The 144,179-nt window shown below is 43.0% G+C and overlaps 5 protein-coding genes and 2 long non-coding RNA genes across 13 annotated transcripts in view; 3 read left to right on the top strand and 4 right to left on the bottom strand.

The window, feature by feature from the left end:
• Positions 1-15,803: 15,803 nt before the first annotated feature.
• kiss1 (KiSS-1 metastasis suppressor) lies at positions 15,804-19,462 on the bottom strand. Of its 2 annotated transcripts, XM_071494452.1 has the most exons (3): positions 18,442-19,462; positions 16,831-16,964; positions 15,804-16,110 (listed from the first exon to the last, which is right to left on the bottom strand). In XM_071494452.1, the coding sequence occupies exons 2-3, from the start codon at positions 16,919-16,921 to the stop codon at positions 15,890-15,892; spliced, it is 312 nt and encodes a 103-aa protein (XP_071350553.1). In that variant the 5' UTR covers positions 16,922-16,964; positions 18,442-19,462; the 3' UTR covers positions 15,804-15,889. The 2 variants fall into 2 exon arrangements, with proteins under 2 accessions (XP_071350553.1, XP_071350552.1); XM_071494451.1 differs by having other exon boundaries at positions 16,831-19,461.
• Positions 18,493-19,466, top strand: LOC139631347 (octapeptide-repeat protein T2-like). The gene is made up of 2 exons (XM_071495530.1): positions 18,493-18,509; positions 18,998-19,466. The coding sequence occupies exons 1-2, from the start codon at positions 18,493-18,495 to the stop codon at positions 19,464-19,466; spliced, it is 486 nt and encodes a 161-aa protein (XP_071351631.1).
• A 1,302-nt stretch (positions 19,467-20,768) lies between these two features.
• LOC139630769 (uncharacterized) lies at positions 20,769-25,642 on the bottom strand. Of its 2 annotated transcripts, XR_011693221.1 has the most exons (4): positions 25,228-25,642; positions 24,914-25,084; positions 23,435-23,618; positions 20,850-22,077 (listed from the first exon to the last, which is right to left on the bottom strand). It is a non-coding gene; the product is annotated as an uncharacterized lncRNA (long non-coding RNA). The 2 variants fall into 2 exon arrangements; XR_011693220.1 differs by having other exon boundaries at positions 20,769-22,077; positions 24,914-25,639.
• Positions 25,643-56,193: 30,551 nt separating this feature from the next.
• Positions 56,194-66,079, top strand: optc (opticin). 2 transcript variants are annotated; one of them, XM_071494111.1, is made up of 7 exons: positions 56,194-56,383; positions 59,048-59,269; positions 60,704-60,857; positions 61,067-61,225; positions 61,306-61,508; positions 64,439-64,534; positions 65,079-66,079. In XM_071494111.1, exons 2-7 carry the CDS (start codon positions 59,057-59,059, stop codon positions 65,244-65,246), a joined length of 993 nt encoding a protein of 330 aa, XP_071350212.1. In that variant the 5' UTR covers positions 56,194-56,383; positions 59,048-59,056; the 3' UTR covers positions 65,247-66,079. The 2 variants fall into 2 exon arrangements, with proteins under 2 accessions (XP_071350212.1, XP_071350211.1); XM_071494110.1 differs by having other exon boundaries at positions 56,195-56,383; positions 59,045-59,269.
• On the bottom strand, positions 65,134-67,094 carry LOC139630547 (uncharacterized). Its single transcript, XR_011693173.1, has 3 exons — positions 66,968-67,094; positions 65,738-65,782; positions 65,134-65,267 (listed from the first exon to the last, which is right to left on the bottom strand). It is a non-coding gene; the product is annotated as an uncharacterized lncRNA (long non-coding RNA).
• Positions 67,095-67,314: 220 nt separating this feature from the next.
• On the bottom strand, positions 67,315-115,637 carry LOC139630545 (dihydropyridine-sensitive L-type skeletal muscle calcium channel subunit alpha-1-like). 4 transcript variants are annotated; one of them, XM_071494107.1, is made up of 39 exons: positions 114,959-115,607; positions 114,380-114,532; positions 112,744-112,949; positions 110,601-110,704; positions 110,363-110,508; positions 108,336-108,417; positions 107,246-107,406; positions 105,737-105,962; positions 104,977-105,184; positions 104,457-104,577; positions 104,257-104,371; positions 103,480-103,582; positions 103,317-103,386; positions 103,086-103,218; positions 102,434-102,563; positions 102,272-102,331; positions 101,246-101,352; positions 101,072-101,159; positions 100,882-100,989; positions 100,739-100,791; positions 99,911-100,057; positions 99,581-99,782; positions 99,286-99,444; positions 97,649-97,759; positions 96,673-96,756; positions 88,700-88,747; positions 87,810-87,836; positions 87,600-87,725; positions 87,400-87,465; positions 86,233-86,324; positions 85,525-85,684; positions 84,394-84,521; positions 80,161-80,257; positions 79,857-79,959; positions 77,871-77,972; positions 74,808-74,938; positions 74,206-74,328; positions 70,250-70,386; positions 67,315-68,567 (listed from the first exon to the last, which is right to left on the bottom strand). In XM_071494107.1, exons 1-39 carry the CDS (start codon positions 115,017-115,019, stop codon positions 68,558-68,560), a joined length of 4,488 nt encoding a protein of 1,495 aa, XP_071350208.1. In that variant the 5' UTR covers positions 115,020-115,607; the 3' UTR covers positions 67,315-68,557. The 4 variants fall into 4 exon arrangements, 3 of the variants coding, with proteins under 3 accessions (XP_071350208.1, XP_071350209.1, XP_071350210.1); XM_071494108.1 differs by lacking the exon at positions 88,700-88,747 and having other exon boundaries at positions 114,959-115,606; XR_011693172.1 differs by lacking the exons at positions 67,315-68,567; positions 70,250-70,386; positions 74,206-74,328; positions 74,808-74,938; positions 77,871-77,972 and adding an exon at positions 81,304-81,448 and having other exon boundaries at positions 79,939-79,959; positions 114,959-115,637.
• A 23,957-nt stretch (positions 115,638-139,594) lies between these two features.
• The window catches only part of apobec2a (apolipoprotein B mRNA editing enzyme, catalytic polypeptide-like 2a), a 10,197-nt gene continuing 5,612 nt past the window's right edge, over positions 139,595-144,179 (top strand). The window contains exon 1 of the mRNA XM_071494961.1: positions 139,595-140,176. Within this exon, the coding sequence (XP_071351062.1) occupies positions 139,953-140,176 (224 nt within the window). The 5' untranslated portion in view covers positions 139,595-139,952. The remainder of the gene's footprint in view (positions 140,177-144,179) is intronic.

Consider the following 144,179-nt stretch of genomic DNA (forward strand, 5'->3'; position numbering starts at 1 on the left):
CCCCAAGGAGGTTGGCCAAAAGTCTCTTAATATCTCCCATGGCAGACTGTGTTCCCACCACAATCTCTTCCAACTTCGAAATCCAAGGATGTGCTCCATCTTGAAGAGTAGGTAACTTCTCAAGTATGTCTGACATATCTGTACTCTGCCAAGGCTTGTACTCCAAATTCTGTCCCCGGATAACCACTGGACACATCTTCTCAGATGTGTCCCCTTTCCTTGGGCACAATGAATACTTTGTGTCCGATTTTTGGGAGCCTTTCCTCCGCAGCTCTTTCTTCTGCATCTGCAGCTCCTCTAATTGGCTCTCCAGTGCTTTTCGGCTTTCTGATCTGGTAGCTTTCGCCAAGAACGAAATGCATTCGTCTATACTTCTTTCAACCTCTCTTATTGCCCTCTGTCGGTCTTCTTCTACTCTGGTACTGGATGTCGTTGGAAAAAACCCTCTTGAAGGCGAAGGACCCTCGCTCTCCAAGTCCCCATCGCTTTCTCCATTCTCACTTTCGTTAGAGCTATCATCTCCTGGGTCCTTTTTCCTCCATGTTTTGCCTCCTCTTTTCTCTGCTCTAGCCAGTATCCGTCTGACTGCAGGTTCATATCCACCCATGGCTCCCTCCAGATCACTCTGATCATCATCATCTCCAGATCCTCAATCCACCCTTAGTTTCCAGATGTGCCATTTTCTTCTGTCTTTTGGAGCTTGGATACATCTTTATAGTTGTTTCCGCTTGTCCCACTTCTATTATTCGCTCATCCTCATCTCTGATTTGATATCTACCCTCCTGACTGATCACTGGGAGCTGAGGATAAATTTCCTTAAACTTCACCTCCTTCTCATAAGGTGGGGGTCTCTTTACTGGATCCGTATGTGAGAAAGGTGCATTAATTTCTGCCATTAATTTTTCTATTTCTTTTGCATTTTTTCCTATTTCTTCTGCACCCCTATCTCTCTTATCTTTTGCAGCTTTTATCAATTTCTGTCCCTCATTTTCAAACAACTGGAGAATGCCAAGTTCTATTTGTCTCTTTTCTTTACGTTTTACCCCCTTTTTACCCTTCTTTTGATCCGCTTTATATGTGGACACAAGCACCTGCATTGTTTTAATTACATTTGGGTTAAGAGTCCCCTCCTCTGGCCATATTTGATCAATTTCAGGCCAGCGCTTATGCCATTTCTTTGACATCTTTGCAATGCCTTTAATTAAAGGATTATTCTTCTGTACTACATCAACAGGAGTAATTACTTTCGAATTTTTAGTGTCCATTTTCGACATTGTAATAGTTCCCTTATGTTCCCTTATTGTAAATTAAGACTAATTACTAAGACTAGTTAAAAATTATTTAAATTATTTATAAGCCACTATTTTGCCACAGTCAATAAAAGAAAAATGAAATAAATTTGCCAACTTCAAAGGAATCAAAAGGCTTATTAATATAAACCAAAATCACAACACTGAGTCCACATATGCTATTGGCCAAACACGCAATCTATCAAATTTTAAGTAAAACTTCCCCAAATATCCTGCAAATAAAAAGAAAGTCCAATCCTATATAAAGCTCAAAAGGTCACACACTCCCACAGGGGACAAACTATCACCAATCGTGTTCCCCTTCGTAACAAGTCAATCACCTAATTATCACCCAATGCTCACACTCATTCACTTGAAAATCATCAAATAATTTCAATATTGAATCCTCAATGCAGAATAAACCATACACAAACAATAAAACTCACATTTGCAACTCTCAACAGTGTTTAAACCCAATAATTATACTCCATTAATTGATTAAATGCATTAACTGGTCAGTCCGTTGCCAAGCCTCTCTTCTAAATGACTACAACATGTATTATCTTTTGTATATGTAGACAGATGGATGTATTCTATTAACCCCAAATTAAAAAATGTTCTTATAACAGCCTATAAGTGAGAGCAAACTAAATGTGTATCAACAACAATGACTATAAATGAATGTTTACACAAATGTTTAAAATGCAGGTTTTGTTAAAAGAGTTTGTGGATAAAACCGCACTAGCCTTGATCAGCCTGGATTCAGGAGCTGCACACTCTGTCGTCAGCAAGCCTCAATCCATGTGACGCACTTGCCAGCTGCCTTCTTGTCTGCGCTTTGGAAGATCCCAATTCAGACGCACTTCGTCTCCTCTTTCTCCTCCTCCCACTCTCACACACCATAGGTGGATAAAGGAAGAAAAAGAGAAAACAGACAAAAATTCAGTATCTTGTGAACCCACTAGGTCCTTATAAACAACACAATAAACAATACAGTGTGATTTACGCACATTATCTGCCAACACTTAGGTCATTTTTATCTACATCAGATGTTTTCCTTCTTTTAAACTACAACCATTAATGAACACCAAGTTATCATTTCATACAATACATTATCAATTTAGATATTTTAGTTTGTTTCACTCTAATAACATCTTAAATCTTCCAATAGTATATTATTATCCACAAGCTGTATTTCCTAGTACTCTTTTTACTCTACAATGATTCCAATATCCTACAAACTGCCAAATCATAATGACCTAACATCTTTCTCCATTGCACTACCTTACAAAAAGAGAAGGGAAGGAGCACCCTCACCACTCCTCCTATTAGAGAGAGCCATCTTATTTGCGTTCTATATGGGGTATCCCCCCTTGCTCCACCTCTTAAAATTAGCAAGAACTTCCAGTATATTCTAGCTCTCAGAGAGTGAACATCTAGCCCAATCTCCGTATATCCCCCCAAGATCAGACAGACTCCACATGACAAAGCACAGAGTCAGAAACAAAGAACACACACACAAGCCAGAGCAGAATCTCAGTCAACAACCAAAAATACAGAACCTCCGCTAACAGCCAAATCTATCTTCTCCCCTATTTTGAATAAGACTGTATGTTCTTTAAACAGACAAATCCACTTCATACACTCACACAGACTCACTGAGAAACTCACAGACAGCAAGAAAGAAAGACAGAGAAGGACTACACATTGCACTCATTGCTAATCCTTAATCAAAACTCACATTCCAAAATCAATAAACTTCATCAAAAGATTTTACTTTATTTAGTCTTTTTACCCATGCTTATGCACACAAAATATCCTCACTGATTTTTCCAGTTCTCTTCAAAATCATATACGTCCTTTTTGGGGCTCATACGTTCTTACAGATTGAAAATGTCCCCTCGGAAGAGGCTCATAGATCTTATCAAAGTCCCCCTCAAAGGCTCATAAGTTTTTAGTCACATACATATAAAGTCCTCTTTATATGTATGTCACTTTGTGACGCCAAAATTCTTGTTGTTTCTTAAATAGCGATGATGTGATGATGATGAAGAAAACTCAGCTGACACTGTCTTGCTTGTATATAAAGAGGTTTATTACAAAGAAGTCCAGCATCAAATCAAGCACTTGAGAGAGGAGTCGAAGCCAATGTGAATCTCCTCTGAATAACTGCTCTAACTCCCCGTCTATATAGGAAGATGGGTGAGTCTTCAATCTCTCATCCACACCTAGACCTTTTGACCTAGAAACCCCTAGACACAACCCCTAAATCTTTTCGCCCTAGAGCCCTTGGCTAAGGCCATTAAATCTTTTTGACCAGGGGACTCCTAGCTAAACATACCAAATCCATAAATTCACATAACATAACATACAGAACTTTAGATACTACAACTACTTCCAAGCACTCCCACTGCCATTATCAGACATTTTATTTTTTTATGATAAATGAAGACATAGGTCAGATGTCCTGGCAGTGTGCTGCCTTGTGGTGAGAAGTGTAAAGAGGGGTGGATTGATGGAGTGATGGTGGGGGCAAGAGTGTTCAGGATCCTCACAGCCTGAGGTATGAAGCTGTTGAGCTGCTCCTCCGGGCTTGACCATGACGTAGTCTGTTCCCTGCGGCCTGACCCTGGAGGACGACTTTGGGCAAATGGGCAGCTCCTCAAACTGGGGAAGAAGATGGAAAGCAGCAGTAAGAGAGGATCACTTAGCAGGAAAAAACTGTTAATGTGTGTAGCAAGCCAATGAGACGAGCTCATCAGAGGAGCTGACGATGATCAGATGACGGTGGTCCTCTGTAACAGCTCTCACCCTGCACCACGGGAGTCTGTGAAAATGTCAGTCCTGTGGTGAGCTGCCCTTTCACACTGTCTGCACTAAAGAAGAGCTTCATACTGGATCTATAAAGAGACTTCTGGTCCTGTACCCTGTGGATCCTGTAGTCCAGATAACGGCCTACAGCCAGGACCCATGCTCTGCAGCAGGATCTCATCTCACCTCTATTGTTACACTGTGCTGTCATGTAAGGGAGGTTTAGAAGACTCAGACTCATCGTGGAGATTCTTCTGATAATGAACATACAGAAGAACAAGGTCCAGTAAGTCCAGAAACAGGAGCAGTCAGACGGTCTGAGGTTCAAACCAACCACTCATGGCAGGACACAGACCACTTCCTGGTTCTGAACCACCACACTGTGATCACCTGATTACAGGTGAATCTGCTGGTTCGTTAGCGACCTGTAGATTGACTCAGCTGCTTGTGTTCACACTGAGAGTCCACTGTCATTAAACCAGATCAAAGAACCAAACCCACAGTCTCTGTCCTGACCCTGACCCTGACCCTGACCCTACAGGGTAACACTGTAAATGTACCAACACTCACCATAGTCAGTACAGTTTTACACCTCAAATGGACTACTAACTGATGACAATGATCCTCCTTCAGGTCACATGACTCACCTCGTCATCGGAGCTGCTGGAGGTCTCCTTTTCATCCCCTGGAGAGAGATTGCCACAGTGTCCACATCAGTGAAACACAACACGGAGCAAACATCCATCAGCACAGATCCACATGATGATCCATGTGTTCCCGCTCTTTTAGCTCTGTGTTTGGTCTCGACACACACTCACCTAACCACTGCTAACACACACAACACTGATTATCACAACATGCCACTGCCTCATTCATACACACCTTCACCCTGTTTTCCAGGGGGGGGCACCTGACGACACTGATGACTGTAGTAGTGGGCCACTGAGTTAGCATACATGTTTGCATGGATGTCGACAGCTGACAGTGGTGTTGTCCTCGTAAACAGCTGACCACCCCTCTGTCTAAGCCTCTGACCTGAAACAGACACATCAGTTAAACAGGCGACAGGCTGATGAAGCTGTGCAGGACCACAGAATAGTGTGATCAGCCTCAGCCTCAGGTAAAACCTGTCTCCATGGTGAGCTGGGTGTCAGACTGAAGCAGCCTCAGGTTAAATCTGAGCCACATGAAAACTTATTAAGAGCTCATTCTGCAGATGTTACCTCATATAGCTGTCACCTCGTCTCTTTATCTGACATCAGAGAATCATCTGCGGTCACATGAGAGTAACAACTATTAAGAGCTTAGACTCCTCATCTTTGGCCACACCTGTGATCATACGTGGGAGCTGCAGGTTTGTTTGTGGCTCCTTTGGCTCAGGAGGAAGAGCAGGTCATCCACTAACCAGAGGGATGGGGATTCAATCCCCAGCTTCTCCAGTGTCCTTGGGCAAGATACTGAACCCCAGAGTCCCCCTGATCCTGTATGAGTGTGTGTATGGGTGAATGTGAATTAATGTGAAGTGGTGAGTCTTGGACACGCTCTGTGATGTTCAGAGAGACACCAGCAGCTCCATCTTTAGATGATGTAACAGTAACACTGTTTGATCCTGGATTATATGGTGACAACAGTAGAGACATGCTGTCACTCAACACAAACACCAGTCTGACTCTGACTCAGGATGAAGATTACCTGGACCTCAGAGGATGATGATCCTTCCTGTTAATAATTCAAACATTTGTTACATGAAATGTAATTTACTGATTTAAATGAATCAATTTAGTCCATCACAGTCTAACAGCCCATGGTTCTGGTACTTACTCTTGTATGTGGCAGCAATGATGGACAAAACCACAATAAGAAGGATTAGGCTGCTCACTGCTATGATGATGCCGAAACTGTGTTCAGAGCCACTGCTGGATCTATGAGGCAGGAACATCTACTGTCAGGAAGCTTCACACTTTATCAGCTGCAATACTAACCCTGTAATTAACTGCAATATGTTTCCTTATACCAGAAATAATAAGACAGATGGATTTATATCTTAGACCAAATTATGAAGTAACGTGATGTAACCGTGGTGTAACGTTGGTTGGAGGTATGGACCTCACAGTTGGAGGAGGAGGTGCTGTAACATAGAGAGTAAAATGTGATTTACACAGAAACATCTTTGTTTGCCACATGATCTTTCAGCAAGGTTACAGGGAGGATGAGGTGGTCAGTCAAAAAGACTGTGAGGTGTGCAGCAGGTTGTACATCCTGTCACAGACCTACAGTGTTGGCCCTGACTTATAAAACAGAAGAAACCCCTGGAGCTGGAGCGGTCTGAGAGGAGTCTGTCAGTATCACCTGGAATCAACAAGTCCATATACCATAAACAGGTTTATGAGGGTCCACCAGAGGAATGAAGGGTGGGAACCATAAGGGGCCCTGCGGCTACATAGTGTATAACACAGAGGAGACTGACCAACTCTCAGTGTAGACGATAATATAGAGCTGGTGTCAGAGCCAAGCAGCCATGGATCTACTCTCAGGCTCTCTGCTGAAATTCAGGGGTCTGAGTTCAACTAGAACCATGTCACTAGAACCACATTTATGGTCCTGTGAGAGCAGACACATCCCAGATCCCACAAGAGTGGAACAACCTGTCATCTGATAGTAGTAATTAATAGTATTATTATTACTGTTGGATTGTTAGTGTGGGATTGTTAATGTTTGATTGTTGCTGTGGGACCGTTACTGTTTCATTGTTCCTGTGGGATTGTTACTGTTTCATTGTTACTGTGGGATTGTGTCATATAATTTGTTACAGTTTCAAGTCACTTTTTTAATAACAAACACAAACAACAGATCTGCTCTGTATTTACTTTTAAGAATAAACATGTCGTGTGTTGTACGTACCTAAGATGTCAAGTTTCACCTCTGCAGTCCACCAGCCGGAGGAGCAGCAATCTAGATATTGCTGCTCCTCCGGCCTCCATCATCCTTTGGCGTAACACATAATTGTAAGTTAAGTGAGCTTACTGCATCTTTAACATTTTCCCGCACAGCCACACAGTGAGAGCAACTCACTCTACACCAATACATCTGGTCATAATCATAGTATATAGGTCTATACCTTGACGTCCATCTGGACGAGTCATACCTGCTCTGCTTCACACAGATGAGATTAAGCAAACTGTAAACTTTAACCAACACCCTCCTGTAACCATACGAACCTACTTCCACAGAGTAAACTTGGCCTTGAGGCTTCTCGTAAACACTTGAATATACAATTCTCCCTGGCATCTCTGCAAAACACTGGAAATGTTTGATATTTGAGCAAGTCGCGTCATCAATCGTCAATAGTAGGGCTGACTGGAATCTATCATCTACACTCTTCACTGTCTCAGGACACTCATGATGGTCACACCACCAGGATTTAGAGTAATCTTGCAGGTCCGGAGAATACTGGCAGATGATCTCAAAGCGCTCTCCTGGCTTTGGCTCCACTCGAACAGGCCTGATCTCCAAAGAACCGAGTTTGTCTCTAACCTGGAGCTGCACTACAAAAACCTTTGTGTGATTGTGAAAAATCAGTGTGAGTCTGTAGGATCCTGCATCGCTGTGTGTTAGTTGATGCTTCTCCAGGGAGAAAGCGCTGTGGCTGTTCAGGATCTTGAAGTCCCCTCTGGCTTTGTTTTCAGGACCCAGGACTGTGTTTGGCTGACAGGAACTGGCATTGGCCAAGCGGCACCAGTGTTTCTCTGAGGCGGCCATTATTTCCTGTTCAGTGCCTTGTGACATGACTATAGATTATCCAACAAACCCAATCACAACAGTTGGATTTCGAGCTGACAAAATCAAAAGAAAACCAACATAAGCTCTGGGTTCAGAATTGTAGTTTGATGAAGAAGAGGACAGAGAAGGAAAAACAAATGAAGCTTCATTTCAACACATCCTAACAACTGCACAGCTGTCCTCTTTAATTCCCTTCGAATATCCCACTCCCCGCTTATTTCCATGACTGCTGTCTCCCATCTCAGGGACACAAGCAGGGATATTTTGTAGTGTTGTCTGAATGTAGAGTGAGAATTATTATACCCTACGTAGTGGACTCATAGTATCCCACAATGCATCATAAAAAGTAGTGTACAACTGATGGTCACTAACCAAGTAATATATACACACGTGGACAAAATTGTTGGTACCCTTCCGTTAAAGAAAGGAAAACCCACAATGGTCACTGAAATAACTTGAAATTGACAAAAGGAATAATACATGAAAATTTACTGAAAATTAACTAATGAAAATCAGACATTGCTTTTGAATTGTGGTTCAACAGAATCATTTTAAAAAACAAACTAATGAAACTGGCCTGGACAAAAATGATGGTGCCCTTAACTTAATATTTTGTTGCACAACCTTTTGAGGCAATCACTGCAATCAAGCGTTTCCTGTAACTCTCAATGAGACTTCTGCACCTGTCGACAGGTATTTTGGCCCACTCCTCATGAGCAAACTGCTCCAGCTGTCTCAGGTTTGAAGGGTGCCTTCTCCAGACTGCATGTTTCAGCTCCTTCCACAGATGTTCAATAGGATTTAGATCAGGGCTCATAGAAGGCCACTTCAGAGTAGTCCAGTGTTTTGTTCTTAGCCATTCTTGGGTGTTTTTAGCTGTGTGTTTTGGGTCATTAGGACCCATGACCTGCAACTGAGACCAAGCTTTCTGACACTGGGCAGCACATTTTGCTCCAGAATACCTTGATAGTCTTGAGATTTCATTGTACCCTGCACAGATTCAAGACACCCTGTGCCAGAAGCAGCAAAGCAGCCCCAGAGCATAACCGAGCCTCCTCCATTTTTTTTTTACAGTAGGTACAGTGTTCTTTTCTTTGTATGCTTCATTTTTGCGTCTGTGAACATAGAGCTGATGTGACTTGCCAAAAAGCTCATCTGTCCAAAGGACATTCTCCCAGAAACTTTGTGGCTTGTCAATATGCATTTTGGCAAATTCCAGTCTCGCTTTTTTATGATTTGCTTTCAATAGTGGTGTCCTCGGTCGTCTTCCGTGAAGTCCACTTTGGCTCAAACAGTGACGGATGGTGCAATCTGACACTGATGTACCTTGACCTTGGAGTTCACCTCTAATCTCTTAGGAAGTTGTTCTGGGCTCTTTGGTTACCATTCGCATTATCCGTCTCTTCAATTTGTCACCAATTTTCCTCTTGCGGCCACGTCCAGGGAGGTTGGCTACAGTCCCATGGATGTTAAACTTCTGAATAATATGTGCAACTGTAGTTACAGGAACATCAAGCTGCTTGGAGATGGTCTTATAGCCTTTACCTTTAACATGCTTGTCTATAATTTTCTTTCTAATCGCCCGAGACAACTCTCTCCTTGGCTTTCTGTGGTCCATGTTCAGTGTGGTACACACCATGATACCAAACAGCACAGTGACTACTTTTCACCCTTTAAATAGGCAGACTGACTGATTACAAGGTTGAAGACACCTGTGATGCTAATTACAGGACACACCTTAGTTTAACATGTCCCTATGGTCAAATTATTTTCAATCTTTCCTAGGGGTACCATCATTTTTGTCCAGGCCAGTTTCGTTAGTTTGTTTTTTAAATGATTCTCTTGAACCACAATTCAAAAGCAATGTCTGATTTTCATTAGTTAATTTTCAGTAAATTTTAATGCATTATTTTTTTTGTCAGTTTCAAGTTATTTCAGTGACCATTGTGGGTTTTTCTTTCTTTAACGGAAGGGTACCAACAATTTTGTCCACGTGTGTACCATCATACATTGTGCTCACAGTGTAAGACAGAAAAATGATGTGGAGAAATTACCCATGTAGTGTCCGAAAGTGTTTTTCAATTTTACTAATGAGCTCACTATATAGACCTCTATATAGAGGGAGGAGTGAATGAGTGAGTGATTTCGGACACAACCCTGGTCTTGCTGGTTAAGTGTGTGGGGGTGGGCGTGGTCAACATGCAGCTGCAGCAGAGAGGTGTGGAGAGGGCTGCCAGATGAGCTCTCATCACAGAACATCTCCATCTACGATAACAGAGCGACCACAGCAGCTAACGTGATGATGTCAGACTTACCCTCAAGCACGTTCACCCTGTATGTCTGTCCAAGTCTCCTGAGTGACATGTGGCACATGTACAGTCCTGCGTCGCTGCGCTTGAGTCCAGGTAACCCCACATAAACCTTTGAGTTGCGGTTAGATATTTGAATGGGCCTGCTCAGTGTTGTCACGTTTGTGCACTTGCTGCAGTTATGAGGGTAAGAAGGGCAGTAACATAACCCTAAGGCCTCAGTGCTGGAGCACAGGAGGGTGACAGAGGCATTCCTCCTCACATTGATGGTCACCTCCAACCCCCACACACCTGGAACGACAGGTCACACAGGTGTTACTGCTGGAGCCTCAACCCCCCCCCCCCCCCCCGGCCTCGACTCATCCTTCTATCACAGACTCAGAGCTCAGTTACCATGACATGCTCTCTCTGTCTCTGACAGAACAAGCTGATAGGTAAAGAAGAGACGTCTAACAGCAGCAGAAACTTTCCACTGTTTATCTGATGATAAGCCACTGACAACGACACACACAGGAAGTCACAGTCACAGCTACAGAGTTACTTCTAACTGCCACTCTGACCTCACATTACAAGGTGTGTGGTGATGAACGATGGACCCCTTCCCCCATCTGATCACTGTGTATGTTCCTGTTCCATCAGGATCCAGTTCTCATAGCAGTCTGGACTGGACTGGATCCTTGTACCAGATCAGGTTTACTGTGTGTCACAGGTTTGTGGTGATTTGATGGAACATGCTAATGACTGAGCATCATGTGATCACTATGTCAGATAAAATAATACAGGTGGTTTAACTTCCCAAACCATACAGCTCTGAAATAAATTAATTAGGAAATACATGTAGAAATATATACATTTATTTTGAATGTAAATATACAATATATAAAAATATGTAAATGAATCAATAAAGAAATAGATGGTGTTTTAAAAATGATTTTTTTTATCTATTTTTGGAGACTTTTTAATTTTTTTTTTGAGACTTTATTTCCTAATGCTACATTTAATTCCCATCTCTTTTTATTTCCATCTGATATATTCAATAGTGAGTGGTTATCTCACTGATTCAGGCCAAATAAACAGCATGGTCAGGGTGAGAGCGAGGTTATTTTGAAAATACAATTAAATATTTATTTACTCACATATATTTATATGTACATTTATTTCTTCTTCCGGCTCTCAACGAAGGCGGACGCATCTTCCCCCTCTCTCCTCTCCCTTTTTTTCCCTGCCTTGCATCTCACATCTCGTCCTGTCTTGTCTAAACCTTGGAAGCCTCTCTCCGCACTGCTCTCTAAATCTAAAATCATGGAATTGGTCAACTGGTCTCTCAACGCAATTGACAGGATCTTCTCGACGAGAAGCCCGGGTTCGGGGGAACCTGTCTGCCCTGGCGGAACGTACGCCGCTGGTTACATGAGGGACTCCTGGGAGGACTGGAGGGTCGTGTGCCTGGCGAGTCTTTCCGTTGAGGACATCGAAGATCTCTATATATTCGGAACTGTGATATCAGGCTTTCTGCTGATTGGATTAGGCATTGCCCTGGTGTATCGGAAAATTCGGAAGACGGTGACAGCAGTCCAAATCCCCACGCTGCCCGACATAATTGATGGAGTGAGTAAAGCTGTAAGCACTCAGACTGTGATTGTGAACCGCAACTTGGGAACCACCTTGGAAGGAGCTGTCAACACCCTGTCTGTGGCAATAGACAGAGCTGTTAACGCTCAGACTGTGGTCATAAATCGCAATATGGGTCACATCTTGGAGAAGCTTTCAGCTTTGCAAAGGAGAATGGATGGAGATGACCAGAATGGACTAACAGAGTAAGCCGTGTCTATTGACACGGCGCCTCAATGGCAGTGGCTAAGGCTGGCTGCCTGTCTGTACTGGAACCACCTCCTCCCCCCCTCCCCCCTCCCCTGGAGCAAGTTGTTTGCGTCGATATGTTGTAAAATGTGCTTATATATGCTTATGTTGCCGAGGTTTTTTTTATCAAATCCACACTGTACCCCCCCTGGAGTATAGTTTGGGTTTATTTCTTTTTTTTAAGATGTTACATTTTGACTTAGATGAAGTTACATAGTAAACTACAGACAAACCACCTGACATCCCATTGACTGTGGTTTTAGGGGCCCTGCAGGTCTGCAGCCCCAGGACTTTTTCCCACTGACGGACCCTCGACTGATCACGACCATATACTATAAATGTTTCCTCATTATGTTTGTGATTGGAGCAGGGTAACATTTCCTAGAAATGAAAAAACGGTTCTCACCCTGTTTTAATGACAGAGTGAATGGATGGAGGCTGAACTCATTCAAGTCTGACATCTCATTTTAGTCTTGAAAACAATTAATAAAATACACTGGTTATAAACTGCAGTGTTGGATAATCGAAAATCATTCAGTGTGAGCTCACACTCCTCACTACATGAGGTCAGATGCTTCCTGATGAAACATCAACAGTGACTGTGGTGATTTAATCAAAGAAAGGGACTCACTGTCTGCTGAGAGGAGCAGGAACACACAGAGCCTCACAGCACAGATGGTCACAGTCCTGTCAGGTCCAGAGGATTCAGGTTCAGACTCCTGTTTCAGAAGCTACACTGTGAGTCTACATCATCATCATCTTCATCATGAGCCCTGCTGCCTCAGTGGAAACTGTGGTTTTTATCTGACAGGAAGTGAAAAGTTTTATCTGAAACCTCTCATCAGTCGAGTGTGTCCTGTCCTCCCACCAGAGTTTTGATAGAGTTCTCCATGGTGATTAGAGCTCCGCCCCTCAGGATAGATCAACGTCAGCTGATGGATATACAGTACTTAGTTTGTGTTCTCAAGCCAGTTGGACAGAGGAGTATGCATTAGAGGCTGCTCTAAATATTCATCTATAAATATCTGAAACCACATCTCTCACCAGGGTCTCCTGCTTCAAAAGCGGATCCCACTCTGTACATGAGGCATGAAGCATTCACACTGATTAATTCTTAAACTTTAAGGGTCAGACTGATGAGCTGACAAAGAAACTGTCCAAATATGTTGGTTTATTTTCTAAATTCAGTTCATTTTCTACACCTGAGGCACTGCAAACATATCACTTCTTCCTTTAGTCTCATAGACACTATTATTATTATAGACTAGTAGAGACTCACAGGAAAGGGGGTAGAGAGAGGGGAATGACATGCAGGAAAGAGTCAGACCAGTCGGGAGTCGAACCAACGACTGCCTGCTAAGAGTGTCTTGCGCTCAACGTGGTACGCACCCTAACCACTCAACTATCGGGCCGCCCCTAATGAGCAAGTATTTATAATAAAATGAAAGTGGTTGTAATAACAAGCAGAGGTGGAGTGAAGCTGACCCTGCATGCCAGTGCATGCCAGAGAAGTGCATCATTTGGGTACAAGCGGTCTGAAAAGTGGCAAAATGAAGTCTGCACTTTGATTGACTGATGTAAAGGGATGTAGTCTATGATTTAAACTTAAGGAACTAGTTGATAAATTCTGAATTTAACACTAAATTAAAGAATATCCTCATCAGAACAGTGAACAGAAACATTTCACTCTCAGCTTTATTTGTGTTGCTGCATCTATTGTGCTACTATTAAAAGGGGATCATAAAAACATACCAATTAGACAGAGAATCCATCCCCTGATTTTTGGTGCCTTCTCTTGGCAGAGATGATGATATGAAGCAAATTCTTTCTGCTTGAATTTCACAGAAAAAGCTTTTTGGCGCCAGAGCAAATGGAAAGTAAAAGATCCAACCACAGACAAGTATATGGAAACATCCAAGCTACCAACAACACAGCCTCTGGTGTAAACAGATGAGCAAGATAGTAAGTTGTCCATATTATTTTACTAGCTAGCCATCTACCTATCCAAACCTAAGTGAATTTATTATGCATATCTGTTGGGTTCTATATTTATGATGTGCCATATGTAGCCTAAGTGTTCTGATTTGAAGGTTCAGACACTGCTAACCAGCTAGCCCTGGCTCCTCCTGCTTCATGTGTACCCTGCCTGCAGTCAGGTCTCTGGTCTCACGGGTGGTGTGTAACACTGCAGTCTTGGGCTGCAGCTGGTGACGGTGGTTCTTGTTGCTGCCATCACCAGCCCAGCTGCAGTCTGCAGTCTCTTAGTGGTGTGTTGGTGCTGCACTGTGACAACAGAGTGGAGGAGATGAGTCCCATTGTCACCCACTGTTTATCATGATTATATGATTTTTATTGTGTGTTCATTTTCTGTGAAATAAAAAGAAAAAGGATGAGACAGAAAGAGCAAGAAAGAGAGCGAGCCCCTTGATACTAAACCTCCTGTGCAGCTGTTTAACCTGCAAGCATGAAAACCAGATAATAACTTTATTCAGTACAGGTGGGGGTTTTTGGATTCTGTATGTGATCTGGTCTCTGGATGTGAACTTGGTCTCCTTCTGTGAACTGGTCTCCGTATGTGAAATGGTCTCCAGATGTGAACCTGGTCCCTGGATGTGAACTGGTCTCTGGATGTGAGCCTGGTCTGGATGTGAACTGGTCTCTGGTCTCTGGATGTGAGCGTGGTTTCTTGATGTGAACTGGTCTCTGGTCTCTGGATGTGAATGTGGTTTCTGGATGTGAACTGCTCTCCGGATGTGAACTGGTCTGGATGTGAACTGGCCTCTGGACAATAACCTGGTCTCTGGATGTGAACTGGTCTCTGGATGTGAGCCTGGTCTGGATGTGAACTGGTCTCTGGTCTCTGGATGTGAATGTGGTTTCTGGATGTGAACTGCTCTCCGGATGTGAACTGGTCTGGATGTGAACTGGCCTCTGGACAATAACCTGGTCTCTGGATGTGAACTGGTCTCCGGATGTGAACCTGGTATGGATGTGAACTGGTCTCTGGATGTGAACTGGTTTTCTGGATGTGAACTGGTCTCTGGTCATGAACGTGGTTTCTGGATGTGAATCTGGTCTCTGGATGTGAACTGGTCTCCAGATGTGAACCTGTTCTGGACATGAACTGGTCTCTGGATGTGAATCTGGTCTCTTTATGTGAATTGGTTCTGGGTGTGAACTGGTCTCTGGATGTGAACCTGGTCTGGACATGAACTGGTTCTGGATGTGAACTGGTCTCTGGTCTCTGGTCATGAACGTTGTTACTGGGTGTGAACTGGCCTCCGGATGTGGACTGGTCTCTGGATGTGAACCTGGTCTGGATGTGAACTGGTCTCTGGATGTAAACCTGGTCTCTGGATGTGAACTGGTCTCCGTATGTGAAATGGTCTCTGGATGTGAACCTGGTCTCCGGATGTGGACTGGTCTCTGGATGTGAACCTGGTCTGGATGTGAACTGGTCTCTGGATGTAAACCTGGTCTCTGGATGTGAACCTGGTCTCTGGATGTGAACCTAGTCTCTGAATGTGAACTGGTGTCTGGATGTGAACCTTGTTTCTGGATGTGAGATGGTCTCTGGATGTGAACTGGTCTCTAATGATAAAAGGTTTCAGCTCTAACTGAGGAGTTGATTCATTCTCACTTAATCTACTCTACAAAATAAAACCTGTGAACTGGGTCAAATCTTGGTCTTGAACTGGATCCTTCAGCTTCCTGTCTCCTCTGTGTAGAGCCTCATGAAGAACCAAGTCCTCAGTCATCATCAATGAACCTTTATTAGGTCTTTAACAGTGACAGTAAATATGGACTCTAACAGGAAACCAGCTGACATCAGGCGTCGTGTCATTTCCCATAACGAAGACCAAAGGAGTTCAGGTTGTACGAGGACCCACCGTGATGTTTCTTTATGGCCCGAGGGAGGACCACCTTTGGGATCCACCATCTTGTCCTGGGAAACTTTCCATCAGCCCAGTGGATCTTAGCTGCTAAATTCCCAGAATTCTTTGCTGATGGCAGCACTGATGTGTGGCTTATATCTCTCAGGGCTTTGAGGATCAGCTGATCTGAAGTACAAACAAGACAAAGATCTGACTCCCACTTTTCTGATCTACATGAAACCAGAGCAGAATTAATACGACATAAATATTTTACGTGAATTGTTAAAACAAAGTTTCATTTTCTAAAATAAAATATTTAAAATTTCATTTTAATGCTCAACAGTTAACGAAAAGCAGATGTTTGGTTTCTGTTGCTGGATCAGAGACTGTCTCAGGGGTTTGGGCGGGGCCTTGATACTGTGGCTGTGGTCCTGATCACTACTGCACAGACTCTAGGGCCACATTCTTCAGCGGCTGCATGTGAGGCTGAGGCCTTTAAAACTTAAGTCATTGTGAATACAAATTTTGTGCTGTCACGGTTGCTAGGCAACATGAACTGATGGCGGTAGTCATAATGAGATATTTTAGCTTCATTATAGCACAGTGGGAGGACGTCGTCAAGTCAAGGTCTACCTTGTTTGCAGTTTTCACATGTAAAACCAGTTGAATACTGTCAGTGTCTTCTGTATCCCCAATTGACTCCCCAACACAACCTAGGACCTGTTTTGACCCTGACCCTGTGCAGCAGTCTGTCAGTACAGTGATTGTGTTGTGCTGAGCTCTGACAGCAGCAGCTGTACTGACGACCGCCTGCAGCTGCTGACACGTAGACCTGACCTAGTTTAATCCAGGTTACTGATCTGAGTTTGGAGAAAACTTCAGAGGTCTGTAGACCTGAAACTGTACCTTCAGTGTAGTGGGTGGATGTCACAGTGCTGGTGGTGTAGACCTCTGTTGACAAAGCAGCCATCACCAGAGCAACAAAGAGTCGTGGCATTGTCCCAGTCAGAGTGCTGGAGCAGCTGAGGCACCTGTGTTACCTGTGTGAGCAGAGCAGTGAGGCCGCAGGTCAGTTCAACATTAGGTTCAACAGAGCAGAGCATTGTGTGGGACATTCAGGGTCAATCCGGACACCAAAACCCAGGTTCCACAGTCCCACAGTAAGAAACCTGTAGGTGAATACCCCCGACTACCCTGTCACACCTGGGAAAGGTGAGGCACATTACCTGTCGCATTGTAAGAACTGTATGTATGAGGAAGTCTGATGAGGATGTAAGCTGTGCCTGATGATGTAATGTGAGGATATCATGTAGCATCATATGATAACATATTGAACAATGAATAAAAAGTTATGTTTTATTTCTTTAATTGAAATCATGATGGCATCATATATGACATCATATGGTATAAATACTGACGACTCCCTCTGTAGATTACTTCTTGAACTCTGTGTCTTGTGACATCATATGGTCATGTGACACACTGACCACATCATGATGATGTCACATGGTGTCACATGATGACACCTGATGCCATCAGATGGTGATGTCATGTATGATGCCACACATTATGATAACACTACAGGTTCATTGAGATAACCAAGTTGTGTTATGTTTTTCTTCACTGTATGCAGTCATATACAGCTGACAAGCTAACGGCTAAAGGTTAACAAGCCTAATTAGACCTGATCTGGTCACATGTCCTCACCCGCAGACTGCGGCTGTTGTTGTCAGATCAACATACTGTAATCAAAAACCTCTGTTGTGTGTCTGTGCAGGACAGCTACACTGTGTACACATCCTCCTGTCCCCTGTCTCTAACGTGGACCAGTAGAGTCTGATTGGGTGCAGCAGGGTCCTGGTCTTTGTGAGCCATATCAGTCTGACCTCAGCACCAGCACCCCACAGAGATGAAAACCTTAAAGGTATTTCATCAATAATTCATTCTGTGTGTGTGTGTGTGTGTCTGGATCTGGGCCCTGTCTCATAAACTGTAACACCAGAGAAGGATCAGCCTAAAATAGACCAATACTTTTGTTCAGTAATAATTGGTAATAATTAGCAGGTGTTCATCTGATTCAGTGTGACATCATCATTATCCCTGATGTCATCACAAACAAACCTGCTTCAGCCTTCATGTTCTGATCCAGTCACACTGAAAGACTCCTGTAATCTTTATCATCTTCATCATCATCATTATCACACATTCACCTCCTCATTAGAGTGATGATGTGTGGAGGTTTGTTTCTCTGTCAGTCTCTCAAGCTACCTGCTCTCGTCCTCTGGACTCTCTTCATCCACCTACACCACCTGTTGAATGAGGATCCAACTGTTGGACCAGGATCCAGTTGTTGGTCCAGGATTAAGCTGTTGGACCAGGATCCAGTTGTTGGACGAGGATCCAGCTGTTTGTAAACGATGCCCCCCTGGTGCTGCTGTCTAACACTGTGACCACTGTTCATTGAGGAGATAATGTCACACACAACACACACACACACACAGACTGTGATGGTCTTACCTGAATGCTGAAGACGAGCACTGACTGAGACCCTGGTCCTCCTCCTGGATCATGGGTCTTTTTATAGGGTGACACCTCCTGCGTCATCATCACTGACCACTGGTTGGTGCTGTGTGTTTGTGTGTGTGCGTGTGTGTGTGTGAGAGAAAGAGAGAGAGCAGCACACACACACCTATACCTTTCCTCTTCATTCATCTGGTCTCAGTGAATTCCCATGTTGCTCTGGTCTTTCTGTAATAGACCTGGGATCAGGTCTGTGGTGAACACAAAAGCCTGGAGGTCATGACAACAAGAGGACAATGAAAAGTGAAGAGGGCTGAATAATACAACCTAAAAATACACACAAACATTCAGACAGACTCAACAAGAGGCTCCAATGAGAACCAGTCAGTTTATAATGTGTCCCAGTAAAATCTGATCCTGAGACCAGGAACATTGATCATTATGGTATTGACTGAGATGATTTCACCTGTGGTCTCAGTTATAACAGCAAGTTATTCTAAATACTCATTATTTAAAATCCACTGTGACACTGTCTCATTTAATGTCGGACCAGAGACCAGAGACCAGAGGACCAGGACCAGGACCAGGACCAGAGACAAGAGGACCATAGGACCAGCGACCATAGGCCAGAGAACCAGAGAGCAGGGGATCATAGGACCAGCGACCATAGGCCAGAGAACCAGAGAGCAGAGGAACTGAGGAACAGAGGAACAGAGGACCAGAGGACCAGAGGACCAGAGACAAGAGGACCAGAGACAAGAGGACCAGAGGAACAGAGATCAGAAATCAGAGGACCAGAGGACCATAAATCAGAGGACCAGAGATCAGAGGACAAGAGGATCAGAGACCAGAGGAAAAGAAAGCAGAGGACCAGAGGACCAGAGATCAGAGGACCAAAGACCAGAGGACCAGAGACCAGTGGACCAGAAACCAGACGACCAGATGAACAGATGAACAGAGGAGACCAGACGACAAGCGGACCAGAGACCTTTGTACAAGAGGACCAGGCGACCAGAAATTAGAGGACCAGGGACCAGAGGACCAGAGGAACAGAGGACCAGAGCATCAGAGAAGTGATGACCAGGGACTAGAGAACCAGGGACCAGACATCAGAGGACCAGAGATCAGAGGACAAGAGGATCAGAGACCAGAGGAAAAGAAAGCAGAGGACCAGAGGACCAGAGATCAGAGGACCAAAGACCAGAGGACCAGAGACCAGTGGACCAGAAACCAGACGACCAGATGAACAGAAGAACAGAGGAGACCAGACGACAAGCGGACCAGAGACCTTTGTACAAGAGGACCAGGCGACCAGAAATTAGAGGACCAGGGACCAGAGGACCAGAGGAACAGAGGACCAGAGCATCAGAGAAGTGATGACCAGGGACTAGAGAACCAGGGACCAGACATCAGAGGACCAGAGGATCAGAGACCAGAGACCAGACGACCAGATGAACAGAAGAACAGAGGAGACCAGACAACAAGCAGACCAGAGACCTTTGTACAAGAGGACCAGGCGACCAGAGGACCAGATGACCAGAAATTAGAGGACCAGAGACCAGTGACCAAAGACCAGAGGACCAGAGATCAGAGACCAAAGACCAGAAGCCCAGAGACCAGACAATGAGAGGACCACAGACCTTTGTACAAGAGGACCAGAGGACCAGAGCTCAGAAATCAATGGACCAAAGGACCAGAGATCAGAGGACTAGAGACCAGAGGACCGGGGCACCAGGGGACCAGAGACCAGAAATCGGAGTACCAGAGACCAGAGGACCAGAAGACCAGAGGACCAGAGACCAGAGGACCAGAAATCTGAGAACCAGAGGATCAGAGACCCAGAGGACCAGAGGCTGGAGGACGAAATACCAGAGAACCAGAGACCAGAGGAACAGAGGAACAGAAATCAGAGGACCAGACAGCAGAGGACTAGAGGACCAAAGTTCAGAAATCTGCACCTGCTCACGGAACGCCCCCTCATGCAAACATGGGCGGTCTGTGACTGAGGACATAGAGCCAGAGGGTCAGTGGACCGATCCCTGGTTTCCCCAGTCTTCATCTCAAAGTGTCCTCTTGGGCAAGATAATGAATCCTGAATTGCCCCCGATGTATTGTTAGTGTATAAATATGCTCTGAGTAGTCATGAAGGCTGGAAACGTGCTATACAAATGCAGTCCATTGCATTTATATAGAGGCTCACTGGTTTATTTGGATCGTACATGTTCTGATTTTTAAAAAAATCTGTTATAAAAATCTGTTATAAATCTATTATAGTACTAATAATATACTTATAGAACTCCTTTTGTATACGTGAACCATGAATACACCAAAAAAAAAAATCATGCAAAAAAATTTCACAAGTATTGGTGGCTTTCTTACAAACATGAACTAATGTTTATTTTCACAGTTAGATTATGTTTAATGTGTACACATAGTAGAAATTAATTTATTATTTTCAGTTTAATTGGAAAACATGACTGGTGGGGACATTACATTTTACACACACTCTTGACTCTCTGGGAGCGACTGGACTGCTATGCTTGCCCTTTTCCCACTATGGATCTGATCAGGTTAAGTAGCTAGAAAATGGATGGATGGATCTGATGATGTGAATTAATTATGACAATATAAACTATTTCCTTCACTGATCACAGACAATAATATTGTTTTGAGTCATACCATTAGCATTACGACCAAAATTTAATTCTCAGCTGCACAATTTGTTCTTGTTTCCACAAACTACAACTAGGAAGGGAGTGAGTAAGCAATTCAAATACATAGCTGACATAAAAAAACCCATACATTTAGGAAATTTCTGCCCCTAATACTACATACATGTAATACTGTCACATAGATCTGGAAACATTTTTTAATTCTTGTCTTTATGAGTACAAATTAGGGCATACTGTTATTAATGTCTCCACAAAAGTAACTTTATATTATAAAGCTTTATTTTAGTCTCCTGTCCCTCTCTACCCCCACCTGACTTCCTCTGACTTGTCTCAGTCACCTGAACCCCCACACCCACCTCACCTGTTTCCCGTTAATCAGCCCGCTGTCTTTTCCTGGTCTTTTGCCAGATTATGTTATCATTCATGTTCTGTATGTTGTGGACTCTGTTCTTGCTGTCCTCAGTTACCTGACCTGGTACCTGCCCAGGTACCTGCCCACGTAGCCTTTAACAGTCTCCATCTGCTCCATTAAAACCACTGAACAGCTCCTGCTTGGTCTATCTCTGTGTTAAACTGTTACATGAGTAAATTCCTGCAGGAACAGCTCAAGTAGAAATGAAAGAATATTAAAATAAAAACAATTACAAATGAGAACCAGGTTGTTGTAGCTTATGATCAGACCATCTTTATGATTAAAAAAATCAATACACATTATATTTATAGAAAAACACATCTGTCATGTTACATCTTCAGTGTATATGGTTGAAACACTGCTGACTGGCTCAGAGAAAGCATGCTGTCAGGAGAGGTTAGCATGAGGAGAGACAGTTCATCTTCGGCCTGCAGCTGGTGTCAGAGCTCAGCTCCACTCAGGACAGAGGAGTCTGCATCACTCAGGACAGAGGAGCCTGCAGAGAATCACACAGGACAGAGGAGTCTGCATCACTCAGGACAGAGGAATCTGCAGAGAAACACACAGGACAGAGGAGTCTGCATCACTCAGGAGAGAGAAGTCTGCATCACTCAGGACAAAGGAGTCTGCAGAGAATCACACAGGACAGACAGAAGACTTCAAACGGTAATACACAGTTTAATACAACACTGCTGATTCTCTCTTCTCTCTGTCATTCATATAGGTGTCCCATCATGACAGTGAAGCAGCCTGTACAATAAGAGCACACATGAACAGAATGCAGATGTTATAAATGATCCACCTCTGCTTCTCCTGCTGTGACACGTCTAATGAGCTCTGTGAAAAGAACCAGATGCAGAAGCAGTATGTTTAAATGAAATCAAATACAGCTGTAATCATTTACATCATCTGTCTTTGTAAAACCAAACCCAACTGAAAACATGAGGGGAAGCAAGTTGTGGTAGGCTGTAGTGGTGGGCTCAGTACCCCCCCCCCCCGGATGTGGTTTACCAGGGTCTTGGGCCCACTGAAGGTGACACCGGTCTCTTTGGCCCAGATCTATTGTCCCTTTTAAAGGTTAGGTACATTATATTTATATTAGGTAATGTACATTACATGTACATTAGGTAATGTACATTAAACTGACCTAATGTACATTAAACTGATGTTGTTTATTAAACAGCGATGATGTGATGATGATGAAGAAAACTTCGCTGACACCATCTTGCTTGTATATAAAGAGGTTTATTACAAAGAAGTCCAGCATCAAATCAAGCACCATGGATTGCCTGAGAGAGGAGTCGGAGCCAATATGAATCTCCTCTGAATAACAGCTCTAACTCCCCTCCTATATAGGTTGGTTGTTCTCGTGAACCTAAGGTAAAACATATGGTTCCTATCAATAAAAAAGGGCTTCATTACATAAGATGGGGGAGTCATCAATCTCCCATTGACACCTAGACCTTTTGACCTAGAGCCTTTTAGCTAAGGCCCTTAAATCTTTTTGACCAGGGGGACCCTTAGCTAAACGTACCAAACCCATAAATTCACATAACATATAGAACTTCAGATACTACACTGACCTAATGTACCTTTAAACTGATGTAATGTACCTTTAACATACCATAAAACTGACTTAATGTACCTTTAAACTGACCTAATGTACCTTTAAACAGTCCCAGTCCACAGGACCAGGGCTCTGTGTCATCAGGCTAACATACATCTGGATTACACCTATGGCCTTTTTCAGAGCCTCCTTAGGAGAGCTTTCTACCATCCTGATGAACCTCATGGGACTGTCCTGCAAGTAAGTAAAAGTAACTTTCATTCCTCTGCATCTTCAACAGAACATGATGAACAGTGTGCTGACTTCAGTACCAGTGTCTGACACGGTGTCTGTTTGTACCTGTGGTGCTGGTGTCAGCCACTGTGGTGGACTCCTCAGCAGCATACTCTGCATGACAGTCCCAGTCCACAGGACCAGGGCTCCGTGTCATCAGGCTCAGATACATCTGGATTACACCTCTGGCCTTTTTCAGAGCCTCCTTAGGAGAGCTTTCAACCATCCTGATGAACCTCATGGGACTGTCCTGCAACAGCAACACAAACATGACACAAAACTGAAGGTCTGGGTACCAGTAGGCTCTCCTACAGTCACATATTATTATACAGTCAGGCTTTCTTTTGTGAAGAAGCCAACAGTTCTACACTGAAACCCCAGTTAACACACACCTGGACCACACCTGAACCACACCTGAATCATTCAGTCAAAAGGGCATTAGTGAGGTCCAGCACCAATATCAGTGTTGGTCCAGTTGGTGTTCCAGTTCATCCAAAGGGACTCACCAGGACACCCAGATCACAACAAGACTGTGTTTACAGGTCCTCAAGCTACGTGGCAAAAAGAGGACTCTGACCACAAATTTAATCTCAACCAGTCCTCCAACCTGAACCAATACTCTAACCTGAACCAGTCCTTCAACCTGAACCAATCCTCTAACCTGAACCAGTCCTCCAACCTGAACCAGCCCTCTAACCTGAACCAGTCCTCCAACCTGAACCAGTCCTTCAACCGTGAACCTCTTATATGTCCCATAGCAGTGTCTCCTGAAATAGTGCCACTGTGGTTACTATAATAACAGTCATGGCTTGGTTATGTTTAGGAAAAGATGGTGATCTGGGTTAAAATAAGTACTCACTCAACATTAGACAATCTATGTTGTCATGGTTACAATAATAGCAGTGAACGGCCATGGATAATAGAAACAACATAAACTGCTACTTTCACATGGGAATTAAACACTGCCCAGTCCTGGTCAGGTCATGGTTAGCTGGTACTGAAGTCAGCTAACCAAGGGGCAGGATAACCTGCTGACAGACGACCTGTGGTTTGTTTGTTACTGGACAGTGTCTCTACTCTACTCTGGCACTGATTTGACATGAAGTGTATTTTTTGTCTTTTAAGTTATTTTTAACATTTAACATTTGACTTCCTTCCTTTTCTGACTTTTATTCTAATTCATCTTAATTTCATATCAAGTTTTGTTGAAACTTCATGAAAAGCTGCACTTACCACACAACATGTAGGGCTGTGCTGGGTATGTAAACCTTTAATGGTCTCAATCATTTTCAACAACATGTGGTGACACGGTTTAGAGGGAAATAAAACATCTTTATTTGAAACATTTTTAAATAAAGTAAACAATGTTAATGTTACATGTTAAGGCTGAGACTTGAGATGTGGGTGGTCCTGTCTGCATCACTACTGAGTGGTTTTTATCATATCTTAAAGTTGTGATGTTAGTTTTCATCTTGGGAATCTTAGCTCCAGCTTCTGTGAGAACTGAGATGTGCTGTGTAAATAAAGCTTTGTGTGTAAATGTACCTCAAACTCCTCATTGATGGCAGGCACACACCCCTGAGAGTAGAGGTGGTAGATCACCTCCTCCCAGGTGCTGACGTATCTTCTGTTGTCCGAGTTCCTGACATAGTGGAAATGTGTCCTAAGCAGCTCCAGGGTCTGTGGCAGGGCTGCTTTAATGTAACAGACCTGGCTCTGTAACGTAACGAGTACAGAGGATGTGACTCAGAGAGCATGTTGAGGGGATGTCTGAGGCTGAATGTCTTAACACATATTGATGATGTCTCAAGTGTGCTCTCCACAGTTGACCAGCTGAGATTATTGGTCAGTTTACTCACAACAATGCTGCGATTTCATTTTCTGTTTGATTTCCACATGGAGGCAGCTTGTTTGTGTGTGAGTCTGAGTGTGGACAGAAAACCTTCAGTCTGTCAGTCTGTGGACAATAAGACTCAAAAACATCAAGTCTTTACATCCAACTGTGGTTGACATAATGATCAGGTAGTGGTCATAAATCATGTTAATGTTTTTATCATGTTTTAAAGGCCACACCGCCCCTGTGACAAGTTGCGATTGAGACACCGTACAGAGTGTGATCCAACCTGTCACCACAGCCGTCATCCCTGCAAGCTGTTCATACTCGATATTCACAACAACAAGAACAACAACAATGAGAACAACAACACGAACAACAATAACATCAACAACAACAAAAAACAAGTATAATAATAATAATGAGTGTGTGTGTGTGTGTGTGTGTGTGTGTGTGTGTGTGTGTGTGTGTGTGTGTGTGTGTGTGTGTGTGTGTGTGTGTGTGTACATACAGTTGTACATGCTTGGGGTCACGCCGATGCAGAGGTCTGTGGGTGCAGCGGGCCTCGTGGATTAGCTCTGTGGAGGAACAGAAGCACTGATGGTCCTCCCCACTGAGCTCACTGTCAGGTTAGTGAGAGACAGGAGAAGATCAGGATGCTCTGGACAGATGGAGGACAGATGGAGGGAGGCTCCTGTCACTCACTCTAACACTGTCTTAGTTATTAACACTAAATACACTTGAAGCTGACAGGAGAGTTGGTTACAGTGACCTGTTGACCTCACAGTGATATAGGAGGAAAAGTCAGAGGATCACCAAGGTCATTAGGTATCATCACCACAATGAACCATGTCTGTTCTGGTCTGGACCAGAGTGGTGGACTGTCCTGCTGCTAGCAGGCTAATAACACGTCTAAAACCCCTGTGGTCATTACTACATTATCACATCCGTACCCACCCAGGTAAAGTATCTCAGACAAGAATGGTACTGCTGGATGGTGAACCAGTCAACATTCAATATGAGGCTGTAAGGCGTTCAGTGCTGACCTTAGATCTGCACACAGCATGATTCTCTTAGTGTTCTTCACCAGGTTTACTGTACTGTACTCCATTACTGGTGTGCAGTGGGGAGGGGCTTTGACTGGGAGGTGAAAGCCACAGGTCAGAGTCATTGATTGGCTCAGGTCTGGGGAAAGGAGGGATTACAGCCTCCCAGAGCTGGTACAGTGTGGGAATCTCCTGACCTCTGCGGTCTGAACCCTGGAATGTGTTAATTCTTTTTCACATGATTAAAAAAAAAAAAAAAAAAAAATGAACCAGTGGCCCAGTTAACATGAATTATTTTTCATATGTTCTTATCTCTTTGTATCAAGCACCTCATGACATGGAGTGTTTTAACAGGTTGTTTTCCAGCTGTTATCATCTCCCTCAGTCTGTGGTTTCATTCTGGTTCTACAGAACTGACCTCTGTGTGGCTGCTGCTGCTGCTGAATGCCCTTTGTCTATGTCTCAGATATTCCTCCAGTACAGGTCCAGGTTCTTCAGTCAAATTTTTAACTGGAATTAAAGTACTGGAGAACTGGATTCTAAAAATACTGAAGTATTCAAATGTACATTCTTTATGTCAATAAATTGCTTTGTTGTTCTACATTTACAGAACCTGATGAAACAACCTGCTGACTGACTGTAGAACCTGGAGAATAAACTGACTGTAGAACCTGGAGAATAAACTGATTTTAGAACTTGGAGAATAAACTACTGCAGAACCTATTGAATAAACAGACTGTAGAACCTGGAGAATAAACAGATAGTAGAACCTACTGAATCAACAGACTGTAGAACTTTGACATTTTATCAAATTGACGGTGAACATTTGCAGTCAGTGATGAAGTTTGTTCATTTTAAACACAACAAAAACCTCTTTGTTTCTAAACCTTCAGACTCAGAACTCAGATCAGGTCTTGGTCTCTGATAAAGAACCTTGATCTAACAAAGCTTCGTTAGAACACTGACAGGTTAAGACATGACTCGCAGTGGAGGAGTTGACTGTGATTGCTTCTTCTCCTGTGCTCAAAACAGTGTATGGTATCACATTTTTCAAAATAAAATAAAATTCATTCCTCTGACTAAAAGCTGCTTCAAAGTAAGAGTACATACAAAATGACAATGTTTGTGGAGGAAAAGTCAGAAGTTGACAACATGAATAAGTACAGACAAGTACAGACACTTGGAAAATATACTTCAGTACAATAATCAAGTAGATGCACTTTGTTACTGTCCATAGTATCAGGACTGGAAAAGTTGAGCGAATGTTTACCCCACTGGTATTTGTACTGGAATGAGCACGAAGCCACAGATAATTTCTCTGCCAGCTGGGTCACAGATGACATCGCAGATTTACAGCCGACTCTCTCACGACACACAAGTTTCAAACTTTCAAAAGCCTTTCTGAAGTTGTATTGCACCACTGCTCAACACAGAGACTGTCTCCTGTGATCAACAATCTGACACCAACAATACACACAGACTAGAGAGTATGTGTATATGCTCAGTTCTTATTTCTACAGCTGCAAAATCCTCACTCAAAAAGGTGCACACTTGAATATAACTATAGACATAACACATGTAATACAAGGCTCTGCACACAGCTCAGCATCAAGAGAACAGCCAAACAAACTGACAGTAAAATATAGCATAAAACAAAAAAATACCAGGTATACATGACTGCAATCTGAGCTCAATGGCTTCTCAAGAAAAACAACCACATCTCATTCACCACTTTCTTTATGATGCCCTAAACATTTTCAGTGGATCAAAGTTAACGTTAATCATTGCCAATTCAAAAATACTTAATGTGTTAAAATAAATTAACGCAATTAACGCCACTGCAATTTTGTTTACTTCCTGCATGGGTGCTGACCTATGACACCAAAGCTGCGAGACTTCAGCTACCTGCGAGGTAGCTGAAGATGGAGACAAGCGGTAATGGAGTTTTAGGTGGAAAATTTCAATTTAAAAAGCTGCTCGACAGAACTATTTTGAAAACAAAAGTAATATACACAATTTGCAAAGCCGAATTAGTGATCACAGGAGCAATTTTGTCATTACAAATGCATTATATCCAATGGAAACCTTGTTATTTTTTGTTTCTGTGAACACTGTCTCAGGCACAACATAGATCATATTTTTTGTTGATAACACAATTTATCTTGGGGCATATAGTGATTATCTAAGCTGAGCCTAGATTTTGAAATCAAGTTGCCTTTATGAGCCTGAGTTTTCTCTTTGAAACTACATACTTCTGTGTGTAGCTCTGTGTTAAGATGCTATTAAACAGTGAAATATACACCCTTTGTTATTACTCATTAATTTGGTGATTATTTTACATTTAAATATGCCCTATAAGAAGCTTTAGTCTTTAGAGGAAAAATAAACTTTTTCATTTCATTAATTAATTTCAAAATGTGTGATTAATAAGTTAATTTTTGAAATCAATTGACAGCCCTAATCTAAATTCATCTAATTTCAGATCTTTTTATTGATATGATATGTCCAAGGTGATGTGAAAATGCAACAGCAGGGCCACGGATGACACTGTATCCACTGCACCTGACACTGACACACCTGGAGAACAAGGACACACACATCAGACTTCAGCTCCACATTTAACACCTACACAACAACTGATAGAAGAAATACACTGGGCTTCAGCTCTCTTTTGTGGCTGGATTCTTGATTTTCTCACCAGCAGTCCACGTTCACTCAGGAGAGGGGGTAAAATCTTGGGCACCACCCCCTGAACGCCGGCTCTCCTCAGGGCTGTGTGTTCAGCCCCCTCCTGTTCACCCTGCAAACTCATGACTGCTCCACCAGATCCAGCTCCAACCACATCATCAACTCTGCCAACAGACACGACGATGCTGGGTGTCATCACAAACAACGACAGGCTCTAGTGTGTATTTATGGAGGTGACGATTCAGATTCTAATTCTGAAAATGCTAGAATCATGAAGTGACTGTGTACGAGCTTTTAAAAAGGACATGAACTTTGTTTTCTGACAATTTCAAACCAATTTTAAACTATGCAGAGCAGTTTGCAATGACTGTGATACAGCCTGAAGCATGGAGGGAGCGTGTGTGTAAATGGCAGTGTCATCAGCGTATTGGTGGAATATAAGAAGTGTTCAGTTGTGAGGCAAGCCTTGATCTTCTGTTTCAGAGCACCACACCTGCCATGTGTTCAGAACAGCTTTATGATTTTAAGCTTGATTTTGACATCACAGAGGGATTCTAGAAGTCACCAACAAAAGGCCCCCAATCAGAGGCAAATCGATGGTTGATCAGTGAACATCAATCGCTGTGTGTGAAGTCTTCAATGACGCAATTATTGAGGCTCGCCAACCTGTTGCATATGACATGGCAGGATCACCCATGCCTGTTTGACGTTTCAAATGTGCATTCATATTTTCATATGACCCCCATTTTTAAAATCCTGTTTCGTGTGAAAAATTGTGACAGAATGTAGTTTTGGGGACCAGACAGAATCAGAATCAGAATCAGAATCAGAATCAGTTTTATTGCCAAGTATGTTTTCACATACAAGGAATTTTTTCTGGTGATTGGTGCAATTGATCAGCAACAGCGGGGCTCTCTAGCCTTGTTGATGAGGCTAATAGCAGATGGGAAGAAGCTATTTTTGTGGCGAGAGGTTTTGGTCCTGAAGGACCGCAGCCTCCTGCCAGAGGGGAGTGTCACAAAGAGTTTGTGTCCAGGGTGGGAGGAGTCAGCTACAATCTTCCCTGCACGCCTCAGAGTCCTTGAGGCGTACAGGTCCTGGAGGGACGGAAGATTGCAGCCAATCACCTTCTCAGCAGAGTGGATGATACGCTGCAGTCTGTTATTGTCCCTCTCCGTGGCAGCAGCGTACCAGATGGTGATGGAGGAGGTGAGGATGGACTCAATGATGGAGGTGTAGAAGTTCACCATCATAGTCCTTGGCAGGTTGAACTTCTTCAATTGCCTCAGGAAATACATCCTCTGCTGAGCTTTTTTGATGAGGGAGCTGATGTTTAGCTCCCATTTGAGATCCTGTGTGATGGTGGTTCCCAAGAAGCGAAAATGCTAGTTGGGGTGAAAGAGCGTGTAGTGTGTGACTCCATGTCGCCGCTCAGTTGTGTACTATGAGCTCTTTATGACTTAAAGGCTGCCCAATTGCAAGTCAGCAAGTTGTGTAGTGTGAACTGTACAGCAATCCAACACCTTTGAAGTCATATAGTCTGAACTCAGCTTGACCTGAAGAGAGGGGGATGTCATTAATCTCATACAGTTCATTCAGTCCAAATAATTAATTACATTTTTTAGCTTTAGCAGGGTCCTGACTTGTTTCCCTGGTGAACTGTTAGCTTTTCTATCTTGCAGACACTGGTAATTAGTCTTCTGGTCTGTGGTGGCTTCCTCTTCTTCTTCTGTGCAGTTTCTCTTCTTGAGCATCCTTTCTCAAGATAACCTCAAGGTTATTTTTATTCTTTTGTAGGTCTACATTTGAGATGTATTCAAGGTCTTCAGTGCAGCTGATCTCTACAGACTATGGTGCTGATAGAAAAATAAACTCTGATATAATCTGGACCATTTTGATGTTTAACATCATCTCTACTAAACCCTGATTGGTTGAGGAGCCTGAAGTCATTTAGTTCAGATGCTGAACTAAACCACAGACTCTGAACATGTGGTAGAAAATGTTCAGGTTCTATTTAGTGTAACTCAGAAAAGTGTGAGTTTCTGCTCTGGATCATTTTCAGCAGCTGATGGATGAGGATCGACTCTGACTGTGACTCGCTCCATCACCACCACACACTCTGACTCAAAGCAGCTGTGTTGGGCCCTCAAGGTCAATGCAGCTCCAGTATTTCACCATCAGGTTAGATCACATCTGTGGGGGCGGGGCCCGGTAATTCCTGAGGGACTCCACAGTCTAACAAGATGAGATGTATATGTGACATGTCTGTATAAAGCAGTGGTAACAGAGGCAAGAGGACCGAGCTCTGCCCCCAGGATCTCACCCGCCTCCATCTCACCAACATGAGTTGTAGGTGGGTGGCTGTCTCGTGATTTTGTGCTGTCTGTCTTTCCTGTGCTGAAAGTCTCTCTCCTCCATCTTGCTGCTCTCTGTCTAGACCAGCGGTTGGCAACCATAAACAATCAAAGAGCCATTTCCCACAGAAAAGAAAACACTGGGAGCCACAAAACCCTTTTGACATCTAAAATGAAGAGAACACTGCATATATCGTTTTTTACCTTTCTGCTATGAAAAAAAAAACTATAGTGTGTTGCATTTATGAAATCAATGAACTGCTACAGAGAAAATGAAAATTTATTTCTGCATGCAACAAAAACATTTTCAACTCCGAAAAAAAAGACGCTGGATTACTTTCAAATAAAATACTCAACGTCTATTTGAGTCCTCCTCGTCAGCAATGAAAGCAAATGAATCTGCCCACGTAGCATTAAATGTTCTGTTTTCTTCAAAAACTTTTCCTTTCTTGGATTTATCCATGGTTGGCCTACCGGGGGTCGAAAAGCTCAATAAATTGCGTGCTGGCCGATGTCACACATCGCATATTTTATTATATGACTCATATTTTTAGCGTCAAAGAATTAAATGTTTATTTTAATGTTACAAGATCACCATAATCTTCAAATTTAGAATTACATTTAAAATGCTAACGAACTAAAATAATACATTTAAATTAAATACTCATTATTTATTTTCCAAAGCCACAGCGAGCCGCAGCAGAGGGATGAAAGAGCCACATGCGGCTCCAGAGCCAGGGTTGCCAAGCCCTGGTCTAGACATCTTTACCTTTCTCTCCTTCCTGTGTGAAAAGTTTTAGGATTACTCTTCTGAACTGACAATAAACTGATCAAATGTGTAGAATAGAGGAAAAATATATATGAATCTCTTCTATATTAATCTTCAACATATTTGCCATTAACTGACAATGACACAGAGACAATGTAGAATCCTGTATTTTCCAGCTGAAGCTAAATCTTTTCCAGGTGAAGAAGTTCAACCTGCCAAGGTCCATGATTATCTTCTACACCTCTGTCACTCAGTCCATACTCCCCTCCTCCATCACTGAATCCATCCTCTCCTCCTCCATCACTCAGTCTATCCTCTCCTCCTTCATCACTCAGTCCATCCTCTCCTCCTCCTTGATGTAAAAAGATGGCGGCGCGCACGGGTGCAGCGGCTCTTAGCTCTCCAGTTTGGTGCTTGTTTTTATTGTTTCTTTTGAGTGCACTTTTTCTCCCGAACGACGCAGTCACATATAGTCGTCAGGACCTAATTGGCCTGTGCTCCAGGCACAATCCGTTCGTCTCTGATGACTACCAATGCAAACACAACATCCCGGAGGACATAGCGAGACTGCCGGGGTCCCCGTGGATGGTCAGCCCGCCCGGCAAACGCAGGAGGCGGTGGAGATAGAGGAAGCAGAAGCGGGGATGCTGGTCGGGCTCAGCTGCTAGGCTACGTAAACAACCACACCGGCCAGCAGTTCCGAGCCTCTTCCTCTCAAATGCGAGATCCATTACCCACAAAATGGACGAACTGGAGCTACAGATGGCCACGACGAGCTTCGTGTGGAACTGCAGCATTACACCGGCAGGACAGGAACCGGGACTCGGGTAAGAGCAGAGGAGGGGGGCTCTGTGTTTACGTTCATAACGAGTGGTGTTGTAACAGCAGGATCATTGACACACACTGTTCTCCGGATTTAGAGGTTCTGGCAGTCTCGTGCAGACCTTTTTATCTCCCGAGGGAGTTCACGGTAGTCATTGTGGTAGCTGTTTACATCCCACCGGATGCTAACGTTAGCACGGCTCTCAGCCTCCTGTTCAACACCATTAACGAACAGCAGCTCGCCCATCCTGGCGCGGTTTTTATTGCTGCCGGTGACTTCAACCAAGCGTGCCTAAAAACTGTGCTACCCAAATTCGCCCAGTTTGTGGATTTTGCCTCCAGAGGGAAAAACACTTTGGATCATGTCTATTCCAACATCAAACATGCATACAAAGCCACACCCCTCCCCCACCTGGCTGGATCTGATCACCTCTGCATGTCCCTCACCCCCACCTACACCCCCCTGCTGAGGGGAACAAAACCTGAGAGAAAGACAATAAGGACCTGGCCCGAAGGAGCCCTCTCTCAGCTACAGGACTGCTTCTCCACAACTGTGTGGGACCTATTCTCCAGCCACAATCTCCAGGAGTACACGGACACCGTACTCTCCTACATCAGGAACTGTGTTGACATTGTCACTGTCAACAAAAGGGTCAGGGTTTTTGCGAACCAAAAACCCTGGATGAGCAGTAAAGTGCAATCCCTCCTGAGAAAACGCAACACTGCCTTCAAGTCAGGGGACAAAGCAGTGTACAGCGAAGCCAGGGCAGACCTGAAAAGAGGCATCAGGGAAGCCAAGGCGGCCTACAGGAAAAGGATTGAAGACCACTTTGCTGAAAACAACCCTAGAAGGATGTGGCAGGGGATAAACCACATAACAAACTACAGAAGCAAGAACCAGGCGACGGCTAGGACCGACGCCTCGCTGGCAGTAGAATTGAACCAGTTCTTTGCCCGCTTCGAGGCGGTCAGACCCTCAGCTGTCGCATCACCCCCATCCCCCGTCAGCACTAGCACACTGACACTTCAGGAGCAGGAAGTGAGACGTGTGCTTAGGACAGTGGACCCCAGGAAGGCGCCCGGACCGGACGGAGTACCCAGCAAGGTACTTAGAGCGTGTGCGGACCAACTGGCGGGAGTGTTCACCACAATTTTCAACCTGTCCCTGTCTTTGGCCATCGTTCCACCCTGCCTCAAGACCTCCACCATCATCCCCATCCCCAAGAAGACAGCAGTGGATAGCCCCAATGACTACAAGCCTGTTGCACTTACGCCTGTGGTCATGAAGTGCTTCGAGAAACTGGTCTCTCAGCACATCTGGACTTGTCTGCCTCCCACTCTGGACCCCCACCAGTTTGCCTACAGGGCAAACCGATCCACCGAGGACGCTATTACCATAGCGCTCCACACCACACTGAGTCATCTGGAGCACCCGGGCAGCTACGTGAGGATGCTCTTCCTGGACTTCAGCTCGGCTTTCAACAACATCATCCTGGAGATCCTGATCCAGAAACTGTCCCACCTGGGCCTCTCCACCCCCATCTGCTTCTGGATTAAGGACTTCCTGACAAACTGCTCACAGACTGTCAGATTTGGCCCCCACCTGTCCAGCACCATCACACTCAACACCGGCTCCCCACAAGGATGTGTTCTGAGTCCCCTACTGTTCACTCTCTACACATCCGACTGCTCCCCGACACACCTCTCAAATACCCTCATAAAGTTTGCAGACGACACAACCGTAGTTGGACTCATCTCAGGAGGGGATGAGTCCAACTACAGAGATGAGGTCAAAAGACTGACTGCGTGGTGTTTGGCAAACAACCTCCAACTGAACACCACAAAAACCAAAGAACTCATCTTGGACTTCAGGAAGGGCGGAGGGGACCCGGCCCCACTTTACATCCACGGGGACTGTGTGGAAAGAGTCCACACCATGAGATTCCTGGGTGTGCAGATATCGGACGACCTCTCCTGGACTGCGAACACCTCGGCGGTGGTGAGGAAGGCCCAGCAGCGCCTCCACTTCCTGAGAGTGCTCAGGAGGAACAACCTGGAGGAGAGGCTGCTGGTGACCTTCTACAGAGCCACCATAGAGAGCATCCTGGTGTACTGCATCACAGCGTGGTACGCGGGGTGCTCAGCAGCTGACAGGAGAGCACTACAGAGGGTCGTCTGCACAGCCCAGAAGATCACTGGCTGCTCTCTGCCCAGCCTGGAGGACATAGCCAACTCTCGCTATCTGAGCAGAGCTGGTAACATCATCAAGGACCCCTCCCACCCCGGTAACCACCTGTTTGACCTGTTACCGTCGGGCCGAAGGTACAGGTCACACAAAACTAGGACAAACAGACTCAGGGATAGCTTCTTCCCGAGGGCTATCACTGCAGTCAACAAAGACAAAAAGTAATCCGGATGACCGGTCGTTCACACTGCATAACTTCCAATTACCTGTGCAATAAAACTGGGCCTAATGTGCAATTATCGGGTTTCATTCACACCACGTGTAAATATATCTGTACTTTTTATACCTCCTCTATTTTTTTAAATTCTTGTGTTCTCTTTAGGTTCTTATTTATTTTATTTAATTAGCATTGTTTTGCACCAAGGGAGCAGCGCTCAAATTTCGTTGTACTATGTATAATGACAATAAAGGCGATTCTGATTCTGATTCCTTCACTAATCCATCCTCTCCTCCTTCATTGCTCATCCATCCGCTCATCCTCCACCACTCAGTCCATCCTCTCCTCCTCCATCACTGATCCATCCTCTCCTCCTCCTCTATCCCTGAGTCCATCCTCCCCTCCTTCTTCAATGAATCCATCCTCTCCTCCTCCTCCATCATTCAGTCCATCCTCTCCTCTTCCATTACAGTCCATCCTCCCCTCCTCCAATGAATCCATCCTCTCCTCCTCCATCACTGATCCATCCTCTCCTCCATCACTGAATATCAGGAAGCTGCGGTCCTCCAAGACCAGAAAACATGGAGCCGAGGAAACATGAGACGAGGCCAGAACAGACAGACTGAAGGTCAGGCCCAGCTGATTAATTACAGGTTTTCATGAACACAGCAGGAACTGGTTTGTGCGTCTGTCTGCTGTGTTATTTAATCTGCCTAGTGAAGCAGACCACTGTGTGTTGTTTGTCTTCTGGACAGACCACATGACCCTAAACACACCAACCTGCTAAAATTGATCTGCAGGGCCTCTGTTGTTTTCCTTTGCTGCAGCTCAGTTACAGACAAACTGATGTAGATGTGTAGACCAGGTCCTGGTTCTGAAAACTGAAGCTCCTAGAACCACATGTTGACAAAGGGCCCCTCTTCAAGACTGAGCATCAAGGTCATGAGCAGGACCAGGTCACTGCTGGGCCTCATGAAGCCTTTCAGCTCGTTGTTTTGGCTTTCCATTCTGGTCCAGTCTCTTCATCCTCCACCTGCTGAGACCCAGTCAGGGAGCATCTGGCGGAGACCAAACACAGAGCATAAAAAGCTGTCTTTGACACCAGATCACAGCTGTATGAGTCTGTTACTGCAGCAGATCAAGGTCATCTGACCTGAAATCAGCTGATCTGCTTTTATCCTAGTCTCTAATGTTCACCAGGACTCAGGTAGAGGTTCAGGTGTCAGACCTGACACTATCATTCAAGGGGTCCAGGATCAGACCGCCTCTCTACATTTAAGATCAGGCTTAAAACTGTCCTCTGTGATAAGGTCTATAGTTAGATCTCGATCAGGTGAGTCCTGAGCCATCCCTTAGTGATGCTGCTATAGACCTAGACTGCTTGGGGGATTCTTCTTTTGTTTGGTCTCTGACCTGACCCTGTAAAGAGTGTTGAGATGATGATGACGACGATGACGACGATGATGACGACGACGACGACTGGTCAGAGATGAGAGCAACAAGTCAGTGGTCAAAATCAAAGTCCCACCACCACTCTCAGTTTCCTTCACCTTAACCCTATAATGCCAAATGCATCAAATTTGATACAAGCATTTCTGAGACCTATTGCATCACCTTATGGTAAAAACTTCACTCAAAACCCTCTTGTATCCAATCTGATACTTGTCTTCCAACCCCTGGTGGATACATTTATCACTACAACAATTCAAACACAGTACATGGGACAATCCATGTTGGCCACCTTCAGATAGTTCCCAACTCACTGGATCAAGGTAAAGAAAACTGCGATTTTTACAATTTTCCAGTGACATTTTCTTTGAAATTTTTAGTAATATTCTAACAAGAACACTTAATCTGTTGAAGCAAGTTATAATTACATAATTTTTTGCATTTTAGTATGTAGTAAAATCGTGTATAAAATTTGGAAAAACCTATATGCAAATAATTTTTTGTAATTTTTTTTCAAATTTTGTGAAAGGGCCAAATAAAAGGTTCCAGATTCAAGAAATCAGAATTTTCTGTCCATTATTTCTGGGGTCAGGCATTACAGGGTTAAATCAGAGAGTCCTCTGCTCAAAGTTAATAGTTAATCAGTCTATTGTGTGCGTGCGTGCGTGCGTGTGTTCTAAAGTTGGACAGAGGAGATGATGATGAAGCAGACATCTGAATTTAAACATAAACTTGTTTATTGCCTTTATTATCTTATTGTCATGTTTTAATGTTTTCATTGTTACTGTCATCCTCACATGTTCTCCGGTTCTGTATATCCTCAGCAGTTCCTAATGTTCCCTCCATCTTTTAGAACCAGCTCACATGTTCTCTACATGTTCTATAGAATAATAGAGCTATAGAACAAAACTGTTTTTAAATTATAAATGTTGAATAAATCAAATACTTTGTTGTTTATTTAATCACACGTGGTAGATTACTGATGATAAAATGTAATAGGAGGACTCTGATCTGATGATTTACAACTGAAAATGAATTTGTTATATTTAAATAAATATTTGAACTTTAAAATGTTTTTTGCTGGATTCTCTTGACTGATCATGATATAGTCAGGAGATGGTCTAAAGCTGAAGGTTATTGTCTCAGTAAAAAATGTTGGACCACAGTGAAGACAATCCCACAGGAACAGAGCTGATCAGGTTCATGTTCCCTGTCATCAGGATCAGAGGCAGGAAACAGATGTTGTACAGAACTTTTATTTTACAGTAGAAACAGACCCAGCAGCAGGCTGAGACCCTGATTTGGTTCTTACCTCGGCTGGAACTTCTAGCTTGTCTGTGTTCATCTGGCTGAGCTGGGAGAGCAGAGAAGAACAAAGTCCAGTTCCAGTGTCATTGGCCTGGAGGTGGGGTCTGTAGAATCCCAGTCCAGATGCTTGGTAACACTGAACACACGACAAACCAGCGTGTTTAGCTGTGACCTGCGGGGCTGACACTTAGCTCTGCAGGTTATAGCCACCTCCATCCATCCACACAGAGACAGCAGGGGAGGGAGGAGGGGGAGGACATAACGGCCCGCCCCTGCTGCCCCCCCCCACCCCACCCTCCCCACCCCGAACCCAGCCTCTGAACCAGCTGTACTGTAACTATAGAGTCTGGTATGTAAAGCCTGGTAGAGATGGATTCATTTTTGCTAACAAGGGTTACCACTACCAGGGTTTCTCTCCACTGCAACACTGGAGGGCTTTTAATTTGAAAGTGCTGGTCTTATTGAAGTGTTAATGCAGTGTGACAGGAAGTGCTGACAAACAGGAGTGGATCTAAAAACAGCTTTGACTACTTCTACCTATTAGAGACAAACACCTGTTACCTTCTGCAGGTGACCTGATTAAAGGCCCCGCCCACTATCTGAGATGAAAAGTCTGTTACTCTAAATGCCCCCTGATGATGTCATAGCAACTGTTCACATCAAATCATTTTGAAAGAGCAACAGCCAATGGGAGAAGTCCAACTCTTGGCTGACCAATGGTGGAACTCCCTGACTCATTAACAGACATTCATAGATCCTGTCCTGTGGACAGCTCTACCTTGGTCTGTTGGTCTCCCATACAGAGCAGCTGTTGGGGACTATTTTCAGAGGCGGATTAATCCATATCCGGCGCTGTAGTGAGTGTTTGTGGCAGCAGGACGGCGTGTGTGTCTTAAACTACAGTGTGTTCGGACCTCAATAGGTATCACTGTGGATGACCTGGACCTGCAGCATCACAGGATCTGGATCAAAGTCTTAGTCCTGATTTACTGATGGAGTGAAACCTACACTGAAACAGGCTGATCCTCATCCTGTCCTTATTCTGATCCTGATCCTGTCCTGTCCTGATCCTGCACTTTGGTTCCTTTGTTGAGTCAGTTTTAGGCCCATTCTTGTTTAATTTGATCTTGTTCCCTCTTGACAAACGTGTCCGAGCATAACTGTGCTGATGACAAACAATTATATATGTCCCTGTCCAACAATGAGCTGAGCAAACACGCATCATAACCCATCATCAATATTGATAACTGGATGTCAAATTACTTTTTTATTGGTCTAATTATTATCTTATTTACATGTCTTATTCATTTTTACTAATCAGCTGTTTGTCTTTATTATTTTATTTTTAAATCACATGTATCATTTAAATGTTTCGTTTAATTAGTGTCTGGTGTTTTACAGTGGTATGAAAAAGTTTAGGCACCCCTGACAATTTCCATTATTTTCATTTATAAATCATTGGGTGCTTGGATCAGCAATTTCATTTTGATCAGTCAAATAACTGATGGACACAGCATTATTTCAGTAGTGAAATGAGGTTTATTGGATTAACAGAAAATGTTCAATATGCATCAAAACAAAATTAGACAGGTGTATAAATTTGGGCACACATCACATCAATATTTAGTCGAGCCTCCTTTTGCAAAAATAACAGCCTCTAGATGCTTCCTATAGCCTCTAATGAGTGTCTGGATTCTGGATGAAGGTATTTTGGACCATTCCTCCTTACAAAACATCTCCAGTTCACTTAGGTTTGATGGTTGCCAAGCATGGACAGCACACTTCAAATCATCCCACAGATTTTCAATGATCTGGTCCCCAGGTCTGGGGACTGGGATGGCCATTCCAGAACATTGTACTTGTTCCTCTGCATGAATGCCTGAGTAGATTTTGAGCAGTATTTTGGGTCGTTGTATTGTTGAAATATCCAGCCCCTGCGTAACTTCAACTTTGTGACTAACTCTTGAACATTATTCTCAAGAATCTTCAGATTCCCAGTACCGGCACTGGCCACACAGCATGATGCAACCTCCACCAAATTTTACTGTGGGTAGCAAGTGTTTTTCTTGGAATGCTGTGTTCTTTCGCCGCCATGCATAATGCCCCTTGTTATGACCAAATAACTCAATCCTTGTTTCATCAGTCCACAGGACCTTATTCCAAAATGAAGCTCGCTTGTCCAAATGTGCCTTTGCGTACCTCAAGCAACTCTGTATGTGGCCTGTGTGCAGAAAAGGCTTCTTCCGCATCACTCTCCCATACAGCTTCTCCCTTTGCAAAGTGCGCTGAATTGTTGAATGATGCGCAGTGACACCATCTGCAGCAAGATGATGTTGTAGGTCTTTGGAGGTGGTCTGTGGGTTGTCTTTGACCATTCTCACCATCCTTCGCCTTTGCCTCTCCGATATTTTTCTTGGCCTGCCACTTCTGGCCTTAACAAGAATCATGCCTGTGGTCTTCCATTTCCTCACTATGTTCCTCACAGTGGAAACTGACAGCTGAAATCTCTGAGATAGCTTTTTGTAGCCTTCCCCTAAACCATAATGTCAAGTTTAAACAACTCAAAACATTATTAAAAATACAAAGAGAGAAGACACAGAGTTAGAGCTTTTTACTCGCGAGGAGAACGGACAGAGATGTACTCAGTTACACTCTCCAAACCGCTCTGAGTACATCTTGCCGTCTCCTCTTTTTTATTTCCTTAGGGTGGTCCCTAGTTACATGAGAGATGCAGCCTCTAAAGGATGGGGAAAACACAGGCTGCACTCCTTATCTGAAAAACGTTATGAGAATGCTTTCTATTCTAGCAGGTGTGTTCAAGGTCTAAGACCGTGCTATTCTATCAGTTGCATAGTTTCTCAGTACATCCCTCTGCTCTAATTAAAGGAGTTACATGTTTATCTCTTCAGTGTGGTTTCACTCTGTGCCCCGTCCTTGACTCTGCATGTGAGTCCTCCTGATGAATCTGAAAGACAGCTTGCACAACATTCTACATAGTCACACACACACATAGGCATATGTATAACTCTTAAACAGTGTAAGCAAATGTAAGATAACTTTTATGTATAATAATTCCAACATTTCCCTCCTGTTTATCATATATTTGCTTAAATTCTCATATCACTCATTTTCAGCCACTTCATTTAGATTTTCAGCTGTAAGGTCATTGTTATAGGAACAAATACATTTACACTCAGAGCAAACGACGGTTTTACTCATAATCTCCTGGATCGGGAAAGAGACCAGGAAGATACATGGAGTCATCTTCGTCCTCGCCGGAGTCATGATCTGTACCTAGCAGGGGATACAGCTGCGCCACACGTTGTTCCATAGGTGATATCGCTGTGGTAATGAGACGGTTAGGCAGAGAACGCAAACAAGGAATACAACAACAACCACACAATGTCAGAATTGCTGCAAACACAGCCAATGATACTAAAATTGAGGAAATTAACACTCGATACTTTCCAAAGGCATCCATCCATGACTCCCACATCGTGGTGTCGACACCAGAATGCTCTTTCATCTTGCTGTTAAGAGTGCGTAAGCCTTCAATGGCCTTTGTCAGGCTGCCATCAGCAGCGGTGTTGTTTGGTATAAATGAACAACACTGTTCACCAAACATCGCACAAACGCCTCCTTTTTCAGCAAGTAACATATCCATAGCTATTCTGTTTTGGAAAGACATGAGTGACGTTGCTGACAATTGTCCATGAACGGCCTCAAAACCGCTTTGAGTCCAATTTCCAAGTTTCTGAACATTGTAGTGGATGTAGTTGATTCTGTCAACGTTCTTGTTAATCGTACACCACCAACAGATAAAAGACTCGAACCCTGCTGCAATTTGATATCGGTACTCATCAGGGATAACAGCTGGTACTATCTGGAGTACGGGTCTTGGACCCATACAGACCACGCAATCTGTTTTTGTTAGATTCGCAGCTTGTTCTATCATCAATAGCCAGTTGTTGTTATAACCAGATACTCCAGTTGTGACACGAAACCATTCATCAACACTATAAAGATATATTTACTTATTATATATTATATATATTTCAGGATAAAAAACACAGTTGTTATCCAACAACAGATAGACTGTTTTAGCCATCTTGGAGCCATTTCAGCTAAAGGGTTATCCTCTACTTGGTTTGGTGTCTTGGAAAATTTTCACTGACTTTCAGGTCTTACCAGACTCTACCCGTCTGGCACCACTCTATTATCAGACTTTTGCTCACCTCCCCTATCGGAATCTTCAGCTGAGATGACTCTCTTACAGTGTGTTAGATATATCCAGGTACCTCTCTCCGCTATTTTAACTGCAGTAGGAGTTGTTAGCAATACCTGGTAAGGTCCTTACATAATGCTTTTGCTACTGTTAGAGCATCTGGGTGTTTAGTTGGGAACAACTCTATCCATTTGGAGAATGCATCTATTATTACTAGACAAAACTTTTTCCTTCACTTTGATTAAGTTCAATAAAGTCCATATGGATTATTTGGAACGGATATTGGGGTGTTGGAAACTTACCCCTCTTTGGTCTCATATTTCCCTGTGAGTTATGTTTAGCGCATATCAAACATGCCTTACAAAAATTTTTTGAATACGAATTAAACCCATAGGTAGTATAATGTTGTTGTATCTGTCCTACCATCCCTCCTGTTGAGACATGTGTAGAACCATGGCTCAATATTGCTGCCCATTTGTATAGATTCTTTGGTAGGATGGGTTTATTGTCTGGTCATTTATAGATCTCGTCAGTTAGTTTAGCACCATTTTTTATCCATTGATCTTTTTCGTTTTGTGGACTCTGTTGCATATCTTTTAGCGCATTAACTGTTAATGAGTCATTTTGTTCTAAACTCATCACTTTGGTGCCTTCTGCTGCTTCTTTAGCAGTTTTATCAGCAAATGCATTTCCTAATGAGACTATGTCTTTATTTCCAGTATGTGCCGCACATTTGCATACTGCTAATTCTTTAGGAAGTTTTACTGCTTGTAATAATTCAGTTAACAACTGAGCATGTGTCACAGGTTTTCCTACTGAGGTCACCATTCCTCTGTTTTGCCAGTATTGAGCAAATGTATGCACTGTAGCATAAGCATATTGACTATCAGTATAGATTGTTACTGTTTTGTTTTTCATTAGCTTACATGCTTCAGTTAGTGCCACTAGTTCTGCTGCTTGTGCTGAGTAATTTGAAGGTAGTTGTTCTGCCTTTAATACTTTATCTTGCGTTACTACAGCGTAGCCTGTTAAGGTTTTCCCTTGTTTGTTCTTTTTTGATGATCCATCAACATAAAGAACTTCCCCTTTTCCTAAAGGTTGGTCTTTTAGATCACTTCTGCTTTTAGCCATGGTTTCAGCTAATTCCTGACAGTCATGCTTTGTGCCATCATTAGGTAGTGGCATTAATGTAGCTGGATTTAAGGTTGTACACCTCTCAATTGTTAGCTGAGGTTGCGATAGCAATGTTGACATCCACGATAGATGTCTAGCTGGTGACAAAAATGTCATGTTTGTCTGCAGGAGGAGTGCAGAAACTGCATGTGGAACTCTGAGTGTTTGTGGATGGAACAATACTATTCCTGCACTAACTTCAACTGCCATAGACGCTGAAATTACTGCTCGAACACAGTGGGGTAACGCACATGCCACACTGTCCAATTTGGAGGAGAAGTAAGCGATTGGTTTCATCTTTTCTCCATGTTGTTGCACTAGTACAGAAGTCATAAAATAGCCTTTGCAATCTACCATTTGTATAAAAGGTTTCTTATAGTCTGGTAATGCTAAGGCCGTACTGGAAACCAATACTTGTTTGATTTTGCAAAATGCTTCCTCTGCCTCCTCAGTCCACTTCAGTGGAGTTGTCATGTTGATGCTTTCTTCGTACATAAGTTTATTCAATGGAGCTGTAATTTCAGCGTAATTTGGAACCCAATTCCTACAATAATTTGTCAATCCTAAGAATGACATCATTTGTTTCTTTGTTAATGGTTTTGGTGCTTGTAGAATTGCTGATTTTCTGTCTTCCACAATAGTTCTTCCTCCTGCACTCAAATTATGACCTAGGTATTTTACTTGCGTTTTACATACTTGTAGCTTATTTTTACTAACCTTATGACCTTCTTTAGCTAAATGCTTTAGCAACGCTATGGTATCTAATTTACAAGTTTCCTCATCAGGGGAGGCTAGCAGTACGTCATCTACGTAAAGTAGTACTTGGCTGCCTCCTGGAGGTTGGAATTTGGACATGCTAGCACTCATCACTTGGGAATATATTGTGGGACTTTCACAATAACCTTGTGGCAATCTAGTATAACGTTGTCCTCCGAATGTAAAAGCAAACCAAAATTGACTTTCCTTATCTACAGGAACGGAGAAGAACGCATTACTGATGTCTACTACAGTGAAAAACTTAGCATCTGCTCTTAATGAGTTTAGCAAGGTGTACGGGTCAGGAACGCATGGAGCTCTTTGAATAACTGCATTATTTACTGCTTGTAAATCCTGAACCATGCGCCATCCTGTAGATGGAGCTTGCTTCTTAACTGGGAAGATGGGAGTGTTACAAGGAGAGTCTTCACATTTAATTATTACTTCAGCCTTGATGAGATCTTCTATTACTGGTTTAATGCCTTCCTGTGCATCTGTTTTAAGGGGATATTGTCTAATGCATGGTCTGTACTCAGTTTTTGGTCTTATTTGTACAGGTAATGCCCCTTTTATTAACCCTACATCAGATGGTCCCTTGGACCATAGTTCATTTGGTACTCCTTGTAACAATTTCTCTTCCTCCTCAGTTAACAATATGTCTCACATGTCTTTGGTGTACATGTGTGTCCCCTCCTGTACCTGTATTGTCCAAAACAAGGATTTTCTTGTCAATCCTGTTGCTGCACTGGCCCACGTATTTAAAGATGTGGGAATCCAGTCAGTTGCTCTTTCCCCCTCCTGTACTATTTTTCCTAAATCCTTCCACTCAAGGTCTTTGCTTTTATACAGAGATATGTGAGGAGAGGTCCGCATTTTAAAAAGTTTGTGGATCACAGGTCCCAAAGTTACTCCGACTACAGAGTTGTGTTTTGTGTCAGAGTACACGTAATTTACTGTGACTCTGGTGGGAGTTAACTGTTTTAGCTTTTTCTCATAATCTGTATCTGGACCTGGTGTATTTCTGTGCCACATGGTTACATGCAGGTCGTCAGGCGACATTTTGTCCTGCGGAGTTGAAATGGCTCGCCCCCCCTCATTTATGAGTGCTGCCCCAGTACAGTGCGGAAGTTTGTTAGGGACATTGAGTGAGTAGTAAAAACACGGAGTTCCTGTACCTTGCAGTACAAACACCTCTCCTTTTGCTAATTCAGACCTCCTTTTTACTGCAATGTACCCTTTATGGGTGGGAACTAATGCTAATCCTAGTAGTAGTGGCCCATCTCTTCCTAAAAGATTAACTGGACATTCTGGAAACATTAAGATTGCAAGTTGGCCAGAGTCGCCTTTAGGGTCTCTAATCCAAACAGGTTCTGATTTGATTACTTCTTTAAGTTCACCGTCTGCGGATCTGACAGCCACTGTGTTTGGCCCTGGTTTACCGTTTGGGATTGGTTCTCTACAGGTTGTTCTACATGCTCCTGTATCGCACAGAAAAGTTATGGACTTTCCGTTTACTAGCAATGTTATTTCTGGTTTAGGGGAATCTAGGGCCATAATTTCTTGGAGATTTAAGATCTCCTCGGGTTGGTTTGGTTTCTTTTGATCGGCATTGGGCTTTGGACTGGGATTAATAGGTTCTTGGACTAGTCATGCAGAGGAATATTTTTGGTTTGGACAATCTTTAGCGATGTGTCCTTCTTTTCCACATGACCAACACCCTCTCATCCCTGGTTGGTAAAAGTTGTGTCCTGTCCCTCGCCCTCGGAAACCTCTGCCTCTCCGACTCCTGCTTCTAGGATTTCCCCTACCCCTGCCTCCTTGATAGTACACCTCGCTTTCTCCACTAAAAAAGGTGTCAACAGATTTTGTTTTATTCTGTTTCTTTTCTCTCATCACCTTTTCAGCATGAATGGCGTGACTTATATATTCATCTAGTGTTCCGTTTGCTAACCCTACATAGTGTTTCTCTACCCAATGGCGTAAGCCATCTTTTGAGCCAGCGTGCAGGGCATTTTTCAACTGTTGTTTATACACACCATTGTCATCCCCGTCATCAATGAGTCCACTATGAGTTTTGAACGCTTTCTCCATTCTTACTCTATAAACTTCAAAACTTTCATTGTCTAGTTGTTTCGTTCTTCCTATTTCTGTATAATTTGCTTTCCTTAAGAATCTTGTCGTTGCCCGTTCCCCCAGGGCACGTACTCGATTATCTAACTCTTGAGAATCATGATTCATGACTGCACCATTGTGTAAAGGGTTCCAATTTCCCCTTATCTAATGCCAATCTGGACCAAAAGCCTGCATCCACACCTGCTGCACCTCTTGTCCATTTAAATGGTATGACTTTCTCAAATTTTCCATGTCAATCACAAATTGGCGTATATCCTCTTTGTAGGATGTTACGCCCTCTATAGCTTTTTTTGCATCGTCAACCGTCCAGGTTCGGTATACCAGAATGGTTCTATTTCTTTCATCAGCATTAGGATTTGCTACCTCAATCATTGGGTAGGCGTCTGCCTCATTTACATGTAACAAGGGTGGAGCAGATGGTGGCTCAGGACTAAATATTTTGCCCAGGGTCTTGGACCATGGGGCGGATTCTCCTGTTGTGGCTCTGGTCTGTCTTTGGGGTGTGACCTCCTCGTAATTTGGAGGTAAGGGTGGATACAGTCCTGTTCTCAACATATCGGGTTCACTTTGTGTCGGCGCTGCTACTGCTGCTGCTTTTTCTTCCTCAAACACTTCCTCAGCTCCTTCCTGTCTACGTTGCCTACGCCTACTGGAGGCTGTTTCATCATCCTCCTTTCTATGAAACATTATCTGTTTGTTTCTTTCTATTTCTGCACTTTTTTCCTTAGCCTTCCTATCACCTTCTTCCCTTTTCTGCGCTGTTTCCAGCCAGTATTTAACATCCTCATACCCATCTTTGCGCATTTTCTTTGGATTATTTTTGTTAGTTTTTGCAATTGCTTCTTGTAATTCAATCAATTTATGAGAACTCAATTTACCATTATAGTTATATTTTTTGATCCATTTTTCAAGGTATGTTATTTTTTGTGGATCTTTCATTTCGATATATTTCCAGTCTTTGCATTGCAATGCTTCTCTAGATTGATATTTACTGTTTCCTTTCCCCATTTTATATGTGTTTTAGTCCAGTGTAATAACACCTAGGGTGTTCTAAACACTGGGAAAATTAAGCAGGACAGTGATTCAAATTTCCTTCTGTGGTAATCCTCACTTCAACTCTTTAGAGTGGAGAATTCTTGCCTTTGCATCCACAAAAGTCCACTGTTTGACTCCTGCTTTTTGGCATGAGACAAAGCACCTAGTGGTATTTTATCTCCAATCACACTCACACTCACTCAGTTTTTTTTTTTTTTTATCGTTTTTTTCTGCGCGTTTTTTTTTACACGGAATTTAAGTGCATCAGGGGACTCCGCCGTCCCACGGAATTTAACTGCCTTGCAGGGGACTCCGCCGTCCCACGGAATTTAACTGTGTCACAGGACTCCGCCGTCCTCATTACCTGCCAGTGCCTAGGATATTCAGGGTTTTTCTCTAAACGTGCAATGACCTTCAGTCATTCCATTTTCTCAGTTTTTTTTTTGTCTTTTTAAAAAAAAAAAAAAAAATTTTTTTAAAGAAAGGTGTAACTCACCGATATGTCTTTTCCCCTCTCGGACTACCATCAACCGTTGGATTCCAGCCAGCAGGTCGGATCTCCCAGTCCCGGAAAGGGTCTTTAAGAAAACTCACTCTATGGAGTCCACCGTGGCCACGGTTTTTTCCTGGTGTCCACCTCGCCCGCTGGAATCCTCAGGTCTATTGGTATCCGGCTCGAAGGACCAAGTTAATGTCAGGTTTAAACATCCCAAAACATTATTAAAAATACAAAGAGAGAAGACACAGAGTTAGAGCTTTTTACTCGCGAGGAGAACGGACAGAGATGTACTCAGTTACACTCTCCAAACCGCTCTGAGTACATCTTGCCGTCTCCTCTTTTTTATTTCCTTAGGGTGGTCCCTAGTTACATGAGAGATGCAGCCTCTAAAGGATGGGGAAAACACAGGCTGCACTCCTTATCTGAAAAACGTTATGAGAATGCTTTCTATTCTAGCAGGTGTGTTCAAGGTCTAAGACCGTGCTATTCTATCAGTTGCATAGTTTCTCAGTACATCCCTCTGCTCTAATTAAAGGAGTTTCATGTTTATCTCTTCAGTGTGGTTTCACTCTGTGCCCCGTCCTTGACTCTGCATGTGAGTCCTCCTGATGAATCTGAAAGACAGCTTGCACAACATTCTACATAGTCACACACACACATAGGCATATGTATAACTCTTAAACAGTGTAAGCAAATGTAAGATAACTTTTATGTATAATAATTCCAACACATAATGTTGAACAATCTTTGTTTTCAGGTCATTTGAGAGTTGTTTTGAGGCCTCTATGTTGCCACTCTTCAGAGGAGAGTCAAAGAGAAGAACAACTTGCAATTGGCTACCTTAAATACCCTTTCTCATGATTTGATGCACCTGGCTATGAAGTTCAAGGCTTAATGATCTCACCAAACCAATCAGTTCTAAGTAGTTACAGGTGTTCAAATCAACACAATGACAAGGGTGCCCAAATTTTTGCACAGCCTATTTTTCACATCTGGTTTAATTTCATACAACTTAATATTGCTCCACTAAAAATCTTTGTCTGGAAAATACCCCAGTACTCAGCTTTTATTAGAAAATGAATGGCATGCCAATGTGATCATTTTCTGTGAAGACAGAGTAAATTATTATGCAGCCTCAAAGGGGTGCCTAAACTTTTTCATACCACTGTATCCTCATAATTTCAGCACCTTCTGTGAGGGAGTGAGATGTGTAAATAAAGCTGTGCTTGTTTTTAGAGCAGACAGCAGGTAGACGAGGGAGCCGAGGACTTCTGAAGACATCTGAGGACATCCTAGGACATCCGAGGACATTTTAGGGCTTCTGAGGACTTTTGATGACATCTAAGGATATTTTAGGACGTCTAAGGACATTGCTTGTGTAGAAAATGTAAGACTGATGTAAGGACTGATATGAATGTTTGTGGCTGCAGTAGAAACAATCCCAGCTGCTGTTTTGTTTCAGCTGTAGATGCAGTAAAAATCATTCTCCATTATGGAGAACAGATTTACAGCAGGGACCCCGTCCTTATGACTGATGTACCTGCTGCTCCCCTGTACCTCCTGTCCCAGGATAGACCTTGGGGTGCGTCTGTCCCAGATGCAGAGAAATGTTCAACACATGGATGTGGTTTTTGGGTCTGGTGAAGAGGATCTGGAAGGACTCAGGCTGCAGCTGACCTCGTGCAGTTGTTTAAATAACCACAGAACCAGATGAACAGCTATTAGACAGAGATGTGTGTGTGTGTCTCTCTGTGTGTGTGTGTGTCTGTGTGTTTTTCTTGCAGAAGCAATGACAGATTCTCTCAGAAAGAGCTCAGTCTGTTTTTGATCCATTAGAGGAAATCCAAATCAGGTCCAAAGTCTGAGACCAGCTGAGGGTCTGTGGAGGGAACTCGGTCCCAAGCATCAAAGTGACAAATTGAAAAACTCTATTCATTGTGATCACAGCTGACACAATCAGTTTGATCAGAACTACATGACGGAGGGAACAAAAATAACATCAGCTCCTAAAACCACAGAGAAGTGTCTGTTTCCATGGAGACTCTCTGTAGTGACGTTGCCTCTGTGTTTCTGGACCTCACTGAGTCCTTCAGTTTTAAGCAACATGTATCAGGTTCTACACAAACAGGCGGACACAAACTGGATCTTGTTTTAACCCTTGGCATGGATATTGAACATGTTGATCTTAAAGAGATTTATGTCAGCAACCACAAATGTAATTCATTTGACATTCGCCCTACACTAGAGCCTCAGCATTACCTCCATGTGAAGTGCACCCGAATTATAAACAAGGCTGCAGCTGTCAACTTTGAACTGGCATTTGATGGCAATACTGTTTTAAAAGATGAAGATGTCGACACTATGGTACAGTGATTTAATATGCACTGTTCGGCTGTGGTGGACTCCCTATAAACTCAAGAGGACTTCCTCCAAAGATCCGCTCCCATGGATAAATGACACCATCTGGACCTTCAGACAAAAATGCAGAAAGTCTCAGCGCTTATGGAAAGCTACAAAACTTGAAGTTCACAGTCTACATCTTAGAGAACTCATGTGCACTTTCAATGACCTGGTGAAGGCTGAAAGAACTGCTTATTTTTCAAATTTTATATCATCCAACAAGAGAAACCCTTAAGTCCTGTTTGACACCATTAACCGTATTGTCTCTCCCAGCACCCCTAACCTGCCAATCTTCTCACACAGTGACTGCAACACCTTTCTTAAATATATTTTGTGGGTGGCTCAGAAGGTAGAGTGGGTCGTCCACTTATCAGAAGGTCAGTGGTTCAATCCCCGGCTCCTCTAGTCCACATGTCAAAGTGTCGTTGGACAAGGCACTGAACTCCAAATTTCCTCTGATGGCTGTTCCATGAATGTGTGTGAATGGTAGAAATGCTCCATGTGTAGATGTAGATATATGACTATGTATGTGAATGGGTGAATATGGCTCACATTATAAATTGCTTTGAGTGGTCAATAGAAAAGCTAGAAAAGCGCTATATAAGCAGTCCATTTACCATTTTTTTGCAAAAGATGAAAATGTCAGGGCAAATTTTTCACCTTTTCCTACTGAACTCTCTAGAGCCTCCTTAAAACCATAAATCCTGAACGCCTTTCATCCTGTGAAACCAATGAAGCCCCCCTCAAGTCCACTAGATGTCCTACCAACCTCTCTGTTTTTAAAGGTTTTTAACACCTTTGGTCCTTGCATAGTTAACACTTTAAATTGTTCTCTTTTATCAGGGTGTGTCCCTGGTTATTTTAAATATGCTACTGTACTACCATTGTTAAATAATCAAACCTGTACCCCTCCTTGCCAGAAAATTACAGGCCTATTTCCAAATTACCTTTCCTATCCAAAATTTTAGAAAAGACCATTGACAAGAAACTTGTGACACCTGTAGGAGCTCAGATATGGGCCAGAGACTAAGTCTGAACCTCTTCCCCAACACTTAATGTTTCAGCACAAATGGACATCTATTGGGGACCCAAAATGCAAAAAAATAAAATCCCTGGAAATGGACATAATTCAGTGCAATAGAGTCTATTCTTAGAAATAAGAGATAAACCTGAGCTGGCCCCAGCTCCAAATTAAAAACCCAGTGCCCAAACCTTCTCTTTATATTAGCCTCTGGGTGGAAGATCCACCTGTTTTTCTAAAAACAACCACTCATGGAGAGCTGTTTCTCAGAGAATTCCTGGAGGCTGGTCATCAGTTTATTTTTATCAAGGTGTCCCCATAGAGATCCCTCATCACAGATGACCAAATTATGTGCCAGTTTCCCAGCTCTGGTGAGAGCTGGAAAGAGCCAAACTCCCCCTCCCTTCTCACACCCTTATCTCCTGGGGTCCACAGACTCAAATTTTTTTACACTTTACTCAGACCCAGGTGCATGTTATCACAAACTTCTCAGACCCAGTTACTTGCTGTCACAAACTTTCACAAACCGGGAATCACATTGGAGTGGCTCTCCTCCTACCTCACTGATAGGTCCTTCTCAGTATCTGTAGGAGAAATCTCATCTGACACTACTCCCCTGACATGTGGTGTCCCCCAGGGATCGGGCTTAGGACCCATTCTATTTACCATTTACATGCTGCCTCTAGGATAAATTATCAGAGTTTTTAGCGACATCTCCAACCATTTTTAATGCTGATGACATTCAGTTCTATTTCTCATTCAAACCTTATGAGCTCCACAAACTCTCCATACTGACCAACTGTTTAAATGTAATTAAGAACTGGATGTCAAACTACTTCCTACAGTTAAATGCAGATAAAAATGAAGTCCTCATTATTGCCCCTGATAACATCCAATCAGAAATCAAGCAGAACCTCTGTGACCTGTCCTCCTCCTCTCAACCCAGTCTGTGAAACCTTGGCATTATCTTTGACCAATCCATGAGTTTTGACGTACACATTAGGACACTGACCAAGTCATGTATCGTTCATCTTAGAAATATATGTAAACTTAAATCCATGATATCACAAAATGAAATAGAGATGTTAATCCACACTTTTATCTCATCAAGACTGTCAGTCTTTTAAGCTCTTTCATGCCTCTGTCTGTCTGTCTGTCTGTCTCTCTCTGTTCCCGCTATTGCTCCCTTCCCCTTTTTCAATCACAGATAAAGGACAAACAGCATTCATTTTCAAGGAGATCAGATCCTGAGGTTGTTGTAATTTAAATTTTAAACTAATCTCTTCTTCAACATTTTAGTTTTAAACTCATCTATTCTTCTACGTTTTAGTTTTAAAATCATCTCTTCTTCTACATTTTTGTTTAAAACTCATCTCTTCTTCTACATTTCAGTTTTAGCTCATCTCTTCTTCTGTTTTAGTTTTAAACTCGTCTCTCCTTCTACATTTTAGATTTAAGCTCATCTCTTGTTCTGTTTTAGTTTTAAACTCGTCTCTCCTTCTACATTTTAGATTTAAGCTAATCTCTTCTTCTGTTTTTGTTTAAAACTCATCTCTTCTTCTACATTTCAGTTTTAACTCATCTCTTCTTCTGTTTTAGTTTTAAACTCATCTCTTCTTCAACATTTTAGTTTTAAACTCATCTCTTCTTCTATGTTCAAGTCAGTTCAGTCAAGTCAAGGGTCCCAGGGGCCTTTCATTTAGCTTGAATTTTCCTGAAGCATACAAGGCAACAGTTCAACTAGAGGCCAGTGTGTGGGAAACAGAGTACCGTGAACCTCTGCCAGCCACTCAGAGTTGGAAGTCACATTATATTCAAACAGGAAGGGAATGATTCTATCACCCATCCATCCAACAATCCATCAATCATCCATCCATCATCATCCATTATCAATCCATCCATCAATCAATCATCCAACAATCCATCAATCATCCATCATCCATCATCCAGCATCCATCTATCATCCATCTATTATCCATCATCCATAATCCTTCGTCCATCATTATCTATCCATAAATCAATCATCCATCCATCCATAAATCAATCATCCATCCATTCTCCACCCATCATCCATCATCCACCCATCGTCCATCATCCCTCATCTTCCATCATCCTCCATCCATTATCCTTCCATTAATCCATCAATCATCCATCCATCTATCATCCATCATCCATCATCATCCAAAGATCCAACCATCCATCATCAGTCAATCATCCATCTATCATCAGACCATCCATCCATCATCCATCATCATCTATCATCCATCTATCATCCATCCATCACTTGTCCATCATCATCCATTATCCATCCATCAATCAATTTTCCATCCATCATCATCATGCATCATCTATCCATCATCCATCCATCATCCATCAATCCATCATCCAACCATTATCCTCCATCCATCATCCATCCTCCATCCATCATCCATCATCTATCCATCTTCCATCATCCATCCATCAATTTATCATCCATCCCTCATCCATCCATCCATCATCCATGCATCATCCATGCATCATCCATCCATCAATTGTGCATCATCCATGCATCATACATCCTTCATTCATCCATCAATCCATCATCCATCATCCATTATCCATCATTATCCATCTCCCATCCATCATCCATGGGAAAGGCACTGATGGAGCCGGTAAAAAAATTTAAAATGTTGTTTTGGATGTTTTGACAGTCCACTGACCGACCAGGATGTGAGCCAGTAGTCCTCAGACCAGTCCACCTTTTCTCTAGTCTCATCACTTTCTTTGTCTGAGGCCTTCTTCAGTGGAGGAAATTTTGGAAGGTTACTTTAACCTGAATGCTAGGTACTGCACTGTGTCATCTCACCTGTTGGCGGAGCCTGTGTGTTAATAAATGTGAGGGGGACCAACAGACCAACTCCCCAACAGGGAGGACTCGACATGCACTAACATGCACACATGTGCACTAACCTGTGCGTGTTACCAGACTGTCAACCAAAACAGAGAACAGAAACTCACTCACATCATAACACACACACAGAGGGAGTGTGGCTACAGATGTCATCACTACATCATAGATTGTTATTTGCTGCTGTATTGTTATTTAAAATCCTGCATATATAACCTTTAAGTACTTTTAAATAAATCAACACTTAAACTTTTTGTGGCAACATTTCTTCTCATTTTTCCTAACATTTTCTGGATTCACAGCTGGATGTGTTTCAGTTGATTTGTTGCCATATTATTCTATGTTAAAATGTTCACAGAGAAGCAGATTGAACTCCCCACACAGTCGGGTGTCTGCTACACTGAGGTTCAACAGTTAAAAAGCTCTTATTGTAGTGACTACATGGGTAGAAACCTCATTACTGACCACACATTGGCTGTGTGCTCAACAGTACCAACCCTGTATCAACAGTCACAATATCTGGCCTCAACCAAATAACTGTTCCAACAACTTTATCACATTTAATACAACATGACTGCTCATTGTGGCTTTTTGTTTTTTTATTCAGATCTTCAGATTTATCAGACTGAGGATAACTCTGCCAATATAAACAAGCACTGATCCTTCCACACACACACACATGATGAGGAATGTTGGACTCTGCTGAGTTCAGAGCCTCTGAAACATTAATCCACATCAGCAATCATATGAGTAGCGGATTGACAACAGAACACTGAATAATAAATACAAAATTATTTCCTGTATGGTGTATTTTTACATGCACATATATCTGATGTAACACACTATAGAGAGACTGAGAAGCCATATGGAGCAGGACCTTAATGTGGGTTTTGATCAGAATCCCTCTTTGGCTCCAGACCACCACAAACAACTGCTGCTGTCCAACAGAACATGAGGCACCAAGGAGTCAGGAGACCCCGGGGCCTTTCATTTAACTTGAATTTTCCTGAAGCATACAAGGCAGCAGTTCAACTAGAGGCCAGCGTGTGGGAAACAGAGAACCGTGAACCTCCGCCAGTCACTCAGAGCAGGAAGTCATATGATGTTCAAACAGGAAGGGAATGACTCCATCCATCATCCTCCATCATCCATTATCCATCAAATTGGTTTCATCACCATGACACTGAGCCCAGACCTGGATCCAGTAGACTTTGGGATGTGGTAGAACTGTAGACCTGTTGTGATGCAGTCATGTCAACATGGAGCAGAGTCTCTGCTGTTCCCTTCATTCATGTGCCTGTTTGTCTGTGTCTGTCTGTCTGTGTGTGTCTGTCTGTGTTTGTCTGTTTGTTTGTCTGTGTGTGTCTGTCTGTTTCATCCAACACTCCAAACACAGCTGTTAGAACCCCCTCCCATCCAGTCAGCCCTCAGACTTTCCCCTCTCAGCCAATCCACCACACCCCCGTCACCATCACAGTCCACTTCCCCACAGTAAGTAAATTTCCACCACAGTCATTGTGTTGTTCTTCTTTGTGGGTCCAGACTCAAAACAAACCTTACGAGCAGTTCTTTGTGGATCTGGTGGAACCATGAAGGACTGAAGACCTACCCAATGTTAGTGTAGTGTTCCTAATAAAGTGATCACTGATGTGACTGTGAAGCAGGTTCACACATACACAACTGTTCATACTGGTCACTGGCAACCCTTAAGCCAGTGCTGAACCAGGTGGGTCCTCAGTCCTGACCTGGAGGATCATGGTGGACTGAGACCTGAGACACTGAACACCTCAGTTTGATTAAGCAGGTGAAACTGAACATGGTTGATGTTGTGTGTGTGTGTGTGTGTGTGTGTGTCTGCGTGTGTATATATGTGTGTGTGTGTGTGTGTGTGTGTCTGTGTCTGTGTCTGCGTGTGTGTTGAAAGGGACTCTGGTGATAGCTGAGTACATGCTGACTGAAATGACCTGCCCCTCCCCCTCACTTTCTGCCCCTCCCCTCCTCTTTCTGCTGTGTCAGCGTTCTTTTCTCTCCACATAAGGAGGCTTTGTCCCCAGTGAACAACTGGGGCCAGTGGGGGATCAGGAACCAGTCTGAGAGCCTCAGGGGATGAAGCACCATTAAGAGCTACAGGAGCAGAAGGACTGGAGGTCGTGGAGGTTTGAGGAGGTTTGTGGAGTCTTTAGGAGGTCTGAGGAGCGAGCAGCAGAAACATCAGTAAGTTGTCATCATGTTGTTGTATTCAGACAGGTGAGGATCCTGGTCCTCTCAGAGCTGATCTGTATCAATGATTTCCTGTGGTGGTTCATACATTGCTTCTGGATGCTAGAATAAAATTCACTCAGTCATTAGTCTGGTTTCAGGCCTGGTTTAATGTGCAGACAGATTACTGCAGATTAACAGCTGTTCTGCTTCAGTGTGTGAACTGTAGAGGTCTAGGTTCACTGTCTACAGCTCAGTCTGTAGGCTGGTACATTCAGATGTTAGCTGCTGTTAGCAGCTGTTACCTGCTATTAGCCACTGTTAGCAGCTGTTATCCAGTGTTAGCAGGTGTTAGCTGTCTGATGGTGGCAGGATGTGAGAACAGCTCTGAGGCCCTGTTCAGACCTGTTCAGACCTGGTATTAACATCCGTCCTGAGTGACCTGATCACCAGTGTTCAGCTCTAAGTTCAGGTATGAAGGCACCCAGGACATATTCAGGACGCATTTGAGATCCGATCTCTCAGACCACATTCAAATGTGGTCTGGGCCACATTTGGCCACATTCTTTAGCAGTGTGAACATGAATGTGTCCTGGTCCACAAGGACGGCCTCCTCTACTGACGTCCTCTGCCACAGTCTAATGAGCCCTGTCACAGTTTCATAATAAACCAAAAATATTTTACTATTTCTAATGAATAAAACCATATTTCATTTTAGAACTGTGGGCAGAGCAGTGATTCACTCAACCTTCACACACAGACACATACACACGTACACAACAGACCCGACTGTCTGATTGGCTAAAAACACTACATACCTGTTTATTTGCATATGAAGCAGGAAGTGATCTGATCACAGGTGTCACTGGAGACATATTTTAAATCAGATGTGAACAGACAAACTCAGAACTGAAGACTGTGAGCGGTTCTCTAAAGACTCAGGTAAAAACCAGGTCTGAGCAGGGCCTGACTGTCCCAGCAGACCAGCTCTCACAGTCCTGTCATGTTCCAAAGCAAACATTCCTTTGGCAGTCTGACCAAACTGCTAATAATGCTCCTCTAATCGGGGGGGAACAGGACTAGGGCTAGGACCTTAACAGTCGGAGACCTGATAAATGGTCCAGATAACTGAAGAAAAGACAAATAGAAAGAATGAGTTGTAACATTCATGATGTGATGATCTCAGCCTCCAACATGATGAAGTGATTGATCAGTGAGAGGACGTACAAGGTATATTAGTGCAGAGAGAGAGGACACACACTGAGCTGAAACACAACAATGAGCTGAAACAAAACACAACACTGAGAGAAACACAACACAACACTAAGCTGAAACAGAACACTACACTGGGAAAAACACAACACTACACTGGGGGAAACACAACACTAAACTGACAGAAACACAACATTGAGCTGAAACACAACACGACACTGAGAGAAACACAACACTGAGCTGAAACACAACACTAAACTAAGAGAAACACAACACTACACTACACTCAGTGTTGTGTTTCAGCTCAGCTTTCAGTGTGTGTGCGTGTGTGGTGGTGTGTGTGTGTGTGTGTCAGACGTGTCTTTCTGTGTGTGTGTTTGTGTGTCAGACGTGGGTGTCAGGTGTGTGTGTGTGTGTGTGTGTGTGTGTGTGTCAGAGATAATGAAAGAAAACATCATCCTCTTTTGTTCATCCTACAGGAAATTCTCTCTTTAACAGGTTATTATTGATTATTGATAGATAATGAATGGTCCTCAGACCCTCTGTCCTTAGACCCTCTGTCCTCAGACCCTCTGTCCTTAGACCTTCTGTCCTCAAACCCTCTGTCCTCAAACCCTCTGTCCTTAGACCTTCTGTCCTTGAAGACCTGGACCTCACAAATTGTACAAACACACAAGAGGCAAAAAACAATTCACGTGTCAGGTACAGGGAGGACGCTAGGTCCCAGAGGACATGGATCCAGATCCAAAACATCTGGTGTGAAGCACTGACAGCCAGGAGAGGGAGGTAGGTCCCAGGACAGCCGCTGGTTCAGCTCAGAGAGTCTGAGTGAAAAGAGAGGACGAGGGGGGCTAACAAATAGGGGATCAGAGAAATGAGATGGTTTTCAAGAGGAACTTTATTCTCACTGGCAGGACCACAAGGACTCTGTAGAGTCTTGGGTTTAACAGACTTAGTGAGACTGAGACCGACCTGCCACGGGAGAATGGTAACAAGTACTAGACCTGAAGTAAACTAGGACTAATTCACTAACTGCTGCCTGGGGACAGAGAAGGGCCCCTCGCTACGAGCTGGAGATACAAGGTTTAAAGACAGGAAATGGATTGGACTTATACAGGACTGTTCTCATCTCAGTGGTGACTCTAAGCCTGTTCACACCTTCACACATATTCATAAAGCACTATATAGTGCTTTTCTAACACACATACATCAATGGCTCATCATCTGAGGTAAGTTGAGGTTCAGTATCTGTACAAGGACACTTGTGTATGTGGACCAGAGGAGATGAAAACCACTGAAATCCTCTCCATTAAAACCTCTGAGCAGACAGCAGGAAGACAGCCTCTCAGAGATGTCTTCTTTAGTTTGACCGTAGTCTGAGTCTGTGTCAGGAACATGTCCTCGGTGTTGTCCGGTGGCTCTGTTTGAGACAGTGAACGTACCATTCTCCTCTCTTGATGTTAGCAGGTGGTCTTCATGTTTGAGCTGAGGATGTCTCTGCAGTCTCTGATGGTGGGTCTGGTCTTGGTCCTGGTCTTGCTCAGTCCCTGCCCTGGTATGGCAGCCCCTCCAGGTGATGATGATGAGGCCTTTGACGTGGAGACCTACAATCTGAACACTGAGATGGACTGGGAGAACCTGGACCAAATTTATGGAGACAGTTATGATTATGATGACTTGGACCAAGAGGTGAGGGAGCCTGGGACATGGGTTTGTAGTAACTGTGACAGATCATTAAAGCTCTGTTTGACAACCCAACTGGTCGAGGCAGTCGGCCGTCCACCCTGAGCCCGGTTTTGCCTGAGGTTTCTGCCTCTTAAAGGAAGTTTTTCCTTGCCACTGTTACCAAGTGCTGCTCTTTGTGAGAATTATTGGCTCTGTGTAAAAAATATTTTAAAGAGAAGGTCTAGACCTCAATCTATCTGGAAAGTGCCTTGAGATAACTTCTGTTGTGATTCAGTACTTTATAAATAAAAATTGACTTGACCGTCCAGCTGCTAAGTGACAGAAGGACAGTTGACATAAACCCTGGAAGCAACATCAAGTGATTAGATTTGTGTCCTGGGTTTTGCCTCTGAGGCTTCGTACAGGCGTGTCTACCTTATTGTTGTATCTACTGACACTGTCAGGGCCGGAAGAAGAACTGCAATCTCTATGCTGGTTTTTAATCATATTATCTCTGTACGTTTTACAGTTAATATAATTACAGTTAATAAAAAGACACCAGAACTGACCACAACGACAGTTGATCAGTGGGCCTCTTGGTCCATCAACGTGTTGGATGGACTGCTATAAAATTTTGTACAGGTGTTTTATATGTTTGCGGTTCCCACTGGATGAGCCCTAAAGATTCTGGTGGTCTTCTGGGTTTGAGTGAAAGATCTCTACACCTACTGGACAACAGGATGAAGTCTGACACACATCCAGGTCCACTTTAGGATTAATTTTTATCTTTTCGTTTGTCTCACATCATCGGGTAAAATTTTAATTTGTCAAAATACCAGATGTCACAAACTGGTTCAGTGTATATGATAAGATGGGAGTCCATGTAAAGTTATACCAAACAATTAAAAAATGTTTTAGAACCAACGAGTGACACAGATAGGCAGTGGTTTGTGGATGAGGCAGGTGCATGGATGAGTGGCATATGTGCTGTGGAGGTGTTGTATGTGCAAAAGACGATACCAAAATAAATGGTTGTCAACAGATGGAAGGGAGAGGAGCAAATAAGCACATGGCTCAGCTTTTATAGTCCAGAAAGCCTCAGGTGAACAGGTGACGACCCTTCAATGTCAACCAATAGCCAGGCAGTGGGAGGGGTGTCGCACTAAAGACATTCCTCTGAAGTTGGTTCCCCTTGTCTGCATAGTTACTGCTGCTTGATGCACAACTGTTGTCTGGACTTTAACTTCTTTTCTCTGACCTCTCCAGTTTTGTTAGTGTTACTGATGTAAAGTGAGTCAGCATCACTCGACTTTTGCTGCTGCTTCATCTACACCTGTATCATTGCCTGTATAATGGGAATTGGATGTTTGCTTTATTTATAGCTACAAAGAAATAAAAACATCTCTTAAAAAACAATCTGTCTTCATCTCTCTGCTCCTGGCTGCCCTGGAAGGACAGATCGAGGTGGGCACTGTTGCCCCAGACACCCCCTCCCCAGCCTCACAGCCCAAAGCTCAGCATGAGGAGGAGGTGACCCTGCCCACTCTGCCTCCAGCTCCTGTCTCCCTGGACTTCAAGGGACCAGGACTCTTTGGCCCTGAGACTGGCCTGGGTAGGTCAGAGCATCTGTACACATGGATTGTTAGTAATGGGTTACTACAAACTCAACACTTTGTCAGTGATTACATCACAGTTCATGTTAGTCTGCACTTCTTGTGCTCACACACCAAGTCTGAGGAGTGGCTGTGGAAAGAATCAAAGGACAGCTGATTGTGTGTCTGTGAGCATATGTGTTAAACTCCGCCCTTCATGTGTGTGCAGGTATGCCCACCTGTCTACTGTGTGTGTGTATTGGTGGGAGTGTGTACTGTGATGACACTGGCCTGGATCAGATCCCACCCCTGCCCAAAGACACCACCCACTTTTATGGCCGCTTCAACAAGATCCGCCATGTGAAGAACACAGACTTCCTGAACCTCAGTGAGGACCCACTGCATGTGCTCAGATCCACCGTCCAGGTGAATGTTACATCACGGCTGATGTGAAGTTTTGTCTCTCAGATAAGCTCCAGTCCATCGACCTGACAGGGAACCAGATCTCGGGGATGGACGAGGATGTGTTTGGGTCTCTGACACAGCTCCAGGACTTGTTGTTGGCTGATAACAACATCCAGGTGCTGCCTGAGCTGCCGGTCACCATGAGGCGCATTGATCTACGCAACAACCAGCTGATCAGCCGTGGCCTCCACTCTGACGGCTTCAAGGTAAGTATCTGCACACACACAGAAACAATCTTTTTAATATCAGGATGTTTCCCCTGGCACGTGACGTTTGTCTGAACCAGTGTCTGACTTTTGATCGTGTGTTGTGTCCTGAAGTTTCACCCCATCTACAGAGGATGATCAGATTAATCTGTTGTCATGGATATGGTTCAGCTCATGTGCTGTATGAATGGGATTTCAGTCACATGACAACATATCATATGGAGTTATTCATCAAGACTTTTCCCTTCACCTGCAGTTCATCAGGTTTTGGTTTAGTCTGTAACTGTGATCTATATGATGATCTGATCTGATCTCTGACGCCAAGCGCTTGCTCTTTGTGGGAACTGTTGGGTTTTTCTCTATAACAAAGTAAGGTGTATATGATAATATGATCTCTATGATCTACACTACCGTTCAAAAGTTTGGGGTCACTTAGGAATGTCCTTATTTTTGAAATAAAAGCACAGTTTTTTCAAAAACTAATCAGAAATACACTCTATACATTGTTAATGTGGTAAATGACTATTTTAGCCTCGTCTGATTTTAATGCAATATCTACATAGGTGTATAGAGGCCCATTTCCAGCAAACATCACTCCAGTGTTCTAATGGTACATTGTGTTTGCTAATTGCATTGGAAGGCTAATGGATGATTAGAAAACCCTTGAAAACCCTTGTGCAATTATGTTAGCACAGCTGAAAACAGTTTTGCTGGTTAGAGAAGCTATAAAACTGACCTTTCTTTGAGCTAGTTGAGAATCTGGAGCATCACATTTGTGGGTTTGATTAAACTCTCAAAATGGCCAGAAAAAGAGAACTTTCATGTGAAACTTGAGAGTCTATTCTTAGAAATGAAAGCTATTCCATGCGAGAAATTGCCAAGAAACTGAAGATTTCCTACAATGGTGTGTACCACTCCCTTCAGAGAACAGCACAAACAGGCTCTAACGAGAGTAGAAAGAGAAGTGGGAGGCCCCGCTACACAACTGAGCAAGAGGACAAGTACATTAGAGTCTCTAGTTTGAGAAAAAGACGCCTCACAGGTCCTCAACTGGCAGCTTCATTAGTAGCCGCAAAACGCCAGTGTCAATGTCTACAGTGAAGAGGCGACTCCGGGATGCTGGCCTTCAGGGCAGATTGGCAAAGAAAAAGCCATATCTGAGACTGGCCAATTAAAGGAAAAGATTAATATGGGCAAAAGAACACAGACATTGGACAGAGGAAGATTGGAAAAAGTGTTATGGACAGACGAATCGAAGTTTGAGGTGTTTGGATCACACAGAAGAACATTTGTGAGACACAGAACGACTGAAAAGATGCTGGAAGAGTGCCTGACGCCATCTGTCAAGCATGGTGGAGGTAACGTGATGGTCTGGGGTTGCTTTGGTGCTGGTAAAGTGGGAGATTTGTACAAGGTAAAAGGGATTTTGAATAAGGAAGGCTATCACTCCATTTGGCAACGCCATGCCATGCCCTGTGGATAGCGCTTGATTGGAGCCAATTTCCTCCTACAACAGGACAATGACCGAAAGCACACCTCAAAATTATGCAAGAACTATTTAGGGAAGAAGCAGGCAGCTGGTATTCTATCTGTAATGGAGTGGCCAGCGCAGTCACCAGATCTCAACCCCATTGAGCTGTTGTGGGAGCAGCTTGACCGTATGGTATGCAAGAAGTGCCCATCAAGCCAATCCAACTTGTGAGAGGGGCTTCTGGAAGCGTGGGGTGAAATTTCTCCAGATTACCTCAACAAATTAACAGCTAGAATGCCAAAGGTCTGCAATGCTGTAATTGCTGCAAATGGAGCATTCTTTGACAAAAGCAAAGTTTGAAGGAGAAAATTATTATTTCAAATAAAAATCATTATTTCTAACCTTGTCAATGTCTTGACTATATTTTCTATTCATTTTGCAACTCATTTGATAAATAGAAGTGTGAGTTTTCATGGAAAACACAAAATTGTCTGGGTGACCCCAAACTTTTGATGATATGATCTCTACGATGATATTATCTGATCTCTATGATCTATATGATGATATGATCTCTATGGTGATATGATCTATATGATGATATGAGCTCTATGATCTATATGATGATATGATCTCTATGATCTATATGATGATATGAACTCTATGATGATATAATCAATATTATCTCTATGATAATATGAACTATATGATCTCCATGATGATATGATGACAAGATCTTTATGATCTATGTAATGATATGATCTATATGATCTATGTGACATGATGATCATATCTATATGATCTCAGTGATGATATGATGACATTATCAATATGATCTTTATGATGATATGATTTATATGATCTATATGATGATATGATCTGTATGATCTGTATGATCTATATCATGATATCATCTCGATGATCTCTATGATGATAGGATCTATATGATCTATACGATGATGTCATCCAGCTGCTTTTTATGCTTTTACATTTCATCAGGGTTGACCCTAACCCACCGTCATTGGCTCATCACACTGTCACAAAAAAATTTACTGGCAGAGACACATCACTTACAACATGTGCTGCCCACCATTCATATTTGTGTCTATTGAGAGCTCTTAGTAACAGAAGTACTTAGAAGTTAATGAACACATATTGAATGAGTCCGTCAGTTGTAGAGAAACAGGACCGACATGACATGTCTGATGATAATCTCCTGAGGTCCAGTGACAGTTTTTGCTGCTGTACCTGTGTCAGAAACACCTGGTACCTCACAGGTCATAGGTGGATAGTTCAGATCCAGATCCATGCTGCTCCACTGAACAATGATCACGCGATATAAAAACATGGGACGTGTGTCAGTAACGTCACTTAATGTTGTATATCTGGATGGTTGATATTCAGTGGGTGTGGTTCCCTCTAGTGGATCCTTCATGTGTTGCTCTGTCTGTCCTCCAAACAGGATCTGACCCAGCTCGAATTCCTCTACCTGTCCAGTAACAACCTGGATTATGTTCCTACTCCACTGCCACTGAGCCTGAGAGTTTTGCACCTGCAGGTACAGGTCCACGTCATCATCATCTCCTTCTCTTCATCTCCACTGCAGCACAGTACAACACACAAAAGCGACAGTTAAAGGAACAGTGATCGCATCCTTGGTTTTATTAACATGACTCATCAAACACATCTCAGTGACTTCATGTTGGTCAGTGGGTCAGTGCCTCCATGATGTTTCATCATCAGTCTGTTGTGTAGTGTTGTGGTTCTGTGTAAGAACACAGCTGCCTCTCACTGACTGAGCCTGGTTTAACAGCAGATGCTTTACCTGACTGACAATTACACAGAGCTAGACTAACCAACAACCCATGACATTCTCTCCTTTGACACTGGACTCCTGATTGGCTGCTGCAGATCTGTGGTCAGAATTTAAATCTTGACTTAAATCATGACATAGAAATACTGCATCAGTAAACAATGAACTGTCATGAATGAACATGTTAACGTATGTTGTAGTTGCTTGTCAAGAAAACAGAGTGAAATGAATGATGAAGAGTCCACACTAACCCTCCAACATCAACAGTAATGTTCTTCTTCACAACCAGGACAACAACATCCAGTCTCTGCATGAGGACACCTTCTGTGACCGCCACGACCGCAACTTCATCCGCCGGAACCTGGAGGACATCCGTCTGGACAGCAACCCCTTGAACATCAACCTATTCGCCCAGGCCTACATCTGCTTGCCACGCCTGCCTGTAGGGAGCCAGTGACAGCTGCCAGACACCGTGACTCTAGCCAGAGAGAAGTGAAGCAAGAATAGACACTGTTTGAGTGAGACGTGTGTTTTATGTTAGTATTGTTGGTAAAATTAATGAGTTTGAGGGTCGTTTAAAAAATACTTTGTCTAGATATTCAGTGACAGTTGTTATGACAGAAAACTGTCGAATCTGCAGGAAACATTTAAACCATCATGAGAACAAGTTTTAAAGCTGCACTCACTGACTTTATAAAGCTGAGCTCACATGTTAGCAAACAGCTACATAGACACAGGGCAACATCAGCATTCATGTGAGGAATTATGTTTGTGTCCAGCTGCTAAATGGTCTTCATCAGCCACTCATCACACATCAGTCTGCTGGTTCACAGCTAGTGAACAGCAGGTTCATCAGACTGTAAACAGCTCTCTGCTGCTACTGGTTGATCAGTGGAGTTTCTAGAAACCAAAACACAGACCTAAAAGAGGCTAAAAGGCAATGTGGACCTGAGAGGATCTGAAGTGTTGGTAACGATCTCTGTGGATTCAACCCTACAAACACATTACACACATTCTTTGATCAGTTGTTAGAATAAATATTGATTAGTTCACCTGTAATTATTGAGATTACTATAATGGAGAGAAGAAAGACAAATTAGTTTACTAGGTTATTCAGACATGTCACCATTTGCTGTGTTGTGGTAAATCAGTTCTCTAGGACGTTTCATTTTCCTTTTTCTGTAGGTCCTTATGTTTCCAACACATGGACACAGACACCTGTACATGAATGTTTCTGGATGTAAGAAACATGTTAATACTGTGACATGTCATAAAACACATCTTCATGGATTTTATTACTGTGGTTTCCTATTTACAGTGAATCTGTTTCAGTACTACAGATCCAGGAAGTACTATATGGACATGGACCCTGGCCCAGGTCTAACATCCCCCCTTGAGCATCCAAATGCTTTAAAGTAATATTTGTGGTCACGTGACGTGTGGTTGTTTGAAGTAGTCAGGTACAGTCAGTGTGTTATCTACAATAGATTCAGATCAGTTCAGAGACACCAAACAGAGGGATGAGCTGCTGTGTTCAGGGTCAGCAGGAAAAATGACTTTTAAAAAATGACACTGAAACAATCTGACATCTGTTTAAATGTTCACTTCATGTAGAATATTTTCAGAACTTTATATTCCCGTCAAGCCAGCACGTTCCTTTGGTAAACACTTTTAACATATTCATACACACAAGCGCACCTATGGCATACATTGTATTATGCCACAGTCGCAGGTCAGCTGTATGAATTAGATAGAGCTACACTCCACTTTTTCACTTTGCTTCTGTGCTGGGTCCCCCCAGCTGCTTCTCTAAACTGATTCAAATTAATAATTTAATAATACCTCCTTGAGGGCTCATGGCTGCCGTAATCCCGTGATTGAATATGGAGGTTATTCATTCTTTATGTTAGAGGTTATTTGTTGCATTAGAGAATCTACAGTTCTATATAAATTAAATATTTATCAGTTAATATCTGCCCCATCAGAACAACAAAACATTTTTTCAAACAAGGCGAGACTTTTCTCTGTTACCTGATTTGCTAGTGATGTTCTTCTCTCTGCTTCCTTTTCAGTCTAGCCCCCCCTCAAGCCCCTTTTCCGCTGGTCATAAAACCAGCTAACACCTGCTAATATCTGGCTTTTGTCGGCACTGGAAAAGGCTACAATTGGCATTCTCACCTGGGTGAATGACTCTGAAGTAGATCCAGGTATTCATCAGCTCCGATTAGGTGAAGCCACTTATTTTCGCCCAGAGACATTGCAGCTCTGCTGAGCTCAGGGATGACAAAGTGAGCTGGAGCCCCAAAATAAGTTTTAGAAACATACAATCATCGATTGAAGCATCTTACACTCTTTTACAGGAGCAAACAACACGATGATGAGACAGATCCACCAGTTTTCACAGCGGCTAGCAACTTACACTTTCTACACTGTGTCTGTGTGTGCTCTGTAAGTGTGTGTGATGACATCACTCCTTGAAGTTGTGTCCTCAGTCTGAACAGACAAACAAACTCTGCTGACAGAGGTACCAATAGGTAAATTGGCTTTTATTAGCAGGTTTACCTGTGTTTCAAAAAATCTGTTCATATCCCCTAGTTTTGAAAAGGGTATCACCTCCCACACCTAAAAGTTAGACACTGGGAAGGACAGGGAAACACAGAAACACAAGGGAGAGAGAAAACTGAGCCGTGACAATTACACAAATTAAAAACTCACTCCCACACTTCTTAGGCCACATTTCTGTTCTGTTAAACATTTATTTTTATTTCATTTATTTCTAAATATGACCTTAATCTGATTTTAAATTTGATCTCATTCTGATCTCAATAGGATTATGTCCTCAGTTCCTGAAATTACACATCATAGGCATCAAGTCAAAAACTAATGCACAGCATATTCCTTCCAAAATAAAATGTGAACTCAGTTACCATTTTGGTACAAATCCAATCAATCAGTCATTTATAACTTTTTTATTCCTCTACATGATGTCACATGATGATGTCATATCTTATAATCATGGTCACATGCTCACACTGGGATCAAGTTGATATCTGTGTGATTTAAATATTTTCCTCTTTCTGAGATTTTAAACTAACGTGTGCCCCTGTGACCTTTGTTGATCTTTATGTCTTGGTATTGTTGGTGTCTTTGGGGTCATTATTAGAAAAGGGGGTATGAAAGAGTTTTAATTCTTCTGTGACCTTGTTGTTTTCATCCTATAACATTATCTTCCTAACTGCAGCAGCAGAGACCTTGTCTTAATGAACCTCAAACTAATGAACAGACCGGACTAGTGTTTAAACATCATTGTTTCCTTCACAGTCAGAGAAACAGTTCCAGATGAATAATAATGTTCAGATGATAATATGTCAGAATGTGTCCTCAATTTGTTCTGTTGTCTCCAGCGATCAGCTTTAGAAACAACACCACCATTCACTTCAGGGGTTAGAGAAACATGACCATTCTTCAGTACTCTGTAATACGTCCTGTTCAGTTAACAATGACAACATCGGGTCAAGAACAACTTAGAGCTTTAAAAGTGTTTCAAAGTTTTGCGTAAAATGTTTAAATGAGACTAATAATTTAATGGAAAACAAACAGTCTTTGTGTAGCAGACAGTATTTGTAGTGTATCTTGTCTCAGTACTCGTCCTGGTCCTGGTCTCCACACTGGCTGACTGCAGGACTGGGGGGATGGGCAGCTCCTTTCATCACAGTCCAAACTCTTACAATCTCCATGTTGCTGAAGTCAGAGGTCAGAGGTGAACTCTTAATACATGCTGAGAAAAGAAAGGGAGGAGAATGAAACAGTGAGATGATCCATCATAGTGAAGATCAGCAGAGGTGAGGTTTCCTGCTGAGAACACCACAACCATGATGTTCTGACAGTCATCCAGGTCATGGGATTTCTGAGACCTGGACGCAGGTAACTGGAGATCTTTCACCTTTCACCTGAAAGGCTTCTTCAGGTCTAGCTCACTGACTAGAGTCCCAGGTATTTAAGCTCATGTGGGGACATTAAAGCCTTCATGTCTTCTCTGGCAAACATATTGAAACTGGACTGGTGCACTCGTCCACAACCACTTCACAAGCACATGACACAGGAGAAACAGGAGAGTCAGGTCCTCAGGACAGGACTCAGGAAGGTCATCAGGAAAGGACCCAGCCAGGTCCTCAGGATAGGACTCAGCAAGGTCCTCAGGATAGGACTCAGCCAGGTCCTCAGGGTTGGACTCAACAAAGTCCTCAGGGCAGGACTCAGTCGGGTCCTCAGGACAGGACTCAGCAAGGTCCTAAGGGTAGGAACCAGCCAGGTACTCAGGTCAGGACTCTGCAAGGCCCTCAGGACAGAACTCAGTCATGTCCTCAAGGTAGGGCTCAGCCAGGTCATTGGGGCAGGACTCAGTGGTCCACCTACATCTAAAGACCAGGGAGACTCATCTGAGAACAGCTATGTGCCATAGAGGATTGATGGTTTGAAAGAAGATAAAGGTGGCTCACGCTCCAGCTACAGAAGAGCACTCCTAAGGGCTGCTCCACCAACTGCCCCAAGTCTTCCTTTTGCCACTCCTTCAGCCTGACTGGCCCCATCTTGTGCTTTTACAAGGTCCTGACTACTTCCCCCAGTGTCACACCAACCCCAATGACCCCGACTGCTGCGGATGGTAAAGCATAGCTATTTTATACTAAATTCATTAATTATTGTGATGCAGTCAGTCATTTTACAAGGTGGTGTTGGCAGCAGGGTGTGGCCTCTCTGGGTCCTAAATGCCTTTGTCTCCTCCCACAGGAAATTCTCATATCATCTGCATCGTGTTTGCAGCTGTTTTCATAGAAAAATCTGTCAGAATACCTTTATTAGAGGAACACATTGAAGGAGAAGGAGCATAAGGCTGAACTTCACTATAAGTGAAGAAGGTCTATCATAAGGTGAGAGACAACCAGGACCTGGACCAGGAGCTAGTTGGAGAACTTGAGTTGGGTGAGACCTGATTTTTTGATATTGTATAGAGCAAGGAGTCAAGCCCTGGAGACAGATACAACATGATCAGAGAAGGAGAGCTGGTCATCAAACATGACACCAGGTTTCTCATGATTGCGGTTGAAGTCAGAGAGGAAGATGTTGATACTGTTATGAAAAGAATGATGATGACTATAATTCAGAGGTTGATTTGAAGCTGTCATTCCTTCATCCATGTGAACATGTCAGAGAGACAGACGGAGGACAGAGACTGTGGATTTGTCTGAAGGGAACCACAGGTATAGTGGGATGTCATCTACATAGCAGTGATATAAAATGCCATGCGAGTGGATAACTGGATTATTCTGGCAGAGTTTAAAACAGTAAGGGATTACAAATTTGTGAAATTACACTTTTCACCATCGATGTAAACATTTTTTAATATTAGTAAAATTACTTATATTAAATTTTAATAGACAACCAAAGCTGGAGCAAACTGACCTATGACTTGTGCTGGTGATGTTGTTGTTGATGACTCCTTCTGCCATCTGCAGAGGGCGCTGGCTGGTGGCTTGAGCGGCCATCTCACTCTCCACAGAGAAAGGGTCTGAGAGGTTTCCAAAGAGACTGCCCTGTCTCTGTTCAGAGGAGACACACAGGTTATAGTTAACACAGGTTGTGTATAATGTGTTACAAACATATTACACATCAGAGCTGAGTCTGTTAGTGTCTCCATCACACCTTATTTTTTAGTTCTTCCCTTGTCAGGAATTACCATTAATCACTTTCAACAGTTCCCTCTGCAGATTCATAAAACAATCTGAATGAAGAGCATGAAGTCACTGTTGTAGAGTCACTTCTGAGTTGACAGACAGTCCTACCTGGACCTTTATTACAGCCTGATTAAAAGGGCCATCTCCTTCCATGCTGTGTATGTCCATCGTCAGAAGCCTGCCTTTGTGGGCAAAAGCTGTCTCTGAATCTGCTGCTTCACGTACAGATGCTCCTGGAGCATGAAGAGACTGTAGCTGGGGTGGCTGGGGTCAGAGAGGATCTGCTGTGCCTTCCTCCTGCAGTGCTGGCTATAAATGTCCTGGATGGCAGTCAGCACTGACCTGATGATGCGCTTGGCTGATTTTACCACCCTTCTTGGGTGATGCAGCTGCCGTACCAGGCCGTGATGTTCCCAGCCAGGATACTCTCCATGGTACACCTGTAAAAGTTCGTGAGTATCCTGGTGTCCATGCCAAACCTCAGTTGCCTCAGGAAGAAGAGACACTGTCTTGATGTCTTTATGATAACATCAGTGTGGTGTTACCTGCTGAGATCCTCTTTGATGTTGATCCACAGGAACCTGAAGCAGCTGACTCTCTCCACTGCATCTCCCTCCATGTAGATTTGGATGTGTCTTTCTCTCTGGGACCTCCTGTAGTCCACGATCATCTCCTTGGTCTTGCTGACCTTGAGCTCTAACTTCCTCTCTGTAGCCATCTCATTTCCATCTGTGATTCAGCCAATGATGGTGGCATCATCAGCGAATTTAATGATGGTGTTGGAGCTGTGCGTGGAGGTACAGTCATGTGTGTATAAGGAGAAAAGCAGATGGCTGAGGACAAACCCCTGGGGGGCCCCAGTGTTCAGAGTCAGTGTGGAGGAGGTGGTATGGCTGATCCGCACCTCCTGGGCTCTGTTCGACAGGAAGTCCAGGATCCAGCTGCACACAGAGGGCCTGACGTGAAGATCTGTGAGCTTCATGACAAGTTTGATGGTATTATGCAGTTAAAGGCTGAACTGAAGTCGATGAATAGAATTCAAATTTATGTGTTCCTTTGGTTCAAGTGGGTCACGTATGGTGGGCATGGAGGATTTAATATGAGCTTTGACTATCCTCTCAAAGCACTTCATAATGGTGGAGGTGAGTGCAAAAGGGCGGTAGTCATTTAAACTGCTCACATTTTGCTTTTTTGGTACCGGGATTAAAACATGTCCGGACTACAGACTGGAGCAAGGAAAAGTTAAAGATGTCAGTGAGGACATCTGCCAGTTCATGTGCACGTTTTGAGAACACAGCCTGGGATATTGTCCGAAACAGGAGCTTTGTGTGCATTAACCTTTTTAAGGGTTAACACACATCTGTCCAGGTCACTTGGAGTGGGCAGTTGACTTGGTCCAGCAGCAACTCCAACTTGCTAGGAGTTCAGCTCCTTGGGCAGAAAAGTAGGCACCTCCCTCATGTTGCAGCACTTTCCCTTGTAGTCAATGATAGTCCTGAGCCCTCTCCATGTCTCTACTGTTAGTGCTGCTGTAAAATGACTCCATCTTGTCCTTGTACTGTCTTTTTGTGGTTTTGATGGTTTTCCTCAGTTCATACTTTGCTTTTTTGTACTCACTGGTGTTGCCGGAGCTGAAGGATGCTGTCTGCACTCTGAGCCCCGAGCGGACCACTCCACTGACCATGGCTTCTGGTTGGGGTAAGTCCATGTGGTAACTCGCAGTACCACATCATTGATACATTTGCTTATGTATCCAGTTACGTGATCGATGTAGTCGATAATGTTGTTGCTGGTAGCAGCTTGGAAAATTATTCAGTTTGTGGTGGAAAAGTAATCTCGCAGGATGGTGTCTGATTGGTTCGACCAGGGTTCTGATGTTTCAGTCTCTGCCTGTAGGATGGTAGCAGTAGGACTGAGGAGTGATCTGAATTGCCAAAAGCCGGGCAGGAGTGGGCTTCCCTTCCACGACAAAAGCAGCTTCTGGTTGGAGGGTTTCATGTTGGTCGATAACTCTGAACAACTCCTCCAGAGCCTGTGTGGTGTCTGCTTATGGGGGGATATAAACAGCGGTGAAAACCACCGCTGTAAACTCCCGGGGCAGATAAAACGGTCTGCATGTGATTGTTAGATGCTCAAGATCAGGAGAGCAACCCAACGAAATAGTTTTGGTATCCAAGCACCACCGTTCATTAATCATAATGCAGACACCACCACCCTTATTTTTCCCTGACTCTTTCATGTGGCCCTGGTGGTGGATGGAGTAGCCTGCTTCCGTTGTAATGGCGGAGTCCGGAACTGAGGGTTCAAGCCATGTTTCTGTAAAAACAAAGGCTTTGCAGTTCTTAATGTCCTGGTGGAGGGCCAGTCTGGCTCTTAATTCATGCAGTTTGTTTTCGATGGATTGCACATTTGCCAGGAGGACACTAGGAAGTGGAGGGTGGAGGTCTTATCTCCCATAGGGCAGGTAAGTTAAGTCCAGTCAGAGCAAATTCCGGGACTGTAGAGTTCAAATTTGGTCTGAGGTCCAGAAGGGCTTGTCTGTCATATTTAATCAGCACTGTACTGGTCACAAATAACGTGGAAAATAGCACAAAAAGCACAAGAAAAACACAAGTTGAGGGGGACACCGAGCGATCGTGGCCATCCTCACTGGTGCCATAAAAAAAAAAAAAAAACTGACATATTAGTTATAATTATAACCTGACATGTTAGTCATAGTTATAACCTGACGTGTTAGTCGTAGTTATAACCTGACATGTTAATTATAGTTAGTTATAGTTAAAACCTGACATGGTAGCCCTCTAGAGTTGATATGTGGAACCTCTGTGACTCTGTGTCCCTACATGGAGTTCTGTGGGGTCCCTGCTATAGAACAGTGTCTCCCTCCTTCAACCCTCCCCTGTTGTTGTTGAACTCCTGGAGTGGTGAGCGATCACATGTGGTCTAAGATATTTCCATGTGTTAGCCTTTCTGTTTCTGCTCATGAGCGAAGTTGCTAGTACATTAACATATTGTGGCATTTAATTTGTTTAAGGGCTAAGTTGCATTGTCAAAACTGGCTAGAGGATTTTATTATTGAATTCTTGTCAGAATAAACAGAGGCTGCCTCCAATGATATTCTGGTCTTTGCCTCCTCATCAAGATACAAGGCACGCTAACCACACACACTAACCACTTACGCCTGATAATCATGAGGCTGTTGTATTCCACTCCAGCTCAGTTACTGCCTCAGACATGAAAACGTTTTCTTCTTCACTGGTGCAGTTGGTGTCTCACTGCTGAAAAAGTCCATGTCCCAAAGATGAGAGAGAGGAGGAGGCTGGTGGAGAGAGAGCCAATGAGATGTCCCAACTCAGACATACCTGATGATCAGTGACGACTGAGCCAGTGAAGAATAAAATCTCCTAACTCAGTGCTGTGGTTGTGGTAGGAGGTGAATGCTGATGTGTGTGGACTGCAGACACAGAGGTTGTTCACTGCAGACAACTGAGACACAAAGTGAAGCTGCCACAGCTTCATAGTGAACCCAAGAGATTTTTACATGAGACTTCTGCATCACTTGGACCTCTGACTCTGAGGAGAATTAACGCTGTTTCTAACACAGTGAAAGATGAGCTCCTGTTCATCGTGTGCTGGAGCAACCAGCTGAGAACCAATACTACCCCCACCCCCCCATCCTGTTACCCTGAAGATGACGTCTGCAGCAGCTTCATCTCCCCGGTCCAGCTCCTCCTCAGACATCAGGTCTCCAGAGATGGTCCTGTGGAGTTCTGGAGCTGCCTCCTCCTCAATGTTCCTCAACCCTGCCTGAAGGACACAGAGGACAACACTCAGGAGACATGTCTGAGACCTGTAGACCATCTCTGGGATGTTTAATGAGGTTAGGAGTGGAACATGTGTATATAAAACAGTTTGTATACAAAACAAATTATGTGTATATGTATAAAACACTGTGAGATCACTTTGACAAGTCAAATAGAGAATTAGAAATGAAGACCTGTTACCTTCTGCAGGTGAGACAAATAAAGGCGCCACCCGCAACCTATATTTTAAAATTAATATAGGTTGTCAGATAGATGATCTGCAGGATGTTCAAACCAAATATGGTGAACTTTGAATTATGTGTTGGGAAGTTCATTAAAAACCTTTTGACAGCAGGATATATGGGTCGATTTACATCAAGTCATGTGCAGTTGCTCAGCTCCTCTGGGCTGATGACACACTGATGACATGCTGAGACTGAGACTAAAGTCTAAAGACTTTACTCAAGACCAGTAACCACTGACCTGGATCTCATGGGTGGCACTCTTCTTGGTGGGTCGGTAGCCGTAGTACTCCTCCTGTCTCTTCTTCAGTTTCCTAAAATAATCCTGGATCAGGAAAGTGGCATAGAACTTCCCCACTGTCACTTCATCATCTGGTCAAACACAGAAACTAATGTTAAGATATAAAAATTACTGTGAAGATGTTGAAGACAAATCAAATCTGGAACTGAACTGGAGAGCAAAGAGTTTGGACTGAAAAGTTTATATGAAATAAAACTATTCCGTAAATTAAAGCAGAAAGTAATTAAAATTACATTTGGATTAAAAACATTTTCATACACATTGTTGTGAACTCAGGTAAGACTGTTGGAATTGGTTCCAGATGGCAAAGCAAACACTGCCACCTGCTGGCCTCCTGTTGGGCAGCTTGATTTTTACCATATTTATCTTTTAAAGGCTGCAGCAGCATCTTACCTGCATCAACCAAAACTCTAGTAATGGGGTCCAGACTGGACTGGACTCCAGACTCTGAACAGGATCCAGTCTAATGCATGTTAATAACAAGTTAGTTCTCAGCCAATGACTCTGCTTCTGTCTGGAAAGGGCTCAGAAAGATCACAAACTACAAACCTAAACCCCCCCACTCCATTAATGACTTCCGTCTGGCCAACGATCTGAATGAGTTCTACTGCCGCTTTGAAAGACAGTGGGACAAGCCTGACACTAACCTCCACATCAGAGCCACATCAGAACCCCCCTCCTCCCCTACCAAAGGAACGTCTCTCTCTATCCTGGAGAGAGATGTCAACAGGCTTTTTAAGAAGCAGAACCCCCGCAAAGCAGCCGGTCCTGACTCTGTCTCTCCATCATCCCTGAAGCACTGTGCTGATCAGCTGTCTCCAGTGTTCACAGACATCTTCAACACCTCACTGGTGACCTGCCACGTGCCAGCCTGCTTCAAATCCTCCACCATCATCCCTGTCCCCAAAAAACCAAGGCCCACAGGACTAAATGACTACAGACCCATTGCCCTGACCTCTGTGGTCATGAAATCATTTGAGCGCCTTGTCCTGTCCCATCTCAAATCCATCACTGACCCACTCCTGGACCCCCTGCAGTTCGCCTACAGAGCCAACAGGTCTATAGACGACGCCGTCAACATGGCTCTCCACTTCATCCTCCAGCACCTGGACTCCTCAGGGACCTATGCCAGGATCCTGTTTGTGGACTTCAGCTCTGCCTTCAACACCATCATCCCGGCTCTGCTGCAGGACAAGCTCTCCCAGCTGAGCGTGCCTGACTCCACCTGCAGGTGGATCACCGACTTCCTGTCTGACAGGAGGCAGCACGTGAAGCTAGGAAAGCACGTGTCTGACTCCCAGACCATCAGCACTGGATCCCCGCAAGGCTGCGTTCTTTCTCCTCTGCTCTTCTCCCTGTACACCAACACCTGCACCTCCAGCCATCAGTCTGTCAAGCTCCTGAAGTTTGCAGACGACACCACTCTCATTGGACTCATCTCTGATGGCGATGAGTCTGCCTACAGGTGGGAGACTGAGCGTCTGGTGACCTGGTGCAGGCAGAACAACCTAGAGCTAAACGCTCTGAAGACAGTGGAAATGATAGTGGACTTCAGGAAGAGCCCAGCCCCACCCACCCCCATCTCCCTGTGTGACTCCCCCGTGGCTACCGTGGAGCATTTTCGCTTCTTGGGAACCACCATCACACAGGATCTCAAATGGGAGCTAAACATCAGCTCCCTCATCAAAAAAGCTCAGCAGAGGATGTATTTCCTGAGGCAATTGAAGAAGTTCAACCTGCCAAGGACTATGATGGTGAACTTCTACACCTCCATCATTGAGTCCATCCTCACCTCCTCCATCACCATCTGGTACGCTGCTGCCACGGAGAGGGACAATAACAGACTGCAGCGTATCATCCACTCTGCTGAGAAGGTGATTGGCTGCAATCTTCCGTCCCTCCAGGACCTGTATGCCTCAAGGACTCTGAGGCGTGCAGGGAAGATTGTAGCTGACTCCTCCCACCCTGGACACAAACTCTTTGAGACACTCCCCTCTGGCAGGAGGCTGCGGTCCTTCAGGACCAAAACCTCTCGCCACAAAAATAGCTTCTTCCCATCTGCTATTAGCCTCATCAACAAGGCTAGAGAGCCCCACTGTTGCTGATCAATTGCACCAATCACCAGAAAAAATTCCTTGTATGTGAAAACATACTTGGCAATAAAACTGATTCTGATTCTGATTCTGATTCTGAAGTTGTATGTTGTATATGCACTGATAATTCAGTTCATTTTATCAGGCAGTTTTTAAATTTAATAGTAAAATCATGCAACATTATCACGACAGAACACACTCTGTGTCTCAGTCTGGGTCTGACTAAGGCTAAAACATGTGGCTGAGTCTCTCTGATGTTTCCTCCTCTAACCATCTTGACACTCTCTGCTCTTTCACCTGGACACCTGGAACAAGCAGGTGGTGGGTGGGGCCAAGGCCTGATCCAGGTTTCTCAACAGGAATTCAGAGTAGATGAGCTTCAGACCACTTTTTATGCGAAAACATGTTCAACTAATATGAATCAGAGCAGAGGATTTTACAGTTTAAAACACTGGAGGAAGTTTAAAAGACAGTGGTCATGAAAACGGAAGTTGCAGCTATTTGAAGCTGTTTACACCTTATGAATCTGTGTGACATTTACATCTGTTACAGCAGCCTCATAATGTCACTTCTCAATACCTAGAAAATTACAAATATTTGATTCACGGGTATGAATCTTCCAGCAGAGTCAGAGTATGAACTGTGTTAACAGTGTGTCAGACCGGTCTCAGTTCATCATAGTTTACTGGATCATCCACTCCTGGTGACTAAATCTCCTTCTTTGAAAGTTTAAGAAGTTCCCACACTGTCTTCTTTCTTCTTCACCTCTGTATGGACCTCAGTTCCTGTGGAAACTGAAGTCCAGACTGAGGTGAAGAGGACTGAGGAACACAACATCAGTAGACCAGTCAAACATCCAGATGTGTCTCCTGAGGACAGCCTTGTTTCCTCAGCCCTTGTGAATACTAACCTCCAATTGGTGGGATGACTTGATCTAGGAGTTTCATGCTGGTTCGCTTCCAGATCTTCTTGATAATCGCCCTCAGCTCCTCGTTGGCTTTTTCAAAATTACCTGGAAGAAGCAGAAAGCGATGAAGGAAATGGAGGACAGTTCAGGGCAAAGTCAGAAAATCCTCAATAACCAATATACAAATTTAGAAAAGCAACCAGTTAAACAACATTTTTCAGGAGCACTCATGTGGCATGACATCAGAATGATGTCATAATTCCAGTCGTGACATATTTCTTCTTCTTTACTTTCAGTTGAGAAGAAAAATGTTGCTCCTGTAAAACCTGAAGTTTCTTCACCTCAGTCACTTTATTTTAGGCATCATTAAAGTAGATTTATGATCCAGATCAGAGCTGTCTCCAGATTAGAGACCTATCTCTGGAGCAGAGACCCATCTCCAGATCAGAAGCCTTTCTCCAGATCAGAGATCTGTCTCCAGAGGAGAGATCTGTCCATCTCTGTCCCTTCATCCTCCCTCTGGAGGTGGTCCACCCCCCTCAGACTCTAGTTGGTGTGAACAGAGCAGGTTGTTGTCTGCAGACTCCTCTTGCATGCATATGCTGTATATAATTCTGATTACGGCACACCTCTTCTCACATATTCACTCATTATTCCCTCATTCTTCTGGCCTGTGGCTGTCATCTGTCTTTTCAGCTGTTCAGACAGCTGTTCACAACTAACCAATAGCAGGACGACACACTTTCTTGTTAGCCTATCATCTGCTGGCACTCCCTTTTTAGAGACATTCTTTCTCAGTGTTAGTTTCCTGGTCCGCTGACGTGTGCCCCTCCTCCTCCCCAATCTCCACCTGGTTTCAGAGTTTCTTCAGTTCCATTTATTCCATCGTCACAGGGATCATCAGCCATAATCTGTCTCATAGGGATCTTCAGTCTTCTCTGTGTCAGGGGGTTCTTCGGCATCTCTACATCAGAGGTCTCTCAGCCATCCCATCGTCGAGGGATCTTCGACCTCTATCAGTTTCAGAGCATTCTCTAGCCATCTTCAGTATCAGAGGTTCTTCGGCCATCACCGGTATCAGAGGGATAGTCAACCACCACCACCAGTGTCTGGTTTTGGTGGGGATTATATACATATATGTATATGTATTTTGCTCCTGCTCAACCCTAAACAACTCCCCCTACGAGACCAAGCACCAAAGTCTATAATTTCAGCACTATTCATCACATGTCTTGTCCAATTAAAATATTTACTTTCACTTCCTTCACTTGTCTCTCCTGATTGAACTGTATATATCATTTAGTGTATGATAGATCATCTAGATCTGACAAGTAAAACAAATAGTTATCTCTGTTAAGTCTTGGACCTGCAGCTGCATGTTTTCCAGTGAAAACGTACGTACAGAAGACGTAGGGCAGAGAGTAAAGACTGAGACAGAGATGATGCAGGGACAGATTGTCCCCTTAGAACCTGGTCTGTTCACTGTGACACAGTTTAGTCACAGGTCAACTACAGACTCATCCAGACATCATCACTGACAAACAGCAGTAACAGCAGCCGTTTGATCATTGGTCACTAAGAACAGGCCAATCAGGGGACAAATGTCTATTTTTCAGACTCTGAGGGGATGTGACCCCCACCATGCTCTGCAGTAATTACACACTTTAACCTGATGAGTCTCAGTCCAGTGTCCCCCCACCTTTAGCTCTCTGTTTGATCTCCACTATGTTCACTAGCTGCTCTGTGTGTGTGAAGACAGCTGAAATCATCCACAGCTACTCAGCAGGTGTAGGGCAGATGAAAACATCTGCAGTTGCTGTGTCCTCACAGATAAAAAATGAGCTGAAACTTACCGTACAGCTCCATAAAGCTGAGACACCTTTCACATCACATGGTTTTCATATTGTTATTTCATGTATTGTTATTAAATTATCCATCATTCTCTATCAATGATGAACATAAATAAACTGTAGACATGTAGCAACAGACCTTCTGTCTTTATTTTCAGTGCAGTTCTAACAAGGGCAAAGAGGGTGGCGTTGAAGGTGACTGTCCCATCACTGTTGAGAGGCATGTTCATGGAGACCAGCCTCTGTAACACAACACAATACATACACAAACAATGGTAATGGTTTTATAAATTATTAAAAACACGAAAATGTCCCACTTTTCTATACACAATTTCTATACATTGACCTGCACGAATATACAGAGGCTGTGCTGGGATTTATAAACAAATGCATAGATGATGTGTAAAAAAAAACTGTTCCCACGAACAAGCCAGTTCCCTCACCTTACACGCAATACGATGAGGACAAAACTTTCCAAAACCCAGAGGAGGAGGTATTCTCCTTAGGAGTGTCACCACATCAAGGTGCTTAATCCGCCCTCTGTAAACGAGAATAAAGGACTTTATATTCACACAGACACAGAATGAGGATCTTATTCACTTCTGATTAGTTAATGGACAGTTTACACCTGGATGAAAGCTGTCTCCAAGAATATATCAGTCTGACAGTCACTAGCACTATGAGCAGGAAAATCCTGCCATAAATCTATTATATGTTTATCAGCAGGACCAGGCCACCAACTGTCACATCAGCTCTCCAGTGAAGCAGCTCTTAATTAGTCCTGCTGACACCAGCACACCTGCGATGGACTGCCAACAAACACTATACCATGAAGACAGACTGGTCATTGATGACTCAGGGGGATGAGGGGGGTCTCGAGGCGGGAAATAGTGAATTACCTCTGATAGGTTTAATGTTGGAGACATTGAATGTGAGATGGACCTTCATGTTCTTGGGGAGCCGTAACTGAATAACTTGATAAGCTTGGAAACAGGAAAAGAGCTGATGAATGTGGGAGCCAACTTGTGTGATTCCACCCAGAAGGGTAGGTCCTGGGTCGACAACCAAACCTTTTGACCCACACGGGATTGAAGCTGTCCTTTAGTATCGGTCTGAGGTCCTGACAAGGGTGCCCGTACCCCCTCAGAGTAACAGGAGGAAAAGAGATAGGCAGGAGGACAGCCATCAGGGATTTGCACCGCATCCGGTGCCCGTTTGATCTTCCTCTCAGTGCCCCAGGTCACTGCTCAGACCACACAGGTCACTGACAGGATAATGGTGACATCTTCTGGTCAAATATTCAGGTTAGGCTCAGGACACTGACATTCCTGGAGCCAGGCCAATAAGTCAAGGTGAAATTAATTAATTAAAACAGTAAGCACCTGGCTTAATGGAAATTGATTGTCATGGAAGTCCAAATATATTCTGGGATTTTATGGGCCATCCACACTAGAAGGCACTGTTGTGCCCCCTCCAGCTAGTGTCTCCACTCTTCCAATGCCAGCTTAACAGCCAAAAGCTCCCAGTTGCCCACATTGTAATCTCTTAGCAGGTATATTCCTGGAGAAGACAACACATGGATGTACCTTATTATCCTTGCAAAAATGCTATTAAAATGGTCCACACCCCCACATCCGAAGTGTCAACCTTGATAAGTGGATCTTGGGGGTGCCAGGGGAGGTCAGATTCTGAAGGGGAGCTGCCACTGAGCTGTAGTTCTTGATGAACCTTCTGTAGAAATGAGCAAATCTCAGTGACCTCAGCAACTGTTTATAGTTATCAGGAACAGACCAACCAGCAACAGCACTAAACTTGCCACAATCCTTTTGAACATTGCCAGGTGCAACAATGAACCCCAGGAAAGAGCCTGCTTGTGAAACTTGCCCTTCTTAGTCTTGACACACAAATGATTCTTCAGCTGTTCTGGAGAACTCTGGACATGCTGCACATGTTCCCCCTCATCCTTGGAGAAAATAATAATATTATCCAGGCAGAAAAAAAACCCCCAAAAATATACAACATATGATGCAGGACGTCGTTCACCGGGACCTGAAAGGAGCCTGAAAAGCAGCTGGAGTGTTAGTTACAACAAAATGCATGACAAGGTACTCAAAGTGGCCACTAGGAGTGATGATGGCAGTCTTCCACTCGCCGCCCTTCCTGAAATATACAAGGCCGCCCTTCCTGAAATATACAAGGCAGACCTCTCTTGCGGTAACGCAAGAGAGGTCAGGGGTCAGACCCTTGTCAATCTGAGTGGGAACCAGAGGACTTGGGGGAAACATTGGGAGATTCCATCAGGAGACATAAGTGTGAAAAATTACTCCACCCTAGTCAAACAGTAAGTGCATGTTTTAAGTTTCACTGTCAAAAGAAAAACAAGAACCAAAGGTAAGTGAGGAGAATCAATAATGTGAAAAATGATGTGAGTGAGTCATCTTGGGAGGGAATCCAATGAAGCACATGACTGAGTAGGCGACCATCCAGGGTGCTGGCAGTCGGCGGAAGAAAATCCAACTGCAGCTGAACTCAAGGTCCATAAAGTTCTCATTAATCCCTGAGTGTTAAGTCAGGGGAGAACAGAAAATGACGAGGGTCACTGGTAACCCTCCCTTTACTGATGAGCACAGCAAAGGGGTGTGTACATGCAGCCAGGAGATGTCCAAGCAGTCCACAGCAGATGCACCTCTCCTCCTTGAGGCGGCACTGGATTTTCCTCATACAACCAGGTGCATCCCAGCTGCATGGGTTCCTCCCTACCAGCATCCTCATGTCTGGCACCAGCCAAGGTTGATCAGCAGTGGCAGGTAAGTAGACTGTCCTCAGTGGCCAGGCACTTTCATAGTCTGTTATCAAATTTAATGTACAAGGTAACTATGGAGTCAAATTCAGAATTAAAGTCCAAAGGAGCTAGTTGGTCTTTGATTTCAGACAAACTGTGCAAAAAAGATTGAACCAGGCTTGTGGTTCCCGTCTGCTGTGTGTGAAAACAGATGGTGTGGTTGGCCACCCATCAGCTCCCTGCCATCTAGCTGCCTCCTGCCCTGGAATTCAATGTCCAAAAATCAGAAAAAGGGACAACTGACTAGCATGTAGGTTTGGAGGTTTGCTTGTCCCATTCTGCGGCAGCCCAATCTCACACCCTCCCTGAGATTTATGATCATGTAGAAACTCAAGAGTGTTTAGTGGAGGAATAGGGATCGTAACTCAAATTTTAGTGCACAGGGTGAAAAAAGATTTACTAGTGTCAGGGTCACCATCATACCTTTTGAATGATGGGTTGGCCTGGCTTAATTCCAGAGGAGTGGTCCGAGTTGAAACAGGAGTGGAGGCAGCTGCTGGCTTCTGGGGGCTGAGACTGGGGAGGACTTGTTGAGTCTGAGCAGTGAGAGCATGAAACTTTTCCGGCATGGTTGATTGAAAGGCATGCTGTCGAATGTGAAGTTCCTGAACATTGCCAACCAAAGTGGTAACATTTGCTTGTTGTCATGTAACCATTTGAACCGTAACACCTCTGGGAATAACTGGGAGTCAGGAGGTAAAGTAAAATTCAAAACAGCAGAGTCCTCATTCAAAAAGAACAAAGTCTTACACAGGTGGGCTATCTGATACAGGTAAACTGAAGCAGGAGGGAGCAGCACAAACCATTAGATTAAACACGATGAACAGCCTGGAGAGCAAAGTCCACACAAGGAGATACAAAGACATATAAACAGGTTGGACTGGGGGCAGCAGCAGGGGCGGGTAAGTGGGCAGGCATCAGGTGAGGATGATCAAGGGGACGGGGAACACACAAGGATGGAACTAAAACAACAAACAGTAAGTACACAGAATAAAACAGAAAACCAGGTAATGAATGAGACAGGAAGTTACAGACATACAGAACAAAAGAAAGAGGCTCATGAGGCATGATTCATAAAACACAGTGTCAATCAATCATGTTGCACACATCAAAGCCAGACGCACTCACCAGGACAGAGCTGCACACACACTTAAAATGAGCGATGATGGGACAGTGTATTTACTGATAATGATACCAGGTTCTCTAATGTGAATGTTTGATTGTTGGTCAGAAAAATCTCTGAATATACTAAGTTGTTCTGCAGGCAATCATTTTTCCACTGTTTTCTGACATTAGAGAAAATGATTGTCAGACTTATGATAATGACAGTAACTCATTGACTAACATGTCCTTGGCCCAGGTTTTCTGTCTGATCAGATTTTTCTGTTTCAATTAATTAACAAACACAACTTTACAACAAAAGAGCTACAAATATAAACTAAACTACTGTTAAAGTCTTGAAACCAGATTTTTTCTTTGGAGGATGGAGGAGCTGTCAGAGCTCATCCTGTAGTTCACTGATGAAAAATAATTCATCAGATCATGTAGACAGGAATTACATGGAGTAAACCTTGGGCATCTGGGGCACCTGGGCCCAGTTTGTCTTGCACCTCGATGTCCAGTTCTCATGACAGTGATTCTCACACCAACATTGTCCTCCTCACACAAGCTTCATCATAATCATTCTCTGTCTTTATGCTTATCTAAGCAGAGCATGGTAACACAACTACACAAGCATGTGCAGGTGATTCAGGTCCAGATCAGAGCCACAGTATCTCTCTCTCTCTCTCTCTCACACACACACACACACATACACACATACACACACACTTACGTAGCTTCAGGGTCATATTCAGCCCAGATCTTTTTGAACTCATCCAAGTGCTGGGGGCCCAGGATGGACCAATCCCGTGTCAGGTAGTCGAAGTTGTCCATGATGACAGCAACAAACAGATTGATGATCTGTGAGGGAGAGAGGCCTTCTGGTGTCTGTTCATTGTGGGCATCATTAGATTATCTACATTTATATTTCAATCATGTGAAATTGAAGAAATAATTAATAAACATCAAATCATTTGTCATTAAAAACTGTTATATGTAGTCACACTGTTACTAATGTTGAAGAAGACATTGATCTGATGATGACATTATGGGAGGGTATCAAGATCTTCAGTTAGAACAACACAGGGAAATTATTTAAAGGGACACTGGACCACGTCAAGTTAAATTTTATAATGATTAACACTTATTTAACTTTAAATAATTAGATATTTTAATGTTTTCTCCCTCCATATAAAACAAAGACTTACATCCCTATGAACTTGAACTAATCATTGACTCAGTGGTTTATTTAAGATAATAAGATAATAAATACTTTATTTATCGCTAAAGGGAAATTCTAAGTTATCCAGTGGCTTATTCATGTATTTAATTAAATTAAGATTGACTCTGTATTACTACTGCCTTTGTCTGAGTTGTTAAATAGTCTAAAGACAGTGACATTATTAACATTTAACGTTTATTAATAAAATATTAACATTCAGTCTAATATTACTTCCTGTCCCTCTGTTACTCTGCTTCCCTCTGAAGTGAGGTCAGTTGTATTCAACTTGTTGGATCAGTCACAGTCGACTGGACAAAGAGGTGAATCTCTATTAATTTCACCTGTGACCTCAGAGACAGTGCAGTGACTGAACAATGACTCACATAGGAAGCGGAGGAGCTAAAAGCACCTGTAGGAAGAGGCTTGACCCTTTATCCTGACTTTGATGTTTGAGACCTGAGGATTCTTGGGTTGTTGTAGCACTGAGTGAACACTCTGTTAGCATGGTAAGCTAGTATCTCCCCAAACTGCAAAATTTCACTGTTGCCCTAGTTCTGAACATGTGACATGTTTAAGCTCAAACAAGTGTCACGTGGGTCCAGTATGTATCAAGTGTGTGTGTGAATGTGTGTGTTGTTTTACCAGAAAGGCACACAGCATGTAGAAACTCATAAAATAGATGATGGCAAAGTTGGATCCACAGGTGTACTCCTCCCCGGGCAGGTAGTCCGACTTGGGGTCACACTTCTTTCCATACATACACGCTAACATCACTTCATGCCAGGCCTCTCCTGTAGCACATCTGCATAACAGATCCAATCACATCTGGAGTGATGTTTGTCAACACATTTTCATTTTGTGCGAAAATTGTGTGAGAAAATGAAAACCACTGGTGCAAAGGATGTTGAAGATTATCACAGTTTTATAATGTTAAAATATTCACGTGAGCTGATCTGAATGTTCTTACAGAGATGAAGATTGTCTCATCGTTCTCTGATGTTCTCTAATGTTATTCTCTATTTAGGTCAAATTCCTCTCTTGGGTCTGATATGCAGCTTCCCTCTTTTCTCTGTCCTTTACTTTTCTTTAACTTTCCTTTCTCCTGTTCTGACCAAACATTTTTAAACTAGATGTTTTATTTTTTTATATAGTTTCTGAGACAGAGATAAAGACCAGCAGTCTAACCCTAACCCCAAATGGTTTCAAGTTCATTTAGCTTATCAAATAGACTCAGACACAAACTGAACCAGAATACTGTGTGTGTGTGTGTGTGTGTGTGTGTGTGTGTGTGTGTGTGTGTGTGTGTGTGTGTGTGTGTGTGTGTGTGTGTGTGTTAGTGAGTGCACCCACCTGAATAAGAGCAGCACGGCCTGTGGGAAAGTTTGGAAGTTGTTGTTCCTGGTGATGTATGTTCCATCAACTAGAGCGATTTTACCAAATATCTGCACAGAAAGAAAGTAATGTTTTAAAGAGACAGTCATGTTTAAAGAGACAGTCGTGTTTTGAAGAGACAGATGTGTTTTAAAGATAAAGTCATGTTTAAAGAGACAGTTATGTTTTAAATAGACAGTCACGTTTTGAAGAGACAGTTGTGTTTTTAAGATAAAGTCGTGTTTAAAGAGACAGTCGTGTTTTAAAGAGGCAGTCATGTTTAAAGAGACAGTCGTGTATAAAAAGACAGTCATGTTTTAAAGATAAAGTCTTGTTTTAAAGAGACAGTTATGTTTTAAAGAGACAGTTGTGTTTAAGAGACAGTCATGTTTAAAGAGACATTCGTGTTTAAAGAGACAGTCATGTTTTAAAGAGACAGTCGTGGTTAAAGAGACAGTCTTGTTTTAAAGAGACAGTCATGTTTAAAGTGGTGGTTTTCTTCAAAGATTAAGTTCTCAGTTACCTTGCTATTAAGTTACTTATCTTTACATTGACTGATTCTAATCCATCAATATCCTTCATTACAAAGATGGAACATAAATTTATTATTATCCTGTTCATTTCTCTCACCAAAAAAATACAAAATGAAATAAAAACTCACATTTTTCTATTTGAAGATCATTAAATATAGACTCCGGTGATATAGACTGGATTCCTGTTGTTTGTTGTTGACAACACTCAGATAAACAGGAAAGGTTCTGATAGGTTTTGAAACTGGGAGAGAAAGGCTGTGTCTGAAACCACTCACTATATAGTGAGTTCTCAAAGTCAGTGTATAGTGAGAATTATCATACCCTATATCGGGGACCCATAGTGCCCCTTAATGCATCATGAAAAGTAGTGTACAGAGGTAACTAAGCAAGAAATACATACCATCATGCATTGTGCTTCCACTGAAAGAAAGAAAAATGGTGCAGAGGGGATGCACTGTTACCACGGTAATGTGTAAATCCTCTCCCTCCTCTTAACACATTTTTTTTTTAAGAAAAAATTATGGTTCTCAGTTTATGTCATTGATCGATGGTGGTCTGTGGCTCACTGTGTGTGTATGTGTTTGTGTGTGTGTATGTGTGTGCGTGCGTGTACCTGCATTCCAACCACAGCGTAGATAAAGAACAGCATGAGGATGAGTAGAGCGACATAAGGCAGAGCCTGTAACACAATGAATCCCATCAGTCACATAGTCACAACCACAGGCTGATGATGATGATGATGATGATGATGATGATGATGATGATGATGATGATGATAATGATGATGATGATGATAATGATGATGATTCTGACCTGCAGTGACTTGATGAAGGTCCACAGAAGGTTCCGGATCCCTTCAGAGCGATTCAACAGTTTAACCAGACGCATGACTCGAAACAGTCTGAAGAAGGTGATGGACACACTCATGTTCTCTGAGGACTTCAAAGAGAGGACATTGACAGACATTACACAGAGCAGCTACTACGCTCAACAAACTGAGGGAGTAGAGGAGAAGCAGCTCACCGCGATCGCCTGCATAGGATCCACTGCCTGCAGATACAAACACACCTGAGGTTGGTACACACTCCTGTGGTATTCTAGCAGTGTTCACACAGGTGTTCAACATGCAGTAAAGTCAGGTGAAGGATCTCAGAGTCCTGAATATTTGGACCCAACACCGACTGATGGACATGACCCTAACAGCTCAGCCAATCAGCATCAGAGCATCATCACTGCCTCGTTACAGTCAAACAAACTGACCGCTGATCAGTCCTGGACCAGTCAGAGACCACTCATCAGTCCTGGACCGGTCTGAGACCTCTGATCAGTCCTGGACCAGTCTGAGACCACTCAACAGTCCTCGACCTGTTTCTGATCGAGTACTAATGCTTCATAAATACCCTAATCATTTGTGTTATCTACAATGTTTCGCTCTCACAGTTCCATCCACAGACTCCACCCACTGATCACTTGTGATGCTCATCTCATAGTAAAAGATGTGGGTTAGCCAGTAATCTAGCTCTCAGACTGTGGCATTATGGGATACCCACATGTGATGCATCAGTTCATCAGAAATGAGGAGACATTCGAGGACCCAGATGATCAGTTGACCTTTGATATCTGAACTGATAAAGCTAAACACACTGCAGCTGAAAACATGCACATCAGTTTGACAACACACAAATACACACAAAAAAAACAGCACACAAACATGCTGCAAGTAGCAAAGATGACAACAGAAGTGATGAACCAGGTAGAGACGAGTTTGTCCAGAACTTTGTGACATGTATGAACACGTATGAACATGTATAAACACATATGAACACATATTAACACGTATGATCAGAACATGCCTTGTTCAGATAAATTTCATGAAACATGTGAACGTCATGCAAACTGAAATGAATAGTTACTGCGCAGCCATGGAGACAGTAAAGTCCTCCAGAGGAGGCCAGTGCTGCCTGTGGGAGGAAACACAGGAAGTGATGTCAGAGAGAGAAACAGACAGACAGAGAGAGCGAAAGAGAGAGAGAGACAGTGAGAGAGAGAGAGAGAGAGAGATGCATGTGGCAGAAGAGATGAAGAAAAACATTTAATATCAACCTCCAGAATAACAAAAGATCCTTCACTGGGTCTCTGTTGTCTGAAACTCAGCTTTTTTAGCGACAGGGACTGAGGACCACATGACCCAAAAGAGGTAAAAACAAGTACCATTTCTTAACCTTGACGTTAGTTGAATGTCTCGCCTACCTGCCTCAGTGGTTCACAGGGTAAAACTGAGCTGGGGATGGAGCTGAGCTATGTCTCCTTCAACATCATATCATCACACTTGTATTTTTAAAATCTCCCAGAAAACCTAACAGTGTATGAGCAGATTATAAGAGTCTATAACAGCGCAAAAAGAACCATGTGACACTCGTAAGTGAAAGTTTAAGGTCGCTATGATGAGACACTGACAGCGAGCAGAGGGTTCTTCTGACCATCAGAACAAAGTGATAAATACCCACAATCTGTTATTGGAGCACATTTATTCCCCTGATGCTCCTCTCACACAGTTTACACACAGGCAGGTGTGTGAGTGAGTTACTATGGTTATGGTGATACTGTGTCTCTGTTGATCTGAAACTTCCTGATGATTCAGTAACAGGTTTTTAGGTTTGTCTGACTTTGCAAAAATCATTAATGTAGTTGTGCCTCAGTTATGTAAAATACTCTCAGTGAAATCTAGAGACATAACTTCACATAATTAAAGAGGAAGAAGCCTCAGAGGATGACCCCGGGGATGCCAAACACAGATATAAATTGCATCCGCAAATCTTGCTGTTATTGTGCGCAAAGGATAAGATGGGTACCTAGTGCTCGGACACATAACAATTAACAAATACTGATTACCAGACCTTGCACAGGGCAGCAGCCCCGCACAATCAATAATAATAATAATACTCAAATGGCTGACTGATAGCAGGAATCAGCTGCAAAGGAGCTGGTTTATCAGTCAGCTGACAAATACTACAGTTTGTAATGTGCAGAGAAACATCCTTTTTTAGTCGTGGCCAGAAAAAGGGGTGCAGAATCCTGCCATGTTTTATGGATCCCCAAATGCCGCAAACCATCATGAGCAAGCTTTAACACATGACTCCAAAGTTTAGATGGAACTACCACTTGAAAGATGAGATCCAACAAAATCCTTGCCGTGGGGCAACCATTTCCTGACCAAAATACCATCCTGAAGAAAATAGCCACTGGCTACATTTTCCACCTCATTGGCTGACAACACAGACCCAACCTGCTCCTCTAAAGATGGGTCAGCTTTTTGTTCACTTTTTAAATCACTGTTGAACACAGACAAAGGACCATCAAGTAGTCTCAACCTCACCTTTATCTCCTGTAATGGGAAATTCTGGTATAACTCATGTGTGTCTATGCAAAACTGTGTAACCAAAGACTGTGTGTGTATTTCTAATGAAGTTTTGAAGTAACCTTTGTACACCCTTTTCGTGGCTATGAAGGAGACCTCTGGATGAGCTGATGATGAGCACATGGAGACAAGATAGCAGGATGCCCTTGCCTTCCTCGCCATGATAAACACGTATAGACAAATATATGTGAAGGTCTTGCCCTTCTGCCTTTCTGTTCATGATAAGGGTAGCTCATTTGACCTCGGTGGAGACAGAGCTGTGGGTTACAGTGACATTGTGTTTGGGGAGAGGCAATTAGGTGAAAGAGAGGATCGTATCTCATCTTTTTGGAATGTGTTTCGAGACTATAAAACTGTGGCCCTGGAAAACATCTTCAGGCCACTCACTCACTGTCTGTACTGCTGTTCGGTTGTGTTTGTGTGACTCCATTCATGAATGTTTATTAAACTCAAGAAAAGGCGAAATAGCGAAAGGCCTGATTGCGCAGAAGTCACGCTCCTCTGCCTACTAATTAAAAGTAGAGTTGGCAGACGTGCCGGGCACCAGGTTTTTTTTTCCTGGGGAAAGAAAAAATTATTAAAAACGGTGTTTGAGGGAGCGGACTTGCCCGGTGCAGTGAAACCGGGCGCCTAGATTGGGAATCTAGGAGCCTAGATCTGGGATCTAGGGGGTAAGTTGGACTTACCAGCCTCTCTGAAGGGAGAAGAGGAGGATTTTGTTTTGTGCTTTTCTCTTGTCTGTCTTGGCTTAACAATTTTGACTGTCTAAGGAGAATTAAATTCAATTAGCTAAAGAAATTAATTTAAGAGTAATTTAAGAATAAAATAAAACAAATAAATTCAAATTTAGAAGTGATACTTTTATTTATTTTTTACAATTAAGGGTAAGTAAAAGTAAAAGAATCTAAATTTGATCATTAAAAGATGGCTAAAACGCCTGAGAGAATATAATCATGGGATCAAAACAAACTAAACCCTTTGAAGGACCAGATTATAATGCCCCAAATGTGAAGTACATGACAGTTAACTATGGAAAAGAAGCCATAGCCCAATTAGATGTGTGGGTCAGGGAGTGTAGTTTTCCGAGAACAGGCAGCCTGAGTGTTAAACAACTCGAGAGTTTGCGTGTCTTACTTAAATATAGAGAAGAAATGCATCAAAGAACTAGGAGCAAGAAGGGTAGTGAGCCAGATTGGCAAGCTTTTGACATGTGGATGAGTGAGGCAAAGCGTAGGCAGGCTCCCAGAGAAACTGCGCCCCGGTGTGTGAAGCTGGATCCGGACCTGGACTCCACCTCCACCTCCACCTCCACCTTCAGCTGCAACGGACCGACATCCCTCTCCCCGGGAAGGAAATGTGCCCCCGCCTTATGTTGGCCCCCTCCCTATACCAGAGCTGCACTTCGAGGACGCTGGGGCTGCTGCCTCCGCACCACAGTATGGCTACGGCCCTGCTGCTTCATACTCCTCACTCGTGCCAAGATCTCCTTTTAACGACATGTTAAGAGGGAACCTCACGGGGACAGGACGAGGCGGCCCCGAACCACCACGCAGGAGGCGTGAGGTGACACCACATCTCTATCCCGACCTCAGCTCCATGACCCGTTCGGGCCTGGAGTATAAGAACAAAACAGAGACCAGCAGGGAGGAGGCAGAGGCTGAAGGAGAACTGATTGCCCCCATGATACAAGTGGCAGCGAGGAATTGTGAGACACAGCTTGTGTACAGGCCATGGACAGTAGCTGATGTGCGTGAGGTCTGTGCACAGTTGCCACCGATATCTGAGGGAGGCGAAAAGTTGGTTGAACAACTGACAACAGGTGGCAGAACAGAGGTCGTGGCCGCGGACGCGGGAATAGAGGAGGGGACCGGTGTTCTGTGCGGGAAGAGAGGACACTGGGCTTGCCACTGCCCAACAGAGAAAGATGAGGAGGATGATAGAGATGGACTATACGGTGGGAGTGAGAGCCAGGACGGGTCTAGTGGAGACACTGGGCCGGCAGCTGGGAACACGCTGGAAACACGTGAGAGCACCCACACTAACACACACACCCCCAAACACACTGATACACAGACACATGCTGCACACCCTGTCACTGACACTGAAGTGAAGCTAGTACATGACACGATTACACGTAAAGAGAAAAGTAGAAGAAAAATACCAATGTTTTCATCACCCAGATACAGAGGTCAGTGTAGACTGGGAGGTAACTCTCCCCTCTTCTGTTTTGACACAGCTTCTAAGAACACACACACACATTGACGTCACTCACCCGCGCTGCACTACACACACACACTCCAGTTGTGACATTGAGAACATTGTGAATGACGTGATGCATGAGAATACATTTTTGCATTTGGAATGGCTGTATTGGGATGATGTGAAATGTGCTGCCTCATTGACATTGCCAGCGCAAGTGGAAAAATGTGTAGATTTACAACAATCTGAACCACACATCGCATTGGGGAATCCTGCATGTAGGAAGTTGGATCATTGGGTGGAGAAACTAAATGCTTCCTCAGACTGGAAGGCTACAGCAGATCCGCAAGTGTACTTAAATGAAACCCTGAGGGCGAAACGCAAATTGTTGGATTGTGATGTGCTAATCACAAATGCAACTATTTGTTTTGATTTTCCAGATTCTGATACTGATAACAACATGCTGCAGTCTGTTGAAGAGATCCCAGAATTAAAAGATATTCCTGGCCATCTCTGGGCAAAAAGTAAACATGATGTAGGCCTTATTAAAAATTGTGAGCCTGTCATCATTACACCAAAATCAGACTACAGGCCCTGTTGTAACCAATACCCTCTCAGACGTGAAGCAATTGAAGGCATCAGGCCTGTGTTTGACGCTTTGCTGAAAGCTGGTGTGATTGTACCATGTGCTGGTTCTCCAGTGAGAACCCCCATTTTTCCGGTACGTAAGATTCGACCGGAAGGCAAGCCTCCGGAGTGGAGATTTGTGCAAGACCTGCAGGCCGTAAATTCAGCTGTGCAGGGCAGAGCGCCAACGGTACCAAATCCACACACCATTTTGTCTCAGATTCTATCAAAAAGCAAATGGTTCTCAGTTGTTGATCTCTCCAATGCTTTTTTCAGCATTCCTGTGCATCCTGACAGTCAATTCTGGTTTGCCTTTTGTTTTGATGGGAGAATGTACACGTTCACTCGTCTGTGTCAGGGCTATTGTGAATCTCCAACGATTTATAACTCTGCTCTGAGGGACAGTCTGGAGACTCTGGTGCTGCCAGAGGGAAGTGCTTTGTTGCAGTATGTTGATAATATTTTGATTGCAAGTGAGACCAGAGAGGGATGTGTTAAAGCTAATCTGGCTCTTTTGACCCACTTGGCTGAACAGGGGCACAAAGCCAGCCTGTCCAAACTGCAGTTTGTTGCCACAGAGGTCACATTTCTGGGTCACGTGATCTCCGCTGAGGGAGAATCCCTCTCACCAAAAAGAATTGAAGCAATTCAGAAAATTCCAAAACCAGTGACAAAGAAACAGGTGATGTCGTTCTAGGGTATGACTGGTTAATGCAGACAATGGGTCACTCATTACCCTGAAATTGAGGCAGCAATTACTCATGGGAAAGGCCTAAAAGCATCAGACCCTGTCACCTGGACTGCGGAGGCTGAAAAAGCTTTCATTGACTTGAAGATGACTTTACAGACACATCCGACACTTGGGTTACCCGACTGTTCATGACCTTTCACTCAGACCGTTGACGAAAAGGGGGGTTTCATGACTTTTGTGTTACTGCAAGACCACGGGGGCAAACCACAACCTGTAGCTTATTTCTCATCTAAGCTTGACACTGTGGCTGCAGGTCTGCCTCATTGCCTCAGAGCCGTAGCTGTTGCAGAGAAGGCAGTCATGGCATCACGTGACATAGTGGGATACTCTGATTTGACCTTGCTAGTCCCACATGCAGTGTCTCTCATCCTCCTCGAGCAGAAAACTTCACATTTGTCTGCTGCGAGGTATATAATGCTGTTTTGTTGGAACTGCCTAACGTGAAGGTAAAGAGATGTACTGTTCTTAACCCTGCTACTCTTTTACCTACAGCTGAGGACGGAGAACCACACGACTGTGTGGCAACGATAACGTCTATTTGTTCCCCGAGACCTGATTTGACAGATGTACCCATTGATAATGTTGATTTCGATTTCTTTGTTGATGGTTCTGCTTCTAGGGATCCAGACACAGGAAAAAACATCACAGGTTTTGCTGTCACAACTCTCCATGACACTGTCATGGCAAAACCTCTGTCTTCTTCCCACTCAGCTCAGGCGGCTGAGTTGGTGGCTTTGACAGAGGCATGAAATTTGGCTAAAGGGAAATCTGTTAACATTTACATCTGTTAACATTTACACAGACAGCATATCTGCTAATGTGTACTCCATTAGACTCAGCCTGACTCGTTGCCTGTGTAACTGCACATGCTGGAAAAACTTTGGGAAGGTGCAAAGCACTCATCAGGCAGTTCTAAGGCTATAGGAGAGAGAGTAACCACTGGACCACTAATGCCCTCCACCAGTAACACCGGCCTAACACCAACAGGCACTTCATACTTCAACAAGTCACAATCTAGGTTCATCCTATTCACTGGGACAGGCACCACTGTCAACCCCATTCTTTGCATAACCAGGACATTAGAGATGAAAGCACCTGTATCTCGGTGCCCAAGCACCTTAATGTCACCATGTCACCACCAACCTGTGTTACAAACTTTTCCCTGAAAAAAAGCAAGTAGGACCCATTGATGCCATCAACCATGATGGATTCTACATACCCATCCCGTCCTACTGTCAATTCCACAGCACCAGAATGCTGCTTCTTCGCCCCAAGCATTGGGCAGTCTGATTTCCAATGTCCTGCCTCAGTAATTGCACACATTGTCTCCTTTTCCAGATGCCTCCTGGGATCCCTTAGGTAAACCACCTTCAAAACCAACAGGTGACTTTGCACCATCATCCCACGCAGGCTCACCTGGCTGGCTTTTAGGAATGAGTACAGGCGGCCCGGTAGTCAAGTGGTTAGGGCGCGTACCATGTTGAGCGCAAGACGCTCTTAGCAGGGCAGTCACCGGTTCAACTCCCGACTGGCCCGACTCTTTCCTGCATGTCAGTCTCCACTAAGCTATAATAAAGGCATAAAAAGCCCAAAGAAATAAAAAAAAAAAAAAAAAAAAAGGAATGAGTACATACTCATCGGCCAGTCCTGCAGCATCAGTAACAGTTTTAACCTTACACTACGTAAGGTATGTGACAACACGAGTGGGCAAAGAGCTCTTAAACTGCTCCAAGATGACCAAATTTCACAAACTCTCAAAATGATCCACATCAGAAACCATACACCAACAATGAAAATGACCAGTCAGCTCCCTAACAAACTCCATATGTGACTGGTTAGTTAGCCCTTTTTTTCCACATCCAAAAAAGCCTCTGGGGCTAACTCGTAGGCCTTTAGCTACTCACTATATCAAAAAGCCCATAGGGCAAAGATGAACTTTCCTCTCCTTGCAGGACATCCCCAGAAAGCTTACCCTGGACTAACTCCAACCTGGCAGTCTGCAATGCAATCTTTATCTGCTCTGTCTCATGATGCAACTGATCTTTTTCATGAGACAACTGTAATAAAAACAATTTCTTTGGCTGCTCATAGGTTAAGTTTCTTGAAGGAACTAAAGGTGACTGTGGTGCCAGTGTCTTACCAGATCCATCCTGCTTAGCAACTGCTTAGCAGTACCCCATCTATCACCAAGATCACTCAAATACTTTTCAGCTATTTTTAGAAGCTAATCCTTAGGGCAGTGATCCAGAAACTCCTCACTTGGACCATCAACAAAACTCTCTATGTGCCATCAGACTGAAACAACAACCAAATCAACTTCCTAACCAAAATGGATCTCCGAAACACAACTTCTGCTGGACATACCATCACCATACATGTCAGCCAAAACCTGTGCACTTAAACCCTACATCAATACCTCTAAACAAATCAATTTTGGCTGGATGAGCCCCCCTTCTTACAACAGAAACAGAATTTAGACACTAGATTTAAGGATTGGATAACTAAAGGAATAATGGTTCTATGCAGTAGAACTAAAGAAGAACACTGCTCAGTTCTGAAATGCTTAAAAAGAAACACCTACTAGAGAAAAAAAGCCTTCTATCGATATCTGCAAATGTGACATTATGTTAATATGAAAGTGATACATATAACCAAGTCAAGTACTTGTCTGAAATAAATGTTTTGAAAGGCTTCAAGTTCAAGAACCTGATGTCTACCTGTCTGCTAAGAAACTGTGGGACAGCCCTGTCAGATACGACTGGAGAAGGACACACAAGGCCCTACAAGACACTTTGAATGTGAAATCCATTTTATCAACATGTATGCGCGGTTGTGTGTGTATGTATATGTGTTTGTGTGTGTGTGTGTGTGTGAGCAGGGGTGGTACTCACATCAATCTCACTCAGCATCACGTCCACCACACTTCCAATGACTATGACGAAGTCAAAGACGTTCCAGGGGTCTCCAAAATAACCCTGAGAAAACAATGCACGTGTATAAGTGTGTGTGTTTGTGTGTGTGGTGTTGTTACTCATTTTGGGTCAGTCCTCTCTAAAGCTATCTACAGTATTAGAGTTTATTTCACATCAAACCACAGACAACACGATCGGCCACAAACCACCTCACTGCCTCCATATCAGAGACTGAATCATCATCATCCTCATCATCATCAGTCAAACATATGTTAGCATGTGGAAATATTACACTTTCTTTTAGTAACACAACCTCAGCTAATGCTAATGCTGCCACAGGCTGTCACAGTGTGAGCTGTGTGTAAGGTACTGTGAGGGCTGAACAGCTCATCCAACCAGAAGGTTCACACTCCATTATGATCTTAAACCCGACGCCTGGCACCCAATCAAAACTGAGAACTGACAGTCTGACAATAGGTACTGTGTCTTTAGTGTGTCTTTACTGAGTCTTTACTGTGTCTTTACTCTGTTTTATTAGTACTGCGTGTTTACTGCTTGTTTACTGCATGTTACTGCATGAATGTGTATTACTGTGTCTTTACTGTGTTACTGCATGTTTACTGTGTGTTTACTGCATGTTTACTGTGTGTTACTGTGTGCTTACAGCGTGTTTACTGTGTGTTACTGCATGTTTACTGTATGTTACTGAGTGTATACTGTGTGTACTGCGTGTTTACTGTGTTACTGCATGTTTAAGGTGTTTTTACTGTGTTTACTGTGATTACTGTGTGTTTACTGTGTGTTGCTGTGTGTTGATTGATTCCCAGTGATGAAGAAATGAAAAGAGAAAAACAACAATCACACTGTGGCAACATGTCTACACTGATCATGAACACACATGTACTTTTATTTGAAAGCAGGAACACTGATCCCTGATAGTGATGTGTTGACTGACCTTGGCTTTGAAGGCCATGAGTTTAAGGATCATCTCCACAGTGAAGAGCACAGTGAAGATGACATTCAGCATGTCAGACAGGTGAGTGACATGGTCTGACTGGTTACAGTGCTGTGGGTCAGAGAGGTGCAGACAGTGATATTAGCTGTTAACTCTCTGTTCGTCATGAGGACAGTTACAAGATGAGAGTCAGCTAGAGAAGAAGAGTCTGGACCATAAGACTGTCTGTTACCCTGCTCACACATCCAGACTTCATGTAGCAGACTCTGCTCAGTGCCTCTTCGTACTGAGATGAGACTCAGCTCTGACTGGACAGTTAGTATTTTCTCCTGTTGTCACTGTACAGGTTCATAACGAGGCTGTTCATTACCTGAGAAATGTTTTTCTAGCATGTTTTTCTTTTCTATGTCTGATCTGAAAAAAATTTCTCTTCTTTGTTTATGACTGAAGATAATCTTTATAAAAGTTCTGTAAAGGTTATATACACAACATTTTAACAACTATTCTCTGTGTAAAGATATAGTGGAGTCATGGTGTCCTGAGCACAGAATGAAGCCACACCCCCTCTACATGGGTTGGAATCGCAGTTTCTCTGGTCTCTGTTTTGGTTGCCGGCCTTGCAGCACCTGCATGATAGTGCACGTATGTATGCATGTTAGTACATGTGGTCGTCAGTACCAGCTCAAATCCTGGTCAGCCAGTAGATAATCAAAACATCCATAAAGTTTTCACTGTCTCCATCAGTGTTATTACCGGCTTTGTCAGCATCTTGGCTGTGAGCATCTTTACCGTCTCCATCACTAACTTTACTGTCAGTGTCTTTACTGTCTCCATCAGTGTCATTACCGGCTTTGTTAGCGTCTTGGCTGTGAGCTTCTTTACCGTCTCCATCACTAACTTTACTGTCAGTGTCTTTACTGTCTCCATCAGTGTCATTACTGTCAGTTTCTTTATCATTTCTATCAGTGTCATTATTGTCAGTGTCTTTACCCTCTCCATCAGTGTCATTACTGTCGGTGTCTTTACCATCTCCATCACTTACTTTACTGTCAGTCTCTTACCATCTTCATCAGTGTCATTACTGTCAATTTCTTTACTGTCCCCATCACTAACTTTACTGTCAGTGTCTTTACTGTATCCATCACTAACTTTGCTATCCGTGACTTTACTGTATCCATCACTAACTTTACTGTCAGTGTCTTTACCGTCTCCATCAGTGTCCTTACTGTCAGTGTCTTTACCATCTCCATCAGTGTCATTACTGTCAGTGTCAGTAAGTTTTATTGAATGGATAATGTAACATTTGTTTAAAAATCAGTATCAAGTTGAAAGAGTAAATTAACTGTATTGAACAACTTGTTTATCTGAACTGTTGTGAACTCATCCTCACATTTTAAAGGCAGTGATTTTTAAGTTTAACCACATTAATTATTTTACAGTGTATTTTCATTCCCTTCTTCAAACTATGTCACACAAACTACACATACTGCTGTGTTCAGTGTAAAACTATATCAGGTTTGGTTGTCATCTCTACAGTCTTCTACACAAAGACTCATCCTGTTAAAATCATTCAACGGAAGCCACAACATCACATACCTGTGTGATGTGTGTTAAAGTGATGTGTGTTGGGTTCATACCTGCATCCCCAGACACATGGTGTTGAGCATAATGAGCAGGAACATCAGGTACTCAAAATAGCAGGAGGTGACGATGTACCACACCTGGTACTGGTAGGGGTTCTTGGGAATGTAACACCTCAGTGGGCGGGCCTTCAGAGCATACTGCACACACTGGCGCTGGACAGGTTAAAAAGGAGGGGGGGTGTAAGGACATGTGAGTAAAGATGTACATGAATATTGCTCAGAATCTTTCTTCCTGTGAGGTAAAGGTGTGTGTGAAGCGTGATGATCAACTGTCAGCACTGTCTCATACCTGGTTTTTGTCCAGCTCACAGTTCTTATACTCCTGCTCTCCCTGCTCCTGGAAGGTGACGATGACAAAGCCAACAAATATGTTCATCATGAAGAAGGCGATGAGGATGAGGTAGATGATGAAGAAGATGGAGATGGCCACCCGGTTGTTGTATATGGGGCCTTTGTCTTCAAGGTTTGAATCTATGGCTTTATATAGAATCCTAGGTAAACACACACACGTACGTACACACACACACACACACACACACACACATACACAGTCACATGTACACAGTCACATGTACAGTGTGTAGATGAAGACCTTGACTCTGACCTGACCCACACTCACTTGGGCCAGCCTTCAAAGGTGGAGATGGTGAAGAGGGTCAGCATGCCATTCAGGATGTTGTCAAAGTTCAGCTGTGAGTTGGTCCATTTCCTCTCATGGACCTCCATCTCATGCAGCGCCCCCTCCTGGTACTTTATGTACCAGCCTCTGAGAGTGGGATGCAAACGCAGACAGGTAAGACCAGGACTTCAATCCAGATCATCTCATCAAGTCCACATAAAGACTGGGGGCTGGACTCTGTCGCAGGTGAACTGAGGTCGGCAGTGTGTGGTGAACTCAGTTCACAACTGTCAGGTCAACTAACAAAAACCTTGTGTTTGAAAGACAACATGAACTTAATCAAGGTCCCCTTACTTTTTCCAGAGCTTTCAACTACAGATCACAGGCTTCATCAGTGGATGGATGATAATAACAACAATAATAACAAAGACAATAGTAACATACTGCTCACTCTGGCCCTGTTCAGACCTGTTCAGACCTGGTATCAACATCCGTCCTGAGTGATCTGATCACCAGCGTTCAGCTCTAAGGTCAGGTGTGAATGCTCCCAGGACGCATTTAAGATCCAATCACTCAGACCACATTCTGAGGTGGTCTGGACCACATGTCGACACATTCTTTTAGCAGTGTGAATGTGAATGTGTCCTGGGCCACACTGAAGGACAGCCTCCTTTACTGATGTCCTCTGACACAGTCTGAACAGAGTTTATAATGAACTTTATTTCACTGTATAGCTGTTTTATGTAGAGCTGCTCACAGCTGAACCACCTCCACCTGCTGATGAAGACCTGAGATGGAGTCAAAACACACAGAGATGTCCAGGGTCACCTGCAGGTTTCCTCTGTCATCTGGTCTGGATCTGTGCAGGCGTAGAACTTCCCCTGGGAACAAAGGTGATGGTGGTCATGAAAAGGTCAGAGGTCAGAGGTCACTGACAGTAGAAAAGACAATAAGGTTCCCTCTCTGCTCACTTTGAAGAGTTGGACTCCGATGCAGGCAAACATGAAGTCCAGCAGCATGGTAACCAGGACAATGTTCCCAATGGTCTTCACAGCAACAAACACACACTGGACAACATGCTGCAGACACACAACAAACACACACACAGTGAAGCAGATCAGTGTTTCTGAGACTGGAGGTATACTCATTCATGGCTCATACCTTTAGTCCCTTGGCTCTGTTGATGGCCCTCAGGGGCCGCAGGACCCTCAACACCCTGAGAATCTTCACCACTGAGATAGCACTAGATCTGATACAAAAACAGACACACACCACTTTCAGGTAAAGAGCACAGGTGTGAGAGGAGGTGAGTCAGTGACAGGTGACCACACTTACTCCATCCCCATGGAGAGCAGAGACACACTGACAACCAGCAGGTCCAGGATGTTGAACGAGTTCCTGCAGAAAGAGCCTTTGTGAAGGATGGCTCCGTATGTGGTCATCTGAAACACACAACAGCACAACTGGACTAAAGAACATGTTAACACACAACAACACAAGTGGACTACAGAAGTCATTAACACACAACAACACAAGTGAACTAAAGAACTCATTACCTAAGCAACACAACTGGACTAAAGAACACGTTAACACACAACTGGACTACAGTCCCTGCTCTAAGCACAACCCGGATCTCATACACAAACAACACAATCACACACCACTAATCATTGTTGCTGTTGTTGTCTCTAAACTGTTGACTCTGTAACTTTGAAGAACCTTGATTAAAACATTTAAAATGTGGCTGAAGAGAACCTGAAGAGAACCTGAGGAGACACTGAAGAGAAACTGAAGAGAACCTGACTGTGTTTGTTATGAATTAATTATCACATGACTGAAATCAAATGTAAACACTTATAAATGATTGTGAACAACAGTAAAGGTCAGAACCAGGATGTGGCTCAGAGACTGACCTCTGACCTAAACTTTACCCTGGAGCCTGAACCTTCAGTTCACCTGACACCACAGACTGAGGAGGGAGACTAAATGGGGGAAGAGGGGTGAGCAGAGCTGGTGTGTAGCCCAGCCTGTGGACCCCTCTTCCCCCAGTTTAGTCTCCCTCCACACCCCCCCACTCATCTACCAACAGACCACACCTGCTGTCATCAGCCCCCAGACCTGCAGATCCCCTTCAGTAACCCGTTAACTCATAATGTCCACAGTTATGATGGCTGGTGATTGACAGGTGACAGACAAACACATTCATCCACCTCATCCTTACAGAGGAGCAGGAGGAACATGATGTGAACAGTAATCAAACCCTTCATGATCAGTCTGGAAGAATCTGAATTCACTGTGTCACCTCTTCAGGTTCTTTCTGTATCACACATTAACATCATGATCCCTGCTGCCTGTTTTTACCTTCAGCACGATTTCTGCTGTGAACACTGAGGTGAAGACGATATCAGCATAGGCCAACACCTAGAAATGTGACATCATTCATAATATTAGTCATCATATCACACACGTCTGTCTTTCTATTCAAACATTTCAGTCAGGACGGAGCACACGTGAATATGTCACCTGGTTCCTGAAGGACATGGGGTCGATGGGATCCTCAGCAGCTAGAGAAATGGATGACAACAGGATGAAGAGGAGGATGATGTTGGTGAAAGTCGTTGCATTGATAATACGATGGCAGAGCTTCCGAAACCTGAAAGGATAAAAAAAAAACAAGTTTATTCTGTTTAAAATGACATTATTGAGAGGAGCTGATGAACGCCTCCAGCTGTCAGGTTTAAGATACTTTGGACCAGATAAAAAGGAGGAAAAATATGTTTTAAAAAAGAAAAGAAACTCAGAAAACCAATCAGGAAAACCAGACAGGAACAAAAACAGAAACTCTAGGAAAATCAATGGGAGCAAAGCAGGAGCAAAGAGCAGAAGATCCAAAAACACTGGGAGCATGACAAACAGGAAACTATCAGAAGAAAAAACAACAAACAACAATGGACTGACAAAGACAACTGAGAGCACAGAGACTCAATACACAGTAGGCCAGGTGACTGAACACAGGTGAGACACATGAGGGTGGGGCAGACAATCAACACAGAGGGAACCAAGACAAAGACAGAAAGTGAAATCACAGTGGACCCACAAGGAACTGTATTTCTAAATAAATCAGGAAATGAAATAAATGTTCAACATAAAGACTCCACAGTAATCATCATCGTACTTGTTCTGAGGTCCAAAGATAAAAAAGGAACTGGCTTCTGGCATTGGCACCGCTTCCTCCTTCAACTGCAGGTCTGCCATTGGACGAGGTCTGGGGCTCTCTGGGATATCAGGGTCCTCCTCCTCATCATCACCTGGGCAACAAAAACAGGAGCATATCAGCGGAGGCCTCTTTCCCTCTTGGTTTGGATGAGTATGATTAATAGATAATGGACCATGGAGGGGGGTTTACCAGGGAAGTCTGCTGGCGGGAAGGGGTCTTTGATTTCATTCACATTAGACTCAAACTCGTCAATTTTGAGCTGTAGAAAATGGAGCAGTGGAAAGGATATTATTATTATAATTATTATTACCAGATATGTTGACTGCTGAATCAAAGCTCTCTGATGCCTCACCTTGGCTGTAGTAGGGATGCCCTCGATGCCCTTTGCCCTCTGCTCAGCCAGCTTCTTTGCCAGATTTGCCTTCTCTTCTGATACCTTGTCTGGCATGTTTGCCCTGAATTCACAGAGGGAGGATGTAACATTTACATTAAATCATCATGTTCTGATTTAAACAAGCACACTTTACATATTGTAATTGTGCACCAGATTTTACTGACTGGTCTGAGGCCCATGGGAGTCCAGGCAGAGGGACTCCCACCCGCGTTTCATACAAACACAATGACTTCACTGCCATTATTGAATAAAACCATTGGTTTTCTCTAGAGAAGCTGGAGGGGTGTACAGCTCCACCACTGCACCAAGAGGCATCATTAATCTTCTTTATTACAATAATAACATGATGGAAGCATCTGAGTTTAGCGGACCACTTCCTGTCTGAATGTGTAGCCAGCTGTAAATATTGGTCTGAGCTGCTTTTCCTTTAGCACACAGAAGGAAAAGCAGTTGCCCATCAATACCTCTGAGCCAGAGCTCATCATCAACATCAGAGCTAGACCTCAGTGAGGGTGAGGTGTCTGAGGGGAAGCAGGCTCAACACCTGATGGACTGAAACCAGCAGAGTTGAGGCTGAGAGACCAGGACATAGTTTCACAATGACATACTCAACTGTCTCATATGGCTGTAGAGTTCAGGTGTCCACATACTTCTGGATACGCATTGTGAATTAATGATAATGTGAAAATGTGCTGCTTCTCACAGCTCACAGTACGTATAACCAGGAAGTTGTACCTCAGTGCTTTCTTGCGTTTTTTCTCTTCTGCTTTCTCCTTCTGAGCTAAAGTGAGAGACTCTGCCTCTGCCAGGTTATCAACTGCGATGGCCAAGAAGACGTTCAGAAGTATGACTGATGACAGGAGAGTTAAAGACTGACGGTGATCTGAACAACCACAAACAACTAACACACACACACACACACGCTTTAAGGATACAGTTTCCACAGACGAAGAGGATGATGAAGTAGAGGCTGACGAGGATGCCAGGCATGCTGGGTCCTCCATGAGCCATGATGCCGTCATACATGACAGTATTCCAGTCCTCACCTGTCAGGATCTGAGACACATCATTCACACATCATCACTGTCACTATAGTGACATCACCATTACCATCTTTTTAATTTAATGTAAATGTTTGTATGACGACAGTCTTCCCAGACAAAAACGCATGATTCTCTCGAATAAAACAATTTAAACATATTTCAACCAGTTTCTGAGGAACCACTTTGTTGTTGCAGTTAATGATGAGTGGTTCCGAGAACTGTTCCAGAACCAATGCACATGTACAACAGCAATACTTCAGGTACATTAACTTCTTTTTCCTCTCTTCTCATTCTGTGCTACTGATGATTCAACTAGCAGAGTTTTGGCTCCATTTGGACCTCAAGGACCTCACACAGTACATTTATATGATAACATGCATTATTATTATCTGTCAGAGCGGTGGATGCTGACCTGGAACACAGTGATAAGGGCCTGAGGGAAGCTGTCAAAGGTGCTGCGGGGCTTCGACTGGTTGGGGAAGTTGAACTTCCCTCCAAATACCTGCATACCTAACAGGGAGAAGATGACGATGAAGAGGAAGAGGAGCAGCAGCAGGCAGGCAATGGAACGGACTGAGTTCAGGAGGGAGGCCACCAGATTACTGAGAGACGTCCAGTACCTGCAGCAACAACATCCGTTCAAAAGGTAATTAGTTAATCAGCTGGAGGTCATTTATATCTGACTGACAGTTTGTCCAGCAGACACATTCATGCTCCAACTGGAAGAAGATTATCATTACTAATAATAATAATATTTACAATCTGCAATCAGCACTAATTTCAGATTGTTTAGACTTAATTTAAAATGTAAGGATTCAACAGCCGAGGAGACCAGAGAGACAATGAAGTCTGGGATATCAGGGTCCTCCTCCTCATCATCACCTATTTACCATTACAAAGACAACGGTAAAAGAAAAAGAAACAACTTACAGATGAATCCACCTCCTTAACCTGAAGTCTTCTTTTGATCATTCTATTGTTATTTATTAGTTGATGCCCCTGACTTTTGTTTTTGATTTACTGATTTTGCTGATAAGATTATTTTGTTGCTAACCTGCTGATGAATAAATACATGAATAAATAAATTTAAGATAACACATCATCTGTGCTAGTAAACATCAAATATGAAGAGTTCCTACACACTGCACACAATGGCTTCACAGGTCTCTCACCTGGTGACTTTGAGCAGGCGGAGCAGGCGTATGCAGCGCAGCACAGAGATCCCCATGACCGACATGACACCCATGTGGACGAGGATGAGCTCCATGATGCCAGTGGACACCACAAAGCAGTCGAAGCGGTTGAAGAGCGACATGAAGTAAGAGGGTAAACCCAGAGCATACATCTTCATTAGCATCTCCAGGGCAAACATGGACAGCAGCAGCTTGTTGGCGTTGTCTGTCCAAGAGGAGGAAGATGATGACGAAGCTTACCACAGAATTCAGATGAATTATATTGTATATGATATATGATATATATAATGATAATACATGCTCACTTTTTCCTTCAAATCATTTGTTACTTGTGAAAGCAGTTTATCAACTGAAATCATTACATTTAGACCAGAGGGTCAGGCACCAGAGGGTCAAAGACCAGAGGTTCAGAGACCAGAGGGTCAGGGACCAGAGGGTCAGAAACCAGACAGTCAGAGACCAGAGGGTCAGAGACCTGAGGGTCATGGACCAGAGGGTTGGAGACCAGAGGGTCTGAGACCAGGTCAAGGACCAGAGGGTCTTAGAACAGGTCAGAGACCAGAGGGTCAGAGACCATAGGGTCAGGGACCAGAGGGTCGAAGAAAAGAGGGTCTGAAACAAGAGGGTTGGGAACCAGAAGGTCAGGGAGCAGGATTCTCTTCCCTCCTTGTTGTTGACTGAATATTTAATCATTAGGTGTTTAGATCTCTCTGTAGTATTAGACTGTGTTTCCCCACAGCTTTGAAGACCAAATCTGATCGGCTGTTACCATGGAAACCAAGTTCAAGCACAGGCCAGAATATTTTTTGCTGTTTCTAATGAAAACCTTTTGCAAGGACAGATTGAGAACAAGTTAAATGTTTCATAATTAGATCCTGAACTGATTTCAGGAGGATCCAGAGATTTCTCAGTTAAACTTGTTAAAGGCTCACTAATGAGACCACCAGCTGAGCTGAATGTAGATGGTTTTTGTTCATAATAACTTCATGGTTTTCCAAAGACATAGATGAATGATTATATAATTTAATATAATTTGTTTGAATTTGTGTCTGTTTTTTCTGAAGGAGCAGGACTCTGTGATTACAGAAGGAGGTTGAGAGGGAGGGAATATCAGTAGAGACTGAAGGAAATTTGCTGATCTTTGTGAGAAAGTTATTTCATTCTTTTTTTATATTGAAGAGATGCAATGTCATTAACCTGTATGATGTCAGATGATGAAGCTCTAAGCTCCTCCTGATGATCCTCCTTACATCAGCTCCAGAACAGGTTTTATAAAAACTCGTGATTCAATGGTTTAATGGTTTTTATAGCATCATGTGACCAGTCAGATGAACTGGTTTTAGTCCTTTATTTTACCCAATGTGTGGTACTGATCCAGGACAGAGGAGCAGCCTGTGCAGTGTTAGTGTGGTCCTCTGCTCACTAAAAGAAAGCCGATCAAAGAAAAGGATTAAGAGCATGGAGGCCTGTGGTGTGTGATGCTCTGACCTTGCCAGTTTGTGAGTTTTTGAGACTGCTTGTGGTGCTCCGTGGCGATGGCAAGCGTGTTGAAGAAGACCAGCATGATGACCCACCAGTAGAACAGTTTGGACTTCACATACACTCGGCATTTACGCCGTAACCAGCGGTTCCACTTACGAGCCAGTTTACTGCATAAAAAGGAGGAAAGACCAGAGAGAAGACTTTTCATAAACGCTGACGACCTATATCATCCCCCCCCACACATAACCCCCACCTTTCACTGTCCTGCTGCATTTGAACTTTAGATCATAAGTTTTCCTGCAGAGAAATCAGACGGTGTTGGCTGAAGACAGGAGGAGGAGCTATCACCACAATCTATCAGGTCATGTATCTGGGCCTGTCTTCACAAATCATTGAATTGACCACTCAGGGTCCACCTGAGTCACACTAAAACTTTCTGCTATTCACAAAACTGCTGAGACCTCCTGTCACTGAGAAGCTCCTTAGCTCACACTCTGAACAAGCAACAAACACAGTGTTAGGTTGATGAGAACCCAGTCTGTGCTGGTTACAGCTGAAAACAATAAATAAAGAACAGTACGAAATACACAAATAAAGGCATAATTATGACAGAAATACATCTGTATGAAAGGTTTGTGTCGACCTGAGAGAACATTCAGTTCACTAAATGTGAAAACCAGCATTTATTGTTTGGTGAATAGAGTGGCTCGGAGACCCTAACCCCTAACCCCTTACCCTCACAGATGGCTGCAATCCTTAGTAAGTCAGGAGTCTGCTTCACTACTATTAACTTCTCCTAGACTTACCTGCTATTTTTAGCTCTAAGTGTCTTTGTGAATTAGTTAAAATCATAAGAAGTCCTGAAGTCAGGACTGACATACATTAACTTAAAGAGGTTAGGAGCTTTGTGAATATGAGCCCTGACAGAATTACCTAAGCCATCATGACTGAATCTTCTATCATCTTTTGTCAAATGAGTAAACAAGTAGAAATGCTACAATGTTAATATTAATGAAAATATTTAATGTTAATAGAAACACAGCTCAGCCTTCATGACACGTGTGTGTACACAGCCTCAGTGTGAAGCTGGACTCACTAATAATAGATGATCAGCTGCATCGTGTCCATTTTGCCGACACTGCCATTCTCTGATCCTCCATTTTCCAAGGGGATCAGACCTAATGAAGACACACATACACACACACACACACACACACACACACACACAGTATAGATCAGTTAACTTTATTAACGTGTAGACTGGTGTGTTTGTCAGGCCTGCAAATTGAGGTGGGTTGAAAAAGATGAGCCCCCAACTGCACTAAAAACATTGTTCACCTAAACTTTTTACAGACATCCACCATGTCCAGGTCCAGGTCCAGGACCAGGTATTAAACTCCTGTCAATCTCCTTAATCAGACCAATATCTAATCAGCCAATCATGAGTCAGCAGCAGATCCAGGAGAGGAGCTTCATGACTGTTGGTCTAAGTGTTTGTGAAGCTGCTGATCAACAACAGAAGTATCAGTGAGCAGCAGCTCTGTGTGAATAAGAGGTCGGAGGTAAGAGGTCAGAGGTCAAAGGAGGGTGGACAGACTGGTTGGAGCTGACAGAAAGGCTGTGGTCACTCAGATAACCACTTTTTATAACACATCAGCATGGAGGTGGATGGACTGCAACAGCAGAGACCATGTCAGGGTCCACTTCCTGTTACCAAGACCAGAAACCTGAGGCTGCAGTGGACACAGACTCACCATCACTGGACAGGTGGATGGGTGGTCTGATGGATCTGGATTTCTGCTGAGGCAGCAAGGGTAGGCCATGGCCGTCGTTGCCCCTTCCTCTGGCCATGATGCTCCAAAAAAATTATACATCCTGCGGCCACCTTTGTGCCCATGCTGCAGTCAAAATTTGAGGTCAGTCCTTGCAGCTTGGACTGGTTGTGTACACACTGTACTGCTAACCTCTACCTATTTAACTCTCTGCTCTGAGTGCCAGCATCACCTATCTCTCTCTCTCTCTCTCGCTCTCGCTCTTTCTCTCTCTCTCTCTCTTCCTGTAACAGTATTCCATCTGGAACTCCCCAGATATACAGCAGATCTCACACAGAGATGATTAATGAGTGTAAGTAGGTCATTTACTTTAGTTTCTGCACATGTCTGCAGATGCGTATAATGCTGCAACATCATAAATGATCCCAGGTAGGCTGCTGTCCTCTCTGCTTGACAAGCTTCAGCCCTTATTAACAGGAAACGGTCACACCCACGAAAATGACGATAGATACACAGCTGGAAGTCAAACTTGCTTCGGGGACAATACCCTGCTGCCACCACCAGTGGACATTAAATTACATGATGAATGAAACAGGCATCAGATCCTTTATGGGACAGAAAGCTGTTCTGAGATCAGATGTAAGGAGAGATATCTCTTCATTTCAGTATCATGTTAATTGATGTCTATTTTTAACTTTGACAGTTTGCCTTACTGCCCTGATGCCACTGAGCTGAATATTTGAACATTACTCTATAAAATGACTTAAGTGAGTGTGACACTTGAAGCGTGTTCTAACATTCATCTGCTGAAAGTGACAAGTTTTTTTCTGAAATGAAATATATTTACATATTCACAGACTCTGGTAAATTGATCTATGATAACAAAATGCATTTTAAAACATGTCTTGGCATTCGTGCCATAAAAAAGGCCAAATGGCATTTCCCCTAAAATGATGAAATTCTTGGCCTTGAGGCAGCAGATGGTAGGGTCGGAGTCTGGATCCATGGAACCAACCTGTCCAGGTGGTGGTGGTGGTGTGATGGTGTTGGGATGTGGTCTTGGCTCACTTTGGGCCTTAACACCAATCAGTCTTGGTCTGAATGTCTCAGTCTGTCTGAGTCTTGTTGCTGACCATATTCATCCTTCATGGCCACAGTTCACCATCTTCTAATAGCTACTTCCTGCAGGATAATGCTCCATGTCACAAACTGGTTTCATCAACATGACAGTGAGTCCAGTTCAGTCTCTAGACCTGGATCCAGTAGACGCCATTCGGATGTGGTAGAACAGGAGATCGTCCCATAAAGGATCTGCTGCTTATTTGCATTGATCTTGTAATGTGTGTCTTACCCTGTCTCTCCTGGTCATTGTCCATGACCTCAGCCTGAGTGATCCACTCCATATAGCCTTTCAGATCCTCATCCAGCTGCTGGGTTTCTCTCAGCTTCTGAAACTCACCTCGGGACTTGGCTTTCTCTCGCTCTTTTGTGAACTCACTAGTGAGAAACAAGAGAAATAATCTGTGAGAAAAGGACAGAGCAGAGAGTAAATTAATGAAAGAGTAGTGGTTACGTTTACAGTATCCTACCCACTGAGCACACCCAGAACCAGGTTGAGCACAAAGAAGGACCCAACAAGGATGAGTGTGGTGAAGTAGATCCATGGCCATTCCATTCCTATGGCATCATTTACCTGTCAGATAAAGCACATCTGCCTTTTAAAAGAAAACAAACTCATGTACATGGGAATACACTTTGTTACTATCTTACACGCACTGAGGCAGATAGATATACATTCCCAGTACATATATATATATATATATATATATATATATATATATGTTTTATATATATGTTATATATATATATATATATATATATATATATATATATATATATATATATATATATATATATATATATATATATATATATATATACATATATATATATATATACTAAAATGCTATGATGACAGAGTGGAAATTAAGTATAAATTATTTAAATAATTATATACATATGTGTAAGTATCCTATGGTTCTATACATCAGAGGCTGCCATTAGTTTCACAGTAACAAGTATGTACCTCAGCATGTAGTCTGACTCAGTGGTCTGCAGAAATGACTATTACTCTTATAATTACTCTGACTAATGAGTTTCACTACTTCCTCCGTGATTCAAGTCTATTGAGTAACACAATGAGCTGCAGCACCAGCTGCTTGGAGAGAGAGTATCAGTGTGAAAAACCTTCACACTCAGCCATTAATCAACAAAGAGACAAACTGGTCAGTAGCAGTTTACAGAAATACATTTTCTCAGTGTGCAGCCTCAGACAGGAGAGTTCTGTCAGCTTCATGCTTCACTGACTTATTCAAAACAGATCAAGACACAAACACATGTCCCCCTTAGCTTATGCTGTTACCCAGAGCAAGTGGCACTCCCACCCCTCTCAGCTCCATCTGACAGTTGTTCTATTTCCCCTTTACCCCTCCTCACACACATTTCAGCCATCTTTTCTGACTCGTGATTCACTGGCCTTTTAATGTCTACACATCAGTGAATAATACCAAAACATCTTTCTTACACAGCGACATGGAAAACAGACTATACCAGACTCAAAGAGACTCAACCAGGCTCCAAGAGACTCAACCGGGCTCAAAGAGACTCAACCAGACTAAAACAGACTCAACCAGGCTCAAAGTGACTCAACCAGACTAAAAGAGACACAACCAAACTAAAACAGACTCAACCAAACTAAAAGAGACTAAGAGAGACTCAACCAGGTTGAAAGAGACTGGACCAGGCTCATAGAGACTCAATCAGGCTCAAAGAGACTCAACCAGAATAAAAGAGATTCAACCAGGCTCAAAGAGACTTAAAGATACTCAACCAGACTAAAAGAGACTCAACCAGACTAGAAGGGACTCAGCCAAGCTCAAAGAGACCAAAAGGTACTCAACCAGACTGAAAGAGACTCAACCAGGCTCAAAGATACTCAAAGAGACTAAGGGAGACTCAAAGAGACTCAACCAGACTTAACCAGACTAAAAGAGTTTCAACAGACTGAAACAGACTCGGAATGAGCTAATCTAGACATTTGCAGAAGGTCTATTCTGCAAATGTCTAGATTAGCTCCTGTTGCAGGAACCACCATAGACCAGGACCAGGACCAATTGATAACATCATAAAGTGACTGTACATATATAATAGCTGCACTAATGTTGATTTAGTGCTGTCATACTCTTTGAAGGCCCCACCCACCCATACAAGTGACCTCTGCTCAGGTTGACCTAGGTTAGGCTTTGTTGGAAATGATAAAGCTAACAGGACAGTGTGGGAGGTGTCAATCAAGCACTGTCCTGAGAAGATGTTCAGATGTAGCCAGTAAAACACCTGTGAGGGTGGGCCAAGGTGTGTCGGGTTACAAACAAATCAAATGTAGAAAAAATTTGTACCACAGGCCAAAAGCAATATAGATATAAAAAAATGAAATAGAAAAAATAGAAATAAAACACAATATCACAAGGTATCAGCTGAGAGTTAAACAGGTTAAAGAGGAGGTCCAGATCCTGGTCCAGAAATCAGACTGACATTAAAATAAAAATAAGACGCAATGAAATTATCAATGAAAACTTTCGTGTGCACAGCTTCAGGGGAAACGTCCTGATAGCTGGAAGGTGACCTGGAGAAGAGGCTTCTAGACTAGACTAGACCAAACTCTAGACACCTTACCCAGTAGAGGACATCGGTCCATCCCTGTGTGGTGATACACTGGTACACAGTCAGCATAGAGAAGCCCAGGTTGTCGAAGTGGGTGATTCCATGGTTCGGGCCTGGCCAGCCAGCACGACACTCTGTGCCATTGATGGTACACCGGCGACCGTTCCCTGCTTGGGCACATGGAGCTGGCTTCTCATTCTCCACGGTGGCAATGATATCTTAAGGCAAGAGTAGGGGACATAACGGTTAGCCTGGTGTCTGCGTGTTTGTAGGAGAACGCTAATGTACTGCTCCATGGTAGCATCACTCACTGATGGTTATATGAGGCTGTCACCACACATGAAGTTTAAACACCATTGTTTTTAGTGCACATGTTCATGTCACAGCACTATTATAACAACCTCAGTCAGTTTGTTACCACAGCTGAACAACATCAGGTCAACTTTCTTTTCTCCTTTAAGATCAGAAACATTTGTCAACATGAACATTATCCCCCAGCAGCAAAATCAAGAAGTTAGTTACAGCATCCATCATGAGTCCAGAAAATGTACCCACCCCAGACAGGCAGAGCTTAACCTGATCCAACCTGTTGCCTGAATTTTCTCCAAACCAACTCCAGACCCTAAAGATCTGCACCTGGATGTCTTTTGGGTGTGGTGTTCATATAAGACATCAGGTTTCTACCACACACTCATTTTTATATATTGTCCTTCATGTGTTTTGGATGTGAGACACAAAGTTAAAAAAAAAGCATGTAGAAAACATGATGGACATATGGATTTTCTGTTTGTTCCATGTCTTTGTTCTCATCTGCTGCTCCTTTCAGTCTCTCCAGTTCAGATCTCATGTTTATTTATGAAATCATGAGTTATTCAGTCTGCTGCTGTTGAATTTTTCTATTCATTTATATTTTCAGATTTTTCCGCAAAGATGGTAGCCATCCAATTATCACTGGTGTACCGTCAGCAAGCATTTTTCATATCAATTATCTCTGCTCACTCATCAGCAACAACTATTGTCGACTCTCCAAAACCAACACCCCTCTTACCTGTGGATGTCTCTACCTGTCAGTGTTAATTATTACACGTACAGCTCAGCCCTGGCTCAATGAACACATTCAAGCTCTTAAGGAACAGGTGTAGACATCAGACAGGTGTAAACATCATACAGTTATAAACATCATACGGATGAAAACATCAGACAGGTGTAAACATCAGACCTATACGTATCATTAACACAGCAGTCTCTTTAATTCTCTGCTGACTTGGAGAGAGTCGTCCAGTACTGTCACTCCAATCTGCTGCTGGTCAACATCACCTGCCCCTCAGCTACGTGTTCATTCAGTCTGAGGTCCTCACCTGTTGCTGCTTTTACAGAGGATGAGAGGAGCTCATGTGATTAGTCATTATTGAAGCTCCACCTCCACCTACTGATTCTTTATTCCTCCTACAAATCATGTGTTCAGTCTCTCTTCCATGCTACATCCAGCCTCACTTGTCAGGGACTCTGTGTGTGTGTGTATGCGTGTGTGTGTGAGAGAGAGAGTATCATATTTTTTACATGGTCCACTGAATGAGGTCGGGATCCGTGAGTCAGACTGATGCCATATATATATTCCTACAAGGTTAGGGTTAAAATCCTACTGTACCTGTGCCTGTGTAGTAGCAGGTCTTGTGCATTTTGCACTTGAAGAGCTCCAGTCCCATAATGGAGTAAATGGTGACCATGAAAAGGACCAGTAAGGTGATGTGGAACAGAGGCAGCATGGACTTCAGGATTGAGTTCATCACCACTTGCAGGCCTGAGTGACAATGAGAATAAATCAACTGTCCACCAGAAACAAAATGAAACTCCTGGGTCTTCTGCCCATCTCGTATACGTCCACATCTAAGCCGATTCCAGCTGCTATCATAAGATACTAGCTGACAGCCAGAGGATTTCTGTGTTCACCTCAATTGCTCCAAATGTGGAAGCAGCATTTGACAGTTATGCTGTATATGGGCCAGACTCGGGCTATGGACCCAGGTATATACTGAGCAAGAAAAAAAACAAGCATGTACCCCAAATATGGGCCGGATTTATTTACCTTTCTTACTATTAATAATAAATAATACATAATAATACAGTAATGATAATGAAATAACAGTAGTCAAAGAGAGGTGATTGATTATGACATGAAAACATTTTACAGTCGAGACTCTGAGTCAGCAGTAGATCAGTTACTTACTGGGGACTCCAGAGACCAGTCTGAGAGGTCTCAGGACTCTGAATGCTCGCAGAGCTTTCATGTCGAAGCCACCACCTTTCTCTCCGACCGGAGCCTCCACTCCACTGATGTGGTTGATGGCATCCACAACCACAGTGAACAGCCTGCGATACACAAACACATGTGATCAGATGGTTGACAACATTCAAAAGTTCCCAGAAGATACTGGCAAAGCAGTGAGCAGTGGTGGTGGTGGGAGGGGGTGTCTCGGCCTGATCACAGACTTCAGTGAAGTCTGGTCTGGTGTTTCCTCCCTCCTCTCTCCTCAGAAATACAAACGTTGAATCACACTGAGTTATAATATAGCCCTTGGTCTCCAGGGACCAGCCCTAGTCTCAGCTCCACGTCTCCAGAGACCAGCCCAACTATCAGCCCCAGGTCTCTGGAGACCAGCCTCAGCCCTGGGTCTCCAGAGACGAGCCCCAGCTTCAGACCCAGGTTTCCAGGGACCAGCCCAAGCCTCAGCTCCAGGCAATGTTCCCTCTAAGCTGCGCGCTTGCGCAATCGCGCACTGCTCACACATTCTCAGCGCACAAGAAAATCTATACAGCGCATAAAATAAAATTCAACATAAACTGTTAATTAATTAGAGCAATAACATTTTTTTCAGTAACTTTCTGCAGTGTAACACAGTGAGTGACAGATGTCCAGCCAATGATACGATATGGTTCACTTACGCTACGCAGCCAATCACAGCATTGACATTGCTTACGTAGGTGCCCTTCCCATATGCGCCGCGGCGCCGTGCAAGTTAGCTAGCTAGCAACAGTGCATTTCATTTTAAGTGGGCCAAATCACTTATATTAAAAGTAAACGAATGGAAATTGCTGCTGTTGATTGATTCTTTTAATAAGCCATGTAACTTGCTATGATCCCAGGTGTTGATCAGGTGTGATACTGGTGTGTGGCCACAGCGTGCACATCTAGTGTTGCTCACAATGGTCCTCAGTGTGCTCAGGGAGCTTGTGTGTATGCCCAGACACATGAAAAATTAGAGGGAACACTGGCTCCAGGTCTCCAGAGACCTGCCCGACTATCAGCCCCAGGTCTCCAGAGACCAGCTGGACTTTCAGCCCCAGGTCTCCAGAGACCCTGTTAGGGTTGTGTCTATCCTCCATTGCTTTCTGCTGTTTCCCTGCAGTGTATATCCTCTAGCACTTCACTCTTCTCCAGATTGTTGTATCTACGTTTTGGCCAACTTCAAACCTCATGATTTATTGTTGAGTTCTTGTTGTAACCAGTGTCTCGGCCTGTTCCAGCATCAGGGGTCCCAGTCAACATCTCCCCTGTTCTGCCACCTGTCCAATCTGTCCATCCAGCCTCATGGCCTTTCCAGAGAATGGCTCAGTCTGCAGGGCTGTAGCTCTGTCCTTGCATCCTCTGTGCTCCCCAGCTCCTTTCCTCAGCCTCCTGTCCACTTGTCCCTGAATCCAGTTCAGCTAAACTGGACACAAAGCCTCTTCACAACAGTTCAATGAGTCCACATGACATATGGCTGAGACAGAGGTCAGGTTTCACTGCAGAGCGCCTTCGTAATCTGACATATCATAACAGAACTAAGTCTCCTCCATATTTCAGAGAGGATGGTGTTCTTCTTTCTCCTGTAAACACAGAGTTTTCATTTCTTCTGTCCACGGGACATTTCCCTACATGCATTTCAGCAGGCCTTCTTCCATGGAGTCCATTTTCACTGTGCAACCACACACTGTTGATGTGTAAGGTCCGTCCTGTTCTGATTAGTCATTCTGGCCTTGGTCTCATGCACCTGAAACTTAATCAGATCAGCAGCTATGGTCACAGGAAACTATTTGGAGGAGGTCTCTGGGTCTTTGACCATGTTTGGTGATAATTTCCTTCCTGTTGTCCTCAGACAGTCCTCTGATGCTGCATTCATTATCTTATTCATTTAAAGCTGTAACACAAACACTACAGAGTTGTTGATGTCACCTCCACTTATGAAGCCTCTCACAGGCTCAGTGTTTTTCTACTGTGATGAAGATGTGATGGAAATTTGATGAAGATGTGATGAAGATGTGATGAGGTTGTGATGAGGTTGTGATGACGATGGAAATGTGATGAAGATGTGATGATGTGATGAAGTTGTAATGAAGATTTGATGAAGGTGTGATGAAGATGTGATGTGATGAAAATGTGATGAAGATATGATGAAAATATGCTGATCATCACTATCTATCTATTTATTTTTTATTAAAACTGATCCGTGGACCAAATAGTTTAGTTACCTTTAAATTACCTGTTTAATTGTAGCTCCACCCACTCTGTGATGAAGATTTCATTCTGTCTATATTTTAGTATCTAGACACTATAAACTATAAAAAACAAGACGGATGAGGTGGAGGGGGTCAGATCCTCAGAGGATAGACCAGGACCTCGGTCTCTCTGAAGTGAGTCTGAACACTGATCCACTTACCCAACAGATACACAGACAAAGTCCAGGATGTTCCAGCAGTTTCTTAAATAAGCATCTGCATGAAACAGAAATCCATAGGCAACGATCTTCAGGAAGCACTCTATGGAGAAGATGATGAGGAAGATGTACTCCAGGCTTTCCTGTAAAACAACAACAGTGGCTGTGGTTTGAATGTTTGAATTCAACCTGCACTCATTCATGTGTTAATTTTATTTGAATTCACTAACAACATGCAGCAGATTTATTAAACCACACGTGAGACATAGTCAGAGCTGTTTCCATTGTTTTTATATGATGGGAGAAATTATTTTTTAGTCTCTTTGTTTTTCACTGTTGACTCAGTCATCCAATAATCTGCCTTCTCATGTTTCTGACAACTTCACACTGGTCGCCTTCAGTCTGTTCACGTCACATACACATTCACACACCGCTGCAGAGTCTGATGGCTGCTCTCATTTCAGCAGAGGCATGTGGTGAATGTCTATTTTAACTACACTCCACTGACACTGGCCATCAGCTGATATGTGAGCCTCATATTGTCCTTGTGTCCTTGAACATAAACTCATTTAAAAACTGAATTTAAAGAGACAAATCAAATTATCAGTAGAAGAAAAAACAAGACTAAAATCAAACATTGAAACTAAATGAATTTAAACTATTTCAATATAAAACTGCAACACAACAAAATGTCTGTGTTAACTGAGTGTTGATGTACATGTTACTGTTATACAGAGTCAGTCTGTTTGTGACCTGAGTCTTCTTTTGTCTGACAGCTGTTTGACACTGTGGGTTTATAAAGATGTGTGTGTATGAGGACTGTGGACACACTGCAGCTGAAAGTGAGGGAACCTATTGTCTTGTTGTCTGACCACAGGCCTCCACCCTAGGGCTGGTAGTCCCCCCGCTTCATGTTTCACATTTGGGCACATCACATAGGATTTAAACCTGCACACCTCACTCTGTGAATGAACATGCGATTACTGAAACACAGATGATGAGTAGACAGGGTGTTTTGGTTCACTTCAATGAAGTGTGAAATCACTACAAGCTGGAACTAAATCAATGATAAATTAAAGGAGAGACAGTCAGCAACTGGAGAACCTGCTGGTGGACAGGGTTAGAGCTGGGGCACAGCTGGACGTGGGGCCTGAAGTGGCAGATGGGTACCAGCAGATCAGAGGGGCTGTGACTGCGACTGCAGCTGCGCCAGTCACAGAGGCAAATACCCAGGTATGGGAGGAGTTTGGGGAGGCTCTGGAGAAGAACTGTTGGTTCAGGGAAGTTCTGGCAAACCAGAAGGAACTCAACTCAGGAAGGGACAGCAGGGCTTGGCCCAGTTCAGCATGGAGCTGCTGACTGTGACTGGGGATACTATCAGCAGCAGGGGGAATACTTTGAGGAGCTCCTGAACCAGACCAACACATCCTTTGATGAGGAGATGGAGCTTGAAGACTCGTGGGGGGGGGGGGGGGGGGGGGGGGGAATCACACACACAGACAGACCAGACCTTTACTATTCATTGTTTTTCTTTTCTTTTCAACTCTTTAAAGATAAACATAAAATGAAAAATACCTTGATATGTGGAAAAAAACATCTGTATTTACTCACTTTTATGCTGTATTGGAGACATAACCATGAGTTAGTTAATCCTGGAGACGTTAGCCTGAGTTAGTTAAACCCAGAGATGTTAGGCTAACCTCTAATAAGCCACCACTGTGAGACTCTTCAACTGCAATGTCTGCTTTAGTGGTTGCCTGAACTCTGAAACACCCTGCTATGCACAAGACTAAGCACAGCCAGGGGACGCTCAGGAAGTCCGGTGGTAGGTTGACAGATGTGTCTGAACACTGGGATTGGACAGACTCTTGTCTGTTTGTTGTCAGAGCAGGTGATTTATTTGTTGCTATCAGGACGTTTAGAAAATGTAAAGATTAACTGGTGCATCTTTAACTACACTGTGTGGAAGGTATTTCTATGATCAGATTTAGTAGATGGTCATTTTAACCATGAAAACCACTTCAGTAAGCCAGAATCCAGCCATGCATTTGTAAACCAGTTCATTTTAGGCCCAGTGTAGGTGCTGTAATTAAACACAGGTGAGCACTGGAGGTTCAACTGTGATGTTATATTTACATTATGAAATATTTCTGTGTGAGCATTAATGAAGAAGTCAAACATTCAGATGAGTTCATGTGGGTCAGCTTAGTTGACACTAAAGTATTAATTAAATCCATGTGACCATATAATAGTGGAATTAACCAGTTCATCCACGTTGGTTGAACATAACTCAGTTATTTTCAGAAAAACCTTTAATTAACCACAACCCAGGTTTGTGGATTAATTAAATCCAGCACTCATCTTAATCTTCGTTAATATATTTTAGGTTGAAATGGATAAAATAGACAGAACATTAGAGATATAGAGGACTTTATTAATCCCAGTAAAAGACTGCTGTTACCAAGATTCAAGTTATATAGTAAAACAGAACAACAACCTGCTACACATGCTCTGAGGTGATGCTGAAGTCTGTTAGACAAAGGCACCGACAGTATATTACAAAGTCCACAAACATGCTGACGCACCAAGTTGCTGTTGGTGTTGTTGCTGTCCTCCTCGGGCATGGGCAGGTACACAGCCAGAGCCACACAGTTGGCGAAGATGGCCAGAAGGATTATGATTTCAAAAGGTCTGAAAGTGATTTATAGGAAACGACGTGCCAACCACAGTGGTTCACATATAGATGTTCCCATATCACACACACACACGTGGGGACGCGCACACACACACACACACACACACACACACACACACACACACACACACACACACATACTCACCAACACCAGTGGCGTTGGCAGCAATAATCCTTTACACACGGTGTACACATATTTTTGTTTATTTAGCTAAATGGTGGAATCTGTTGCCGCTTAATGTCAACTTTCAAAATGCAGATACACACTCTTTCATGGGTTATAACCCAAAAATATCAGGGGTAACAACAAATGCAGTGCACTGCAATTAGTATCATAGAGGAAAGCAGATGACAAAGGGACTCAAGTCAGACATGAACCCAGAGTGCCGCAGTTAAATATAAGCCCTTTCCACCAGGTGAACCATTGGTGAATCACACTAGGGGGGCCATAACTGGTCTGGTTTTACTTGACATTACATTATTCACAGCACATGATACGGGATGAGTTGTGTCACATATTGATCCAATACAGTAACCAGTATTTTATCTTCAAATACAGGATGATCCCGTATTATATGAGACAGGTGGCAGCCCTAGTGGGAAACCTAAAGGTCGCCTATAACCTGTTCCTCTGCTTACTATAAAATATAATCCTTGGGGTGCCACTGACAACACCAAACATATAACACCTAATGATAACTGAAAGTAAAAACTGTCAGCAACAGTCACAACAAACACTCTGGTAGATGCACCCATCCCTCTGCCTGGGGACCCTTTACCACTGCAGGATACTTCCACTCCACGATACTGATGCAGGCCTTGCGGAAGGGATTCCTCAGTGTCAAGAAGAGGAGAGAGCGGGCTGGCCTCGGGTTGCCTCCTGTGGCCATCAGCTTCTTCAGCTTCTCCTTCTGTTTTCTCTTCAGAGTTTCCTCATCCATGATGTAGGATGACAATGGGGGGCCACTGCTGTCTGCCATTGTGACTTCAAGAGAGTATTAGTGCCAAGTTTATTATTCCAGAGGATTTGTCGAAGATTTTCTCAAAATATGTTGGTCCTAGGTCTGATTCCTCTCATTTATAACCCCTCTCCACTCGTCTCAATCATCTCTCTCACTGACAGTCAGTCTGAGCTCCTTCTCCCAGCCCGACCCTATCTGTGGAACGACAGCTGTCCCCTCTACTAAGGGATTGGTTTACTAAGCAGCTGTTTCGACAAGAGAATAAATATAGACAATGAGCAGGGCTGTCATAGCATGGGGTGACAAAGGAGGACGTTTGCATGGATAGTCTTGGTATATGATATCTTTTAGAATCTGGAGTAACAGTTCATAACTAATGTTGTTTCATTTGACCTTCTCCATATTCATCAGGCTATCACTGGTAGATTAAAGGCAGAGCAGGATGTGATCTGTGCCTCACTGGTTCTGTCTGGTACCACAAACACATCTACTTCAATAAACTAATCCACTATCAACCCTCATAATAAACCACAGGGTATTATATTCTCCTGAAGGGTGCAGCAAAGTAGAATGAAAAACTCTCTCTGAATTTGGTGAATAAAGCCAATTCAATTTTTCAACAGATAAAAACCAGTTCAAAGTGGGAAAGTACAAGAATTTAAATTAAAAAAAAAAAAAAAGTTCAAAGAAAATTAAAACTCAAGTAAAAACCAAGTAAAAAGTAAAACCAGGACTCTGGTAAAATATGTCTTAAGAAGGGACTTAGTCAGGCTGACTAAACTGAGTCAGCAGACCTGAGATCCTCAGGCAGGTTGATCAGAGTGTCCTGACTTTGAACACAGCATTCACGTGATCCAGGACTGAATGCTGATTGTACCCTTTCACATTGCAGACAAAAGCCTCATGTTAGAGGGTATTAATGGGTTTTTTGACCAGTTGAGAAAGGCTTTAGTTTTAGTTGCTGGAGCAGAAACAAGAGCTCTGTCTGAGGACCTCTGTACATATTGACATGTAGGGCACTAATAGGTCAGAGATATAGCAGGGAGAGAGGCCATGAAGAGCTTTGAAAGTAATCAATAAAATCAGGTCTAAAATGTACTGGAAGCCAGAATGAAGAGGCTAAAACAGGAGTGATGTGGTCACTGGTTAAAAACCTGGCATCTCTATGATTGTCTACATTATTTAAAGGAGCAGTTCACCCAAAAACAAAACCAATTCTCTCTTACCTGTAATGACATCTATCCATCCAGATAGTTTCAATGTGAAGTTTGGAGATATCTGCCATCAGCCCAATACAAATGCACCCCATGACCATAATGGTTCTTAAACTATTCACGACAAGGTCTGTGGATTGTATTGAGTGACCTCATTGTGATTCTCTATTGTATTTGGCTGTTGGCAGACATCTCCCAACCTTGGCGATTCACACTGAAACCGTTTAAGTGGGTAGATACCACTGTGGGTAAGGAGGAATGTTTTTATGTATGCATATTTTAGTTTGACTGCTCCTTTAATGTTTAAAGTTCCGTAAATGAGATTTTAATAATAATACAGCAGCAAACAACTATTTTCTATGTAAGATGGGAACTTTGGGGCCAAGGTGCAGGGCTAGAATGTGCTGTAAGCTACCTCTTTAGTAAACCCGGGTTCCTTCTTCCAAAGGACATAAAGCAGTTTCAGGAAATTGGGTCTTCATTCAAATTTGTGTCCTTTAAAACATGAAAGTTGTCCCCACTGAATGGCAGACCAAGAAAAGGTTCATATGCTGGGTCCATAATGTTCAGTTTGTTCTGTCAGGGTTCAAAGGTCACGGGACCCAGACGCACAACACAAAGGGGAAGGTGGAAAAAATTTGCTTTAATAAACACAAAAAGTCCAAAAAGTTACAGAAAGCTCTCGAAGAAACCTAGGTTATCCAAACCTAGGTAATTAAACCAAGGTAACTACACCAAGGTAACTAAATCTAGGTAATTCAACCGAGGTAACTAAACCTAGGTAACAAAACCAAGGCAACTAAACCTAGGTAATCCAAACCCAGGTAGCTATTTAAACGAAGGTAACTAAACCAAGGTAACTAAACCAAGCTAATCAAACCAAGGTAACTAAACCTAGGTAATTAAACCAAGGTAACTAAACCAAGGTAATACAAACCTAGGTACCTTGGGCAGCCCGGTGGTTGAGTGGTTAGGACGTGTACCATGTTGAGCGTAAGATGCTCTTAGCAGGCAGTCTCTGGTTCGACTACCAACCTGTCCGACTCTTTCCTGCATGTCATTCCCCTCTCTCTACCCCCTTTCCTGTCAGTCTCCACTTGTCTATAATAAAGGCATAAAAAGCCCAAAAAAATAATTAAAAAAAAAAAAACCTAGATACCTAAACCAATGTAACCGAACCTAGGTTACTAAAACAAGGTAAATAAACCAAGGTAACAATGAGGTTGTGGCTGATTATTATGTTGAAAGTGTCATGTGCTTGGATTGGTGTCCCGGAAGGATTTGAGCAGACAGTGGCACTGAAAGTGGACATGTCTCCAACATGCAAGTGTTTCTGAGAAGAAACCACACAAACACTTTCAAAGAAAGTGGAGACTGGATAAAAGCCTCATCCAGTTCTGCTTCCTCAACCTCATTCAGGTGACACATTATTATGATAATTGATATAACAATATTAATATGCATCATAATTTTACACAAAAAATAGGATGTAATGGAAACACTTTGGTTTTCCTGTATCTCTCACACATAGTATCAGTTCAAAAGCTTTGTACCATTTTCATATATGTATTTTCATACATATATGAAAATGAACCGTCGATGGACCAGTTGATTATTATAAGTGTGTAATTTAAACATTGTGTCCCAAGATAGAGGCAGTTGATCACTGAAACTGTGATCACTATAACAGATTCCCACTGTATTACTGTTACGTTTTGGAAGGAAGCAGGACCCAAATGCAGAGTAAAAGATACAATAAGTGGAAGAGATGTATTTAATGACTTGTAACAACTTATACAACCCAGGACGCAACAACAAAACAGTAAATACAAAGATAAACACAAGAGCACTATAAACCTGTGAAAGTGATATTTTAAGACCTTTCACAGTCCAAGATGATGTTCGGTTACTTATAGAACCTCCATCAGTGTGTGACCCTCATGCACATGTAAGTGAGTCATTTTGTAATTAGTGTTGTCTTTCATGAGCCCACAGCCAACATGATTGTTAATACTAATAACAGGATAACAGAGACCACATAAGCTGTCACTGAGGTGGAGAGTGAAGGTGCAGAGAGACCCACAGAGGTAGATGTGCATAGAGAGTTGTGTTACAAGCTATTGGCCTGTACAGTAGTTCTTACTTGTTACTGTCTCCTAACAGACTATAGCTGAATAGTGCACTGTGGAGGATCCTCCATCAACCTCTATGCTGCAGTTTACTACAGTAAGAAAGTATTTATTCAATCTTAATGTAAGATCACATCACTGCTAAATAGAATTTATTGATGTCCAGCTTAAGGTTTCTGAATTAAGCTTTATTATTGTAGATGTCTGCAAAAGAGCTGTAAAGGGGCCTGTAAGATGGACCACAGCTGGATGATACAGCAATACAATGACTCACAGGCAGGTTTGGCATGTGCAACAGATGAGGCCTTTTAATCATCCATCTTCAGGAGCAAATGACAATCACCAAAGATCAGACCAGCAACACACAAGTTGTTAAAATGATGCCTTTTTATACTGTGTTTCGGCTAATGACCTCGGGAGACTTCATTCACAGGGATCCACTGCCTATTAACACACTCTTTTCTTTTCCTGTAATTATACACACACATCCTCACACCCCTATATACATATTCATTTCTCCCACTAACAATGAAACAAAACCCCACTAAACCACATTACATTTACCACAATAAAATACACACATCTAAACCACCCCACACTAATTTACACTTGGTTACCCCTGGAACTATAAAACATGGGGTCCGTTGTCTGGGGAAGCCTTTTGCCCGAACAGCCTGAAGACAAAGAGACTGGTGAGTAGTTAACACTCTTTATGCTCTCCCTCATTGCACCTTCATACACTTATTGAACATACTACACATTACATCAACCATTACATTGCTTTTGGCTTAACTCTAAACGCATTGTTTTTATCCATTAAAACATGGCTGCACATTTACTCCCATGTCCCTCTCTTTCAGGTGGAGCTGCGTGGCCTACACAGCGCCTGCCAGCCAATAAAGATTAAAAAGGACAATAAATATGGAGACAAATATTCAATCAATAATAGTGCAAAGTATAGCCATACAAATGTGCAAAATGCAATGTTATCAAATCTTAAATAAAGTGCTGTTGCTCCTATTAAAGTGCTTGTGCAATTATTAAAGTGCATGTGTTTCCATACCCTAACAGTCAAAAGCGCATGGTGCCATATTTACAAGCCAGGTGACGAAGCACTCTTCGTCACAGGGCCATCTCCAAAAGGACATTTAAAAAAGTGACCTTGAGAGGGAAAATTGATTAAGTGTCTGTAAGAAAGATGAAGCTTGAGGCTGAATTGCTTGAGCATCAACTCAGGGTGAGGACCTTATGTGTCTCTATGGAGAATGGACTGGATTTAAGTAGGCTTTGAACATAACCTGGACATGACATATCCATATGGACATACCCCATTGCAGGTTATGTTCAGAGTGTATGTTTCCATGGTTTCTAACCCAGCCTGTTTTTGTTTTTTTGTTTTTTTACCGAAAGCCTAGGTTTACCACTTACTCTGAGTTAACATACCCAGGTAAGTGACTAAACCCCCTGTAATACCCCCCAGGTAGACACCAGGTAAACACCAGGGGAGAACAGGAGCAAACAGGGCAAGAGTGACCACAGAGACCAAACAGACACAAGGAAGGCAGAATAATAGAACACAGATGAAACACATCAGGGCGGGGCAGACAATGAAACTGGAGGGAAACGTGCAAGTGTCAAAAGTGAAAAAAAAAAAAAAAAAAGACACACACAAGTAAGTAACTTCAAAATAAAACAGGAATTGAACCAAAAAGTCCAAGAGAATCAAAAATAATTAAAGTCCAAAATTTAAATTTTGGACAGTTGCATCAGTGTGGGTGATATGAAAGATATACTGTATATTGTTTGATCTATTAATGAAACATAAGCATTGTTAAAGATCATAAATCTATTTTCTTTCTGCAGTTTTGTCTCCAAACAAGCAGGGTCTCAGACAAACATCTTGAATGACCTTGTTGTTGTGCATGTTGGTTTTGTGGGAGGGATGTCCTCAGAGCCAAGACAGAAGACATCAACTGGACCCAGTCTGAGTGGACATGACCCAGAACTGTGGTCTAACCTTAGTATACGTGAAGCTCTACACAGTGGGAGCAGATGGACTGTATGTTGTCTCTCTCTGCTGACCAATGTTCCCACCAGTATTTTATTTGACTTTTCTATTGTTCAGAAGATCCCAACCTGATGATGTGATGGTATTGAGCATCACCACTGCTGTGGGAGCCAGTCCTGGCCCAGCTGTGTGACGAGTGGGCTCCCACTGCAGTTCAATTCAATTCAATTCAATTTTATTTGTATAGTGCCAAATCATAATATACATTATCTCAAGGCACTTTACAGGAAAAGGTCAAGACCTTACTTTGTTACAGAGAAAAACCCAACAGTTCCCACAACGAGCAAGCGCTTGGCGACAGGGGGGAGGAAAAACTCCCTTTTAACAGGGAAAAACCTCCAACAGAACCGGGCTCAGGGTGGGCGGCCGTCTGCCTCGACTGGTTGGGTTTAGGAGGAGATAAAAAAGAAGGGGTGGGGGGAGGAGAGAGGAGAAAAGAGAGAGAGAGAGACCAGGAACAGCTGTGTAGGTAATGGTGTTATCAATAATAATGACAGATAACAGTGGTTAATAGTAATGATGAGTAGTGGTGGATCTGGATCCTGCTGCTCCAGGGGCAGAGATACCTGCAGAATGCGGACAGAGAGAGGGAGAGAGAGGAGAAGCACAAACTACGGGAGAGAAAAAAAATACAAAGTTAATGGCATAAAGTAATCGAGAGAGAGAGAGAGAGAGAGAGAGCACCCAGTGAATCATGGGAATCCCCCAGCAGTCTAGCTCTATAGCAGCATAACTAAGGGATGGGTCAGGACATAACCGAGCCAGCCCTAACTATAAGCTTTACTAAACAGGACAGTTTTAAGCCTGATCTTAAAGGTAGAGAGGGTGTCTGCCTCCCGAACCCACACTGGGAGCTGGTTCCACAGGAGAGGAGCCTGATAGCTGAAGGCTCTGCCCCCCATTCTACTCTTACAAACTCTGGGAACCACAAGTAGACCTGCATTTAGACAGCGAAGTGTCCTATTGGGAAAATAGGGAACTATTAGCTCTCCAAGGTACGATGGTGTCTGACCATTAATGGCTTTGTAGGTGAGGAGGAGGATTTTAAATTCGATTCTGGATTTTACAGGGAGCCACTGCAGAGAAGCTAACACAGGAGAGATGTGATCTCATTTCCTAGTTCCTGTCAGTACTCGTGCTGCCGCATTCTGGATCAATTGGAGGCTTTTTACTGAATTTTTGGGACATCCTGACATTAAAGAATTACAGTAGTCCAGTCTTGAGGTAACAAATGCATGAACTAGCTTTTCAGCATCCATTTTTGCAATATTGCGCAGGTGGAAAAAGGCTGTCCTAGAGACTTGCTTTATATGCAAAGTAAAGGACAAGTCCTGGAGCCATGAAGCTGGGCTATCTGGTTAGTCTCACCTGGCTTCATGGATAAGTACAGCTGGGTGTCATCTGTGTAATAATGCAATTTGAAAATCTTCAAACAAACCATTTCTGTGCAAATAATCACATAACTGGTTTGCAACAACCTTCTCAAGGATTTTGGAAATAAAGGGGAGGTTGGATATAGGTCTATAATTGGCTAAAACATCTGGATCAAGAGTAGGCTTTTTAAGTAGAGGTTTAATTACTGCAACTTTAAAAGCCTGCGGTACATAACCAGTTGATAAAGATAAGTTAATCAGACTTGATATAGAGGTGTTGATTAAAGGAAAAACTTCTTTGAACAGCCTTCTTGGAACGGGGTCTAGAAGACAAGTCGATGGTTCTGCATCAATCCTGTGTGGAGATGGAGAAACTTCCAGAAGAACGACCATCACGGCAGCTCTCCACTGATCTTGGCTTTATGACGGGGTCCAGACAGAGCTAAGGTCTGTTGAAACCTGAACTTTTTGGTCTCGGTTCTAAGAGTCAGGTCTGGAGGAAACCAGGCATGACTATTGTCCTTCTGGAAGTTTCTCCATCTCCCCAGGATCTCTGGAGTTCAGAGTCACCATCAGGTTCTTGGTCTCCTGTCTCACCAAGACCATTCTCCTTGATGTTTCAGTTAGTCCAGGTCTAACTCAAGAAGAGTCCCGGTTGTTCCAGACTTCTTCATGTCAGAATGACAGAGACCACTGAGCTCTTGAACCTTCACTGAGCCATGACACAATCCTGTCTCTGAGCTCTGCAGCAGCTCTTCCTCCCATGGTTTCTACTCTGATCTGCATCGTCAGCTATGAGACATGACAGAGAGAGTAGGGATGCCCCGATCACATTTTTTTGCTAACGATGCCGATTCCAATCATCTGTGAGTGTGATCGGCTGATCACACTCATAGATGATTGGTCATTTTTTTGTGTTTTGTTATAACTATCACTTCACCAACAAAGTAAATTCATCAATTACATCATCGTCTGAAATCTGACCAGCAGTCACATGGTTAATGCTGATACTGTACAGAGATAGTCTATTTGATAGACTCTCTGGCTCCAGTGGGGAGACCTGAGGTCAAACTACCCCCTTCCCCCTACCCAACTCCCACCACCTCAGAGAGAGAGAGAGAGGGGACCTTCTCAGCAGCAGAAGCTGCACAAACTAGACAGAGCGCTCACTCCGACCCACATGATGACATGACGTCACTGACATGATGAGCAAATGAGCAACAGAAAACCAATCACACAAATGTAACTTTTTCTTTCTTTCTATGAGCGCCCGTGCTGCCACCCGACACAGTGTTGCCCTGGGCGACTGTGTGTGTCGTCCATATCTAAATCCACCATTGAGATGACATACACGGCCGCCATGTTGCTTTGTTTTGGTGGCCTGTTGCGTGGGAGGCGGGACTACACTACAAAGCACACAGAGCCTTTCTCAGCAGCAGACACCAGAGGATCACCCACAGGTGATCAGTTTGAAGGTGATCAGTGATTAGAAGCATTAATTCAATCTGCCGATTACGTACTTTTAATGAAACTTAGCTGATCATGATCAGCACCTGATCAATCAGGGCAACCCTAATAGAGAGGTATGTGTCCAATCAGCTGATTTACCACAGGTGGACTCCAGTCCAGGTGTAGAAACATCTCAGAGTGAACTTACATCGTCATAGTAAAGTGTCTGAAAACTTGAGATTGATATTTTACTTTTTCCTTTTTAATAAATTTGCATATACAGTATTTCTGAAACTCTGTTTTCGCTTGGTATTTATGGTGCACTGAGTGTAGATTGATGAGGGAAAATTAATTTAAGCTTAAGAATTTTAGCTTAAGACTGCAGCACAAATCTGAAAACTCTCTCAACAGTGTAAATAGCTGTACTGAGCTGTTCTCTCTTCCCTGGATAAAAAACGGTTTCATCCTCTCATCCTTTCATCCTCAGCATTTTTTAATCATATCTGTATGACAGGAGACACACACATCAAATTCTACAAATGTCAGTTCAGGAAAGACACTTTCAGATTTGAGTTGTATGTTTCAGCTAACATTAAGAGCATGTTGATCCAGGCATGTGTGTGAAGAGGCTACTCAGATCAGCCTCCTCAGCTGACGACAGCAGTGTAGGCCGGAGGCTCGGTCACAGGCTTGCTCTGACCTGTTGGTTGCTCTGGACTTTTAGTGTAACTCACCATCTGCAAAACAACAAGGGTTGTAATTTCCTCCTGAATCTAAAGACAGTTTCCACAAATACTCACAGCTCCACAGATCTGACTGACCTGTGAGGGGAGCTGAGCCACTGGGTGAGGTGGTGTTAGGGCACTGGGCGGAGTCACTGAGGCTTCTACAGTTTCAACAACAAATGATGGCGTCTACAAGACAAACACACAGACCGAATCTCAGTTCACTGCTGCACTCACATCTTCTCCTCACAGGCTCCAGTGAAAATGTGAGGGGAGAGGGAAATATGGTGTCATCTGAAGCTGGACCACAGCTGGACCACAGCTGGTCGACATAATTATTCATGTCTGAATAATAATTCGATTGCACAGTTACCAGCATAGTTGTGTGTTATTTCTCCCACATGACAGAATGTGAAATATCAGACAAGACAAAGCAGCAGCTTCATTTAAAGACAAACTATTTGACCAGCATCTGCAAATTCCATTAATGAAGTGTGGACTACACTGATATAATAACTGATTTGACATTAGATGTATTGATCCTTAGTGGTCGACTCACCTCACAGCAGTTGCAAGTAGCTCTGCAGGCAAATCCTGCAACAGTGAGTGAAACAATGAATTCCAAGAAACTGAAAAGAGCCAAGACCCCTGAAAACCCCTGAACTCGAGTCTGGAAAAACCAAACAGGGAAGTAGTCAGTAAAAGAACAAAAAAAAATATATATATATATATATTTTTTTAATTTTAATTTTAATTTAACATGGACATCACAATTACATTGGAAGAACCAGATGCATTGCTTGAGTGTGTTAGCATACATGCTAATTCTCAACACTTGTCCATGAGAGGCTTTTAAGAAAAAATGATAATAACAATATTAATAATATTAATAACAATAAAAACATAATAGTTAAAGAAAGAGGGACAGTAGAAAGTAAAATATTGCAAAGACCGTAAAAAAACCCGTATATTCAGAATTAAATATATGAATGAGCTATGGAGCAAAGGCAACATGACTGGACAGTAAACCAGTGATAGTCTATTCATGTGAACGCTGTTGTTTAGATTTTAGCCATTGCTTAAGTCCTCCGTTGAAAATGTCACTATTGGTCTCTAGTTTTAAGTTAATAGGTAGGGAGTTTATCCCCCTTTGTGGAGAAAGCAGACTGACCGACAGAGGTCACGTATATATTGGGGCAAGACAATCAGCACTGTTGTGGGCTCGTGTGATTGTCCTCTGAGCGAGGCTAATTTGAAAAATAGTGGTGGCACATGATTATTCAGACATTTAAAAACCATTTCAATATTAGAAAAATTCACGAAATTCTCAAAGCTAAAAAGGTTATGTTTTCTTATAATATTACAGTGATGCCATCTCATAGGTTTCTGGTCCATGACTTTTATTGTCTGCTTATGAATTGAACTAAGAGGTTTTAATGCAGTTGGAGAAGCTTGTGACCATGACGTGATGCAATATGACAAATGCAAAAAAATCACTGTGTGCATGTATAGTTTTGCAGTTTGACATGGGAGGTCCCTTCTAATAAAACGATGATCGTTTAAAACAGATAGCAGTTAGCTATTCCTGTGGAATATTTTTATCTGAATCCAAACTGCTGTGGATGCAGCAACTGGTTAGACTCTAAATGTTCCATTAATTGCTCAGCAAAAATCTTCTCCAGAATTTTTAAGACTATATGGAGGATAGCAATGGGCCTATAGTTGCTTGCTATGTCCCTGTCTCCTGATTTATAGACAGGTATGATGATTGCTGTTTTCCAGCTCTCATGGATTATATATACATATTTTTACTTGTATGGACAAGTTCACAAAGTGAGTGATTGGCTTCAACAGACAGCTCTGATGTTTCTTAATTAGTGCAGCATTAAGGTTATGAATATCACTTTTTAACTTTTTTACCTCTTTAATATAAAAGGAGTCTGTGTAAGCATGATCAGATTCTTCTTCTTCGAGATGACTCAGTGGCTTTAAAATTCCTGGCCAATTCTTGCACAGACTCAAGAAAAAAAAGTATTGAAAGCATTTCCAATGGACTCATTATTATGAATTAAATTATTACATACTTTAAGACACTTTATTTTGTGGTGCTTTTGTTTACTTGTATTTGTTAGTCTGTTTATATGCTGCCACAGTTTAGAATTGCTTACTGGCCTCTTCGATAAGTTTGGAGAAATAATTAGTCTTAGTTTTCCGCAGCTCAGACACCACTTTGTTCCTCAAGCCAGTGTAGATAAGGTGGTCAGTGTTGGTTTTTAAGACCTTTTAAGAGCAGGATCTTGCTTTTTAATGAAGAATATCACTATTTAACAATGGAAGAGAGTATTTCTTGGGTCTACTCTTCCAGGTTTTGGTGTGTTTATTTATTAGATCACACAGGGTAGAGGCAATGTTGTTTGCACTGTGGTTTGGATCTGGCTCTTTAGTTACCTTTTCCCAGTTAACTTCCCAGTTAACTTTAAGTCATGTTCAAAGTCAACTATTTTTGACTTGAGAATTCCTGTTGTAAAAAATTAGATTTTCTATTTTGAATTAAACGTTTTTTGGTATATAGAGTGGCACTCTAAATTTTGTTGGATTTTTTGCAATACAATGAAAATAAAGGCTTTCTATTCTTATTCTATTCTAAATATTATCTATTAGCTGGTGATATGTTATGTATTTGGTCAATGTTGTGTCAGTGATTTAAACATGATTACATGATTTTTTTTGAGAATCATGCTAACAGGCTTTGACAATGCATTTGATGACATCATGCTAACTTAGCACTGGTCCCTAGTCTGGGTTCCCTGTCAGTCTCAGCTGGATGTTCACTGTAACATGGACTCTAAAAGTGAATACCTGATATACACAGCAGATGTTGTCCCAGGAACTAGAGTCATAGCAACTGATTATGATTCCTGCAGTATCCAGAGTGTAGAGGACGGTGCCAGTAAAGGAAGCTACTGCTGCAACAACACTGAATTCACCTGGCAGAAGACAAGAGACAAGACATTGGGACACCTGGACACCTGGCTCGCCTGGGAATTGAACCGGGACCTCTCACTACAGGTAATGTTTATTAACGCTAGTTCAGTGAGACTCTATGTCAGTGGTGATTTGGCCATAAAAATCCTGGAAAGAATATAACATTAAGTAAAATGTAGTGATCAGTGAGCTGACTGAACTGTTCCCGCAAAACACCATCATCAACCTAGAAATAGTGAAGGCCACAAGTATTGAAAGAAAGATTACTAACCAGACAGTGGTTCAGATATTTCCCAGTAGCCACTGTGAGAGATCCAGCTATGATGTACTGCAACAGAGAAGGACAGAAATATTCTTTGCATTCAGATCTGGAAGCACTGAAGCTCATCCAAGTATCAGATGCTGAAGCTTTGTGACCAGTGTAACTATTACTGTGTCAGACATGGCAGTGTCAGCCTAACCTGAATTCACAACAGTTGGACATGAGGGGTGAATTAGACAGATGATCAGAAACCTTAGAGTTTGGCTTCAGTCTGAGGTAACAGGTAATAGGAAACAGGTCAACAGGTCAAATGAAGAGACATTTCAAGCTGAACATGTATCACAGGTCAAGATAAGAACTGCTGTGCCTGCTCTCCTGTTTCAGGGTGTAATTTATCTTGAAGGAAAAACACTCTACTCGAGAAGGAAGTTGTTTCCATAATAATCTGATTGCCCAGTAGAGGGCTCTCTTTACTTACCCTATAGCTTTGAAGGCTAGATCTGGATTTTGCTCACTGCCCACATGTATGTTAATGTTAGCCAGCTTCAGATTAGAGTTTTACTGTCCCCGTCTCAACATCTTCAGTCAACCTCAGCATCGACTTTACAGCACTCAGTCGGAAGAGTTTCACAATAAAGGTATAAAACATAAGGAAATAAAATGATAAGAGTAAATGTTTTACTGAGCACTGTGAGTTTCAAAATAAAATCTTTCACTGCAGTTAGCTAACAATCCAGACATTAAACTTTTATAGAGTCTCTCTCCCACTTTATTTTCTGGTTTCCACATTATTGTGTTGTCCTCAGGTGTAAAACACCTCAGGTCTAGAGCATCTCAGGTCTAACACCTCAGGTTTAACAGCTCAGATCTAGAACAGCTCAGATCCACACAGTGATACAGACTCTTACCCCGAGCACCAGCGGCCGGCTCTTGCTGAACTTGTGGATGCCCACAAATTGCTGGCGTTCAGCAGCCTGAGGTACTGGGTGCACATGGGTGACCACCACCACACCTCCGACTGTAGTTGATACATATGAAGACATGTTTCAGCTGAAATGTTTCTCTGCTGCTCTGAACTGAAGCTTCCTGCTCAGTCAGATATAAGGTGACAAGTTAATGACTGGATCAGAGAATCATCATGTCATACTCACTGATTTTCAATGTGCTGTGATTGGATAATTAACTGGAACGCAGAGGATCACAGTGTGTGTGTGTGTGTGTGTGTGTAATAAGGAAATACTCCCCAGAAAAACAATACTGAAGACTCCCACCTTTGAACAGTGACTCATCACCTTCAGCGACTTGGTGAAATACAACAGTGACTTTCTTTACATTTGTCAATACAAAGTTCTTTTACCCTTCATTTGTGTGGTGGACATCCCTGACAGTGAAGACAGGTGAAGCTGTGGGTCGAACATGTCACCTTCTTCAGGCTCTTCAAACTATCACATGAAACACAGACAAGGGATCCTAAACAGACCAGTGATTAACATGTCTCACACGCACACACTCACACACACACACACACACACTCACACACACACACACACACACACACACACACACACACACACACACACACACACACACACCCAGGTTTCCTGCCCTTTGTGTCTCTTCAGATACACTATCATAATTCACAAGCCACATTCCAAACCTGACTAGTGACCAGCAGTTTACTCTTTTTAATGCACATCTGAAACAATATTACAGTTCTTTACAGCTCTGTCCAATGTTCAAAACATTGCATTTTGCATTCATATTTTTATAGAAACCTTGCACTGAATCATGGAGACATTTCTCTAGATCAACACACAATATACCAATAGTGTCACTGGTTAGTTTTTCATACAACCATTAGATATTGTAGCATAGAATATATGGTACATGTCTCATCATGGTGCTACATGTAATGTCACTGTAACCCTAACCCTAACCCCTAACCCTAAGGACCAGTAGAGAGAATACTACAGATGCAGTGGAACCACAGAACAAATCTGAAATGTATTTACTATAAATCACCACATTGGTTGTAGGACCACTACAAAATAAATAAATAAATAAAATTCAAACTACAGTGTTCCTCACCTGCATTACAAAAAGCAAAACAAAGGATTACAGTTCTCACTCCTTTCCATCAACATTTTCATGTGGGTTTGGCCATAGCTTCTCATCCACATCAAAATGAATGTTCTCATTGGTCAAACATCTTGGAAGGACCTCTGGGCAAGGCGAATCCAGGCCTGACACTGGTCTGCTGTGATGTTGGTGCCTCATCCATTGTTGGTGATGAAAAATTCCTCAGTCGGGTTGAGTATAATGATGGGGAATCTTTCTGAAACAGGTATCATGAAACTGACCACACCTGAACATACTCAATCCTCAGTCGCTTCACTCTATCTGTATTTCTCTCTGAAGGCACATAGTGCAGCTGTTTTAGGGACATTTGGTGCCTTTTCAGCATGTGTGAAGTGGTTGGCAAACTTATGGCTTCCACATTGTTGAAGATGTCTTCACTGTCTAGGATATGCTGTCTGATTTCTATGAGGTGCATGTTTTTTCTTGTACCAAGTTGACCACAGCCCGCTCTGGTTGGTCAGTTCAGAGTCTGCCTCTGCCCCCACTATTTGGTGTAGTCTCAATTCTGTAGAAAACTTACAGGAGAAACCAGACTTCATACTGCACAACACACTGACATAGTCATATAACCTACTCTGTTCTACACACTGGCATATGCAGAATACAGTCACCTGACAACTAGGATTAGCCTCAGTACTGTAATGTTCACTGTAGTGTATGCTGAAGACGTACCAGTTCTTATTGCAGAAAGTTCTGATGATTGAGCACAGCTCATCTTCTGAGGTTTGATTGGTTGGTTCTAGCTGCCTCAGTCATTGGCATACCACCATTTATGACACGTTCTACAACCATTGCTCTGATCTCCTGGGATACTCTTTGCTGTTGGTGCCGCTGTCTTGGTCTGTGGACTTGTCCTCAACCACGTTCCCCCACACCTCTGAAACGGGGCCCACGGCCACCTCTCTGGTGAGGTCCAAGTTGTATCAGTTGACAGTTGGATCACAGTAATGAAATGAACAGACAGTCATCTCAAATATGTAAATTGCATTTTGAAATGGTAATACTTTGATGTTAAGTTGTGTCATTTGGAACTGGTGATCCAAGTTCAATGAACAAATGATCTTTGGTTATATGTATTTTATCCAAGCAATAAGAAAATGTGTTAGTTTTAATAAATGTGTATTTTGATCATTGGTTGCCAGTTTTGTGTTTAGAGTATTGAATAATGACATCATGGTTCTGGGCTGGAGCCAATCCCAGCTGACAATGGGCGAGGGCGGGGTACACCCTGGACAGGCCACCAGTCTATCACAGGGCCAACACATAGAGATAAACAACCAGTCATGCTCACATTCACACCTATGGGCACACCTTTAGAGTCACCAATCAACCTAATGTGCATGCCTTTGGACTGTGGGAAGAAGCCAGAGTACCCGGAGGGAACCCACCCAGACACAGGGAGAACATGCAAACGCCACACAGAAAGGCCCAAGGCCCAGGGTTTGAACTGCACCACCATGCCGCCCAATGTCATTATTATTATTATTATTGGTGTTGTTGTTGTTGTTATTTTCATCATTGTAGTTGTTCTTTTTTGTCATTATTAGTGCCTTTAGGTTTATATGTTATTGGTGGGATTGCTGACAAAGCAACCCCACTACACAGACCCGCAGGATGACATGTTTTTGTGGTCCAACCGTCCAACAGCCAATAGCATTTCTCCATTGTGTTTTGGGTGATCAGAGAAAAAAAGCAACAGTTTCTGATCCTGACAGGTTTTGTTCAGTGGGAAAATCTTCACTAATGACTCCACTTTATGATGTTTGAAGCCTAAATACAATCAGCAGCAGTAAAAAGCTCATGTTAGGCTGTAATTCAATTCAATTCAATTCAGTTTTATTTGTATAGTGCCAAATCATAATATACATTAGCTCAAGGCACTGCGATATCCACTGAGTTACTGGGAGGTCCTGATAATACAGAATTACAGTAGTCCAGTCTAGAGGTCACACATGCATGAACCAGTTTTTCAACGTCCTTCAGAGACAGGATGGGTCTGATTTTCAGAATAATGGTCAGGTGGAAGAAGGCTGTCCTAGAGACTTGCTTTATATGTTAAGTAAAGGACTTGCCCTGATCAAAAAAGACCCCCAGGTTTCTGACTGTGGCGCTGGAGGCCAAGGTGATGTCATCCAGAGTCAGTATATTATCACATAGTGTATCTCTGAGGTGTTTTGGGCCAATTACAATAACTTCAGTTTTGTCTGAATTTAAGAGTAAGAAATTACTGGTCATCCAGGTTTTTATGTCCTTAAGACACACCTGAAGCTGGGCTACCTGGTTAGTCTCACCTGGCTTTATTGTCACCAATCGGACTGGAAACTGGAAACAGAGCAGATCATGGCTGTATCAGATCCCTGAAACACAGGTGTCATTATGGGGGGGTGGAGGCTTGAAGACAGCTAGGAGCAACTGTTTGTGGGTTTCTGTGTGAGGGAGTCTGTAGTTTGTTTGGATGGAAGATGTCCACCCATGCTTTTTGTAGCATCCCGGCTAAATGATGGTCGAACTCTCAAACTGATGTTTCATGTTCCTTTATTTCGTGAACCGTGATCCATTAATGAACATTATGAACACACTGTAAGCGCTTGTGCCCCTTATTAGACAGGTGCTGCGTTTCATGTAACTTAGGCACACTTTTTAGCATTGACACACTCCTTGCCTTGCAGACACACTTTTCTCAAAGCCGGTGAAGTCCGAAGCACCATATGTTTACGAGGTTTCGGCGGGACGCCTTCAAAATAAAAGCACTGGATATAATGTCCGCTTAATATATAAAAAATAATGACCTGACCTTAACTTATGTTTATAAACTAAATAAATAAACATAAAGACAACAAATGTAGTTATGTGTTAATCATATTAAAGGTCATTTACACTTTTTGTTTTGTGTATTTGTTGTGGTGTTTTGTAGACCTGCTCCTGATTTGTCAGCCCCTCAAACACCACTTCATCAACAAACTCTCAGTTTATATTCTGAGATCGTTATCCATGTAACCTGTGGACAGCAGTACAAATGGAGCCTCTTACATAATGTTCATGTTGTGTTCAGGATCCCTGACAACTTAATGATATGTGACTTCACCACACTGCACTGCTGGTTCTGTGGAGGCTGGTCCACGGTTCCGTTCCAGACTGTCCTTTAAACTCAGATAAAAGCTAAAATTCCAGGTGTCCTGATCATTCCCACACTGTCCATAAGAGGACAGGATCATCTGATATTGAGTTTCGCAAAGGGATGAGTCTCATTGATGCAACAGAAACATTTGATCTCTTTGACATACATGAGGACATCAGCTGATCAGCAGGTCTCTACATGTGAAACAATTAACTCACAACAGGTCATTATGAAATACATCATGTTCCTGTGCTGTCTGACAAAGAACCCTCCAATCAAGAGACAGCTGGCACCACATCATTCAGACACACACCTGAGACACTGACACACTAACAGCAATCTGTTAGTCTGTAATCACTGTAACCTGTGACCTCTCAGAGCTGCTGCACTGAGGACAGTGTGTCTGCAGTCTGAAGCGTTCAGACTGACTCAGGGTATTTCTCCTCAGAGACTCAGTGAGGTGGATCAGTGAAGCTTCAGGTCAGTAGAGAGTAGAGAGTCAGTATTGTGCACACACTAGACACACACTCTGTGGCCTAAAGTGCAATAATCGGGTTTTCATTCATACCACGTGTAAATATCTGTACATATTACTTGCCTTTTTATACCTCCTTTATTTTTAATTTTGTGTTCTCTTTAGGTTTTTATTTATTTTATTTAATTACCATTGTTTGCACCAAGGGAGCAGCGCTCAAATTTCGTTGTACTATGCATAATGACAATAAAGGCGATTCTGATTCTTCTGATCTGTCCACAGTGAAAAGCTGGGGCCATGCCTGCCCCCCACCCCCACCCCCACCCCACCACACACCCCCCCAGGTCTTTAAATAGTCCTGCTGGGTGTGTGAGCTGCAGCTGCCTGTGTGTGTCTACCATGACCTGTCTGAGCCTTTAAAGGCTTGTGCCAAAACTGATATTTTTAGACAGAAGCTGCTGCTGACAGCGTTTTCCCCTCCAGCCTGTGAGATCAGCTGTTTATTGGTTGTCACCTGAAGATAAAACTCACCTTTGACAGTTATTAGAAGTTGACAAGGTTGTTTCACTGACACTCACAGCTTTGTTTTTTTATTATATCTGATTGAGGTTTTCCATCACCACATCAGAATCACTCCCCTGTTGAGATGTCTCGTAGATAATAATATCAGCTTAGTTCGTGCACTGACCTAGGGCCTCTCTCCCTCTCTCTCTCTCCCCCTCTCTCTCTCTCTCTCTCTCTCTCTCTCTCTCCCTCAGTGGCACTACTTTCTTCCTCTGCGCTCTCCTGCATTCTCTACCATTCCACTCCTCCCCTGTCTTACTCCCCCTTCCTTTCTGCTGGTCTTCTGTGGAGTCATTCTTTGTTTCAAGTCTTCTGTCCCTACCTCCTGTCTTCATCTACGTCTCGTCTTCTCGTCGTCGTTCTTTCACCATGGCTGACAAAAGTCATATGCAATTGAGAAGAAAAGAGAGAAAAGAAGCAGCTGAAGTGACCAAGAATGTAAAGGAAGTGAAGAAGGAAGGAGAGAAGACAGAAAACAATGGAGAGGTCCCATCAGCAGAGGCAGGGGCTGCCGGCGGCATCGCAGCTAATGGTCAGAATGGAGATTTTCAGGTGGAGCTGATGGAACTACCTCCATTTGAAATCATCACAGGGTAGGTAATGAGCAGCTTAATTATCACTCTACATGTGAAACAGTTTGTCTGGTGATATCTTCCCTGTGTCTTGATAAGGTTCTGATCACAGCAATGAGACTTGAACAACCTGACTCAGTCTTTTCATTATCAAGGTAGAAACAACCACAACTTGTGAGATAGTGAACATGAGTGATACACTCACCTCATATATCTGATGATAACCTACAGCCAAACCCAACTAACCTACAGTAAACTCCTGCTGTTAAAGGCTCTTCAAAATAAAAGCCATGGAAAAAAAGCTGTTTCCTGCCTGGCTGCTGAACTCATGGTGCAGTAAAGCCTGAATGAAGAAGCTTCATTTAATATTGTTTAATCTGTCATCTCTGTTTTTTCAAATGTGACCTCTTCATGATAATAACTAATGATGACAATTAATGATATTAACTAATGAAGTAACTAATGATAATAACTAATAATAGTAACTAATGATAATACCTAATGATAGGAACTTATGATAATAACTAATAATGGTATATAAAGATAGAAACTTTTGATAGTAACTAATAATAGTAACTAATGATAATAACTAATAATAGTAACTAATGATAATACCTAATGATAGGAACTTATGATAGTAACTAATAATAGTAACTGTGTAATTGTGTCACAGACATGCAAACTACGACGACATCATGCATGATGATGCAGCTATGATGCGTTTAGTGAGAGGCTTTACCTCCCAGTGTCACACATATTGAATGTGACAGATCACAACCTTACATCACAGGTAACAAGGTAACCAGGTAACCAAGTAACCAAGTAACCAGGTAACCAAAGAGGTAACTAATTGTCTCAACCAGATATTTAGTTTTCACCAGATCAATCCAGTTTAGTGTTTGAGTGAATTACTAACTAATGACTGCCTGACTGACTGATGACTGACTGATGACTCAACCTCTTTTTGCAGTACAGCATGCTTCATTCAGTTGATGCAGTATGCATGCTGCTTAATGGGCTTGTGGTCACCAACATCTATGATGTAGTCTGAGTAGACTTATCACCAATTAGTGGCACAAGGCAATGAATGGACAGAAAATGTCCCTTTTGTCCATCTCAGACAGATCCTTGTCTCCCTCCAGCTCAGAGGGTGACATCTCGGTCACCACAGAAAGTTCACATGACAAGGGACACAGGAGCTTAACATGCTGACATGAAACACACAAGACTTGATGACATAGTCTGTGAGGTTAGCATCTGGAGGTTTGGTATGTTCTGAGGTTAACATCCGGAGGTTTGGTATCTTCAGGGGTTAATATCTGGAGGTTTGGTATTTTCAGGGGTTAACATCTGGAGGTTTGGTATGTTCAGGGCTTAATATCTGTAGGTTTGGTGTCTTCTTTGTTGTTTCTCGGTAGTGGAGGTCTCTCCCTGGAGAGAACTTGTCACAGTGGAGGAGAAAGTTTGTCTCTGTCCCCACAGGGGACACAGAAGCTTAACATGCTGACATGAAACACACAAGACTTGATGACAAAGTCTATGGGGTTAGCATCTGGAGGTTTGGTATGTTCTGAGGTTAACATCTGGAGGTTTGGTATCTTCAGGGGTTAACATCTGGAGGTTTGGTATGTTCAGGGGTTAATATCTGTAGGTTTGGTATCTTATTTGTTGTTTCTCTGTAGTGGAGGTCTCTCCCTGGGGAGAACTTGTCACAGTGGAGGAGAAAGCTTGTCTCTGTCCCCACCTCCCTGTCGAGCAGTGACCACAGACACGCTTCTCTCTGGGAAGCTATGTCTGTCTGTGACTTCTTGTTGGTCACTGTGTTTGGTCAGGATCTGTCTCTGCTTCCTGTCTCTGACAGAGAGGAGACACTCAGACATTTGTATTCTCTGTTTAGGATCAGATAACATTTTAGTCTACTTTGGGTTTTGGTTTCATTTTTCCAGTGTTGTGTATAAAGAGCTTTTGACTGGTTGATAATTAGTTTCATTGTATTGTGTTGTTTTGAAGCAGTGCTGATGGGAGCTTGTGTGGTTAACTTCACCATCAGCTGACTGAGGGACTATTTTCAGGGTTCAGCTCCTGGGTCTTCTGAGCTTTGAATGGAAGAGTGTCTTTTGGACTTGGAAGATGGGTCCAAAATGTTGTTGCCTGTTCCTTAATGTTTAGCTGTAAAGGGAAACGTCATAGTTCTGCTTGGCAGCCATTTTTTAGCGTTTTCCTTTGGACATTGAGCATTCTTCTGGAGAATTGAGAATGGAGAGCTTCTACTGAGTGTTTATCCCATGAGCCATACACTGATCCACTGAGTGGGCCTCCATACAGAGTTACTGGTGAGATTACATAATGCAGCTTTGTTCAGACCAAGGTAAGTGTAATTTCTTGTGTGTTCAATGGGGTTGTTGTTCAGATTAAAGTGCTATTTGTTTTGAAGATATCTGGGTTTTTTCTGAAAGAGCATAATTTGTGTTTTTTAAGGTTTCATCCAGGGCCCAGTCCTGACAGAACTGTTCCAGGATGGTCAGGTTGTGCTGAAGACCATCACTGGTTGGAGATAATAGAATAAGGTCATCTGCATAAAGCAGGTATCTAATCTCTGTGTCTAAGAGTGTGAACCATGAGTGTGAACGGTCCATCTGATCTGCAAGTTCATTAATATATAGTTTTTAAAAGCATCCCTGCTTCACACCCGACCCTATGCGAAATATTCTGTTCTTTGATTATTGATGTCTGAGATGGCATAGTGAATCAGCTGAAATCTCAGCTCAGTCTTTGTCTTTAACTGATGTTTGATTCTGTCAGATGACATCCTGCTTATAAAACCAGGATTTTAGCAGCAGCTTGAAGTGACTGATGGTTTACATGTCATCTTAATGGACTATGTTTCAGTCACTGTTTCTAATTGTTATCATGTGAATGAGAACAGCTTTGTTGTGAATTAAAATAGTGTCTATGTAACACAGAGAGGAGGAGAAGAGGACAGATACAGAGCTGAAACTGACTGATGTACCATGAGATGATGTCAGCTTGCTTCAGTTTTCAACTATGTCCTCACGTTCACACATTGACCATGTATCCAGTCAGGTACAAGGTATAAAACTTATTTAAAAATGCAACAATTCATTACTTAGTTGATCAACAGAAAATTGATCTGCAACCATTTTCATAATTGAATAATAATTTGAGTAATTTTTAAGAAACAAAATTAGCAGTTGGTGGTGAACAGAATCTCTGGGTTTGATTGGACAAAACGACATTTGAAGACATCACCAAAAGATTATAAATAATTTATGTTTATTCATAGAAAATGATCAATAGATGATTGATTGCAGCCCTAATCACAATATAGTAAATGTACTTCAATGACTAGTACATCCAGCTCAAAGCACTCCTCACACCTGATTAGTGAAGTTAGGTGTGCTCAGACAATCAGCTGGTGAACTAGTAGACGTAGACTACTTCCAGTGCCAGAGGTCCTGAGCAGCTGGATCACTAACAGGGTGCTGATGGAAATTAGGTCTGCAGCTGTTAAAACACCAGGGGAGGGGGAGGCAGATTAGACCGATACAACAGGAACCAGTCCAGTCGTCAAAGTAGAAACTGGTCTTAGTCTGCTGTCTGGTGCATTGTGATGTAGTCAGGACAAATCATTTCGACCTCTTTAATTATTAAATTAAGACTGTAAATTGACCTCTATGACCCTGACTAAGTGTGGTTTTATTTTGAAGCACTTTTCAGCCAACAATGGGCTCTTTAAATATATTCCCTTTATCAAAATCTTAGAGCCCAGTACAGCTGTAGCTATAGATGACAATAGGCTGGAGTGTCTGTATTTATTCAAAGTTTTGGCCAAATTTAGTTTGAGCCAGTTCTTGATGAAAAAACACTGATGGACAGATCGGCCAGGAAGAGGCTGAAGAAGTAGATCACACAAATCATAAAAGTAATCTCCTGGGATTGGTTCTGAATGAAAAATTGTGGCTTTTACATGAGACTTTAGTGATGACCCTGCACAGTGTGTTGT

The sequence above is a fragment of the Trachinotus anak genome, unplaced genomic scaffold (assembly GCF_046630095.1).
Source record: "Trachinotus anak isolate AG129_WGS33_773 ecotype Australia unplaced genomic scaffold, CSIRO_AGI_Tana_v1 ptg000013l, whole genome shotgun sequence".
Taxonomy (NCBI): domain Eukaryota; kingdom Metazoa; phylum Chordata; class Actinopteri; order Carangiformes; family Carangidae; genus Trachinotus; species Trachinotus anak.

Coding starts and splice junctions, on each gene's coding strand:
- optc (XM_071494111.1), top strand. CDS start 59,057: ATGTTTGAGCTGAGGATGTCTCTGCAGTCTCTGATGGTGGGTCTGGTC. Junction 61,226..61,305: donor CACAGACTTCCTGAACCTCA/GTGAGGACCCAC, acceptor TTTGTCTCTCAG/ATAAGCTCCAGTCCATCGAC. Junction 64,535..65,078: donor TGAGAGTTTTGCACCTGCAG/GTACAGGTCCAC, acceptor CTTCACAACCAG/GACAACAACATCCAGTCTCT.
- kiss1 (XM_071494452.1), bottom strand. CDS start 16,921: ATGCCACGACTCTTTGTTGCTCTGGTGATGGCTGCTTTGTCAACAGAG. Junction 16,111..16,830: donor ATCCACCCACTACACTGAAG/GTACAGTTTCAG, acceptor TTTGTACTTCAG/ATCAGCTGATCCTCAAAGCC.
- LOC139630545 (XM_071494107.1), bottom strand. CDS start 115,019: ATGAAAGCTCTGCGAGCATTCAGAGTCCTGAGACCTCTCAGACTGGTC. Junction 105,963..107,245: donor AAAACTCACAAACTGGCAAG/GTCAGAGCATCA, acceptor CCTCTTGGACAG/ACAACGCCAACAAGCTGCTG. Junction 101,353..102,271: donor CAGCAGAAATCGTGCTGAAG/GTAAAAACAGGC, acceptor TGTGTGTTTCAG/ATGACCACATACGGAGCCAT.